Below are 144179 nucleotides of genomic sequence, written 5' to 3'. Positions count from 1 at the left end.
CGAAAAAACGGCTTGATTTTTGTTTCTGCTTGTGTCTTTTATAGCCAGGAAACAAACGGATAAAACGTACCTTGTCCAAAAAGTGCAATATTTTCCTCTTTAATGCAGTAAATGCCAAATATAAAGTAGCATAAAATGAAAATACTCTAGTAAAGTTCCTCCATATGGTACTTTTTGACAGCAATTGAGTAAATAGTTAGGGGACAAGGTACGTTTTATCCGTTTGATTCCCGGCTATAAAAGACACAAGCAGAAACAAAAAATCAAGCCGTTTTTTCATTTTTTCGTTTTGAGCAAAAAACAAAAAAAAGCAGGAAACGGTTCGTTTTTTCGTTTTTTCGTTTTGAACAAAAAACAAAAAAACAGGAAACGGTTCGTTTTTTCGTTTTTTCGTTTTTACCCCCAAAATGAAAATATGACTCCATATCTCGTTTCATTGGTGGGCGGGGCTTCGGAGCCTGCCAGTGCACAATAAAGCTCCTGCCCATCACAATAAAGCTCTTGCGCTGGCATTCATAGACAGACTGACTTTCATTGTATTGCCTGCCCCCACTGCACTTCCCCTAACTCTAAATCAAAGCAAGTCGTGTACACAGTAATGGCAGTCATAACCAGTGGTGTAGTCTAGTTTTATCTAGTGTGTATACTCCAACCTCATAAACCAAAGCCAGGTCAGGTCAACGCTGCTCGGGGTATTGTGCAGCGAGAAATACGGCCGCCGTCTTGGTCCGGTCAGCCGCTCCACTCAGCGCTGTTTGGCAGCGCATTTAATCCATCTTAACTCTGAAAATTAAAATGATTTCCACGCGTTTTTTATTATTAATTTTTTTTGCTGCAAACGTCATACATGTAGCTATGATCAGTGATGTAGTCTACGTGATACGCAGGTATACACCCCACCACTAGAAAATTTTCCAAATTTCTGTTTACCCACTTAAAAATGCGCAAAGATACGTATACCCAGGGGTGTAAACACGCAGGTATACGCCTTATACCCACTAGAAAAGGTCCCGAATTTCCATATAACCACTTAAAAATGCGCAAACACATGTATTAGTATGTTTTTTTGACATAACGTTCACTTTTCTCTGTGTCAGGAAGCGGTGAAGCTGTATGGGACAGGGGAAGGTGTCTGGCTGAGAACAGGGCTCACTAAAGGCCGACCGCGGTCCGGATCCGGACCCAGACGCCGTCTATACGGGTGTAAATTTGACAGGTCGCTTCTATTTTACCGGTGCAGGGTGCAGCTTTCCAGTGTTTATCATTGGTCTATCAGCTCAGAAACGCACAGACCAATGATGTACGAGTTCAGGCATCCCACGTGACGCTACTCAGCCAATGACGTCGCTGAATCGCATCGCGGCTCTGCCTTCAAAAAGCAGCTGAGAGATGAGGGACAGAGAGGACAGTAGTGATGGAAGTTCAGCTCTTTTCAGAGAGCTTTTGGCACTGCTTCCAAAGAAAAGCCGGTTCTTTCGGCTCCCAAACGGCTCCTAATTTATTATTCTTTGTAGCCTCATGTTTTTGCCTAACCTGGCAAATATGAATCATTTGTGTTTTGACAAACTCTTTTTCATTCAGTGTTTTTATGAGAAGCCTTATAATTGACTCATTTTGTACATTTGCTCTGTTACAAAAACAGGTATTCTTGCTTTTGTTTATTATTTCAACCAAACTTTTTTGCACAAAAAATAAATGAACAAAACTCTGCACATGAACCCACAGAACCAGAACAGAAACAGAACCAGACTCAGTATTCAAACAGTATAAATGTCCTCAGAGCAGGCTGACATTCAGAAAAATCTGATGGCTGAGCTTGGATGGGCTGATACATTTCTTCTTTCAGTGAATATCTGTTGTGTTTTTGAGAAGATTCTCTCAGATGGAAGAAGTTGTCTCTCCTCCATCACCTTCACCAGGTGGGGCAGACTGAGGCCTTGTCCTGCTCCAGCTCAGTGGGTCGTCTGCTGGTTGGATGAGGGCTTCCTCTAGATATGATCCTCCATTCCCACATCAGCTGTAGGATTTCTCCTGAATCATCTCCTGTAGCTCTTCCATCAAAGAGGCTCCACACAGCAGAAGTTTGAGGTTCCTCCTCCACTTGGTCCTCTAATGGTGGAGGTGTCAGACTGCTGCTCTTATTCTCTGAAGTGTCTCATCAACAGCTCTGTTGTCACTGAAGGCAAGCTTCTTTAATCTAGGATCCAGTAACATGTTTTCTGCTAGGACAGTGTTAAACTCCATACTCCATTAAATACGTTAGGAGTCGGCTCTTCAGATTCACTACAAAGCATCGGCTCTGAGAGTCGTATCTTTTGTGCCTTATACATCTCTAGAGGACAGACTGTGGTCACATGCTGACCATGTTTGGCTCAGCAAACAGCTGTAAGGCAGCTTTCTCAACTATGAACATAATCAAAATACGTTTTGAGAACGGCTCAAACAAGCAGCAGCTCAGTTCTCCCATTAAGCTGCAGAGATATTAGGGGAGTGATATGAGACAGACAAAAATGTAAAAGTGTTCAAATGTTTACATTTATGAGATTTAATTATTGTTAAAGATGTATAGAAGTTGGTTCAGGTTGTTCAGTCATGCCTTTTTTAAGTTCTGCACTTTATTCTAAGATATACAGTTACATATAAGTTATTTATTAATAAATGTCAAAATGTTTTTGAACCGTACTGAATTTATTTGACGGTCAGTTTTTGATTACAGGCAGACTCTAATAAAACTACCAGGTTACATCAGCATATATCACAGTAACTCAAGTTAGACATTATGATGTTCTGGACCTTTGCTGACTGGACCTCTCTCAATTTTAGCTGAATACCCCTGGCTTAGAAGAAGAGGGACATGAGTCTAGAACTTCTAATGACCCAACATCAGTCAGTGGAGAAAAAATAAGAATAAGAAAGCAAAGCTAAATGAAACTATTTCAGTGTTTTAATAAGCCTGTTGCTTGTCCTGTGAATACTGCGACTTTAGGGAACACTACAGCTGGAGCTAAGGTTAACATTTAGGAAAGGGAGCCTGATGAAGAGGAAACATCAGCTCTACCTGATGAAGAGGAAACATCAGGTCTACCTGATGAAGAGGAAACATCAGCTCTACCTGATGAAGAGGAAACATCAGGTCTACCTGATGGCAGGAGGAGGAGCTGCTGACTATAATGTCTATAAGTATCTAATTGGTAGTTTGAAATAAAGGAGCTGCTGCTGCTGCTGCTGCTGCTGCTGTGTGTGTGTGTGTGTGTGTGTGTGTGTGTGTGTGTGTGTGTGTGTGTGTGTGTGTGTGTGTGTGTGTGTGTGTGTGTGTGTGTGTGTGCGCGGACATGTGAGTGCACGCGCACATATATGAGAACCTGACCTGGCTTTGGTTTATGAGGTTGGAGTATAACCAGTAGAAAAAACTAGACTACACCACTGGTTATGACTGTCATTACTGTGTACACGACTTGCTTTGATTTAGAGTTAGGGGAAGTGCAGTGAGGGCAGGCAATACAATGAAAGTCAGTCTGTCTATGAATGCCAGCGCAAGAGCTTTATTGTGATGGGCAGGAGCTTTATTGTGCACTGGCAGGCTCCGAAGCCCCGCCCACCAATGAAACGAAATATGGAGTCATATTTTCATTTTGGGGGTGAAAACGAAAAAACGAAAAAACGAACCGTTTCCTGTTTTTTTGTTTTTTGTTCAAAACGAAAAAACGAAAAAACGAACCGTTTCCTGCTTTTTTTGTTTTTTGCTCAAAACGAAAAAATGAAAAAACGGCTTGATTTTTTGTTTCTGCTTGTGTCTTTTATAGCCGGGAATCAAACGGATAAAACGTACCTTGTCCCTTTTCATCACTCCTTTAATGTATGAAGTAATTTGCATGTTGCTCTGCCCCCTACTGGAGTAAATGGAGAACAGCAGGTAACAATACAATCACCATAAGAATCCTTTAAAAGTGGCTAAAAATGAATAAATCATCACAAATAGTTGCTATTTTAAACATTCAAACGTGGAAGAAATATTGAAAATGGGAAGAAAATAAATATAATAGGATATACACAGTAATAGAACGCCAGTAAATGATTGTGATCTGCAGCATTTGTGGCTTTTTAAGGTCTAAAAGGACGGACTTTGCCAGAAGCTACTGCTGGGTAATGAATTCCCTGGAAAGAGTCTCAGTGAATTTATGAATCTGATAAGTGTCAGCAGCAGTCGACCTCTTTTCTATTCCGCTGAAAGATGCAGCTTCTAAAACAAGAGGCAAAAAATGAGAAGAAAACGAGACAGAAAATGGACTAAAAGCTGCAGCTTCTTATCTCCGGTCATTTATTGAATCTTTATCCCCTTGCAATGCTCTTATTCTGGTTGCTTAGTTACTGCCAAGAGGAGGAAATGACATGAACAGAGAAATAAGTAGAAAAGCCATAACAGTGGACTGTTCTGCTAACATTAGGCTGCAGGTAAGACACTGGAAAACTGATTTGGGTCCATCGGCTCCCACTGATAAATGGCATTTAGGGTCAGATGGCAGCCAATTAAGGAAGAACAAGAAGGCTGGAGGGTCCTGACCTGGTTCCAGATCCATCCGGAGCCCTTTAAGCCCATATCAGAACACTCTCAGACAAAAATCAGTGTTCGGTAAAGCTCAGTCGGCTTAAACTGAGGGGAAATGTGAGTTTTTTCTCAGGTCAGCCGGCTGATGAAATGTGGACTTTTGTTGTGACGCCTCGCTATCTGATGTGCAGCTCAGGTTTTCCTCTCAGGGGACGACGGCTTATATGTGGAGAAAAGTGAAGATAAATAACCAGACGCTGAGCCGAGGACACAGGAGGGACAGAGGAGATGGAGAATAAAGGCTGCAGAGGGTTTGCTGGTGAAAATAAAATCAGAAAATTAAAAAATAAAACAACTGTAACCTCACTGCTGGGTCACTGAGGGACGGAACGTGAGCTGAAGTGGTTGGACTCATTAGAAATGAAACCATGTGCAAAGCTTGGAGGGAAAAAATACAATGTTCTAGGTTCATATCCGGGGTTACCGCTTTGATGCAAGTGTTCACCACACAGTTAAGGGTTGCAGTTGCCCTTTTCAACCTGTTAGACTGAATCGAGACGAGCAGCCAGTGTTTACAATCATCGAGACTGCTGAACATGTAGCGAGGTAAACAGGAGTCTATAGTTGGGTTTCCATTACAGTTCTTCGCAAAAGAAAAGCGATATTTCTAAAATTTTGACAAAGTATATTTGCGCTTTGAACGTGTTTCCATTGAAGGTGGTTCTGGGCAGAAGCATCGTAACTCTCGTAAAATATCATCCCGCGAGATTTCACTGCAGGAAGATGGACGCCCAAAACCTGTTGCGTGTAGGTGTTGTTATGTTTACATCGACTGCATTCCTCTGCTGTTTACTGTCTAGTATGGCAGTGATGTTTTTCTCAAGAATAATAGCAAGAAAAGTCTCGGTCTCCTCTTCTGTCCACACGTACCGCGCCATGTTTACTCCAAGAGAACTGGTCATGTGACCAGGTATGTCACGTCCTGTGACGTATAATAGCGGAAAAAGTGTTTCCATTGCGCTTTTGCGATATTTTTCAATATCGTCTGAAAAACCACCTCATGAGAGCGTAAAAACTTTTTTGCGATAGTTTAGTCCTTTTTCGAAGTTCAGGTGTTTCCATTACCAGTTTTTTATTGCGCTATTTACATTTTGCGCATATCTAAGGGTAATGGAAACCCAGCTTATGATACAATGTGCTACGAGTTTTCCTCTTCAGTTGACTAGGGAACGATCAGCATTCTGAGCTATCAACCCGTTGGAGTTCATGGAAAACTTGTTGAAGGGTTGGTAAGGGTGGTCCGTGATAAGAATGATGTTTCCATGTGACTGAGACCAACGCTGTATCCAGGCTTCTTGTAATCCTTGCAGTCACCCCGGGCGTCTGAAATGTGAGTGTGATTCGCCTCAAACAATAGAGGCGACTATCACATGGCTGTGATAGTCTGATGTGGTTTGTAGATCCAGAAGATATCTGCAGATAGTGGCTTCACATGGGTTGAAACTCGCAGCATTCCACAGGTTTCACCAAGAGAGCAGTGACACGCTGTAGCCAGGGTTTTGTAATTGCAGCGCATGTCGTTTTCGTACTAGAATTGCTCACTTTCAGGCGAGTCAGTGTTTATTGGCTGAAATGTTTGTTCTTAGCTGATTTAATCTTGGACACAATTACTTCAGACACCCTAGTTACAAGCAAGTCTCTTAGGATAGTGTGCTTGCAAGAGAACATGTGATTCATGCGGTATCTCCAGTCTTTGTGCAATGTTTTCATGTAAATGTCACCTGAGTCACACTGTTGCAGACTCAACAGTCTTGTAGAGAATGCACAAAACTCAGAGTCCAACTGCACTAACATCACAGACCCATTGTGTAAGGCAGGAGAAACGAGCTGGTCTGATTGAGTTCCAACCATTGACCCAACTCACTGAACGTGTGATCGTGTTTCAGGTTGAAAAGAACAGCAATTTAATGTTAGAGATTGCATTTGCTCGTCTTAATATTACATAAGACCATGTCTTTTTTCTTTCATTTCAGAAGAACATTCTGAGGACTTCAAAAAAAAAATCCCAATGAAAATATCAGAACCTTTGCTTCATGCTGGCTGGCTGGATGGTTAATGTAAAGTGTTCACATTAACATACAGTAAAATCAGTGTATGGTGTTACTTCCAAAGTCAAAACAGGGATCTGGAAGTTTTGATCATTTAAAAACAGGAAGATAAATAAACCAGCAGCAGTTGGCTGCTGATGAACCCAAACAAGCCCTTTGACCCGACACCAATAAACTGTTGACACCAAACACCTAGAATCATGAGCGACAACTGTGTGTTTACAACGACATCCCAGCATTCATCTGAGCTAAAGAAGAGGCAGAGAGGCAGCAGAAGGAACAAAGAACCGGCAGAACGTGCACAAAGGTGGGGGAAAGGCAGATACGAGTGTAGACGGAAATAAGAGACAGACAGAGCAGGAAACCTTCAGTTAGATTCATTAAATCTGTAATATGTGACTCAAATAAATAGATTTTTACCAGCTGTTAAAGTGAACCGGGACACATATTTAGAGAGTAAAATCCATTTTTAAATGCGAGAAATACAGTTATTATCTTCCTTCAAATAACCTTGAAGAGTGACGGTGCTGTTCCTGCAGTAATTAATGACTGTATTTGCACCTACATCGTCAGAAGTCCTATTTTCCTCCTGGTTTATCCATGTTTAATATCTAAAAACAAGAAATAAACGATTGATTATTGTAAATACAATCATAATGGTGTACTTACTAAACTTGTATTACACTTTATATGCATGATATAAATTACAATATTATTATATTTATTATAGTTATAATAACTAAAAATGGCACTTTTCTGCAGTATTGAGCCTGATTATTTGCATTGTATCACTGTTTAACCATATTTAAGTTGAAAAACCATATATATATATATGTATATATATATATATATATATATATATATATATATATATATATATATATATGCTAAAAATTATATTTTAATTATAGAAAACAACAGGTTTTTTTTCTTAGACCGTTTTTGTTAAATCAAAATTACATTTTTAATGATTGCTTATTACTGGTGACTTTCAGTTTTTCTAAAGATAAATTTCTCTTTTTTTTTTTTTTTTTTTTACAATTCATTTAATCTGGTATATTCCAAGTAAATATGATACTTTTCTGCAAGATTATTTGTTTTATTCCATTATGTAATTGATTTTGTTTTTTATCTTTTACACATGAAGATACAAAGTTTACATGTTTACAAATGTACACTTATTTATTTTTTTACTTAGCTGTTTAGCCTCAAAACAGTATAATTGTTTGAAATTACAAGATTTTTTTGACACAATAAAGCCCTTACAGATATACAGAAGACAAAAACTGCACTTCAAAAAAAAAAAATCCCAATGAAAAAAAATATGAGAAATATTCAATCATATTTATAGATAATTTCATATTTTTTTATCCAAGTAAATATCCTTTCTAAAACCAAAAGCAAACACAATTTTTTAAATTCAGGCTAGAAACTATATTTTAATTACAGAAAATTACTGTTTTTGTTTTGTTTTTTGACATTTTTTTAACAATTGCTTAACAGTGTCTTTCAATGATTAATGTATTTTTTTACTCCTGATTTGCATGAAGTCTGATTATTTTTTTTATTCCATTATTGAACCCTATTTATAGGTGATTTCAACTTTCTGCACAAGTAAATAAAAGAAACCCCAACTATTTACGTTTATAGTGCCAATTTACAACCTATTTTATCTCAAGGAATGTAGTCTGTGATGCTCCAGCAGATGTAATATTACCATTTATTTATTTATTAGCCGTGTATCCTCATAATAAGGCAGTTTTTTCTAAATTGCAACGCATATTTAATGCACTCCCTGGGGTTTCCTGGTATTTAATTGCACTGATCCTGCAGCAAACCACCCAGGAAACCTCGCTGCCTCCTGGGAGCTTTGATCAGCTAATGACTGCGCATCTTAGAGGAATCTGTTAATTGAGAAAAAAAGGATGTTTTGAGGAATGTCGCCTCCTCTGGGGCTTTAAAACACAGCTGATGTTCGGGAGCAGCAGGGAGGTGGATTGCGGTCAAACACCAGTTCTTTGTTGCTAGGGATGTCTTCACTTAGTTTGTGTTGCTAGGCTGCCAATTCCCTCATGTTAAGTGGAAACGTTCCCCCTCCTCTCCTCCGACCAGCCGCCACCTCCCTCCATCTTCCTCCCTCCAAACCAAAATAACTTCACCAACCATCTGTCACCGGGCTCACAGGTCTACTGTTGCTTAGGAACAAGTCAGACACTCGCATCCATATATGCATCCTCATATGAATACGTCTCCACGTGCGCTGAGGACCAACAATAACCCACAAGCACCATGAGAAAATGTGCAGAACTGAGACTGAAAGTTAAAAAACAGCAACAGGTTCATCAGTTTGTGAAGCTTCAAAAGGACAGAACTGGCTTTTCAAGAAGGCTTCATCATCACACTGTAGAATTTTGTGAAAAAAAAATTCACGAGTAAAAAAAATTCTGTGCACAGATTGCCCCTGTTTTGTAAAATTACATAAAACTGTATTAATTTACTGGTTAATCTTCAGAAAACAGGCAAAAACTGTTTAAAAATTAGTCCACATCCGACATCTGTATTTCAACAAGTGAAAATTCAATCTTTAGCCATGTTTCACTGTAAAAATTCCACAGTTTTTAAAAAAAAACTACATTCAGAGAAACAAAATGTTTACTTTTTTGTTATTTGAAAGCAAAATTGTATATATCATGGATTTTTTAAAAAAAATGCTTTACAGATGATTTTACCTGTTTTGTTAAATTACTGACAACTATTAAAATTACAGAAAATTAAAAAAAAATATTGATGATTTGTTCTTTTACAATATTTGACCATGAAATTAAAGTATTTTTTACAGTATTAATATATAAGCAGTACTATTTTTTATGTTAAAAATAGTACCATTTTATTTTGATGTTGCATTGTTTTGGTAAACTGCAAAATCACAAAAAAAGTATAAGTTTAAATGTTAACCTGAAGAAAACTGTGCAAAACTGTAAATAATGTCCACATTCCTCATTATTACTGTATTTCCATAAGGAAAGAAGTTATTTTACAGACACACACTGCAATATATCAATGCACACACACACACACACACACACACACACACACATGCATATACAGTTGGGCAAAACAGTATTTAGTCAGCCACCAACTGTGCAAGTTCTGCACTTAAAATGATGACAGAGGTCTTTAATTTTCATCAAAGGTACACTTCAACTGTGAGAGACAGAATATGGAAAACAAATCCAGGAAATCCCATTGTAGGATTTTTAAAGAATATATTTGTAAATTATGGCGGAAAATAAGTATTTGGTCAGCTACCAACAAGCAAGATCTCTGTCACTTCTTTAAGAAGCTCTTCTGTCCTCCACTCGTTAGCTGTATTGATGTCACCTGTTTGAACTCGTTAGCTGTATTGATGGCACTTGTTTGAACTCGTTAGCTGTATTAATGGCACCTGTTTGAACTCGTTATCTGTAGAACAGACACCTGTCCACAGCCTCAAAGACTCCAAACTCCACCATGACCAAGACCAAAGAGCTGCAGGACACTAGGAACAAAACTGTAGACCTGCACCAGGCTGGGAAGAGTTTTTGTTTTGTTTTACAGTCTGACTGAAGGCTTGAAGTGTGTTACTGCATGTAAATCCACTGACAAAATGCAGATATTCGCTGCTGTATTGCATTGTTTCATTATGTGTTTTTTTCTGGAGTTGCCCCCCTTTTTTCTGCAGCAGTTCAGAAGACTAAGACGTTAATTGAAGTTTCTTCTTGCTGGACTTGACTTTTTCCTCGTTTGTAAACTCTTTGTAGCTCAAAGCAGCATCAGCATCATTCAGCTCCGACCGCAGCCGAGGATTTACACGTTGACAGAGAGATTAACGTCGAGCTGCTTTCCATAATTATGGAACGGAATCAACGCGTTGATTTACAGGCAGCAGATAAAACCGGGAGGCTAATGACATGATTTGATCTCCATGTACACAGGAAGCTCCGTTATCAGACACAAACAAACCATCAGAGAGGAGTAATCCATGTTTGTACACATGCAGGCGACTGAAATTGAATTCCACAGCCTTTGTCTGTTTTTAGACAAACAGCAGATTAATCCCACAAACGCAGAGTCTTGGAGAGTGTTTCAGAGTGTTAGAGACGTTTTTTATTAACCTGCTGGGGAAGCAAATGTGAGGCTTTAACAAGAGAGAAGAAGCTGTGTCTCTGCTCCAATATTCAGTTGTGTTTATAGATATAATTTGCTTTTATTAGCAGTTTAAAGAAGCTGCAGCAGCTTTGATCCTTTTAATCCTCTGAGGTGTAATTAGATACTAAATATTAAATTAACTCCCAGTCAGCTGAGGTGCTTCATTAGTTTCTAATTCAAGATTTCTTCTTCTTTTTAAAGATTTTTCAGGTTAATTTCTCAAAAAGCACCTGCACTATTTTTAAATCCATTATATTTTCATAAATATGTTTGAGGAAACATCCATTCATCAAGTATATCTAGATGTCATCATATAACTACTTTAAAAAAAATATGGGAAATATGTTCAAATATTTACACTGTAAAAAAAACAGATCTGAAATTTTACATATTGTCAAAAAATATCAGTAAAATTAAACTCAGAGAATTTCAAAGCCAAAAATACATTTAAAATTAAGGCTAGAAATTATTGTTAGTAGGGGTGTAACGAAACGGTCAAATCACCAAACGATACGAAATACTCACGATATGAAATAAAGATTAAAGAAAATCCCCAACAGCAGGAAGTTCTACAAAAATCTCATTTTCTTGATTTTCTTCCTTATGCAGACACACAAAAAATATCACCGTTCTCTCGTCGTTTACATTGGAAGCCAAAATAGTTCCACACAACCGATTTATTTGATGAAGGAGCGTCAGCTAATTCCTCAACCTCGTCTTCCTCCGTTTTGAAGCGAGTGTTTTGCTACGGTAGGTGAGGAGGGTCAAAAATCATCAGTGTCAGTGCTGCACAGCGCCACTTCGCATTTTTTTATTTCGTGCGTCTTTGAATTTTATTTTGTCATTTTTTATTTCACGAAATTTCGTTACACCCCTAATTGTTACATTTTGGAACATTGCTATATTTTTAAGAGATGATTTTTTAAATTTTATTTTACAGCAGTTTTTGTTCCTTCAACATAGATTACCAATTTTTACCCATTATTAGCACAAATATCAATAAAAGTGCAAAAATAGACCGAATTTAGTAAAGACTTTTTACACAGTGATGTCTAAAGCAACAAACATTTGATTTTCATGTAAAATTACATATAAAATACTTCAATTTAAAGAAGCTACAGCAGCTTAAATCATTTTATTCCTCTGAGGTGTAATTAGAATTCATTGACTTTACATTTTGACACAAAAGTATCAGAAAAATTACTTTACATACCATTTATAAAGCCAAAAATAAAAGCACAATAGTTAAATTTAAGGCTAGAAAATATATTTCAGTTATGGAAAAACCCTTATTTTTAAGAAACATTTGTTGATTTACAGCACGTTTTGTTGCTCCTGCTGCTGCTGGAACATGACTAATTCACACAATGTTGGCACAAAAGTACAAAAACAGACTGAATTTAGCGCCAGTTCACAACATGTGAGTTATGTCTAATGTAAAATAACTGAAAAAATACATTTTTACACAATGTTTCCTGTAAAATACTTGATCAGCTCTTAAAAAACCCCAAAAACTATCAATTATCCACACTCTTGAACTGACTATATTTAAAGAAAATCAAAAATGAGAAAATTAAGGGTAACTGTGGGGTATTAATTTCATCTTTAAACGCAGCCTGTCACTTCAGAAATGAAAGCCGACATTATGCTTGAACGCTCGAGCGGTGGACGACATCAGCATCATCTACGTAGAAGCATCTTCTAATGAATTCTTCAGCAGGAATATTTCCACAGAAGCTCTCCAGAGGCTCATTTTTCCTTACAGATCAGGTTGCAGGGGGTTTCGCTTCCACCCCGGTGAGCTGGCATCTGCAAAGAGTCAACGCCTGAAAGACAAAGTGATCTTTGAGCAACACACTCCAATAAAACCAGAGATCTGCCTGCTGCTTCGCTTCAGCCGCAGCCTGGAGACGGAAAAACCATTTCGGATTCCTGTTCGCTTTGCTTCAGTTTATGAATTCATGTCTTCATTTCTGAGGTACAGTTCCCTTTTCAGTGCAGAGAACAACTTGAAACTCATTAAACTCCTGATTAATCTGAGTTTGCAGCAACACTTTCATAAGAAGCCTTCAGAGTTAATGAATCAATATTGAGGCTTTCAGGCTTTTATTGATGTGCACATGAGTGGTTTCAAAATATCATGACTCATTTAGTCGCTTTAATGCTTGAAAACTCATTTTGAGGAAAACACATGTTGGAGGATTACTGGGAACCAGCAGAAAGGGCAGAATCACTGCAGTATTTCTGATAAATTTGGAAAGGATTACAACAAGAATGCATCTAGTGACAGTTAATTACAAGAAAGTAGACGTCTCAGAAATATGAAATCTCTCCGTGTCTAGGAGATATCTTGTCATCATATTCTATTTTTTTGAAAACATTACAGTTAGATTCCTGCCGATGTGTTAAAATCTACTTAAAGATTTACACTATTCGAGCAAATCTGTAATTTTACAGGATTTTTGAGCACAAAAACATCAAAATTCAAAAAATAAACTGACTTTACATGTGAATTCAATTTGCAGCATGTCAACTCAAAGCACTTCACAGTCACATCCAATGTAAAATTACAGAAAAAATATGATTTTATTTACATAACATTACGTGTAAAATACCCAATCACATCTAAAATTAACTATTGATTTTGTAACAACGATCATAAAAGTTTATTAACAGCGATTTTACATTTCCAGCCAATAACCGATATGTCGATATTGTCCAACTCACAATTCCGATATCAACTGATACCAATATGTGTGGGCATGGAAATAATTCAAAACCAGACATATTGTTATATTAAACACAGCAAGCCTGTTCCTGCAGCCACATGACTTGTCACATGCTTCACGCCACAGTTTGATGATGTCATCATTTGTGCGTCAATAAATGCAGGCTAAATCCAGGCATCCTTTTATCGGTTTACATGATAGGCAGAAAACCGATAACGATGTTGACCGATGTGACATTTTTATACCAATATCGGGCCGATAATATTGGCGGGCCTATATTATCAGACATCCCAAATATTTAAAAACAGTATTTCAGTGTTTTATTATGCTTGTCTGTGAAGTTACACATTGTTTTACTGTCATACAATTAGCAAAAATTATTTTATTTGCAAACATTTTCCATTTTTTTAAAAGAGAAATTCTGTTAAAGGATCGCAAATTGAGAATGAAAAAAAAATGCTATTTTACAAAATTTCCTTTTTAAAAAAATAAAAGTAAAAATCACTGAAAAAGTATGACTTTACATGCTAACTATAAGAGAACAAGCCCAAACTGTAGCCAATATCCACAATTAAATATGTGTTTTTACAAATAGTCATTTGTTCTTTTACAATGTTTGACTAAAATCTCACCCAGTTTTACTGTATTTAAATCAGCCACATGTTTTTGCATTTTACTGGTGCAAACATCAGTAAAATTACAAACAGACTCAATCTACATATAAATAGATCAAATTCACAATGTATGCCATCACAATGCACTTCAGCAATCATATCTAATGTAAAATAAGATTAAAAAGAAAGATTTTTACATCAAGGTACATGTCAATCTTTGTTGCAAAAGGTGTAGAATGACTATGTATTCTGAAATGTATTCACATGAACCAATTTGTTCACTGAAAAAGGGGAGAAACACTGCTACAGTATTTGTGTTAAACTTACCAAAAGAAAGAGAATCAAAATGCATTAGAAACTGATCTCACTGCACTTTAGTTCACTGACAGTCAGTGGACTGATGCGACAAGAACACTTGTTAATTTTCAAATGTTTTCTTGTTTAATTTTTTCCTCCACATGCATCATCTCTTCACCCGAGGCCACCTGACCGCCTGCCCGGTGGGAGTGGCGGCTCCACGGGGAACTCATCATCACTTTAAAACGCACCAGAGACTTGGCACAAAAGAAGCGCTCGCAGGCGAGCAGAGACGCGCGGGGAGTGTCTCTTATTACCCTGGAAGGAAACGGCGTTTGGCACTTTTAAGCACCGCCTTGAAGAGTCTCTATAAATTTGGTAAAACGTGGACTTCGAGTTGTAGAAACTTAGTTTTTGTTTGGCACCGTTTCGGTTACAGCTCCGGGGATGTGGATGGAGCCTTTACGCACCGAAGCTGTGGCACACCTCGAGGTTTGGTTGTAGATTTGAGAAACGCTTTTGTTCCAATCTCGTCGTTTCTTTATCTGAACAGTCACATGACGCAAAGTTTCGCTCGGAGTCCAGGTTTTGCGGAGAGACTTTGCGCCTTCCAGCTGGAGTTTTGCTGCTGTTAACCTGCAAACCAAACATGAACGTTTCTCTCTTCGACGTGACGCAGGGCGCGCTGTTCAACGGGAGCCTCGCCGGGACTCTGGCCATCGGGAACGGCACAGAAAACGTGGTGACCGGCGACGGCGGCGGCTCACTGGTGCTGCTGCAGGACGAGCGCAAACTGTTCTTGATGCGGGTGGTGCAGATCGCGGTGCTGTGCGTGCTGTCGCTCACCGTCATGTTCGGGATATTTTTCCTCGGTTGCAACCTGATGATCAAGTCAGAGAGCATGATTAACTTCCTGGTGAAGGACCGGAGACCCTCCAAAGACGTGGAAACGGTCATGATCGGGCTCAGCTAGCGCACCGACGATCAGGTACCGAGGAGCTGCATCTGCATGTACTCATCCAAGACGCTCTGTGTGTGTCCTCCTGAGGAAAGATATGCAAAAACTTCACATTTCCTTCCAAAAAAGAAAAAAAAAAGCGACTACAGGAGAGTAGTCCAGCGACCAGTGTGTGTGCGTAAAGTTCGTGCGTAAAATCCGGGCAATTGTTTACACGTGGGCCGATCTGTTGAATATTTTGGAGTGAATTTCATATTGCCAACTTGAACAAAGTGACGACAATGTTTACAAGCTGTTACCTCATTTTTTGGGTTGGTTTTGTTTTCTTTTTGTAAATGATAATGTTTTAAAAATCCGTTCCAAAAGCATGATTGTGAATTCTTAGCTGCACGCCTGCCAGTGTTCTCAGTGGACGTGATGGACATGTGGGTATTCTCGATACAAAGTATTTTTTTCTTGTTTGGTAAATACACTCTAAATACTGAGATCTTGACGTTCTCCCCCCCCCAACAGAACTCCGTCACAGCTTTATGGAGTGTTCTGGTTCTCCTGTTTGGCATGCTTTGATCTGTGAGGTGATTTGATGGACCCGTTTTGCACTTTTGAAATCACTGATGCTGCATGAATTATTTTGTACCAAATACTTGAAATTGCAGCATGCAATTAAAACATTGAAATGAGCATATTAACTTTGTCATCTCTTAATTAACTTCCATATTTCAGCATTTTTGGTATTTTATGAACAGAATCTGTTTCAGGAAATGCAGATTATTGGGGTTTTTTCTCTTCTAATCCTTTGTTCAACTCAATTATTAATTCAGAAGTGAACTGATCTCTGAGAAAACTTTGCTTTTTAATGTTTAAACTGAAATCTAATCAGACTTTTCTCTCCATGCATCTCATCACATTTGCTCATTCATGCGCACGATGGAAGCATTACATGAAAAACATTAATAAACTAAAGCAGGTACAGTTTACAACAAAACATGTGACAAAACTACGCAAGCATGATGCAAAAGAAAAGTCTGATGTGAAACAAAACAAGACACAAATTGATAAAAAGGAGATGTAAAACAACACAAGACACAAAAAGACAAAAATGACACAAAAGAGTGAGAGAGATTAAACGACACAATGGAGACACAAAGCGACCAAAAAAGGGAACAAAACACATTCAAGATACAAAAGAAGGAAAGAAGTCACAAAATGACAAGACAAAACAAAATAAAGAGACAAAATGCACACAAAAAAACACAAACTAGACACAAAATGATAAACAAGACACAAAGGGATGTAAACAAGCCGCAAAACAACACAACTTACACAAAATCGGGACAAAAAAAGGGACACAACACAAGCAAGATACCAAAGAAAAATGAGAACCAAAACAACTGAAACGACACAAAAAGACAAAAAAACAGACAAAAGAATGAAAATTAGAGATAAAATGACAATGGAGAGTCAAATTGATGAAAACAGAAGACAAAACAACCAAAAAGGGCACAAAATAAGCAAGATGCAAAAGAAATGAGTCACAAAACAACGAAAATAAGATGCAAGAGGACAAAAAGGAGATTTAAAACTACACAAACGAGACACAAAATGACACACAAAAAAAGGCCAAAAAATGACAGTAGTAGGGTAAAAAGAAATAGGAGACATAACAAAAACAAGACACAAAAGGATAAAAACGAGATATAAAAACAACACAAATTAATCAAACAGAACACAAAATGTCACAAGAGAGATACAAAACAGTAAGTGAGACAGAATGACAAAAAGAAGAAACAAAAAGGATTTAAATGAGATCTAAAACAACACAAGGAATCAGACAAAAGTAAGGATCTTAAAGAATAAAATGAGTCACAAAGCGACAGAAAGAAGACGCAAGGGGAAGAAAACGAGGTACGAAACGACAAAACATGCAGACAGACAAAAACAAGAAACAAAATCAGAGAAAAATGAGCACAAAATGACACAAATAAGATGCAAAGGGATAAAACAAGATATGAAACAGAAATGAGACAAAAATGAAGTACAAACAGAAAAAAGACAAAACAACAAAAAGAAGACAGAAAAGGATACAAATACAAAAACAAGACATAAAACGACACAAAAATGGCGCAAAATATCACAAGCAAGATACAAAACAACAAAAACAAGACGCAAGGCAATAAAACAACACAAACGGCATACAACAGAAAAAAAACAAGACATTAAATGAGACAAAAATGGACACAAAATGACATAAACAAGATGCAAAAGAAATATGAGACACAAAACAGATGCAAAAAGATGAAAACAAGATATAAAACAACACAAATGAGACAAAAATTAAACAAAAACAGAAAGACACAAAGCAACAGAGGGAAGATATAAAACAACACAAGACAATGAAAACAATGGAAAGAAGACACAAAACACAAGACAAAACAACAGAAAAAAGACAAAGCAATCGGAAGAAGACACAATAAACACAAGACAAAAGAACAGAAAGAAGACAAAGCAAGACAAAGACAAAACAGAAAAAAAAGATACAATACCACAATCAGAGACACAAAAAGGGCACAAAATGACAAGCATGACACAAAAGAAAGAAGACATAAAACAACAAAAACAAAAGAATAGAAGCAAGATATAAAATGACTAAAACAAGATGTAAATGACATGGGCAAGATTCAAAAGAACAAATAAGATGCAAAATGACAAAAACAAGGCAAAAATGAAAAAAGAACAAGATTTAAAGTGACACAAGACAAAAATGAAAAAAAAACAAGATCTAAAATGACAAGACAAAAATGAAACAAAATAAAAAGGGGACACAAAAATTTACAGTTATTTCTTTTCAAATCTTTCAGTTTCAGAGCTCAGTTATTCATTCAGCACTGAAACGATCTGAGGAAAGATTATAGATGAAAGCATTAACCTACAGCAGGAAGAGTTTAGTAAAGGACAGGATCATTTTTACAACCGTTGAACGAGACAAAAAACCCTCCTCAGCACTGAGCTCACATTTAACAGAGTACAACCTGGCATTTATTGTGGCTTTATATAGATGAGAGAAGCTGAGCTCATTCTGGCTTTAAAACACAGAACATGACCTCAGCTGTAATCGGAAAGCATTCAGGCTCACCCCGACCACTTCTGTTGAACAGCAGAGAGTTTAGGGAGAGATTCAGAAAAAAAAAAAAATTTATTCCAGATTCAGAAAGTGTTTAAAGCGGAGCATAAATGCAACCTTGACAGAACCTGTGCACAATGCAGCCGGAGGGGTTTCACACAAAAGGAGACGTGAGGACATTCCGAGCTGCTGTTGTGATCTGAGACCCTTCACAAGAGTCAGGATTGCAAAGAAAAACACAGCTCTTTCTATTTCAGACAGAAATGGAGCCCAACGTTGGAGAAAGTCTCACATATTAGATTTCGTTGTGTCCAGCTCTGTGTTTTGGTTCAATTTCCCTTCAATTCCTCCCGTCGGCGTCCCTCCTCCTCGTCCTCGTCGCCCACTCAGGAGCAACCGATGTTCTCATTATTATTTCAGCACTTGTTAGGAGAGCCGAGGAGGATGGATCCTTACAAACACACCCATGCATTCACACATGTGCCCATTCAGGGAGCACACATCGGACACTGATGTGCAACAGAGCGGCGGATTCCCACAAAAGTGTCTCAGAAAAACACCATGAATAAATAAAACTCATTAGATAATTAGACTCTAACGGCGAAGAACAGCTCTACTCTATTTCAAAGTCAATGCATGAAGGGTTTCAAAAATACAGTATTTAAACACAAATGGAGGCGCACTGCTTTACAGCAATTAACCTGTGATATTTGTGTAAAGAACAGAGCGAAATTCTAACTGTAGTGTCCCGCTTGTCCAAAATACAGGTAAAAACTAAAATTCCATGTCAAATTATGCAACTGTAATTCTGTGACGCTGGGAACTGGGCAACAAATTGCAAACAAGAAACATAAAAAAGCAGTCACAAAATGCCACAAACAAGACACAAAAGACAAAATGAGACATAAAGCGACAAATGTGAGATACAATATGCCAAAATGGGGGGAAAATAACTGTCACAAGTAGGCAAACAAAACATTACAAACAAAAACCAAACATAAACCACAAGACAAAAAAAACGAGACATAAAATGACAAAAACAAGACAGAAGTCAACAAAACATGAAACAAAACAGCACAAATGAAATGCAAAATGACAAAAACTGTGACATAAAATGTTACAAACAAGACATAAAATGTTAAAACCAAGATATAAAACGTTAAAAATGAGATGCAAATGTGTAAAAATGAGACAAAATGACAAATGAGACAAAACTGTCACGAGACACACAAAAGATTCCACTATAAAGCAACAAAAATGACGCAAATGGATGAAAAGAAGACACAAAATGACAAGAAATGAGACAAAATAGCTCACACAAGACAAAACAATAATGAAATACAAAATATTACAAAGGAAGAACAAGACACAAAAACACCAACACGGCATAAAAAGAGACGGAAAATAATAAAAATGAGATATACAATGTTAAAAATGAGATACAAATGTGGAAAAATTAGACAAAACAACACGACACAAATGAAAAAGGAGACACAAAACAACATAAATGACACAAAATGGCAAAAGTGAGAGATGAAAGGTTAAAAACCAAATCTGAAAGGATAAATTTGGCACAAACTGACAATAATGAGACACACAATGACGGAAATGAGACATAAAATGACAAAAAATGAGAAACTGACACAAGCATTATTGAAAATTTAAATATTACAGAAAACGACAGAAGCAAGACGTAAAAGGATGAATGAAAAAATTAAATAAGCGATATACAAAATTAAAAGGAGACCCAAAACAATGCAAACAATACACAAAATGACAAAAAATGAGACGCGAAACAACACAGACACAAAGTCATGAAATGAAATAAAAAATGAGATAAGACGACACAAAGAAGGCACAACGTGACAAAAGTAACACATAAAATGACAAAAAGGAGACACAAAAGAATAAAAAAGACACAGAACACAAACACGGCACAAAATGACCAAAATAAATAAGACAATTTGACAACAAGACACAAAATGTCAATAATGAGACACAAAAGGATAAAAACGAGATGTAAAATGACACAAACAAGTCACAAACCAATAACAGCAAGGCGCAACACAACACAAAATGACAAAAAAGTATACAAAAGAAATATTAGATGCGAAGCAACACAAAAGTGACAGAAAATGACAAAAACAAGACAGAAAAGGACCAGAAAAGGAGATAAACACAAATGGGGCAACTAAAATAAAACACAAGAACGAGACACAAACAGGTAAAAATGAGATATAAGACGACGCATACAAGGCAAAGACAAAAGTAACAGAAAATGACAATAACAGAACAACAAAAAAACAATCAACGCTGTACTTTTTGGCTGAAGCCAGAACTTTCCAAAACATGTAAAGCGTGGTTGAGAAAGGGGAAGAACTCTTAGAACCTGGTAGCTATTAGCAAGGTACATTCTACACAGTTCATTTAATGCATAACTAATCTATTAGAGTATTAAAATAGGAAACCATTAAAAACAAGCCCTAAAACACTCACCAAATGGAAAGAGAAATATGGAAAATGTAATATTTATTCTGTGGAGATTCTTAGCTTGTTATGACAGTGAGTGGTGATATTTTATCAAGATATTGGCTACAAGATATTTTATAAAGTGAAGGCTTAAACCTTTAGTTTTACTAACAGCCAGCAGGGGGCGAATCCTCTGGTTGCAAAATAAATCAGATTGTACAGAAGTCTATGAGACAATGATCTGCTTCTCACTTGATTTTCTACCTCAGTAAACATTTTTGTAATGAGTCAGTCTCAAATGCAAGTTTCAAGCCTTTTTCACTTCAATATGATGTTAATTTAGTGAATTATGGTCCTATGTAGAGGAAAACGGACGATAAAGCATGTTAAGTTTTGGTGCGGGGTTATCTTGAGAATGGCAGGTCATTAATATTTTACAGGTTTACATGTCAGATCCACTCCCAGTTTTTTACTTCCCCCTTCAAAAGACCAAAATGCCAAACTCAAGGCTTCACAATGATAGTCCACAAACCAAAATGCGATGTCACAGTGTCTCTAGTGCCTTTTACATACAGTTTATGTTGCCTCTAAGATCAAACAGCAGACTCTCTGTAACATCTGAGTTTGTCTGCAGCTGCCGAGGTGTAAAACGTCGCTTGACATTTTGAGCAACGAGGACCAATCCCATAGGTGATTCCTGCAATCTGCTCATTATTGACTCAGGGTTAGATCAATGCCTCCTAGTGGCCATAATTATAATGATATCAGGAGCAAATTATCAGATGAGATGATGTAATTATAGAGACAAGAAGTCCTCTTATAGGAGGAGGTTGGGGTTGATGATGGACTGAAAAAACATTGGATGTTAGCATAGGACACAACTGGGGATTTTTTTGTGTCTAATTGATGTTTCTTTAAACTTTCCATAGCTCGAATTACATGTTTATCATAATTTTGATAACAAAAAACCTCTATTACAACCTCCAAAAACTTGCACAGTATTTCATGTTTGGCGAAATAGGGACTGTAATTCATGAAATAAAGTCTGTGTGACTAATAATATGTCACATGCAGTGTAATCAATAATTAGCATTGACTAAATTGTGTGAACAGGAAATACATTTAAATTCACTAGCGGCTATTTTGAAGCAAATTGCTGATATGCAAATCTACAACATGCCTACGACTCAACATTTGCACTGATTTTTGCATTTGAACGTACGCTGCTAATGCAGAATTGCTACATATGAATGATTCAGGAAACTGCAGGACTTGAAAAAGCACTGAACGCTTCCAAATACATTATATTCATTTGAATCTCCTGTGCTAAGTCTCGCTGCTTCCTCTCACAGAAATGTTTCCTCTCTTGACTTGGCTGTATGTCAATTAAAATTACTCACCCTCTTGCCTGAGATCCAATTAAAGTTGTCACACTATGAGCAGCGCGAGTCGCCCACTGCCACTGAGGCATATGCTAAAGAGTTAGCATGGAGCACAATCCATGTGTCCACAATCTGTTGTCGAAAAGCGTCTCCACGCGGTAATCCTGGAGACGGAAGACGTGCACGGCTGTGGGCCTTGACTGCACGATGAGAAACCATAATTATGACAAGTAAGGCTACACCGGCAAAGGTTGGGATGTAGTTAATTATAACAAGTGCACGGAGAAGATATTAATAGGCTAACGTTGCAGGAACAACACATTAGCATGTAAACCCTTCACCCCAATCAACATGTGTGTACACTCGTGCAGGTTGGCTGCGTTCCCACATCTTTCCTGCCATAACTGTACATTTGCTTGTCGACAAGCGTCAGCGCTGACCTTTTTACAACAGAGTCCTCACAGAAAATAATGAACAGCCATGAAATCATGACAGAAATAATGGTGATTAAACCAGCTCTGGCATTCAGCACTTAACCACAGCCGAGACAGCTCTCTTATGAGGCTCCGCTTTGAGAGGGGAAAAACAGAAAATATCACCGCCGAGGTCTCTCACTGTGGGCACTAGGAGACAGGCGGTTTTAATTCCCTCAGTATTTTTGATTAAGAAGGGGGCAAGGCACACAAAAGATCTGCTTTCTATGCAGGTCCCTCATGGTTGAAGTGGCCTTTCTGAGCCCCATTCAATCTGCTTCTAATGGGATGTGCTGTATTCAACGGACGAGACGATAACAATGAAGTTGAGCAACGGAGACGCGATCTCATATCTCACACAGGTGGATGTAAACACTCTTTTCTCCCTCCGGTGCACTCACACTCTCACAATGAAAAGCTGCAATCATTTCAGAAGATGCTGCACGATAACACGTTGAGAGTCCATCGCAACTGGTGGAAGAACTCGAAGCACCCTCTCCTCCTACACCGTAAAAAATGTGAACCAACAGTCCTCAAACTCATTAAATATTAAATAAAACTATTATGCGCTGGCACACGAACAACAGCCGAGAAAATTGCCTTATTCTTTCCATTACCCAGGACGCTGTGGAGTCGACAAAAAGTTTCCCGCCCACGCACACACAAACGGTTAACTCAATTAACGCCTTTCACACCATCCGCGGAACAATACATCATTTCACACTCGCGAATGTTTTTCTACATATTCTCAGCTTGAGCATAATCTGTCAGTGTGACCGCCGTTGGGTTTCTTAATAATACTGCGCTGTCAGCTATAACCCTCGAGGCGTTTTGCAGTTTTGGGGTGATGGGAGGTGTCACCGTGTCTCTTTTGCCCGCCCGGCCCTGAACTTGGCCTGTCAGGATGTCAGCATGTTCTCACTCCAGCAGTTCTGTCCATTTTCCTCTGCCGATGGCTTTTTATCCGTCTGCGCTGTCAGAAGTTTCTCTTTCTCAGACACCATGAGTCGGCGTAGCCATTAAACTCACACAATCACATGCCGTCAGGTCATAACGGATGCGATTACAGTACACAAAAGTAGCGAGAAGGCTCCTAAATGTCAAGTGATTTAAAAGTGTATCATCTCCCGACGGTTGCAGTTGAAAAGCAAAGTATTTTCTCATATGAACAAACAAAAGAAAACACGTTTGAATGACTATATTGAAAAGTCAGGCTCCAAAATAGAAACTCAGTGCAACAAAAGGAAATAGACACTTGATCGCTGAAACAGAAAATCTGTAATGACTAAAATAAAACTGTGATTTTCAACCAGCCAAACTGCATGAAAATGGTTATAAAATATAGAACTTTCTCAGGTTTGGATCTACAGGATGCGTTTGTTGTCATGTCTGCATCATGGCTCCACATGGAAAAGAATTGACAGAGTAACTGAAGAAAACAGACGTCACAAAGATGGAAAAGATGCAGGAAGGTCAACCAAAACCAGTCGAAACACAGTTAGAGCAGCAATCAGGAGGCATAGAAGGAGCTATAGTACCACTAATCAGGGCTGTGGTGGTCGGCCTCCTAAAACGACTCCACAGACAGTGAACTACTTCCAAAGTTTCATTCTGAAAAACAGACAGCATTGGCTTCAGATTTGGCACAGGGAGAGGACACTTCATCACATCAAGTGCATCGGACGATTTGGAAAAAAGAATCCCATGTGTGCACTTCCACAAAAAACTGCAAGATGAAAGCTTGCTCAAGAACATGACGACAAGCCAGAGAAATATTCAGAGCACATTCTTTGATCAGGTGAGACCAAAATAAATTTGTTCGGCTCAGATGAAGTCCAGCATGTTGGGTGTGAATCTGACCAGGACGACCACAGTGAATGCATAGTCCTGAGAGTGAAGCACAGAGGTGGGAGTGTGATTATATGGGGCTGCATGAGTGAAAAAGGTGTTGGGGAGATGATATTTATAGATGGATAAACCAAAATACTGTCTGACAAGAGGACTCCCAGTCTGCAAAAACTTGAAGAAGAGGAATATTCTAGCTGCCAAAATCTAAAAAAAAATCCTAAAGAAAGCTGTAAAAGTGAAAATGTCACTTGACTTGAATCCACGTTTGGGGTATTTTATAGAGAAAGACAGAGCAGCACAGCCCCTCTAGCAAGGAGGAATTTGGTATTTTCCATGCTGAGGAGGATTGAAAAATAAAGTTGGACAAAAAAGTTCAAAATTCTCAGCAATGAAAGGTGTTTCTACCGTGGGATTGTTAATATAGGAAATCCATTTTTAATGTTACGCAAAAGCAAATACCCTTCTGTTCAACTTTGAAATACTGCAGCTACTGTCAGATTGTTACATTTTCAGGATATTACACACTTCTGCTTTGTTCTGTAGGAGACGGTAAAGAACAAGAAGAAGGTGTTAATGTTTGATTTGAACGAAAACGTGGTGCATGAAAGGAGGAAATTCACCAGGGAACAACAAAGCTTCAGGGTTAAAAGAAATTAATTATCCTCCTTCCTATTCACTTCGTAATGGACGCAGACATTTATTTTTTATTTGTGCCCCGCTAAAAGCTGAATATTAACAGCAACCCTAATCTCAAGGAGGTTGTGGTTTTACACTTGTTAAAGGTGCCACTATTTAATTCAAACCTGGGTGCATTTTTGCATGAGTCATTACAAACAATATGCAAATTGATGCTTAGTATTCACAGGTTTTTGCTTTCGCATGTGCCGTTTCGTGCAAAGAGCTTAATCGTATTCAGAAAGAACAGATGTCTGCAATAAAGCGGGTAGAAAGGCGGCGGTGGTGTGATCCTTAAGCAGCACAGGTGGATTCTGTGCTGCAGTTTTAATGCACCGAGAAGAACGAGGAGAAGCAGCACTGCAAAAACACAAAATCTTACCAAGTGTGTTTGTCTTATTTTTAGCCAAAATGTCTCATCCCACTTGATTTAAGATAAATTCACTTAACGAGACATTTCAGCAAGATGGAGGGACTTGTTTAAAGACAATGCATCTTTAGCATCTTGTTAAGTCAAACAATCTTGAATTTATCTTGTTTTGAGTTGAATTTCACAAGAAAACTCAAAATAAGTTTAACCCTCGTGTCGTCCTGTGGGTGGAATTGACCCATTTTAAAGTTTGAAAGTGTGGGGGGAAAAAATACTGTCACAGTGAAACTTCTGATTCTTCTTCTTCAACTTATGAATTTTTGAACATTTTTTGATAGAAAAAAAGAAATGTTAATGTTTCTTAAGAACATTTTCTAAAAGAAAATGTTGGAATTTTTACTGATATATATATATGTAATCACTTTAGATATTTTTAGTATTTTTTGGAAGATTTTTACTCATTTTTTGAAAATATTTACAAGAATCTTCTGCCAAATTTTGGGATTTTTTAAAAATAAAACTTTTAAGGGAAACTTAAGGAATTATTGGAATTTTCTTCCCAAAGGTTTTGCAAATTTTCAGAAATTGAGGATCTTTTTTGCTGATTTTTTGGATTATTTTCAGACAAGGAAACAATATTTTTTGGTGCCCATAAATGAGGACAACAGGAGGGTTAATGCATCTCAAATTAGAAGGCTACATGAAAGCAAAAATCTATGCTTTTGAGTGAAAAATTGCTATTGTTTTTAGCATGATTGGCTTATTTTAAGACACCTAAGCTTGAAAGTCCTGGTAAAATATAGCTTAACATAAGTTTTATCAGCTAATTTTAAGATCTCAATATTCTAAATATCATAGCTTGTTTCAAGAAATCTTACCAAGACATTTTCACTTGTTCTATTGGCAGATTTATTATTATTTCAAGGTAAAAGTTCCTTGAAATAAGTTTATTTTTTGAGAGGGGCATTTTTTACAGTGAGGTAGTGACTCGCTGTTACTGAGAATGAGTCTGCATCATAAACTATTCAAAATTAAATAATCTAATGAGCCTCCGGTGAGCAAAGTTTTAAATGGAGCATAATATGGCTCAGGTTAAATCTAATTCTCCTGAGGGATGTCCCGCTGAAGAATCTCCGTGTTTAATGGAGGATCACTCTCAGGTCAATCCTGAATCTGGGTGCAGCGACACATCGAGTGGAGGCGAGGAGACAGCCGGGCACAGGGGAGCCCGGATCAAAATGAAAGGAAGGGAGCTCGGCGCAGGTTGGTTCTGATTAAGCCTGTGTTGAGAAAGAGAAGCACAGTGGCCACGTTTACATGAAGTTTTTTTTCATTCGGAATTAACTCATTCAGAATTAAAGTTTTGTACTTCGCGTTTACACAGAAATATTAATTCTGAATTAAGGTTTAAATGGACTGCGCGTTTCAGTGTTTCCTCTGGGCGGTGGGTTGCGCCGGAGGCACGAAGCAAGTAGGGGGGTCAGGGGGCATGCCCCCCCGGAAAAATTTTGAAAATCAAGATGCAAAATGGGGCATTCTGGCACAATTTGGAGCACATTTTGTTGTATTTGTAGCCATTTCCAAAAACTAAATTAAATAAAATTTTCATGTTTCTTTTCTAAAGATTAGTGATAGGGAGAAAATATGACAAGTATAAACCCACTTGTCCTTGTGATCAAAAACATGTCAACGAGTCCAGTCTATTATATTCTGGTCAGATTTCCACAAGCCATTCCAAAATGCCACATCAGTTCTTATTACAAATTTGAAAAAGATGACAAAGGACTTGAATCTGGAATCAAGTGGTGACTTTTACTTTTTTTCTAAAAACAACTACATGTTAGGTACCAAATTCCCATTTCATTTTTATTTATAATAAAAAGGTTATGTCATGACCTTCATTTTACTTAAAAATGTGAAAGAAAACTTCAACTCTGGGTTAACAACTGGTTTTCTGAAGGAGTTAGTTCTGTTTTCAAAACTGTTACCTTTTTGAACACAGAACTAGAATTTGAACACAGAATTTGTTTTGCCATTGAATGATATAATTTTGGGCACTCTATAAATCATTTTATCAAAAGAAACTAGGAACTTTATATTCCGTAGAAATCATTTGTCTCGTTCGTGAGAACGGGTTTTGTCGTGCCTAAATGTTTTAACGGGAGCCATTTTTGCAGTCACTGTCAATTCGTATCGCCGCGGACAACAAAACAGTAAGCAAACTCAGTAAAGGAAGCGAGATCGATGCCTACACTGCGTTGCTCACTTTATTTTGATGACATGCGATAGTTCTGATACTTAATTTGACATATGTCTGTGATACACACCTGCTTTTAGCCCCGAAAAACGAAACGATGGAGCGCTGCCGCTTCTTGTCCGCCATGCTCGTTGTTCGCCAATCGGAACGACCGAGATTTGACACACGAACTCGCGGGATGTCATACAGAACTGAGTGTTACCGGCCAACAGGGATGTGCCTGCTGTCTTCACCCACGGCGAGAAAAGGCTGCCATTCTGTTGATTTCAGCGGCGAATATACCGGACTTATGTGTCAATGCTTTCTAATATTTAGCATTACTTTTTTTTTTGGTGCGGACCAGTGAGGCGGCAGTGTCGGCAAAATTGTAATGAGGCGATAGCCTATTCCAGCGAGGCGGGCCGCCTCGTCGTTTATATAGGAGGGGAAACACTGCATTTATTCCCCTTCCTTCATTCCGCTGTAACGCTTGGGCGTTGGAAAGGATTCTGATTGGACAGGGAGCGGACGTGACGAATCCCTGTTTGCCGGAAGAAAACAAACTCCATTCTTTTCCCCAACAACATGGAGGAACAACTAATAGGCACGCTATTCGCTTTGCTTTTTATTGTCGTTTTGAAACAGCAACTTGACAATGGCGTAATACTCTGTGAAGAATGTGCTCATGCCAGTAAGGTCGCAGAACGCGTACGTCGCTACGTCATCTAGGTGAGGAGCCAAGCATGCACAGAATGACTGGAATTAACGAAAGCGGAATTAACTGTATACATAATTAGAACGTACACAGGAATTGGTCTATTCGGAATTAACTTTTTAATTCAGAATTAAGTGTTTACTAGGAGATTTTAAAGCAGAATTAACTTTAATTCCAAATTAAAGAGGAATTAAAGGTCTCGTGTAAATGTGGCAACTGACTGAGAGCAGCATTACGGCGCTAATCAAGCTCACGATAAACAAATGGAAAAACACAACATAACCGGAGCTTTAATGTGCTTTTCCCTAATGACCCTTTTCACAGGGACGGTGGCATCGATTTCCACTGGAAATCACTCGTATTGACCGTGAACCTGTGCACAGTTTTGCAGCATCATTACAACACCCCCCAAACCCCCTCCCCACTCAACCACATCCTCTTAAACGCGGGATAATTGGCATCCATGGCTAACTTAGGTATTAATAAACTCAGAGTGTGCACGGAGAAGTGTTAATTGGCTTAAGTTGGTGGTAGGCGCTACACAATTTTACCCACAGTGGAGGAGGAGGAGGAGGCGATGATTGGGAGGGTCTGTCAGTCAGCTCTGTTCCCTAAGGAGGAGAAAAAGAAAAGGAGATGCATCCAAAGCCTTATCTCATATTGCTTCTCTGGCTCTCGTCCCTACATGCCAGACAGTGGACCACCAAAGACAGAATAACATCCCCTTCACTCTCTCGTGCGCATCTCTCTTTTTTTCTCATCGTGAAATACGAGTGTGAAGGCTTAAACTTCCTGACGTTAGGCGTCTCATCAACCTCTCTGAGCGTCCACTAGATCTAATCACAGACTTACTAACGAACCTGAGAAAGAAACCGATTCCAAAAAACTTGAAGTGTGCGCAGCTGAACTGTGCCAGCATTTCAAAAAATAATCATAATAAATCGATCGAGCTCTCGGTGACATTATCTAGACAAACCTCGACACACCCCCACACGTGATCGCAAACACACACGCTGCTACCCCCACATATGGACTGCAGGGTGGTGTTGCCATAGGAACTGGGGGGGGGGAGAGAAAAGGAAAAAAAAAAAAAAAAAGGTGATGGCCATGTTCCTTGAGCTGATGCCTCAGGGGGTGAGGGGCAAAAGAAGGGAGGAGAAAGTGAGTCAGACTTATGGACTAATAAGAGCTTTCACTTCTAAATCTGCCATCTTTGTGTCACCATCTGCCGACTGACTGTGTCTCCGGCGAACATGAGGCGGGATAATTAATAAAGAAAGGTTCCAGTTATGTGATGATTGTTTTTAGCGCAGAACATCTTGCAAATGTGGCTAATTCTGCCAACTTTGATGCTGCTGTGCATCTCTACACCTCTGTGTCCTTAGTGGATGAATAAATGATCCCTAATGCAAAGTGCCAACCCTTTGACCACTCCTGTGTGTGTGTGTGTGTGTGTGTATGCATGATTAAATATTACTGAGAGGTGCAAATAATTTAATCATTCCTCAGGAGCCCAGAGCCTATAGAGGACTGCTTAAGTGTCAGGAAGCTGCAGGATCTCATTTATATTTGACATACAGTGGGTACGGAAAGTATTCAGAACCCTTGAAATTTTTCACTCTGTCATTGCAGCCATTTGCCAAAATCAAAAAAGTTCATTTTATTTCTCATTAATGTACACTCAGCACCCCATCTTAACAGAAAAAAACAGAAATGTAGAAATTTTTGCAAATTTATTAAAAAAGAAAAACTGAAATATCATATGGTCAGAAGTATTCAGACCCTGTGCTCAGTATTGAGTAGAAGCACCCTTTTCAGCTAGTACAGCCATGAGTCTTCTTGGGAATGACGCAACAAGTTATTCACACCTGGATTTGGGGATCCTCTGCCATTCTTCCTCGCAGATCCTCTCCAGTTCTGTCAGGTTGGATGGTGAATGTTGGTGGACAGCCATTCTGAGGTCTCTCCAGAGATGCTCAATTGGGTTTAGGTCAGGGCTCTGGCTGGGCCAGTCGAGAACGGTCACAGAGTTGTTCTGAAGCCACTCCTTTGTTATTTTAGCTGTGTGCTTAGGGTCATTGTCCTGTTGAAAGGTGAACCTTCGGCCCAGTCTGAGGTCCTGAGCACTCTGGAAGAGGTTTTCCTCCAGGAAAAATAAATAAATAAATAAAAAGGAAAATTTTGTCTTTACTTTTACCTTTTCTGTTTTTTCCTTTTATATTTCCACATTTATTTATTTATTTATTTATCTTTATATTTCCGCATTTATTTATACTTTGATGTGGCACTCCTGTGACTCCATATAAAAAAAGTCCCTCCATCTTGCTGAAATGTCACTTGTTAAGTGAATTTATCTTAAATCAAGTGGGATGAGACATTTTGACTAAAAAGACAAAGACTTGGTAAGATTTTGAGTTTTTGCAGTGCAGATTCTTTCTTTTAGGATTCCTGCAAACACCGTAAGACTAACAGAATTTCACGAAACTGTTTTTGCACGTTTCAGTAAAATGTTCCTTCAAACTTAACCTTGAGATGGATTGCATTCTTTGCAGAACTTTTATCTCTCTTCTCTTTGTGACTACAAAAAAAGAAAAAAACTATCTTCCAAAGTAATCGAAGTGATTTGTGTGTGGGCTGCGCTGGATAACAGAATGAGAATTATTTTTGGGCCATGCTGCCAATTCAACATAGTTTATCTCCTGCTCAGTTGGTCTTCACCTGTTTCCTCCTTCTCCTCCTCCTTTCACCGCCTGACGCCTCCCTTTTGTGTCACTTTGCCCACACGATGACAGGGGCCTTTTAAAAATAGCAGCGATCCACCCAGATTACAGCGTTTTAATTACAGTGCTGGAGAAGCAGTGGGGGTGTGGAGGCCTCTTCCATGACAGCGCGTTGGAAGGCAAAGCGGCACAGAGAATGTAAACTGTGCGCTAATTAGTGTCGTCTGCCATCGTGAAGTTCTCAGACTGGAAGCGTCTGTTGAACACGCATTGTTGGCTGCATTCTGAGTGAGTCACAGACGTACATCTGAGGCCACGTCGCAGTTATTTTAAATATTAATGCTCGAAAATCACCTGTGGGGGGGACTGGGGGCAATTTTAAACGAGGTATTGCACTCAGCTCCTGCAAAACCAGCGATGACGCTCACACTGTGTGCTCACTGTCAAAACGTACTCTGAAAAGTCATTCAGAGGTCCTCTTATCACCACTTATTTAATTAAATGCATGGTTGCAACATAATTATTCTAATTCATTGATTTAAGTAATCCTCTTAGGTTGCAAGCATTGTTTTGATGAATTGTTTTCTCAAAACAATGTTGATAATTACACCAATTTAATGTGCATCATTTAATCAGAAGCTTCTGCATTCATTGATTTCAGACTAAATCAATTTAATTAAACTGGCTTAGATTTTTCCACCTTGAGCAAAAGATTTCAAGTCTTTAAAAACGTGCAAAGTTGTGTTTATTCTATCAATTATTACATTAAGGGTTAGTTTTACAGTGCCTCTGACTGTAGAGGAAAGACTCATTCTTAACAGTTCATTGGTTGAACATATTTACATTAGAAGCTGTCAAAATTCAAAAAGACTGAGGAAAACTGGTGTCCATGTGTGAGAAAAACACTTATTGATGAACACAGTTTTTGAGAAAAACCATTTTACAGAAACAGCACAAACATTTTTGGTCGTTTGTTTTGCAGTTTCCCAGAATGCTTAAAAAACATGTAGTTTTCAAATGTTATGATGGTGTGAATTTCACAATCAATTTCTGATGTTTACATGTTGCCCTATTCCGATTTTTGTAGTGCTCATCAATGTAGCAATTTACAGACAATGTAACGCCAGAATACGTAACAAAATTTACAACTACATGAATTCAAAATGTGATAAAACCCAATAAAGTGAGAATTTGACAAATAATCTGTTGTAACGTCTAAAATCCAGTCAATATGAGCAGATTTCTAGAAGGATGTTCTGTCATTGTTCAATCACAAAACAAGAAAAAAAATACTTATTTCAAAGAACTTTTACCTTGAAATAAGTGAAACAATCTGACAATAGAACAAGTGAAAAATGGCTTGGTAAGATTTCTTAAAACAACATATTTAGAACACTGAGATCCTAAAATTAGCTGATAAAACTTATTTTAAGCTTTATTTTACCAGGATTGTCAAGCTTAGGTGTCTTAACCCTCCTGTTGTCTTCATTTACGGCACCAAAAAATATTGTTTCACTGTCTGAAAATAATCCAAAAATTCAGCAAAAAAAATTCTTCAAATTTATAAAAAAAAATTGTGAAATCTTCAGGGAGAAAATTCCTTAAAATTTTCCTTTAAAAGTTTTATTTAAAAAAAAAAATCCCCAAATTTGGCAAAAAAATAAAAATCTTCCAAAAAAATCCTAAAAATATCTAAAGTGATTCCATAAATATCAGTAAAACTTCTAATATAACTGGTGATATGTACCAAGTACCGTATATATCACACAAGTACACACATGCAAATGATAAAAGTTAATATTTAAATTCTGATGGGCTTTTTTGCACCGTTTTTCACGTGATTTAGTTGAGCTTACTTTGTGGATCTCACTCACGATACTCACTTCCTCACTGTAGCTGACTGACTTGTATGTTTAAACAAACTAATCTGCTTTTAACTATGAACAGCTATACTTATTTTTAATACTTTTTTCCCATTTTAAAAGATGGATCGCATCCACTGAGATTCACTGTTGTAAAACACAACACATTAAAAAAAAAAAGCCCACACAGAGGGAGGATGCTTTTTATAGACCTTCCTCAGTGTTATTTCTTTAAATTACCAGCTGCTCTGCTTTCGGCTTCCAAATCGAGCTTAACTACACAAACAGCCTGTGCTGCACGTCGTGGGTCAACGCAGCAAACACAGACGGAGGGTTTGATGTGTGTGGGTGACAGTGCGTGCGCATATGGGTGCATTTCCTGTGGTTTGGCACCTTGGCAACCTGCTACTGTGCTTCCCTAAACAGGTTAGAATTACATGCTGGGCGTCTCGTAAATAATATCAGCTGAAGCTCTCACATATGGCGAGGACAGAAGATATTTATCCACACTTTCAGCCCAATGAGCCACAGATAGAGGTTTCCTGTACGAGCGATTTCATTCAACTCGGGCTCATCTGCAGCAGTATTTGTTAACAGAAGCTCTTCATCTTAAAGCAACAACTAACCTGCAGCTAAAAGCTCAGCTATCACTGATCTCAGGTCAGATATCAGAACTCAGTCACTTCTATCAGCAGCAGAGATGCATTGAATGCTGATAATCCCTCAGTCTCTTTCTCTCTAGAGCTTCTTCTCCACTACACTCTGAAAAATATCACTGCATGACTTTATATTTTAATAGAAATTAAGTAATAAAGATGGAGATAAAACATATTTTCCTTTAATTTATAGTTGCATATTTGAACAGAAATAATAGTCGTTTTTCTCTTTCTTTAAAGAAATTTAAAGAGGAAAATTTTAAAGAAATTTAATAATTTTTTAAATAAAATATATAATGTCAACCAGGAAGTGTTCTTTTTGTTTAATGTGGACACACTTTGAATGAACATACACATGCAAACTTACAAACGCACATGCAAACACACATTTGAATGCATACACAAACATATGAACGCACATGCGAACACACATGGACCATGCAAATGCACATGCGAACGTACGTACATAGGAATCCATATACTGACATACATGCAAATGCACATCCAAACATACGAATGCACATATAACCAGACATGCAAACATACGAGCAAGCATGCAAACCGACATGCAAACACACATAGGAATGAAAGCGCATTCAAACATACAAACGCACATGCAAATATGTGAACATATGGATGCACATGCTAACTTATGAACGAAATTATGAGTGCACATATGAACGCACATACAAACGCATGCACATGTGAACATACAAATGCACATGTAAACATACGAACCCACATGCGAGCGAACAGAAGCACATACAAACACACATGCGAACATGCAAAAGCACATGATCGCACAAACATACAAACGCACATGCGAACGAATATGTGAATGCACATTCAAACATACGAACGCACATATGAACTCGCATACAAACATACAGACGCACACACTTTAATTACAATATTATTGCTGAGACACCAGTAAACAGAGAAAATATCTTCTCATTGCAGGTGCAGCATTTAAAATTTCATTTTTTTGATAATGTTTACAAGTTTTTTTTCTCCTGTTTTCATAGCTCTCAGTACTCTGCTTTATGAATTTGTTTAGCATTTGCAGTTTTTATTTAATATTTTACTGCACATATATAATTAAATAATGCCAAGCATCTTGTGGTTTTATTATGGATACACCAGTTAATATTAGCAAATCAAATTATTGTCACAGTTTTACCAATACTAACTGATTTTTTTCCTCTGTTACTGGACAGAATTTTTCAGTTTCAGGACAACATCTGCATATTGAGCTGCCAGAACTTTTTTCCCCTGTTATTTTATGGATTTTTTCCCCCCACAGTGTAGAGGTGGATGCTGCATTTTATTCTCAGCCTGCAGGCAGGCAGCCTCATTACAGTCCGTCCTCAGCATCCTGATGCCTCCAGCTCCTTCCTTCCATTAGGCCGGTGGTCACGTCAAGGAGAGTACGGCAAACTGTCACCACACACAAACTGAATCTCCGGATTTCACCCTCGCAACTGTTCCTGCCTGTCTGTCACATTTCCAGCTTGGTCGCAGGGACTCCAATGTATTATTTATGGTCGACTCTTGAGCTCGGACAGTTGTATAAAACCTCGGTGCTTGAGTTTGTGGGCGAGAACTTGTGTGGTAAAATCGTGTTCAAGAACTTGGGAGGCTGGTGAACAACTTGTAAAGGTTTCACTAACTTACTGCAAACTGAAATAAGTTTTGCAAGTCAGCTTTGTGTTAAATTCGGAGGTTAACCGATATAAAATGTCAAAGATAAGTGGATTTTTGAGAAAACTTATTTATAACTGCACTGCAACTGGAAATTCTCATAGCCAGCACATCATAAATCATCTAACTACTTGACATATGGACTAAATTCTGTCTTCTCACCGGCTGGAAAAATCGAACGGTTTATTTTGTCCACAGTAAAATGTGGTTTTTGTCAGCCACTACATTCCTCCTGAGTATCGACTACAAGCCTATAGGGTCCCAATTATTGGAAACTGGATGCTCTCCTTTGTTGCACTCAATGGCTGCTATAATTGTCTCCGCTGTACCGTTAAATTTACCTGCACGTTAGCTGCCATGGGGACAGGTGCGCCAGTTTGTTTAGCTCGTTCTCTCTTATTTGTCGAGGTAAAAATGCTGTTATTATTAATGGAGCGATCACTGTGGCTGGGTGTCAAAAATGGAATTATTTTTATTTTGTGAAGGTATGAAAAGAAAGAACATCAGGTGTGACACCCAAAATGATTCTTCTTCTTCCAAAATGAGACAGTTTTACCACAGAGGATGCACAAAATGACAATGAGACAGAATTCAATACACCTTTCATCACTGAGATTACAATCTTTTTATTTTTCCAATACGCCATGTGTCTATGATTATTGTGAAACAGACCCAATCCTCCTTGGCATGGATAATTACACATCCTTGCAGAGATGTTCTGTCATTCTTCAATCTTTCAGCTGCTTTCTGATGAAAGGATTGTGTTGTTCTGCCTTTCTGGTTAAATATCCTAAAGGTGTTTTATTGAATCCAAATCAGGCAGCATACTTGTCCACGTTGTAGTTTTGACTTTGTTCTTCTTTACCAACTCTTCTGATTTTGCTTTTTCGATGGTTGTCTTGCTGAAATATTCCTCTTCTTCAAGCTTCTGTAGACTAAAGTCATTCTGTGAACCAGTATTTTGTGTCATCCATCTATAAATGTCATCTTCCAACACCTTTTGCACTCATGCAGTCGAATATCATCACACTTCCACGTCCGTCTTACGACTACGCATTCACTGTGATAGACCTGGACTCTATCTGAGCTGAACAAAGTCATCTTGAGCTCTTTTGACCACAAAAATGCATTCCCAACATTCATCCGGCTTCTTTTCATCCTGCAGGTTTGTGCTGAAGAGTTAACTGGCAGCTTTTTGTTGGATGTCGCCCATAGAGTTTGACGTTATAAACCGTCTGATCTGTCAAAGAAACTCTTATTTCCATTGATAACATCTGTGTCAAGTCAAAATCAGCTGCTGTCTGTATTTCACAGCTAGACTGAGAAAATAATTCACCGTCTGTGGAGTCATTTTAGGAGGACGACCACTGAAGCCATGATTAGTGGTACTGTGGAATCCTTCTGTACCTCCTGATTACTGCTGCAGCTGTGTTTCCACTGATTGTTTATAGACATTCCTGGATCCTTTCCCATCTTTGTGAAGTCTTATAATCAGACTTTTCAGTTCTACTGGCAATTGTTTCTAATGTGGAGCCATGATGCAGGCATATGTCTCAAACTGAGAAAGTTCTGGTGTTCATAGCTCATTTTATAACCATGTTCCTGCAGTTTGGCTGATTGGAAATCACAGGTGGACTCACTTTGGTTACAGCATTTGTGATATTTTGAAACATTTACATAATATCGCACACTAATACCTCCTTCTTTTACATACTGTAAGAAAAAAACCATACAGTCGTCTGTCTTTCATGTGTCAGTCTGATCCTGCCCCACCAACCATCACGTTTCAATAATTGATGTTCTTTGCATTAAAAGTTCCCAGACGTACATTAGCTGACATTACCGCTGCATTGTTTACCACTAAGTGTAACACTGTGGAGTGTGATTTATCCCACATTTTGTGAAGTTACTGAATGTTGCATCATTGTGGCACCAAAAATCATCGGTGACCAGAGGCATCAATAAGATTGCAAGCTTTAAATAAATATAGACACTTACTGTATGTTTTCAGTCTACAGTGGAGTTATAGGAACTTTAGGAGACTTTCTTAAATCTTGGACAGGAAGTCTAGTCATATATATACACATTTCAAAAGAGGTGAGTCATCGTCGAACAAACTGAGTGACAAGGAGGTGAGAACAAGTGAAAAAGTGGAACAGAACAATCACCACCTCAGTTTGACATGATGTGGGTTAATCAGCAAGTCTCTGGGAGGGAAGAGGACCAAAGAGGAAGTGATGAAACTGATAAGAAGCCTGGGATGGTGACCAGACAGGGTTGTGACCAGTACATACAGTACATGTGAGTGCAGAATTATCAATGAGCAGACCTTGTAGCGCCGATGATGATGATCCAGGATGCAGCAGGTCATATGAATGACGTCACCATGTTGGTTCTTCATCAGGTCCTGAGGTGGGAAACAGACATAAATCAGCTCAGATTTTAATACAGTAAAACTGGTTTGAACTTGGAGTAACTCAACTTAAACTGGATCACCTTCCAGCCTGAGCACCACTTTGACAAAAGTTGGGCAATTAAAAGGGAATAAATGTTATTTTAAAGGACTTGTTTGTTAGATTTAGAGGAATCTATTAACAAAAAATGGACTACATCTTTTCGCAATGATTTCACTAGTGTATAATCATCTGTAACGAGGAGTTGTGTTTCCTTTAGCTGTAAATCTGTTCGAGAGCCGATCCCGTTTTGTGCAGAAGACCAGAACAAACCAACAAACTTCGGCTCTAAAGAGGGTCTTTGTTGTTTTAAAATGATTTCTGCAGCAACTTTAACTTCTCGTTTCGTGAGCTGCGATCTGCAACTTTACCACTAGATGTCACTGAATCCAATACTCTGGTCCTTTAATTTCACTTTAAAGGCATTATGGAGGATTTTTTTTTTGTTTAATTTGTCTGATTCACATAAAATGAATATACTGACCTTTAGTGGACTTGTATGTATGGTTTCTAAAAGAATAAAAAATTAAAATAAATAACTGTGGACATGGCAGGACCTGAAAAACATCAGCCAATCAACGCGCTCGGACCGAGGCGTTTGCTTTGCTCCCTTTCCTGTCAATCAAAAATCTTCCGGCTCAGGCCTAGTTACGTAGATTACGTACGCCTTGGACTTACGTGTTTTGTGTATGTGTTGCTTTGGTATACCTTCGTAGTTAGCTGGCGACTTGTTTTGCTCATCTTTTTTTACATAATGGCAGATAAAGATCCAGGGGGACCCAGCCGTAAAAGACAACTTCACGAGTGCTACGCAAGTTTCTGGAGGGGGGCGTTTCTTCGTAAATGTTAAGAGGGGGGAGGTTAGAGTGGGGTGAGGGAGAGGTTGTATGTGCGCATGCTCATGCTACGTTCAAAGTCGTAGGAAATTAAATCTCCTCTAATGACTTTAAAGTCAAATTATTCCAGTTTACACTTATACAACATCTACAAATGTATGCATTATAGTCTTAATCCTCTGAATTCCAAGCAATTTCCGCTCCTGGTACATTTTTACTCGCGGTGGGCTCATATTTAACAGCAATATAAAGTCCTGTACCTCTATGAAAATGTCTTCTGTGCAGTATGACAGTTCTAAAGCCATAAACCATTAAAACAGTGGAAAAAAAAGACAAAAAATAAGATGGATGAATTTTAATTTTCTAGAATTTCTTTGGTCAGCATTCTGCTTTTTAAATCAAACTGCAAAACTAGATTGTACGAGTGCTGCTAATCAGGAATTGGTTGTATGCTAACATGCATGCGTAGGAGGATGAATCCACTGTTCTGCTTTATTTTAAGATGCAACTTAAAATGTAATTTTTGGTCCACAGAGACAGAAAGGTCAGAAAAAATAATTACATGTCAGTGAAATTAAAATACCTGCAGTTTCCATTTTAATGATACTAAGCCAAAACTTTTCTTTTCTCTTGCACTGAGGATTGAAGCTGGACTTTTTTCTTCCCCTTCTCCGAGTCTCAGAGGTCTCGTTATAATTCAGAGGAATGAGGTCGACCCACAGGTGTACCTGCCTGTCCTGTACCTGCCGCTGCCTCCGGCCACAAAGGACCACAAAGACAAATCCACCTTTTCTCCCCAACAGAGAGACGAGACATCGGAGCTGCTCCATGTCCAGTATATTTCACATCTCCACTCATTACTGCTGGTGCTTAAAAGTTCGCAAATCATTCAGGAATCTTTAAATTTCTGCGTAAATTTGACCAAGAACATCACACAAGTCCTAAATGGTAGATAAAAGAGTTCGATTAAGCAAATAAATCAGCAAAATCATGGTATTTATTGAGAAAAATGACCAAGTTTTACATCTGAGTGGCAAAAATGTATCATTGTGCAGCGATAAGTGCATTTACCTAAGAGTTTGCCGTGACTGATGAAGATTTTGATCTCATTCCTGCACTTACAACTTAAACTCTGGGTTTCATCACACAAGCTGCTCGCTTCAGGTCATTCCAGTGCATTTCTATTAGATTAAAGTCAGGACTTGGGTTCATTTGTTCTTCTTTAGCTGTTCTTTGGAGCACTCAGGCTCATTATCTTGCTGCATCTTGAGATTTATTTCACAGGCACACTGAAAAAAAAGGGGAAATGCTGGACCAACTTAACTGCATTGTTTCAGCTTGTAACATGCAATTGAACCAAGTTTATCCAACTTAAGGTAACAAGTAATATTAACACCACTGGTTTAAGTTGGATGCATCATTTGATTCCTCCTAAATGAGCATTGCTGTGGTTTATTGTCAGGAAAAGTAAACTTGAAGCTTCCAACTTAAGTTTTTTTTTTTGAAATTGTAAAATATAAAACATGATTTTGTGATTACGCCTCTTTCCTTTTCTTTCTCTCAGCTTTCAATGTGCAAAAACAATGGCTGAATGTGGGTTAGAAAGTATTTGATGTACACTCACTGGTCACTTTATTAGGTACAGTTTGCTAGTAAAAGGTTGGACCCCCTTTTGCCTTCAGAACTGCCTTAACTCTTCATGGAATACTTTCAACAAGGTGTTGGAAACGTTCCTCACAGATTTTGGTCCAAATTGACATGATATCATCACACAGTTGCTGCACATTTGTTGGCTGCATATCCATGATGTGAATCTCCCGTTCCACCACATCCCAAAGGGGCTCTACTGGATTGAGATCTGGTGACTGTGGAGGACCTTAGAGTACAGAGAACTCATTGTCATGTTCAAGAAACCAGTTTGAGATGATCTGAGCTTTGTGACATGGAGCATTATCCTGCTGGAAGTAGCATCAGAAGATGGTCCACTGTGGTCATAAAGGGATGGACATGGTCAGCAACAATACTCAGGTAGGCTGTGGTGTTTAAACGATGCTCAGTTGGTACTAAGGGGCCCAAAGTGTGCCAAAAAAACGTGTTGTGTGTTCAGAGATGATATTCAGCATTGCTAGGTTGTAACCAGTGGTTATTTGGGTTCCTGTTGTCTTTCTATCGTCTCCCACCAGTCTGTCCATTCTTCTCTGACCTCTCACATAAACAAGGCATTTTTGTCCACACAGCTACTGCTCGCTGGATATTTTCTCCTTTTCGGACCGTTCTCTGTAAACCCTAGAGATGGTTGTGCGTGAGAATCCCAGTAGATCAGCAGTTTGTGAAATACTCAGACCAGCTTGTCAGGCACCAACAACCATGCCACATTTAAAGTCATTTAAATCCTCTTTCTGCCCCATTCTGATGCTCAGTTTGAACTTCAGCAAGTTGTCTTGACCACATCTACATTTCTAAATGCATTGAGTTGCTGCCATGTGATTGACTGCTTAGCTGTTTGTGTCAGCAAGCAGTTGAACTGGTGTGACTAATACCCAAGTGGCCAGTGATTGTACATTAAGCCAAAATTTCAGAGATTTGTTAGGAAGCAGACCTTTTGTATAGAGAGATTCGGTCCAGTAGCTACAGAGAGAATGAATAAGAATTAAAGTTGACTTGTCTGATTAAAGCAGCAGGTTGTTAAAAAATACAGAAACTTTGCAGAAATCATCACCTGAGTTTCTTCCTTGCAGCGGCCATCTTGCCCTGGAGGTTAAACAGGAAACACGCCTCAAAAGCAGCTTTTTTATTTGTTCCCTGAGTGGGCGGGACCTCAGATGTGATTGGATGATAGATGTGTACTGACTGGCCTGTTTAAGCCAGAAAAGAAATGCTTGCAAGTTGTCAAAGTTTTCATTTAAGTTTTCTTCTCTTGCTATTTCTTTTCTTCCTTTTGGAGATTTGTTTAAAAATTGCAAATAAACAGCTTCCATAACAGTTTTTGCCAGCATGTTTGCCATTCTCAAGCATCACAAGGCTTCCTGCAACCCTCCCTGCAAAAAAATACTTATTTAAATATCCACTGTTTATAATAAAAAAATTCAAGCAACTTAAAGATGATTTGAGGATGGAATAACCCTGAACCAAGTTGGCCTACTCTGTCGGTGTTGTGTGCAAAGCAAAGTCAGGTGAAACTTACTGGAGGTTCTGGCAGGTAAAGTCCCAACAAAATACAATCCAGCCAGAGAGAAAACAGCCAGATAAATCCAAAAATTCTGGAGACAACTCAGAGACTAGCGGCACTGCAGGCAGGTGAACCGACAAACTGACAACAGGAGAAGTTGAATCCAGGTAAATGGGGACAGGTGGAAACAATCAGGAAATCACAGAGACAGCAGCGAGACAAAGAAGAACAACACAGAGGACAAGAAAACACAGCAGAAAAAAGAGGGACCTGACAGTGGATGTGACATTCAGACGGATCTGTGTTTGTCAAACACTGCTGGAGACTAACAACAGTGTTGACTTTGCTCCATTTGTGGTGTCAAAACACTTTAAAGATGGCTTCATAACCTTTATTAAGCTTGAAAATGTCCTGTGGTGAATGTTTTCAGTGTCTTACAGAATTTTTGTACTTTTTTGTAGTGCCTTTAGAAACATTTTGTATTTTCTGCAGCATCTTTATAGACTTTTTGGACTTTTTGTAGTGTCTTTATAGACTTTTTGTACTTTTTATAGTGTCTTTATAGGCAATTTGCATTTTTGCAGCATCTTAATGAACTTTTTGCATTTTTGTGTAGTATCTTTGTGAACTTTTTTGCATTTTTTGCAGCATCTTTGTAGTTTTTTTGCAGCATCTTAATGGACTTTTTGCATTTTTGTGAAGCATCTTTACAGACTTTGTACTTTCTTTGGTGTCTTTTTCGACTTTTTGTTATATTATTCTCCTTTTTGGACGTTTTACATCAACTCATCGCCTGCTCACAGGCTAAAAAATGTTCATAACTGGCACCTGAAATTGAATTTAAACCAGCAGAGCAAAGATGAGAATTCAGTTAAAGTTTCTGAACAGAGAATCACAGCGTGGAACAGATTCGGCATGAAAATGATTCCAGTAACAGCTCAAATGTCGCCATGCATCACTAATGATGCTAGTGGTTAATTACTGCAGGTTTGTCAGGGCTGCATTTCAATGAATCTTTGTGTGGTGGTGTGGATTTTATTACTGTATTAAGGTGCAAAGGTTAGGAAAAATGTGTCTGTTTGAGCATAGTTGTACTAAAATTGGACATTAGATGAGTTTCCGGTTCAGAATTTACTCATCTATCGGCCTGATAAGCTTATATCTGTAGCCTGATCAGCAGCTGTTTCAGTGTTTAAAGGGATTTGTTGTGTTTAGAAAGCTTGATAGAAAGAGATAATATCCTTGTCACACCTTAGATTGAGGTTAAAACTTATTTAAGATACAGCAAATATTCCAAATGCGTTCTCAACAGAACATCACTGGAAGTGTTTTATAAGCCATCGATTTGACCTTGATCCAATTTTAAATGACCTTTTCCAGTCATTTTGTTGCCCATGACTGTCTCCTGTTTCACTTTTAATTAGTGCTTTTGAAAATACAAATGTATCAGCATTTGATCAGAAGCCGAATTTTGCCTTTGTAGTTGTATTCCATGGAATTATTTGTTGAGTTTGTGTTTGCTATGGGTCCAAATGTAAAGTATCACAAAGTAGTGGGAGACCATAAAGACTGAGAAATATAGTATTTTATGTCAATAACATGAAATATATCATTATGTTCTATTATACTAAACTAAAAGATATTATTAAAAAGGCAAAAAAAGACAATTTTTTAGGATTTAAGGTGATTTGCCCTGTTTCTGATGTTTCCAAAACATATTTCTGGAATATGTTGTTTGAATGACGCTAGTGTTATTTTACAGGCAACAATGACAAGTGTCAGGGAACGTTCCTACAACATTGGCTAACGTTACCTCCAAATTGTTAGGATTTTCAAAGAAAATGTATTAATTCTAATTTCCAGTCATGTTTAAAAAATGAAAATATGAACAGAACTTTCTCAGAATGCTTTAGGATCAAAAATTCTAGCTGTGAATCAGATCAAGACTGACTAGATTTAGTGCTGCTGAAGTTTTGAAGCAATTAAATACAACATAATTAATGTTTACGTGGAATTACTGCAGCAGCAGAATCCAAAGATGATGAATACTGCAAAGCACTAACATGGACTGAAGTTGGGATAAAAGCCTGCAAATTTATTGTAACTTTCTTAAGACAATGCTAATTATTTTTCAGATGATATTAATTAATTTTATGGCACAAGAATGGCAGGTACATTTTGCAGTTTTTACCTAAATCTGCAACATCTTGCACTCCTGAATAAGTTGTGTGCCTTTCCATCTTCCTCCAGTTTCATTAGTGCATGTTTATCTGTGTATGTTCTTTAAAAACTCCACAGCAGGCAAAGAAATGACAATTAAGAGTTTGCAATCTATTTTTATAACATATACATCAAATAAGACACTAAACTCAGTGTCAGATCATGTGTGCGTGGATTTATGTTGTTGTTTCAAGTTGTAATCATTGCTCATTCACACGAGGTAGATAAAACCATCCAGTGTTCTGCTGCATATTATTTCAGGGCTGCTGGGACTGCAGGAGTCTGCAGCAGGTAAAAACCAACCACAGCAACACCCAGCCGACAGCCAATTAACACGGTCGGCTGTGATGTCATCGTGGCCTCCATGACAGCGTGATGAAGAGGCGACAGCAGCGAGCATCAGTGTGATGAGGAGGAGGCCAATTCTGTTTGTGATGATGGCAAACATTTGAGGAGACGAGCTAATCGGATGCTTTAGATCTGTGTAATGTTCCCTCTTTTGTTGTTTTAATAGTGAACAACAGTGCTGCAGAGAGGGATCGTTAATGTAGTCACCAAATATGACTCCTAATGGCACACCAGCAGGGAGAAAAGGCCCTTGAAAGATGATGATTCTACTAATGTTTGCCTTTTTCTCTCTTTTATATGTTATTCTAATTGTATACATTTTCTCATGTAAATAGCATTTTTATGTCTTCACATTGTTCAAGCTGCAGTGTCTATAAAAAGTGTTAACCCTGTTGCAAGTTTTCTACTTTTATGCTTTTCGACAATATATCATGGTCAGTTCACTAAACTTTTTTGACAAGAGTTTGCAAAAGAAAATCCTCTTCCATGTCAATTGAAAACAGATTTATACAAAGTAATGGCAATTAATCAATGATATAAAATGTAAAATAAGTGACCTAAGTGTTAGCCTGCTTCAAGTGAGCCTGAACATCTAGACGCTGCAATTTTACCTCATTCTGATTTGCAAAACTGTTCAAGCTTTGTCAGATTCCACAGGAATCATGAGTGAACAGAGCTTTTCAAGTCCAGGCACTAATTCTCAGTTGGACTGAGGTCTGTACTCTGACTTGGCCTCCAGAACTTTCACTTTGTTGTCTTTAAACCATTTCTGTGTAACTTTAGATTTTTGCTTCAGCTAATTGTCTTGATGGAAAACAAATCTTCTCCAAGTCTCAGTTCTCTTCAGACTGCATCAGGTTGTCCTCCAGGATTTCTTTAGACTTTGCTGCATTCATTTCACCCTCTACCTTTACAAGCCTTCAGGACCTGCTGCTGAGAAACGTCATGATGCTGCCACCTCCATGCTTCACATCATGATGCTGCCACCTCCATGCTTCACATCATGATGCTTCCACCTTCATGCTTCACGTCATGATGCTGCCGCCACCATGCTTCACATCATGATGCTTCCACCTCCATGCTTCACATCATGATGCTTCCACCTCCATGCTTCACGTCATGATGCTTCCACCTCCATGGCTCATATCATGATGCTTCCACCTCCATGGCTCATATCATGATGCTTCCACTTCCATGCTTCACATCATGATGCTTTCACCACCATGCTTCACATCATGATGCTTCCACCTCCATGCTTCACATCATGATGCTTCCACCACCATGCTTCACATCATGATTCTTCCACCACCATGCTTCACATCATGATGCTTCCACCTCCATGCTTCACGTCATGATGTTTCCACCACCATGCTTCACATCATGATGCTTCCACCTCCATGCTTCACGTCATGATGCTGCCACCACCATGCTTCACATCATGATGCTTCCACCACCATGCTTCACATCATGATGCTTCCACCTCCATGCTTCACATCATGATGCTTCCACCTCCATGCTTCACGTCATGATGCTTCCACCTCCATGGCTCATATCATGATGCTTCCACCTCCATGGCTCATATCATGATGCTTCCACCTCCATGCTTCACATCATGATGCTTCCACCTCCATGCTTCACATCATGATGCTTCCACCACCATGCTTCACATCATGATGCTTCCACCACCATGCTTCACATCATGATGCTTCCACCTCCATGCTTCACGTCATGATGCTTCCACCACCATGCTTCACATCATGATGCTTCCACCTTCATGCTTCACGTCATGATGCTGCCACCACCATGCTTCACATCATGATGCTTCCACCACCATGCTTCACGTCATGATGCTTCCACCTCCATGCTTCACGTCATGATGCTTCCACCTCCATGGCTCATATCATGATGCTTCCACCTCCATGGCTCATATCATGATGCTTTCACCACCATGCTTCACATCACGATGCTTCCACCTCCATGCTTCACATCACGATGCTTCCACCACCATGCTTCACATCATGATGCTTCCACCACCATGCTTCACATCATGATGCTTCCACCTCCATGCTTCACGTCATGATGCTTCCACCACCATGCTTCACATCATGATGCTTCCACCTCCATGCTTCACGTCATGATGCTGCCACCACCATGCTTCACATCATGATGCTTCCACCTCCAGCTTCATGTCATGATGCTGCCACCACTATGCTTCACAGTGGGGATGGCGTGTTTGTGATGACGTTCAGTGTTTGGTGTTCACCAAACACAGCATTTAGTTTGATGGTAAAAGCTCCATTTTGGTCTCCTCAGACCAAAGAACCTTCTTCCAGTTGATTTCAGAGTCTCCACATGTCTTCTGGTGAACTCTAGTCCAGATTTAATCTGAGGTTTTTTCAACAGTGTCTTTCTCTTTGTCTCCCATAAAGCTTTGACTGGTGAAGAACAGACAACAGTTGTTGTGTGAACTCTCTCTCAATCTCAGCTGCTGAAGCTTTGGAACTCCTTCAGAGGAGTCATAGGTGTCTTGGTGGTGTCTCTCACTTGTCTCTTTCTTCTCAGTCTCTCAGTTTTTGAGGACGTCCTGCTCTAGTCAGATTTACTCATGTTCCATCTTTCTTCCATTTCTTAATGATGGTTTTAACTGGACTCCAAGAGATATTCAGTAACTTGGAAATTTTCTTGCATCATCTCCTGACTCTTTTTAGTAATTTTTTTTTTTTTTAATCTCCGTGGTGTAGTTCTATCCATTAGTTCTGATCCACCAGTGACTGGACCTTTCCAATACAGGAGTCTTTATACTACAATCACTGAGATACATTCACTGACCTCAGATGATTACCATTTCTTGGACTGTGTGACTTTTAGATGACTTTTAGTGACTTGTGTTGAATTAGGTGACTCTCTTTTGGAATTACTTATTTAGATTTTTAGATTTTTAATTAATTTATATTACTTTTTAGATATCTGTTTTTACTTTGACATGAACATCTCTATTTTTGTAAATTGTTGTAAAAGAAAAAAATTTAATTGACCACGATTCAGTGTTGGAAAGCAATAAATGGAGAAAACTACCAATATTATTTCACAACACTATAAATTACCTAGATTATCCAGTAGGGAGCAGCAGAAGCAGATATTTTAAGTCGGACAGAGCAGGGATCACAAGTAAGATGCATGTATGTCGTGACAAGCATTCCTTTTTCCTTACATTGCATACCACTGCTGGTATGTATAGTACATGGCAAAAGTGTGACGACACTCAGATCTACAGCTGTGATCTCATATTTACTGTCAATGCCTGCAGGTGACGACGATAAAGCAACAAAAACTGGTCAAAAAGTGTGTGAAAAAATAAGTTTTCCCTTCACTTTCAGGTTTGACAAGGCTCTACAGTGTGACTCAGTTTTCAGCTTTACATTAACTTGCATGCAGTGGTTGTTGAGACAGCTGAGGGATAGGAAAGAATTTCAGAATCAATTCACAGGATTTGCATGGGGCAACACGCGCCATTGCAATATTCACATTCCTTGGCATCCACTGGAAATAGTTTCCGGCGTTTGGAGGTTCAGTTGGAGTTTTAAACCCGGACTGTGCTGTGACAGTTCAGGGTGGGGAGCTCGGTGCTTCGGCAGCGGCCTGGGAGGGTAATTTTAAAGATAGGGCGTGAAGGCAGCACGCCCAAATCTCTGATAAAACACCAGGATTAAGGGCTCAGATGTGAAGAGCGTGCCGATACGCCTGTCTCTCCACTGTCTCCAGGGCGATGCCAATGTTTACCCAGCTATTAATATCAGACCACGCGCATCGCCTATCACAAGTGAGAACGACGAGGGAGAGTGAAGGGAACAATGAGTCAGAAGGGTTAAAGAGACAAATATATCCAGAGGAGGGATTTTCATTAGATGGAGGGCAGCTGATGGCAGAAGTAATGATTGATAAGTTAGACTGAGTAAACTGTAGATGAATGGAGACGAATGGGTCCACTTCAGCTCTGCAGGATACCAGGGAACAGTGTGTTCTGTGGAGAGCAAATACAGGAGGTGCAACATGAAAGATAAATGAAGGGTGAAGTGGGGTTCACAGTTATTTATGGCAGATTTATCTTCTTCCTTTTAACGTCTCCATTCATTTATCTTCCTCAGTCTGTTCTTTTTTCCGTTCATTGTCACCTCCTATCCTTGTTTAGACTGTAACAGTGGTTGCTGCACTACAGTATAGAACAGAAGTAAGTACACCCCTGTCAGAATGATGTCTCCTCTCAGTGATTACTGAAGCTGAACGGTGGCACATTTAATCTTATAAACAATCACAAACAAATACATTTAATATACTAGAGTGAAAATACAGGCCCCTAAGAAGAAACTCAGTGAAATAAAAGTCCACTCGTGGTGTCCATTTGGCTTATCTGCTTTAACATATGGTCAGCATGTCTTCATCATGGCTCCACGTGGAAAAGAACTGAACAGAGGAGCTGAAAAATCATATTATGAGGCTTGGAAAGATGGAAAAAGATACAATTAAAAAAGAACAATTAAAAAAAAATCGGGGAATCACAGCTGCAGCACTAATCAAGAGATATATACGGAGCCATAGTACCACTAATTATGGCTCCTCCTAAAATAACTCTACAGACAGGGAATTACTTCAACAATAAAGCTCTGAAAAACAACAAGGGGAAGTACTTCAGAGGGGCTATCAATGAAAATCAAAGCTTCAGAAAATCAACTTCTATGGACCGTATCCAAGAACAAAAACTCTTGCTTGCAGTTTAGAGGAAAATTACAAAATGATGCTTTGATAAAGGACACAAAGAGAAGCCTGATGAATGTTAGGAGCTCATTGTTTGGTCAGATGAGACCAGAATAAATTTGTTCAGCTCAGAGGCAGTCCACATGTTTGGTGTGAATCTGACCAGGACTACCACAGTGAATGCAAAGTCCTGACAGTGAAGAACGGAGGTGGGAGTGTGATGATATGGGGCTATGAGTGCAAAATATGTTGGAGAGACACATTTATAGATGGAAAAAAACAAAATACACTGTAAGAATATCACTCCCAGTCTGCAGAAACTTGATGAAGGGGAGTATTCCAGCATGAGAACCATCCAAAGCACAAAATCACTCAAGTTACTAAAGAAGAAACGTCCAAACTACAACCTGGACAAGTACAAGTCCTGACTTGAATCCAACAGAACATCTTTGGGGTGTTTAAAAGAGAAAGACGGAGCGATACAAGACAACATAAAGCAGCTGAAATAATAGAATGTCTCTGCAGAAACTTGCTTTCAAGTCTGTCATCGCTCATCTGCCTCTGTGTACTGTTTCTTATTTTCTTTTCCATTTACAAAGTTGTTCTCAGCCTCCAGTCGGTCAGTGGTTGCTGTTGATGCATGACTGTGAAAATGATTTGTCTATTTACAGTAAAAGCAACACTTCTGTGTGACCTTATTTAATAGAAATCTCTGCCTTTCTCTGTTTTTCCAAAGCATTTGAGGAACTTAAGCTACTATTGTACATGAATAAGTTAAAATCTAATTAACAGACCCGGTTAAACTATTCATTTTGGTGCTGGCTAAAACCTCTTTAAGGAGAAAGGACACACCACGGATTCCTCTATGAAGAAAAAATCTATTGATATCCAATGATCTTCTCCCCCAAACCCAGTAACCTCAGGCAGCTGCAGCTAAGCTCAGCTGTTATTGTTGTTGGTCCAAATCCTTTAGTGTGTCATAAAGCCTCTTTTACTCCTGCAAAAAAAAAAAAAAAAAGACTTTTTTTTTTTTACATTCAAAGAAATCTCTTTTTTGAAACAATTTAGTGCAATTGCACAGATGTGCACTGGTAAAATCACAAAAAAATACATGAAGCTGTAAATAATGTCAGCATCAAATTTGCATTAAAAATATTACTACTATTATTTTTATTTATTTATTTATTTATTTATTCATCCATTTTTACTAATTTGTGCTTTGACAGCATTTGGTTGGAAATTTCAAAATTATTTTGCTGTAGTTTAAATCAGCCAAAATATCATTATTTCACAGATATTTGCTGTTTTTTAAAAGAAAAATCATTCACATTAACAACTGGAAAATGGTAAATAATTTTTCAAATGTTAATATAACCAGATAATGTCAAGTTAAAACATATTAAAAGAGAATAGATTTGCAAATAGTAATTTGTTCTTTTGCTGTGTGACTAAAATTATGCTGTTTTACTGCAGTTAAATCAGATAAAAGTATTCTTATTTTATAAAGAATATCAATTGAAAGCAAACTAATGCATATAAAGGACAGCAATAAGGTAAATGTTGTTAAGTTATGGAAAACATCCAGTAAAATTATAGAAATAAGTATTCATTTACAAGTTCTAAAATAAAACACACAGGCTAGAACTGTTAATAGTTATAAACTTTATTTCAGACTCCATTGGTCCATTAAAAAAAAAAAAAAAAAAACAACACAGAAAACATTACAACACTAAAAAACATACAAACACTTCATCCAATGTTTCCACAAACTGGATGTATACCTTGTGCTACTCCTTATAGGCTCAATTAAAGACAAAATAAGCTCATTTTGTGACACATTCAAACGACAAATAAAATTATACATAACCTTCCTAATCACAGCATGCATAGTGAGAACATTTCGATTCACAAATATCTGGCTAGCACTGGTCCACCTGGGAAGTCTCAACAGGATCCTGAAAGCATCATTATAAGCCACCTGAAGCCTCCTTAGCTTTGCCCTGCTATAGCTACACCAAAGGTAGGCAGTATAAAGTGGCGTACAATATGCTCTAAAGAGAGCAACTTTAACATTCTCAGAGCAACTGCCAAATTTCCGACACAACATGTTGGCCTGCGCATATAGTTTGCAGCACTGACGCTGAATATCATCATCATCACATAAATCGTCCCTGATAATGTGACCCAGGTACCTGACCTTGTGCACAACACTAAGCGCTTGGCTGCCCAAATAAAACAAAGGAAAATGTAACCTCTGGTCTTGTTTTGCTTTAACAATCATCAAACATGGACTTAATAAAGTCCATGTTTGTGTTTTTACAACAATAAAATGCTTTGCCTGTAACCTAGCAATGTCTAACTGTATTTAATTCTGCTAAAATATCCTTCTTGTACAGATTTTTGCCTCTATTTTCAATAGTTTCAATAATTTTTGAAAAACAGAATATTCCATCATTTTAATAGTTCTTTTGAACTCGTCCTGCCAGATTTTCACATTTTTTATTGCTTTTGTTATTTGTTTATTGCAAGTTCATAAAAGATAATTAATAGATATTTTGTGTTGCATTTTGCAAAGAAAATGAGAGAGGCAGCGATGACTTCAATGAGTTTAATTTTTATTAGTAAAAATAATAAATATCTAGGACAAGAGCAACAACAACAAAACATTTCAGCATCAGTGCACACGATTTAAATTCATTTACAATCTCTCGGCTGCTACAGCATCGTCTCCTCTATGTGATATAAATGCGAGCAGATCAGTTATTACAGTAAACAATCAGCTTATTGGTTTTCCTACGAGTCCTTCCTGATTGGAGCTCATGTTTTATGTACAGCTGCAGTGATCCTGCCAGAGCATTCTGTTCTCTCCACACCGATCCGGACTGGCAGGAGCTTCTGGAGATGTTTCCGACCCGTCGACCCCTCAGCTTTCACCTTTCACCTTCCTCTTTCCATCCTTAGCTACACTCAGCAATCAATCGCCATCTGTCAGCACATTTAAGGACACTTTCATCTACCTCACGAGGACATTTTGCACAAAAAATGGTGCACCAGATTGCCAGACGGCCTTCAAATAACCATTTTTCTGATACCAAAAAGTGATTCAGAGCTCCAATTATTTCTATATACATCTGTGATCTTTCCTTCCCATCTGTCATCCTCTCCCTCTAACTTCCCCTCTTCTTCTTCTTCTTCTGTATTTCTTGTGCCTTTTCACCCCCTCTGGGCCTCCTGGGACATGGAGCGACCGAGGGCTTTGGGCGCTTTGGCGAACTCCATGAGGACAGGTTTGACTGGCGGCAGGTCCCTGGTGATCTCGTCCACGGTCCTCTTGCTGGGGCAGACGCCGTCCGGAATGGGGAAGGCCTGGAGGTCTTCCTCGGTGTGGGGGGCTCCGCGGCCCAGCCGGACGCCCAGCTCGGCCGGGACGAAGATGGGCAGAGGGAGGGTGTTCCTCTTGGGCAGCAGCTGGTGCTCCCTCACCCCTCTCTCCACGGTGCCCACCCGGAAGACTCCGGAGGGGCAGGACTGGACCAGGGGCCGGGCCTGCCACTGCCGGGTCAGGGTCTCCCGGCGAGACTGGTCGTTCATGCTCATGGTCTGTCTGTGAAGGGCAGAGAGAAGGAGAACATGAGAAGATGTAGATAAGATTCTCAGATGTTCTGTCATGCTAGAGGTGGGTGTAGTACCTGTCCTGAGGCTGGGTCTTGAGGCTGATGCTGTGCCAGTCGGCGCTGTAGCTCTCCCTCTGAGCTTTATTCTCCTCCCGGACGCTGCAGCTCAGCTCAGCTCCCACCACCACTCCATTCCTCTTCTCCATCACGCTGCAGATGGGCATCTTCTGGCTTTCAGGTGGGTGTTCCGTGATGCTTCAGCTGGCTCTGTCTCTAGCTTGTGCCTCTGTCTGGCCGTCTACGCCGGAGCTGGAGACTTTTATAGATGCTCTGCTGCTATTTCTGACCCATGTTGTCACTCTACAATCAGCGAGCACCGACATCCGACACCGAGACCGAGACCGACGTGTCTCGTTCCCGGACAACTGGAGGAGGAGGCTTCAGGGTAATTGGGAAGGAAAATCCCCCAGATTCTCAAAGTGTACGTCCAGTAACCTCCGTAATCTCCCCGGCCCAACACTTTCCACTTTAGAGGAGGGGGAAGAGTCACCGAGGGAGATTATGTAAACATGTAGATGACAAGTTTGGTCTTAAGGGAGGAATCTTAATAAGATTTAGGTCTTGATAAACACGAGGCTGCGAGTGAGGCCTTCACTAATGTGGAAAGAAAGAGATGCAGCTGTTTTCCAAACGGTGTAAAAAAGCAACAAAAAACAAAAACAAAAACAAAAAACAAGGGAAATGTAATTTACATAGAATTACAACTTTATACCTTCAGAAAATGTCTCTTAAATATAGTAAAATTCCAATAATACAATACAAATATTATGTAAAGTACACAATTTAACTGTACATAAAATGGTTTGTTTTGTTGGTGCACATAAAATGACTAACTTGTATCTAACAAATATGAGAACATCAGTTAAAGGGCTAATGTCCAACATTGTTCTTTACAACAGCACAATGTCCTTTTTTGCAATATCCAATATCAAGCAAATTAGTGTTCACAGACATTTAATCCTCATGAAAAAAGAATAATTATTGCACTGTTGTCTGCAAGTTTGTTATTCACAGTATAACATAACTTGCAAATGAAATTTTAAAAATGCTTTGATTTTTATTTTACATTTACAATAACAAGAAAATAAAATCAGTAAGAGACAGAAATGAAAAAAAGGTCCGTTTTTTCATTTTCTGAGACCGGAAGTGGTCATCATCAAGTGTGGAGCCAAACAGAGTACAGTACGAAGACTGTATAGAATTTTTTCCGTTAATTTTCATGGTCAAAATGAGAGATCAGGTGGCCGATCTTAAAATAAATCAATATTGATTTTTTATAGAGCCTTAAAGTTTTGCAAAGCCAGGGGGCGGGGCTACTTGATTGACAGTCCGGTCTGGAACGACCTTAGACCATAGACTGAATATAAAGATGGACGTAGTATCTGGCTCCAAAAATGAAGCCCACCCGGAAGTGTCAAAAACTTGAAATATCACGCCGTCCTCTAGGGTTGGCTCCAAAAAGCTTTTGCTCCATAGACCCCAGTTCATTTTTGGAAAAAATAAAATTTGATAGACTGATTTTCTACAGCTCAGGATTTTTTTCCTGTTAGTTTTCATGGTCAAAATGAGAGATCAGGTGGCCAATCTTAAAATAAATCAATACTGAATTTTAGATAAATCGTTAAAGTTGGCGTAGCCAGGGGGCGTGGCTATACTTGATAGAAAGTCTTGTCTGGAATGAGTGACAGATCCTTTTATTCCGAAAGCAGCAACAGAAGCTTCTGCAGTAAAATGTGGGCGGGATAAGAGTCTTCACTCTCAGTCTGGCCCGCCCATAGACTGGTCCTGCCCCTAGTTGCTCTCCGGTCCAGCCTGTTTGATGACGCTTTTTACGTCACTGGCTCCAAAAAAATCCAAAATGGCCACCAGGAAGTAGCAAAATCCTGGCTTCATTTTCTCGGAGTTGAAACCAACGGGTGACGTCACGGTTACTTCACGCCTGCCTTTGACTGTATATAAAGATACAGTCTATGGGAATGACAGGTCCTATAGAGGAGGCATCAGAGACCCTGCTCTCCTTGTTTGGATTAATTCTGATATAATAACTGTTGGTTTATTTGTTGGTGGAGCAGCAGAACCTTCTCCACAAACAGTTTTTCTGCCCGTTGGCTTGATTAAACCAGTTTTCTACCTTCAGCTGGTTCTACCAGCAGACACTGAAAGGACTCTGATAGTTCGGTAAGTGTTTATTTTCTTATCGGTGCTGCTTTTAAGGCACTTTATATGCAGCTTTAGTGTCAGATATAATGTGTGCCATCCACTCTAGATGTTGGAGTTTATTTCTGTGTGTGCTGACCAGGGAAGAAAGATGACATCCAGTAAATATTAGCTTTAATGTTAGCAATGCTAACCGAGCTAGCTGCTCAGTCGTAGCCTGATTAGCACCTTTCACACAGATGGCAAAACTACACAAGCAAAGAGAAAAAACAATGATAAAACTATGATTAAAACTCAAAAGCATTTACAAAAGATTTAACACGGTAATAAAATATGTTGTGTTCAGGGGATGGAGGGAGTTTATTGAAGTTTTCTTGGGCTCACACAGTAAATCACTTAAAATAGAAACTCGATATTCAGTCCAAGGAAACTACAGAACAACAGAAGAACCAACAATATCTCCTGTTTTCTCCTTTAATGAGTCAACTCTTCTGGTGCTTTCAGACAAAATAACTACAGACTCTTCCCAACCTGCTCAACCTCTTGGTACAGGACCTCACCACACGGCTCAAGAAGGTTTCCTTCTCATTTCTTCTCTGAAGCTCACCTTCTCCTGCTCAAACTACTGACAAATGATATAAAATAAAATGGGTCACTACTATCGTTTGGACATAGAAAGTATTGGAACTAATGCTTGCTTGTTCACTCTGTTCCAACAGCTCACCTTTTCCTTCCATACTGACAGCAGTAATCCCCTCATCACTGGCTCTGCCTCTGACACTAAATCACATTTTTAAAATGGTCAAAATTCTCAGAACAAATCTCCCCTTTTTCAAAACCATCAGGTCAGTTTCATGAATGTAGAGCTGAATCATCTCGCATCTCAGGACACTTCTCATATAGAGCAGGTCTACACCAGACTCTTCATTATATTCATTCTAATAATATTCAAACATCAGACCGGCCCAAGGGGATTTGTCCCGGTCCTCCCGATTAGCCACCCCGGGCCTGGTTAATAATAACCTAGACACAAAAAGGGTTATTTTGTTGTATTTTACAGATATATATTCTGTCAGAAAATAATCTGTATTTTTTGTGGTAATTGTCATTTTGTACATATACAGTCAGGACAGATGTCACTCAGAGACATAAAGTGAAAAGCCGGAGCACTTTATGGAGCCACTTTATTATCATCTGCAGCTTTGTTTTAAAATCCATATTAAAGTTCAGAGGGAGTTTATAGAACAGCTGGGCCTCCTGACAGCATCAGAGCTGCTCATTAGATGCCACCACGGTGTGCTGCTTCTTCCCCAGTGATTCATTACTTCAGTGACAGAACTCAGGTTACCGACTGGACGGCTCTCTGCTGGTGTGATGTTACTGCAGATCCTCCTGTCGGTGACTCATTCATCCACAACTGGTCCTGAGATCATCACAGATCACATATCACTCACACAGCATCGGGAATAATAGGAGAAAAAATAAATTACTGCCTAGGAAATAATGATTATTATCTGTGTTTGTCATATCAAGAGACTTTGTAAAATACAGGAAATAACCTTTTTTGTTGACAAATCCGCTGTAAAAGTAGAAAAAAGTAAAAGAAAAGCATAAACATCTGACGGCAAGGATGTACGGAAAATTATAAATGCTTCATTTTTAAAAAATGTGAAGAGTTTATCGGAGAGATTTTAAAGAAAATCTGAACAAAAACATTTTAAAATATACATTTCGATCTTTTAAAAATGTTAAAGTGAACATCATTTTTTTTAAAAATTTCTTTCAAGCTAAATAAATATATCTTTGAATTGATAGAGATATATGGTAGATTATATTTCTATGAAATAATATTTTTTTTAAAAGATAGCAACTTAAAGTCAGAGCAAACAAAATAAAAGTAAGCTAAGACATGATAAATTAAAATAAAACAAAAATAAAGATAAGATATAAAAAATTAAATACGACAAAATAAAATAAAACTAAATAAAATAATATAAAATAAAAATGAAAATAAAATAAAATTTATTTAGCTTGTATATAGGTATAATATATATGTAATTTAATGTAATTTTCTGTAAACTGTTGGGCAGCTTTTGTGTTACCGTTGTTTGTTACTGCTGTTCTTTTCCTGTTCTGTGTATTTAAGGAAACAGGTTAAAGCTATTCTCACTTCGCCTGTCACTTACTTTACTTTTCTTTCAGCAGCTTCTCAGCAGATTAACGCTGCATTTGTGAGATCGCTCGGAGTCTCACGGAGAAAAGGCCGTTACGACATCCTGACAGCCACAGAGGACATTTCAGAAACTACACTTATAAGTCAGAGAGCAAAGTCCTTCAGCGTCAGGATCATCGACATTGAAAATACAAATCTGTCTTCGTTATCTTACAGGTTTACTTTCTGTACTTGTCTCGGGATTTGTGTTTGTTGACATAAAGTATTGTCATTTATCATAATTTCACAAATATTTCCATTTCTTTAATAAGTTAAAAAGGTCATTTTGTGATAATTAACAGAAAAAGAAGCATTGATTCCATAATATATCTATTGTAAGATTACAATATTGTGAATTTATATCAAATGTGAAATAGCTTTAAATTGTCTGACCTAAAATACTAATTTCTTGTACTTTCACAAAAATTATTTTAATTTATTGATGAATTTATGAAATATTTATATTAGGAAATAAATATCTAAAATGAGGTGTGGATAGTGACAATTAACAACTCCATAACTGTAGAAAAAAATATTTATCTTTTCAGGAATTTTTTTTTAACAATAAATACATTTGCAAATTAATTTAGCAAATATTTAGTTTTTATTCTATACATTTAACTGCTATGTTTAAGTTTAACACTGTAAGTGTGTTTGTATAATTAGACATAATTAATGAACATTTTCAGAGAAGGAAGTTTCATTTCTGTAATTTTACATAGATTTATTTATTAAATGAGACATAAGTACTCTATAATAATTATGAAATATAATCACTAATATATACATCATCATTTTAATTATTATTATCATCATTATTTTATTTATTTTATCATTTTATAAAAGTTCAGTTTAGTCTGTGATATACAGATTATTTCTGTCAAATAGCTGTAAAAATATTGCTATTTTTTGTTGAATATTATACAATAAAAATATTTAAATTTTGGTCAGATGTTCAAAACTGATTTAAATACTGAACTAATAATAATTAAAATATATATGTCATTATTATCATTATTGTCATTACTCTTAATAATAATAATAATAATAATAATAATTTTGGCAATTTTGTTGTCATTCCATATGCAATTAGGCTTCACCAAACATTAAATAATCCAAAAATCTGCAACGTCATGCATGCTAATTTGAGGCTAGTAATTGTATTGCAGTTAAAGAAATTTATCATATTTTTTTAGATGCTTCTTTCCATTATTTTACAGCATTTTTTTGGCACCACAGCTTCAGGAATATTTAATTTTTTCTTTATCAGTGCATTTCCATTCAAAGCCACAGCATAGAACACAGAGTGAAGTTTTCTATCTTGAAGAACATCCACAGACTCTGGCTTCCCCTGGACATGAGCCGGCCTTCCCTCCGTGGTGTTTGGGGTGACTCATGCTATGCTGATGGAAGCCAAGGCTGTGTGAAGGTGAGCGCCGATGAGGTGACAGCGATCGTCCCTCCAGCAGGACCTGGCTCGGCCCAGAGGAACTTTATGTTGCGTAACGTCGAAGCCACAGCTGCTGCAAAGTGACATTTCAATGAGCCGTCAGCCGGGAAGAGGCAGCGAGTGGGAAGGAGGAGAAAGAAAGCCTGTCAGGAGGACGTAAATATGGTAAAATATTGGGAGAGGAGAGTTGAAGGAGCTTAGAATAATAAAAAATCTGAATAAAAACTGACAGCCAGAATACTGTCAGGGTCAAAAAGTGTAAATATGGTGAAAATAATGATAGAAAATAATGACATTTTAGCTCATTTAAAGGCAGTAACACACTGTTGCCAAAAACAAATTTAAATTTGCAGCAAAATACAGATGTTTGGTGTTAGTTGCAGTTTTAGCTGTTTTCTTTTAATAGTTAACATGTAAATGAATGCTTGCTTTTTTATCTGGAATTTAACAGAACAGGAATAATCTGTAAAATAACAGTTGAAATTTTATTTTCTACTTTTAAATCCTTAATATACATAATTTTTCTTACACTCTTTTTTATTTTTGCTAATTTAAAAACAGATACAAATAGAATAATTTTAGTCAAATGTTCAAAACTGTTTAAAAAATACTGGCAAATGTCTGTAAAATACAGTAAAATGGGGTGGTTTTATGCTCCTATAATGCAAAAAAGAAATTGTAAATTTTGCAAATGTTTCTGTGATTTTTCTAGTTGTCTGTTACTTAACAAAACTATGAAAATCTTTAAAACAACAGTTTAAAAAAATTTTTTTTTTTGATTTTGATACAGAAAAAAAAGTGTAATTTTACATTTACATGTTCAAAACTATTAAAACAAAAAAACATAATTTTCTATTGTAAAATTATAATTCTTATGGTCAGGTGGTTAATAACAGTTAAATGATTATTATAATGTTTTTTTCAAACAACAAATATCCATCAAATTATGGATTTTTGTTTCTTGTTTTTGTTTTTTGGTCATTTCAATACATTTAAATGTTCAAAACTGTTAAAACAAACAAAAAATGCTATAAAATTAAAATAATTCTTTAGTCGCATTAAAATTTGTACAAAAACAAGTGTTTTTTTTACAGTTAGAATATGGAGTATTTTTTAAGTTTTTTCTGTAATTTTAATAATCATCTTTAACATTAAAAAATAACACAAAATAATCATAATAGTTTATTTTTTTACCTTTTTTCTGATGTAGCCTACTGATTTTTCCAAATAAAAAACTGTAAAATTATATTTTTGTTGACTTAAACACAGTAAAAAAAAAAAAAACTACAATTTTACAGTTTAATGTTAAATGCTCTCCAAAAACCTAAATTATAAAATTATGATAATTTGATACATGATTTTTTTGGTCATCTGAATAAAGTTGAAATAGCATAATTTTACAGTCAAATGTTTGAACATTTATAAAGCTACAGATATTTGATTTTGGCATTATTTACAGTTGTAGCTTCTTATTATTTTTACTGTCAGCATGTGCATTAATGTCTTCTTTGTTGTGAATTGAATAGATTTTATTCTGTAATTTAACAAAACAGCAATTTGTTGCAAAAATTACAATTTAAGCTACATTTTTTCCCGCTATGTTTGAGCACTTTTAGCCCAAAAACTGAAGATAAAATCATTCAGACTAGCCGGAAACAAAGTGCTTTATTAACATTTAGGAGGATCTGAGGAAAAGTGAACTTCGTGCTGAGCCCTGGACATCATTTCTCTTCATATCTGCACGCCGGCGTCGAGTGATTGCAGCTATTTGTGTGCCTCCATCAGGCTGTTCTAACATGTGCAGTGTGCCTCTTACATAACGACAACAACAACAACAAACAGCTGATCACCAAAAGCACCGTCACCACCAGCCATGTTGCAACCCGGTCTGCTCCCAGAGGGACGCTGAGCCGCCGGACAGGCTGCACCAGAACAGGATTAGTGGAGCAGAGCCACGAGAACACATCCGCCGGGCCACGTGAAGGAGCCAGAACATCCCCAAAGTCCGTTTTTAAATAAAACCTGCTCCTGTGCCAAAGCAATCTTAAATTCAACACTGCAGAAGTTTGCTTCACAGACGCTCGTTTATTCCATGTCAGCTGTGTAATTTTAGCATCACTTCTTCACACGCAGCAGCAACACGTGACAAAAAAAAAAAAACCCTTCAGGCCGGGACTTTATTTCAACATCGCACACAAACTTCCACAAACATGCGCAAAACTTTCACATTTTCCAGAAAATCTCTCCTCGCCCGAAAAGTCAACTCAGCCACGACCGGTTTAAAGGCTCGACATACTGATTCTTCTTCTTTTTTTTTTGGGTAAATGCAGATTTGAAAACGACACAAACACTTTGCTATTTATTCACTACGGATCGTGTGATCGAATGAGGCTGATAATCACAGGACGAAAATAAAAAGAGGCCCCGCTCAGGAGAACATCTGAACCCTGGAGGTTTGCAGCGGACGAACAATGAACAAGGATCTGGAAACCCAATGAACCCCTTTTGGATTTGAAACCAGAGGAAACAGGAAAGACTGAAGCTGCGGGGAGGAAAAGGAGAAAGTTGGAGCATCTACAGGTGCCTGGAGGCGGCAGAGCGACTGCTGCCTCCTGCCTGCCGCCTGGTGTCGCTGCAGGAGCTACAATCAGTCAGTCATGTTCCCGTCGTCTCTCTCGCTCTCGTCGCCTCCTCCGTTCATGGCCTCCACCCGGGCCAGCAGCAGCGGCAGGTTGATGGCCAGGCCCGGCGTGTCCTCGTCCGAGTCGTCCCTCGGAGGGTAAAAACGCTTCGCCTTCGCCAAGAAGTCTTCAGCGATGTCGAGGTACAGGAGGCGATCCTTTGGAGATCAGAGAGGAGGAAGTCAGAATGCAGGCAAACTACTAGACTGAAAACAATCCTTTGAGAGAGGAAAGAAAAGGAAATTGGAGCCGCAGTTTAATGACTTGGCAGGGAAAACATAAAAGGGTAAAAAGAAAAGCTAATCTGGGTTTGTGAAATGAAGGACTGGAAGAGGAAACAGGAAAATAAACACGGCAGGAAGAGTACTAAAAGGTTCAAAACAAAAAGCAGGTAGAACATAATACCATTTAGTCTTTTTTTTGGCACATATCTACCCTGAAAGTAGCACGAAAGATCAGTTTTGTCAGTAATCGTAGAAAGAATGGCACTAAGTAGATGTGAATAGTAGCTGTAAAGGATAAAAAGAACCTGGAAAAAATGAAAAGGTTGCCATGAAAAACACATTTAAAAAAAGGTGGAATTCTGTTCTTTTCAAAAACTGTAAAACAAAACAAAAAAACCCCCCAATGTTATGTAAATTACTGCTTTTTAACATTATTTTACTGGATATTAACTGTAAAACAATTTATTGAGAAACAGAAAAAATTTAACTTTCAACTTTCATTTTTTACAGTGCACAATGAAAATAAATCACATTTGACTGTAATAATTATCAATAATAACTTGCCATCGTTTGGTCCTTAATATTATTTTTTTCAAATATCTGCACACACGTTTTAGAAAAACAAATTTCTAAAAACACTGATTTCAAATTTGAACATGATGTTCAGTTGTAGCATGTAAATGTAATGGTTGTAATTATATTTTTAATAAGTTTGCGTAAAATGAGGTTTCGTTGTTGTTGTTGATTTCTATACATATGAGATCAGAGAGAAGTAAGTCAGAATATCAACATTAAAGGAGAACTAATTCTTACTTTTGCACCATAAAGTGCAACTGAATGAACTAAAAACAACCCTTTGAAGTGAAAAAAGAATGGCGCTGCCTAAACGACCCTGAAGTTACATCTAGAGATATGTAAGTGCAAACGTGATTGTACTGTAAAAACAAATTCAGTTAAAAACTATGAAAATCCACTAACTGCAAAAATGATTACAATAACAGCAAATATGTAAAATAATGATATTTTAACCAAATTTAAATACAGTAAAACTGTAACTTAATGGTCTCCGATGGTAAAAGAACAAATTACCATTTGTAATTTATGATGTTATTTATAGTATTTGTATACACATTTGGTCCGATGATTTAGGGTAGTTATCTATAATGTGTCAAAACAAGAAAAAACTTCAAAATAGCTTCTTTTTAACTCTTAAAACTCTAAAATCTTAATATACAGAAATCTTCTTTCAAACAACAAATATCTGTAAAATAACGTACTTTTTTACATTTACATACAGCAAATATAGGATAATTTTACAGTCAAAAGTTCAAAACTGTAAAGTCAAATGAATCTGAATATTTGAAAATTAGATTACAGAATTATCATTTACAGTCAACATTTAAATTAAAGCTTTTTGGCAATTTTAATAGTTACTATCTGTAATTTAACACATCTACAAAAATGTGTAAAATAATAGCTGAACGTTTTTTAAACCATTTTTAAATCTTTAATATACTATTTTTTTTCTTTCCAGTAACATCAATATTACTAAAATAATGATACATTTTGTTGATTAAACTGCTGTAAAAATCATGGAATTTTACAGTTAAATGCTGTAAAAGAACTACCGCTTGTAAATCAGTTATCTACAGTTTTTACTGTTTATACAGTTAATCTGTAATATGAGAACTGGGGAAATCTGTAAAATAGCAGTAAACTGTTTTTTTATGTCTAACTGTACAGTTAAAGCACATTTCTTGCACTGTGTTTGAGCATGTTTAGCGAAAAAGAAGAGAAAATTGCAAAAAACAAAACAAAACAAAGCAAAACACAGATTTGCTTCTTTTTTCCTATTTTTTTTAACCTATGACCCCTTTAGATTTATTCTGTGAAGCTCATATGGAACCACTGGATATAAAAGCACCACAACCAGCTTTTCAGATTAATCCGTTTCATCCAAGTTGAAGAATATTTCATTGTGGAGGCAAAACTCACGCAAATAAATGCCATTCAGTGTTTGTAAGTGGAGTCTAGCAGCTGTGGTGATCTATTATTATACGACCTTTCAGGGCCAAATTTGTCACTTGCACCTTTCGGCCTGTAAACTCTGCTTCACGGGGCATCTGTTCGACCCTGAACTGCAGGTCAGATGGTGAAATGTGCTATTTCTGGGTACAGTTCAGGGTTCAAGGCTGCTGCAGCTGCCCCTGACACTCCCCTCCTCACCAGGATGAACAGATATCTCTCCGGCGGCGGCTCTCTGCTGCTGAAGAGGGACGTCTCCGAGTGCAGCTCCTGCAGCATGGCGCGAGCTGCCGTGGCGTTACGCATCCGGTCATGCGAGGTGCCGGCGGACACGTTCAGCAGGGCGTCAGCCTCGGCCATGAAGCCTGGAAGAGACGGAGAGCAACGTCACCGTCTGAAGTTCACAACCGGTCGGACGTCTGACCCGCCCGGACTCACCTAAGTTCTCCAGGATGGTCTTCCATTTGTCTCGGACTTCTCGCCGCGTGTCTCTCATGGCCTCGATGTCGACGCTCAGACGACGATAACCCTGAATTAGAAAAAGGAGCTTTAACCTTCTGAACCCACGTTTTTACTCACTGTGGGCTGCAACTGTATGGAAACAGAACAAACATGACTAAAAGTAGAAAGGATTCACAACCGTCTTATGTGCAGTTAGAATGCCATAAATCATTTTTAAAAAATGTATGAAATAAAGTTAGATTTTTTTGATTATTCATAAACAGAAAAAACTTGGACTCAGCATTTTAACCATTTTGCCCCCAGGTGATAGCAAAACTGGAGAAAAAAGTAGTGCCTCTAGGTACAATAGATACTGTCTAACTTGTGTCTTTATCTGCTAAACACTGCCTGCAGTTCAGTCGAAAAAAAAAACCTTTGTTTTTGTCACATGACTGTTGGTCACAAAAAGCTTCACAGCTGCACCAAAAACAGCAGATTTTTCAGTTTGTGGAATCTGGTTATCCCAAACTGACAAAGAGACAGATATTTTACTGTTTTAGAGCCATGCTGCCTTTTTTTTATTCCATTTTCCTCACAATCTTTCCTCTTTGCTCCATAGAAACACTTCCTGCAGTGCAGCCGGAAAAAAAAGCTCAGTTTTTGTCACATGACTGTCGGTCACAAGTGAGTCAAAAAAAAAAAAAGATCCAGAGTTGCACCAAAAATAGCAGAATTTTATTTTATTTTTTATTTTTTTGTAGAATCTGGTTAATCCAAACTGACAAAGAGATGGATATTTTACTATTTACATTTTTACAAATATGGCGTTTTCCCCACTGCTCTGCACATAAAAAAAGATGTTTCACCGTGCTGGTTGCATCTTCCCCAACTTGGTCCTCTGTTTACTGTTTTTGAGCCATGCTGCATTTTTTAAAATTTTATTCTGTTTTCCTCACAAGCTTTCCTCTTTGCTCTATGGAGACACTGCCTGCAGTGCAGCCGACAAAAAATCTCTCAATTTTTGCTACATGACTGTTGGTCACAAGTGAGTCACTAAAAGCTGCACAGGTGTGCCAAAAACAGCAGAATTTTAGATTTTTTTTTGCAGAATCATCTTTGCATGAATGACGTATTTTTGGGGAATTTTTCAACTAAAAGATGTAGAATAAAGAGATTTGGATGAAATACCATGCCTTTACACTGGACTTAAACTTTTTAAAAACCATTCTGTTTACAGTAAATAACAGCAATTTTGCACCATTTCTTAAAAAAGCATCAATCAATTTGCACCTTTATTGTACCTATCAGCAATTTTGGCACCTTATTTCATCAACCAGCATGATTGGCACATTTATTGTCAGCTTAAATGTACTTAATTTTCCTGACAGCTGCATATCACAAATAATCTGTTCAAGAAGCTTCACAAAGTTGAAAATCAGACATTTTTTTTCCCTGTTTTTACAGTTTCTGGCTCTGATAAATAGTGTGGTTTTGCTTTAAAGAGACGTTCGGGGTATTATCGTATTCTTTTCATTCATAAAACTTCCTGCTGTGTTCTTGCTGGATAATCTGACCAATGACGACTACCTTATTCAACATCACACCTCTTATGTCATCATCTCTGTGCATCACTTGGTGTTACCCGTCAGTGCATGTAACTGATTTCCACCTTAAGCTTTTTCCACATCCAGACATACCGTGGATCCCATGCGGGTCTTGTTTCTGGCCTGCAGCAGCTGGTAAAGCGCCCGGTCGTCCTCCCTCTCCGAGTGGCTGGGGTCTCCCGGTGTGCTCCACAGGTTGGTCTCTTCATCCCGACGCTTCTGGACCTCGCGGTTAAAATACTCCAGAGGGTCCTGACTGAGTGGACGACCAACAAAGACAGTTATGACACATTTATACATCAGTTACAGGCATTTTCTGCAAGTTCTACACATTGTGGTGCACTGAAAGCGTCTTACGGTACTAAAGGCTGCTTCTCGTCCTCATCGTCTTCGTCACCGACGCAGCAGCAGCAGCAGAACTGCAGACAGAACTTCTTGAAGCCTGAACCCATCTGTTAAGGTGTTAGCGTCAGATAATCCAGAATGAAGGTGTGTTTTTGGGTTCTTCGGATGATCTTCAAATGATGCCGTCTTCAATGAGATTCTTTCGAGATGGGACCCGATTCACAGCCCGTATTTCAAGAAAGATTTGGTTAAACTGATCGGCGAGAGAAACAAAAGTTGCAAAAAGTGACTTTCAGCTTCCCATTTTCCTCTCAGTGTCCAGCAGAGGTTCGTCCTCCAGGGCCTGTCCAGGTAGAGAACCTCAGAAGAATCTGGAGCTTCTCCTCAGCTGTACATGGAGGACAATGAAGGCAGTGAACCGAACGCTTTCTCATCGATTTTAAAAAAAACACATCTTCACACGCCCATCGCCTCAGAAGACAGTCACAGCACAATCATGTGAGCTGCTCTTACCCATGTTTTAAGTATTGTGTTTAGCCCCCAGGACAACATCTCCTTGATATAACAGAGTCTAATTAGAAAGCCCGTACCCAATCCACCGTGGCTGTATTGATTGAAGGATTATTTCATTTCATTCTGCGGTTATTGTGGTGACTGAAGTGTGAATCTGTATTAATGTGGGAACAGGAATCTTCAGAAGCTTCATGTTTGTCTCTGAGGGACAAGTCTGCTGAATCATTGTGAAAGTATGGCATGACATGACGTGGCCTCCAGCAGCTAGCTTAGCTCTAAGAGCTCAGTTGTAGCTTTCTTCTGCAGCAGTATGGCCGTTACGCATGTGACCAAGAGTCACAGGGTCTTATTGTTCATGACATAAACACTCCCATGATTCAATGCAGGAAAATACAAGTGTAGAAACTATTGTGGACTGTTAACTAAGAGTCATTCAGTGTGGCTGAGTCAGTGGAGGGGAAAAAGAAAAAAAAAAAAAGGTTTTACAACAAAAAAATTATACAACTGGAGCACACTCAAATGAAATACCAGTTAAATGTCAAACAATTTGTTCAAGGAGCTTCACAAAGCTGAAAACCCAACATTTTTTTTTCTGTTTTTACAGTTTCTGGCTCTGATAAATGGAGCTTATATCTAAGCTCAGCAGATGAACAATCAAAAATAAACTACTTTAGGAACACTACACTGAAAACGCAGACTCCAGAGTTGAAACTTGATGCAACAAAAGTGAATACAGCTGTGATCACTAACACGCAAGTTAGAAAACCGAAAATCACTGAAACCTAACTGAGCCCACCTTCGATTTCTAATTGTCAAAAATGTGTAAACATGTTCCTGAAACAAGATGTGAACAGAAGAATTTTCATCTGTTTGGACAAGGCGTGAACTAACAGTGACGTCACCCGTTGGTTTCAACGTTGAGAAAATGAAGCCCGGATTTTGCTACTTCCTGGTCGACATTTTGAATTTTTTGGAGTCAGTGACGTAAAAAGCGTCATCAAACAGGCTGGACCGGAGAGCAACTAGGGGCAGGATCAGTCTATGGGACTGTCAATCAAGTATAGCCACGCCCCCTGGCTCCACCAACTTTAGCGATTTATTTAAAATTCAGTATTGATTTATTTTAAGATCGGCCACCTGATCTCTCATTTTGACCATGAAAACTAACGGGAAAAAAATCCTGAGCTGTAGAAAATCAGTCTATCAAATTTTATTTTTTCCAAAAATGAATTGGGGTCTATGGAGAAAAAGCTTTTTGGAGCCAACCCTAGTGGATGGCGTGATATTGCAAGTTTTTGACACTTCTGGGCGGGCTTCATTTTTGGAGCCAGATGCTACGTTCATCTTTATATACAGTCTATGGTTTGGACCAATGGGCTATATCTATCTTCATGGCTCCACGTGGACAAGAATTGCCAGAAGAATCGGATTGTGAGACTTCACAAAGATGCGAGACAATCAACTAAAAATCAAAAGAAACACAGTTGTAGCAGTAGGTACAAAAGGAGCCGTAGTACCACTAATCATGGCTGCAGTGGCCACCCTCTTACAATGACGCCACAGACAGTGAAATATTTTCACAATCCAGCTGTGAAAAACAGACAGCAGCTGCTTCAGACTTATCAGAAGGTACAGAAAGAATCATAGAGCCACTAATCATGGCTGCAGTATCCATCCTCCTAAAACAAATCCAGATAGTGAACTACTTTCAGAATTTAGCTGTGAGTTATCGAAGGAAATCAGAGTTTCTGTGAAGCTTAGATAGTGACCTCAACCTCCACAAACGGCATCCAAGACAAATGCTTCCTGCTTGGTGCAAAACTGCAAGATGAAACTTGGCTAAAGAACATGAAAAGATGCCCGATTAAAGGTTGGAAGAGCATTCTTTAGTGAGAAGAGACCAAGATAAAATTATTCAGCTCAGAGTCCAGCATGTTTGGCGTGAATCTTACCAGGACTACCACAGTGAATGCATCGTCCTGACAGTGAAGAACGGAGGTGGAGGTTTGGTGATTTGGGACTGCATGAGTGCAAAAGGTGATGGATGTCTGCGACGTACACCGCAGATACAGCAAGAAATTTTGAATAATGAAGCTGAATCTGTGACTGTAAATTCATATTTTTATTAGACATAAGACACTGGTTAAGACCGAGTAAAAACTGTTGGTCAGTGGTGATGGCTTTAAATTAACATGCGACGAATGATTTACAGACATTCAAAAACTACTCAAGAAAACAGCAACTTAAGAACTCTAAGCAGGTTTCATATGTCTGTATTACACCTTCATTTCAACGTTTCAAGCACAGATTTAACAGCATGTAGCAAAGCAAAAGAAAAGGCCGACGTGTAATGTTAACGCGATAAAGGCACAGAATTATTGATATCGTTAGTTATTCTCATTTGACATTCCTTCTGTACAGTGAGTAGATAAAAATCAGTCCTGATAAATGATCCTGGTTAACTGCATGTTTTGGGGTTAGTGTAGAAGAAAAATCCACAAGTAAAATTCCTCAAAGCCATGTGGATTTTGCAGCTAAAACACGGTCCTTTAAAGAATGAACCGAGTTCTCTTTGAAAGCACAACAAAGACCGACTGTCTCTACAGAAATTTGAACCACTTTGCGTTTATAAACAGTGTTTTTTTGAGGTACATTGCACTGATATGCAGAGTTTAATAGAAAACCTAAGCTGGAGGCATGATTAAAACTATGAAATGCTCCATAAATGTAAGAAATGAAAACTTCATTTGGCGAAGCATGTCAGGGCCTGAATGGAGGCCAGTGTGTGAGTTAATTGTAATTACATCAGTACAGTAACAACTTCTGGTGACAGATAATGAGCTCAGCTATTTTACCACAAGGCCACTTGGGGTTACTGGCACAAAATAGAGCTTTTTGAAGCAAAGAGTGTTCCAATTTACGAGCATAATCATGAGGCTAATTTGATCTTCTGTCTGATCCCAAAGTGCAAAACAACGCAGTATTTAAAACCCACAGTAATACTTGGTTAAATGGTAGGTTTTTGCACCGAGGAGCAGTAAAAGGCCTCAGACCAGAAGCTTTATTCACTGTGAGGATCAGTGGTGTCTCCCTCTAGTGGTGATCAGACAGCAGAGCACCTCCTCCATCTATCACAGTGCAGTAAAGAAGAATCAACAGTGTGGAAATAGCTTTAACCCATTCAAATTAAAATATGGCTGTGAAGTGTAGGCAACTTAATATATAATAATGTAAATGAAAAAGCAGCAGATCAGTGGTGGCGAGATAAGGCTCAGAGAAACAGCTGCTTCAGACGTGCAAATGGGTTTTTTTTTTGTAACAATTCAGACAGATGCTGCAGTCAGAAGTGTCTCCTTTTTCATCCAAGTCTTCAATAAAGTTCTCACCGCGTGGCGAGAAACAATGCAAACCAGTTACAGGTCCAACGCCAACATATGCATGTGATCACACTTCTAAAAAGTATAGTTTCACGATAAGGAGGAAGAAAGTCTTTTATGATTCCTCCTTGTCTGAAATGTGTCACGTCTCCTGCTCCGAGGAGTGCAGTCTTCTCTGTTACACTCCCTTCAGCTGAGGAGGCATCACATGACTGTTTTCGTGCATCCAAAAACAAAACAATTAAAAAATAGCAGTGATACTTCCCAACCAGCCGTGGCACCGTTTCAAATCTCTTTAGACATGGTGGTGGTGGTGGTGATGGTGGTGGGAGCGCAGAGAGGGACGCAGGTCGGCGATACGTTGGCGTAAATGTGACATGAATTCAAACATGGTGGCGGCCAGGCTCTGGTGGATGAGGTAGCGAGGCAGGCGGCCCTGATGAGACAACATACCAGTGTTAAACGTTGTCTGCTTTTTTTTTTAACCAATATAAATGCATGTTTCACATGATGCAAAAAGCCTCATTTTGTTGTGTCACTATGCTCATACTTGTTATCTATACTTGATGTGCTCATCTACACACTGTTTGAATTTTACGACCAACTATACACCCCCTGTCAAAGGTTTTAGGACACTTTCTCATTCAAATAAAGTAGAACCTGTCCTACAACTTTTGACAGGGGGTGTATCTACCAAATTTGGTACACATATACAGCACATCAGGCTGAACAAAAAAGTCATTGACAGCCACATTCCAAACCCAACAGGAAGTGAGCTATTTTGCGTTGAATGTCAGATTTTACCCATTTTTTTCCAGAGCCAACTCCTCCTAGGGGAAAACTCCAATTCACCTCAAATTCAGCCAGTACATACAGGAGGCCTTAATGATCCAAAGTTATTAAATCTTTTTCCCAAAGTCAAAGGGCGTGCCCATGTAAATTTAAAGTGTAAATGCCCTGAACATGCTCCAATCTGCCTGAAACTTTACATGTATGATCAGAGTCCTGCCCTGATCACATCCATATGATGAAATACACCCCCTGTCAAGAGTTGTAGGACAGGTTCTACTTTATCTGAATGAGACAGTGTCCTAAAACTTTTGACAGGGGGTGTATATGCAGTATAGTTAATGCTAGAGTCTTACACCATGACAGTAAACTATGAATCTGTTTCAGTGTTGTTTTGCCCTTTGTATGCTTCATTTATCTTGCCATACATGTATCAAATTGTGTGTTAGATATTCCTTTTGTCCCCTTCAACCCTCCGACAGGCAGCAGATGTGTCCCTCCATATCACAGTGGTGTGCAATATGGCAAGATTTGGTATCGATCTGATACCAAGTAAACACAGGGCTAGTATCGCTGATATTGACACCGATATCGATACTCCAGACTAACTTTTTCAATAGTCACACTGGTGTGACAGACACTGTCAGTTTGTCGCTCCTATCTGCTTAGAGGCGAAACATGTTACTAGCTGAACATTTGCTTACCGACAGACTCTAAATTTAGCGATGTCCCCTAAACACCTCACAGATGGCAGCTAAACGTAAATCAGGTGCATTTTTTTGCCTTTTTTTTTTTTAAACAGACTCCACTGAACTTTCTGGTCACACATTAAACCTGGAATTATATTTGATTCCGTTTGCTCTATTCCCAGCTAAATTCCACGCACTCTGTCACTACTTGCAGCTGCAACAACCCGTTTACTAAATGCTGATCATTCACATTTTAACAATTTTTTATAGGAATGCTATATAAAGCAACTGCAGCCTGTATTTTTTCACCTTCAAGTCTGTATTGAGGACCCAGATGAAGGTGCAGACGGATGGGTTGCTGCTGGATTTGAGGACCACAAATCCTCCAGGCCCATTTTCTCCCTAAGAGCAGCAATAAAAGCAAAGACAGGAAGTTAAACTAACACAACTGCCCTTCATCAGATCGATATGATGCTCTAATTTACTGGATCGGTGACAGGAGGTCCAGCTGGAGGCACGGCCTGACCTGACATAGCGGCCGCACGGAGGCTTGGCGTCATGGTTGGTTGCCATGCCAGCAGACAGGTAACAGTCTCGTTTGCGCTCCACTCGCCGAACGTTAACAAAGTCCCTAAAGGAAGAAAATCAATCCAGGAGTCAATTTGCCTTATTTCAGACCTGAAGTCCTGAGAAAGAAGAGATAAAGACAAGACTAGGAGGAAAGATGACAGTGAGAGAAAGCCACATATTGAACGGAGTTGCTGAGGTACCTCGCAGACACGACTCCGCCTGCTGCACCAGAGGACACATCATAGGACACCAGAGTGTTGTCGTCGATCCTCTGAAGGATCTGAGGCCACAGAGCAACGGCAGGATTTAGCAGAGTGCAACTGAACTGAGAAAACTGTTCAAAAAGTGGCAGAAAGTCTCGTCACCTGGCAGACAGAAACAGTTTTGTTCCACTGAACCATCTTCTCTGGCTGCAGAATCACTTCCTGATACACGAGCTCAGCGGGACACTGCATTAAGGCCTGAAAAAAAAAAAACAACGACCACAAAACAAGGCTGTAAACTTATCTGGAAAGTCCAGTATGACCTGCAAAAGCAGAAAAGAAGTAGGACATGTGCCAGATATGCGTTTAGCACACAACACCTTGATCCATTTCCCCATCATGTTTATCAGAGACGATACTACGATTACCAGAACTGCTTTTTCTCTGGTGTTCAGGTGACGACTCTGGAAGCTTTTACCTGTAATAGCCATTTGAAAATCTGTGTGTCGGTATGGTTACCGTCCCGCTGGAAACTTCCCTGTCATGTAACACTGAATTTACTTCCACATCTCAACAAGTTGTCCATTGTTCAAAGACATGCTGGACTAATGTTTACACACATAAATATAGTTCAGGACTTTCCATGCACTCCATGATGACTGTGGCTCAATATCTTATAGTACAATCAGTATTCAGTCATTAGACAAAAAAAACCAAACAAATCAACCAAAAGAATACACCATTTATCAGAACCACAAACTGTAAACACAGAAAGAACCGGAAGATATTCAACGTTCCTTGAACAGCACCCATGAAAAAAAACAAATCAAAGGGCATCAAAGGGATTTCATAAACAAAAAGCACATTTTTGGTAGATTTACAAATAAGACACTTAGAAAAACATGTTTATAAAAAAAAAAAGCTATGATTTTGTTAACTTTCCTGACAGAAAAAAGCAGGTCTTAGATGAGCAGTTCAAGCGCCATCCAAAAGTTTTCTCGGTTTTTCCGGTTTGTAGCTCCGATAAATTGTGTAATTAATGCAGTTACTAAAAAGTTAACGTGCCTCTTAAACATGCCGATGGGTTTTGTGGTTCATATGGTTAAAAAAAAAAAAATTAACAATTATCTGTAGCCCATCGACCAAATTAAACTTCATAAAACTGAGGGATTATGCTAACAATTTTAGCAAATATTTGGCACTGGGAAAGGGTCAATGAGGACAGACATTCCCACCAGGACACACATGTCACATAAAATGCAAGACCAATGCAGAGCACATTCCAGACAGGAAAAAAAAAAACAAGACTGAAATAGGTTTTTGCAATGACCTAAGTAAGTCTGTAGGGCGAGGTCAGAGTCGTCAATAAACGCAGCAGAAGTGTGTCACCAACACAAAGTTAATCTGTGACCGCTGTGTCGGCCTGGTTTATCATCTACAGCATTAAATCCACAAGATGCAGTTACAATCCTGGAGAAAACAAGCCTCCTCTAACAGCCTTTAGTGTGTGAAATCCTTCCGATTCCATTTAACACACATTATTTCACCACTGTTCCCTCTAGAGGTCGTTCAAATACATGCAGCTGCAAGAATGCTTCATGTAATTCAGTTATAGCAGAGTGTTAAGCAGTTGATTTAATGTGGCACAAGCAAGAAAACAAATCTGTCCAGAGAGGCTAAACAAACATCAGCCATTAGAGAACCCGTTTAAACAACATGACAAAATTCAGTCTCATGAGTCGAAACATGACACCTTTGAGTCACTTCTGGAACACGATCCGTTTGGTTGAGACACTGAATAATCGGAGGAATTTTGTACCTTGAGATGAAAGTCTTTCCGTGGTAGGGAATCTCCAGAGTGTACACAGAATCCCCCATGTCCTGTCAGCAGACAAAAACAGTCAGGATCAGGAGACTTTTACAGCATTTCAGTCAAACAATAAAAGGAGAATATTTCAGCTTTTATTTGGTGAATAAACATAGCAGCTCATGTTTACTTCACTGACATTAAACGCTGACCTATAAATAAACTGAAACCACGCCTGAGGAGAAAAATGTTGCATGCCGAGTGCTGGGTTTCACTTGATCTGTTTTCATGTTGCTAAGAAACCTGCTAGTCTAGTAAATACTTCAATGAATATCTGCTCTGTTGTTTATATGCAAAACATTTAATCAAATATGCAGCAAAGACATGAATCAGATATACGGTAAATTCACACGGAGTAAAAATTTGTCTCTCAGTGCTCTCTGGTGGAGAAACTGGTGGAATTTATACTTTGTCAGTCGACACAAACACTGATAAAATAAAACATTAGGGCTGGACCCGAATATCCCAAATATTCGTTCGCTACGGCGGTATCCGGATATTAATTTTGGTGTCCGAATATTCGTCCAAAAGAAACAAATTCGTCCCCGCAGACGAAAATATTCGGAGCTCGTCTCTTCCCTTTGCCTTCGGCTCCTCCATTCATGTTTGTAAACACCACCAGAATGGCCAGGTGGCTGCCGACTCTGACGTCTCGCTTCACTTCGTTGCATAAACACAAGACAAGATGCTGAAGACCTCCGCTGTTTGGGAATTCTTCAGTTTAACTGAAGACTAAACGAAGGCAAATGTGGACCCGGGAGACCAGACGAACGGATCCAAATATTCGGGCGTACCCACCACAAGCCCCGCCCCCCGTCGGACGTTACGGGGCGGAACAAATATTCGGATATTCGTCTTTAATAGGGCCCGAATATTCGGAGGCCAGAAACCACTATTCGGGCCAGCCCTAAGAACAATACTGTTTTTATCGGTCTAAGATTTATCAAGCTGCTATCAAACTCTCATATTGCATATGGCAGGAAGTCAGCTGCATGAACTATATATTAGAAAGTTTAACGCTTTGATTTTCACTTCAAACCCTAGAAAAACATCTATGATGCAAAAAATGCTGCGGCAGTGTAAACAGCTGTACTGATATAAGCTGAAGTCTATAAAATATTAGACATACAGGAGCGAAAAACAAAATCTGAGCCTTTACGATGGGGCACAGTGGACTCTAAGTGATGTTTAGTCGTGCCAGCTAAAGTGTTTTCAACCCTGCAGTCATTCCAGAGGGAGAGAGGAGAAAATAGTAATAAAAGGCAATAAAAACAATGTGAGAAGAGGGATATAATAACAAAAGGCTGCATCTCTGTGGGTTTTTGTCCATTACTGAAAGGCCTGAGGGGGTCATAGGAAGAAAACAAATCCGCTAAAGTTCCAAAATCTGCTCTAAAAGAGACAGCTAGTCAGTGCAGAGACTTTAAAAATTGGTGGAATGAGTTGGTCTTTTTCTGCAGCTGAGATTTGAAGCAGATACTCAGATGTTGCAGGTACCAAAAACATGCAGTGTCTGAGACAGAACCAGTCGCACTTTTGCAATGCTCTTCAAATGATAAAATGCTGTCATAACGTTTTTGATTTTCCTGAGTTTCACAACCGATGACTAAGACTTGCATTTTGTTGAGACTGAGCTGCAGAAAGCTCTCTGTGCTTCATAATTTCATATCTAAAATACATTTAAAAGGAAATAACAGCGCACAGCTGTGGTTCAACACTGCGGCTTTAAAACTGACGCCTCCTGATGGGGTGTCCAAGTGGCAGCATGTATAAAGTGTCGTGTACTTACATTGTTCTTTTCGAAATTTCCAGTTTTCCTCCTGGGCGAGGATCTGTTCGACCACTGACATCGCCTCGCGGCCCTGTCTGACGTACTCCTTCTCCTAAACCAAGAGCCAGAGGAGGAAACCGTGAAGAGAAAGCCAGAAAAGCAGCTAGCCGGGCCGATTTTAAAGACTCCTGATGCAGGTACCTGAGTGGTGACGGCTTTGCGACCGAGTCCCTCCTCGTCCAGATCCTCCTCAGACCCTGCAGACACAAGACTCAACATGGAGCTCAAACAGGAAACATACTGGATAGGATGAGGTCATTTACAGCCCTTTTCAGACATGAAATACATAAGATTGATTATTTAAAGTGACAGCATTGTGTGATTCTAATAATTTACGTGAGCAAAGGTCTGAGTTTCCTTCTACAACATTCAAATGGGATTATGTTGCAGGACAAATGCTATTTTCTTATCTTTTTGTCGTTTAGATTATTTTTCTAAAACAGTAGATAGGATTGGATGATCTAAACCAGGGGTGTCAAGATCCGTTCCTGGAGGGCCACTATCCTGCATGTTTTAGATGTTTCCCTCTTCCAACACACCTGATTCAAATGATCAGGCTCGTTATCAGGCTTAATGATAAGCTGATCATTTGAATCAGGTGTGTTGGAAGAGGGAAACATCTAAAACATGCAGGAAAGTGAACCTCCAGGAACTGAGTTTGACACCCCTGATCTAAACGGTCATGTCAGCCTCTATAAATTATGTGATTAGTGTTGGAAATACAACTATTATGTGCACTGACTCAGCTTTCAAACTGTCAGCACACTTGAACACTTTTCTCATCTTTCAAGGAAAACATCTTGGGCTGTTTCTGGGTTCTGAACCGGTTTTTGAAGTCAGGAGAAAGAAGAGAAACAACACGTTTGTGCCAGACTAAGCAGGGGAGAGCTTGTGGAGTTCTAATTTACAAGTATAAAGGGGATGTGTTTTCTCATTTGCAAAATTGGAATGACACACCAGGAGATCAATTAAGAGTTGTGTTATTTGCAGACAGATTTCCACCACAGATAACAGACTAGTATGTTGTATAATACAGTAGTTTAGTTACTTGTAGTATTCGTATTCTTGTAATTGCCAGTGGAAGCAGATAACAGAAGATCTCACTTAACATATATAGTGAAGAGTTTAAGGAAAATAGAGAGTTTATATTAGATTTAGTCTGTATTGTTAGATTTGTATCTAGTATAAACCCTGCTGGCCACATGTTATCTCCTGCAACATCACCGGTAGCAGCTACTACAGTGCTGGAAACTAAAATGCTCAGTTTTTACTCTAAATGCTGTTCTGAATCTGTCAAGGCTTCCATAATTGACGCATTACTGAAGCTCATTATGATAATTATGGTCCTAAATTAACCATCCGAACCCCAAACCGACCAGGTTTGAAAGGCATGTCATCATAAAAACAAAAAGAATCAACTCTCTTTTCAACTCTCCACAGGCAGATAAACATATGTGACGTGCTGATCCGTCAGGAAATCAAATCTAAGATTAAAAATCATGATACTTCATCAAAATCACTTTATTCTACATACAGTTGTGCTCAGAAGTTTACATACCATGGCAGAATTTGTAAAATGTGCTCCATTCTTTAATAAAATCATGAATGATCAGAGCAAATACAATTGCAAGACAATAAATAGCTTTGTCTGAACACCAGCCCTAAATAGAAGAAGAAAAAGGTTTCCATTAACAAACATATTTGCTAAAAAATAAAGGACAATATTTCACAAATTTGGCCAGAGTATGTAAACTTATGAGCATAACTGTATCTAATTTAAAATTTTATAAAAACAAACAATGTGTTTAAAGCAGATGCTATAAAAGCAAAGACATTCTGTTCTACTGAGCACAACCGTAAAGCAATTTGGAATGTCAATAACTGACTTAAGAGGTGACAAGAAGACGAGTAATACAGTTGAAATTTATCACAATATTTCAATAAATACAGATAATTATTCCTTTTTTTTTTAAAAAAACCTTTTCAACCTCAAAACCCACTGGCAAGTTTGAAAGACATGTTAGCTTTCAAAGAAATCGTTAAAGCGACACCATTTGTCAGAGCTGCAAACTGTCAAAACATAAAGAACTGTTGGATTATCAACTTTCCTTAAATTGCTCAGAAAATTTATCCATTCTAGGCTTAAAGACATCAGATTTTCAATAAAATAACTTAATTTTTTATGACAAATGCACCAAAAATAAAGTGTTTTCTTGAACCAGATTCTGTAAAAACTAAAACGTCTGCACCACTCTAACATTAGTGACTCAGGGATGGCCAACAATCACGAGACAAAATGTTATTCTAACTGTTGCATGCTGCACAGAAGACATTTTTGAGTTATCTGCTTCTGGTGATGGTTGTACTGTTTCCATAGAGGTGCAGGACTTGGAAAAAATGAGCCCACAGTGAGGCAAAATGCATTCAAACACTCAGAAATTGCCTGGTGTTCAGAGGGTTAAGACTCACACACAGACTGTACTTAAGGCTGGATGAAAACGAATCAATTAGAGATTCTCACCTGCGATGGATTCAGGTGGAGAGTAGAACTGTCCGTCTGAAACAGCTCGAGGGTAGATCATCGGGGCCCGTTCGCAGGCTGCGTTCACCGCCGCCAAGTAGGCTGAGGTCCAAGCAGACCGACGGTTACCAACAAAACTCTTTTTTTTTTGCCGTGTTTGAACCAGTCGGCCGTTTTTATCTCACCTCTTTCATCGTCGGCCTCCTGTGGGAGCACCTTGAAGTCGAGGAACCAGGTCTCCAACCAGGCCACCACAAACGAGGTGATGGGTAGAACGTAGCCAAAGGCATTCTGGGACAGGAGCTGCTGGGAGACAGAAACCATAGCACTATTAAAGGAGCACTTTCACTGTAAAAACTTCTACAAAAGCAGCATTGTAAGTTGGTTTACTTCCTTATTGTTGAATGCAAAATGTTAATGGAGCCATTTAAAAACAGCAGAGGTCAAAATGTGGAGAAATTTGTTTGCTTGTTCCTGCTGCACAAAGCCGTATAAATCTCATCAGACCCACAAAGCAGATCACTTTCACAAATGCAGAAGTCAAAAAGCTGAAGTGGTAATGACTGACATGCTGAACCACTGTGAGAGCGTGACAGCAGCCGAATCAGGACACTCACATTAGACACGGTGACCTTAACGACGAGGAAGACGCTGGTCACCAGTGTTGTAACCTGCAGAGCAAAACAACTAATGAATCTCAACTAGAAATCACATCCTCTAATTGAAACATGGGATTTTACTGTATTTCAGAGTTGTACTGTAAGCGTGACGACTCACCGCGATGACCCACCAGTGCTTCAACCGAAAAGCGGCGTAACCAACTTGGAGACACAGGAAACGAAACAAGGCGAGGAGCTGAGACGAGCAGGAAGAAGCAGAAAAGAGGTCAAGTACTTAGTGTGTTGACTTTGGAAGCAGTTGCCCGTCTTCTGGTGATAAATGCAGTTGTATGACCCATTTCGCGAACACAATCTCAGTCGGCAAAGCAGAACATGAAGATGAAATTCATTTTCAGTGAATTATATTTATGTAGCATCCACTCTAGGGTTATAGTGTCCAAGTCGAGTGGTTGGTCGATTTGCTGTCATCTGACCAAATTCTCATTAGCTGGACAATCTCTGGTGTGATTGTCACAAGGAGGAAAGCGCCACTTTAACAGCTTTCCAGGATTAACTCATGACTTTTTACAACTTTAAACTCGCAAAATTTAATGTAGGCTACTAAATGTAAGTTATTGAACTGAGCTGGTACTCAGACTCAGCTTCAAACTAACTGAGAGCACATCAAATAGATAGACAGATAGACACTTTATTAGTCCAGAGGGAAAATCGGGTGTTCAGCAGCTTACATACAACAACAGATCTCATTTCAGCATCGCCCACTGAGGTCAATTACTAATAACTTGCAGATTTTTTTTTCCCCCTGCGACCAATCGATTCGTCAAGGAGTAGGTGCCATTTCAGTCGACCAAGATTTTCTAGTCAGCATTTAGCATAGTTAGATTTAGACTTGATCGTAGTATAGAGCGAAATCTAAAACATTCAACAACAGCAAGCACTTTGCAAGACGCTGCTACTAACCAATTTTAAAACAGTCTCTCAACATTAAGGTCCGGTCACACCGACCGAACTTTGCTGGAGCGTTCCTTGAACGGTAGAGAGGGGGGGGCCGAATTTTGACAACGCTCGTCACCGCGCACAAAATGGGAAAAAAAAAAAAATCGAAAACACGGGCGTTGGTTTAGTGGTGCACCGCTGAAGCCGGCATTGCTTTAGCGTTGGTTTAGCGGCGTTCTGCGCATGCGGGCGTTGGCTCGGCAGGGGTATAAAGTTGGTTTAGCGGCATACCGCTTGTGACTACGGAGCTGAACGGATCGTTTTGATACAAGTTCTGATAAATTTTTGATAGAAGTCGAGTCCATGTTCAGGCCTTCTCAGTATCCACTGTCTGACCCACACAACTCTGTCTCTCCTTCTTCTCTCTCTTCTTCTGTCAACAGCTTGTTCCAATCTGAGGAGGTTCTGATTCTGCTGCTGGACTAGTGCACCAATCATAGCAAGTCTCTCAGCATCCATGGTGATACAGTTTTACTGTAACTTTGAGCAAATTCGATTTAGATGAGGTCTGAACTCAAAGGCAGCTCGATTCCAAATGAGCTCCTGGTCCATTTCTCCCCGTAGTTATAGCCAAATTCCGGTCCCGCTCCGACACCTCTATACCAACGCCAAACCAAAGTTCATAGCCGCCATGGATCGCTGCTTCAACGCCCGACACCGTTCCAGCAACCCCGTGTCCGCTCGTAAAACGCTTACAACCGCTCCACCGAAGTTTGTGCAACGTTTAATCGCCGCCCGGGCAACGCTGGCGAAGCAGCGGTGGTCCAGCGTTCAAGATTTCTGCGTTGTCCTAGCGGACCCAAGCGTCCACGAACATGCGTCTAGCGGTGCCAAACTTTGACTGGGCGTTGGTGGAGCGGGGCTGAACTTTGCCGGGGCGGAAAATTGCCCCCTCCTCACCGCTCGCAATATTTTGTGCAGCTCAAAACTTTCGGAGCGGTAGGAGGGCCCCTCCAGAAACATCAGCGGTGGCCGAGCGTATACGGCGTTGCTTTAACGGGGGCCAACTTCTGTTAAACGGTGGTGAACGGTTACGAGCGGTGATGAATTTTTTTCACCGTTCAAGGAACGCTCCAGCAAAGTTCGGGCGGTGTGACCGGGCCTTTAGTGTTAGATTGATTATAGGTTTGGTCGATTATCAGGTCTGATATTCAGTCTTTTTTAAATTATCTGCATTTTTAACTGATTTCCAATAAATACATTCATTTAAAAACATGCTTCTTTGCTTCTGATGCAGTCACTCTTTTCTATATGTGATCTCAAGCTGTGGTCTCTGTGGGATGATTTTGCAATAAACACTGCAAAATAAATGCTGGAAGCGCTATCTGTAATTGAACATGTAAAATTAAATTAAACAAAGGCATTACAATGAAGGTTTGTGTGGCAGTTTGTTTGCTATTTGGAATTTTATCACAAGTATTTTTATTTCTTATACTGCAAATGTATCTGTTACAAAAAATGGGTTACTGATCTTCTTGATTATTAATAATTCATACTAGCCAACCCTTATTCAACTCAAAACATGCACAAAGACGCATTGACCCACTTACGAAGATGTCGAAGAAGGAAGACCTGAAGTTGTAATGGACGACCTCGTTTTCTAAGCTTTCCCAGATTGAGCTGGAGATCTGGAGGACGACAGAACGGATTCAAACTGAGTCTTAACCATTTCTGCTGTAGCCAAGAAAGAATCTGCCACATCTCTTAACGTCCTCGAAATCAACACTCACGTTCAGCTCGATTATCCACAGAAGCGAGATGAAGAGGAGGTCGAACGTGACGAAGAGGCAGAAGGTTCGGCGGACATCGGAAATAACCTTTCGCTCTGCAGGTGGCACCAGCATGTACGGTGAAGGGATGGACAGCGATGTGGAGTAGGAAGCATTGAGGGAGGCGATGGCAGGGATGCTGCCTCCGAGCTCCCCGTACTCTCCACCTGGCATTCCTGCTGCTGGACAGCAAACTCCACCTGCAACTAGGAGGAGAACGTTGGCTTTTTGTCAAAGCTTGCGTTTCTGCACAAACAAGGATGTAACAGCACACTAACTCGGTTTGAAGCATGTTGTTTTTACATAAACCACCAAAACTGCACCATTTATCAGAGCCAGAAGCTTACAATCCTTGAATGTATCCTGTGTTTAGCTGAAAAAATAAACAAAGCTAAACTCTAGATTGTGTGATATTTAATCAAAATCACTTTTTTCCTCTGTTAAACATTTGACAAAAATAAACTGTTTGCATGAGCCCGCTTCTGTAAAAAAGTAAAAATTCTGCACCACTCCACACAACTGAGAAGTCACTAGTCCCTTCAGCAAAACTCAGGACTTTTCAGATAGACTGCTGGCACTGTTTCCACAGAACAGACAGGAAACATGTATGGGAATTAATAAACAATGCAAACATGAAAATACGTATCTTCTATCGCATACACTACAACCATTTTTGCCCACTGCTAACACCTGTGATCACCAGGAAAAAACGCCGTCGACTCCAGGATTTATTAACTAAAAGAAGTAACTACAGAAACATTCCTTATTTTTGATTTGCAAGAATAAGGAACGTTATGACATTCTGTGTTATGACATTACAACGGTGTCATTTTGCACAGAAGACATTTCTCCTTTTAGTCATGACAGTGTTGTTTTCATGGAAGAGCAGGATTTTATAATGCAGTAAAAAAAAAATAAATGAGGCCACTGACAGGAGCAAAAAGCAACCAGAAAAGTGTGTTAAGAGAGTTTTAAATAATGAATGTTAGCCATGCAACAATAGACATTTATATTATAAAGATAGGCTGAGACACTTTGATTTGAGAAACAGAAAGCTGAAAATCCAGATTCCTAAGATAGGTCGACAACACTATTTTTTCTGTACGACACGACAAAGCATCACTAGAGCAGATATAACAACTTTTAACAACAAACAATGTATTGCAGGAGACTTTCCTTCATTTTCATGCACTTAATCACAGTGAACATTGCTCTACACCGTGCATGTCTGATAACACTGTTGGAAATAGATAAAAACAGCAGAGAATAACTCTCCCTCACTACCTCTAGAGTCTCATGACTTTAATACCCTCACTGTGGTTTGGATGCATAACTTCTGACAAGGTTTTCTAAAGTAGAATTGTTAACTTATTGCCTTTTTAAACATTTTTTCATCAAGCTGTCATAGTGTATTTAATATTTCAAAGAAGGACTATTTTGTCGTGCCTTATGATGCAGGATTTTAACTTAATGCACGACTCTGATTTACAGATTTAACAAGCCAGACAATGTGCCTCCTGAAAACGCTCAAGCAGTGAATCATTTATTGAAAGATTCTTGCAGTGTGAGATCAGATTTTAGCAGAAACACTCTTGGTCAGACGACTGGACCATTGTTATCCCTGTGAATCACAATCACTGGGTGAGCTTCAATTCTCTCCACATGCGCACAACACACTTATTATGATCGACCACATTGTCTATAAATCTTTGCCAACCCTGATAAGCTACAGACCCCATGACTCCTTTAACACTTGTGTTAAAAAACAAACAACGCTGCTGGAGTTAGGTATGTGCTAGCATGCTAACTCTGTCGACTAGTGGCTAAAAAGAGCAAAACAGGCCCAAAACAACAACCAGAATCGCTGTTCAGACTCGTTTAAATGTTGTAAACAAGCTCACGTCAGGTATTAATTAGCTAATTAGTTTCTACGGCTGCTAGCTACCCCAGTATGTTAGCTTAAAGCGGCTAACTTACCTTCAAACAAGTTAGTTCCACTTGCTAGCACAGTGAATAAGTACGAAAGCAAACATTTTTGATGTAAGTAACCTACGACAGCAAGTAGCAGCAAACAAGAGGGGGATATATGCCACCTAAAACCACAGATAACTGCTGAATAAAACAGAAATCGAAAGCACTTAGCTCACTTGTTTTACCGCAACATCGTCGCCTGGACAGTCTTCCGGGATGACCGCTCAAAGATGAAGAACCGCAGCAAGATGTTCGCTGTTGCGCTCCAATCAGGGCTCAAGTCAAAGAGAGTTTGGAGATTAAACACGCCTCTAAATCAGCAGGAGGAGGTGTTAAAGAAGGCACTGACGTTTCCACAAGTTTTCAGTTTGTACTTGAAGCTACAGAAACACACCATTTTTTAATGAAAATACTAATTATATCCGTTTGTGCGCAGCTTCCGGTGTTGTTTATTGTGGCCGGGCAGCCTCTTAAAACGCTGCACAATCTCTGTTCATGGTTGATTGGATCAAATCAGACTGAAAGTTACTAACCTCAAAGAAAATTCGTGGGCTAGATGTTGCTCAAAGAATGACAACACATAATTGCAGTGCCTTATAGAAAATCAATAAAAGCTCTTGTATGTTCTGCTGATTTTGTCTATTTTCTAAATTTTATTTTTCCTTTATTTCATACCCTAGCATTCTGTGTTGTCTTATTGTTTACCCCTTTATTGAATATCCATGCTACTGTACCAACTTAATTTCCCTCTGGTGATTAATAAAGTCATCCAAGTCTAAGTCTAAAACAGGACTACATTTAAGAAGTGATAGTGGCAATTATAGTAGTACAAGTAGTAAAGTAAAATTGCACATGGCAATGAAAATTTTGTACATGAAATTTGGAACATTGCTCATCAGACTGAAATCTTGCGTATGAAAATGAAATCTTGCATAACTATTGCTAAACTGTTAAGAAAAGTAATATTGTAAATGGCGTTATTGTTCAGATTTATGCTTCTGATGCAGCTTTGTCAGATGGTTTGTTTTGTTTCTGTATTTATTTATTTGACTGAGACATTTTTTCAGTTATTTCTCTAATTTTTGCTTGTTCATTTATTTTAATTGTTGTATTGTTTATTATATTTACTTTGTAAATGCATGGTAGCCCTATAAGCACTTCAGCGTGCACTGATTAGGGTTGTTTTCTTACCAGAGTGAAATAGGCAGCAGGAGATGTGTTTTTCTCTTTGCTTGCTTTCATCAGATAAATAAACCCACAAAAATGTCTAGAATTTCCTGCGTACATGCCTGTGGTGCATCAGTGGCTCTTCTCGTAAAAAAGTGACTAAGCACTGTTGTTTCACTCGGTTCACTCATGGGTGTTCACTGTCATCCAGTGGTCACAGTGAGTTACTGCAACTCTGTCTGTTTTAAATGTATTTGAGGAGCAGAAAAGAAAGATAAACACACAAAATAGTCACAAAACAGACCTCCTGAGAAAATTAAACTCATAGTGTCTTTAGGTAAACCTGACATTGCTTTAAAAATGTCTTATAAATACCCTCAAACTAACTTGCAAAGACTAAATGCCAACACAAGAGCTTCTTAAAAGTCCCGATGTATTAGTTGCAGTTTCCACATGTAAATTATGGTCTCCAATTAGAGATGTCCGATATTGGCTTTTTGCCAATAACTGATATGCCGATACTGCCCAACTCTCAATTTCCGATTACGATATCAACCGAAACCAATATATGTGAGCTATTTATCGAATTTTAGGCAGCATCATATATCTCCTGTTGTGGAATTAACACATCATGCCTAATGTTACTGCGATGGCCTATTGGATGTATTCCCAAATGCAACAAGGCTTTCCAAATGTAAACATAGTCTGTGTAAAAAAAAGAAACTACTTTAACCCTTTAAGCTTCAGTCAATTCCAGCCGTTTTCAGTACAAAAAATCGCTAATATTCTATTTTTAAATAAAAAAATTACGAAAAATACGGGGAATATTGGACGCGCATCGGGAGGTGCATTTCCTTGAAAACGACCGATTCGGGGATTTTATACCGACTTCAGGACATGTTTTGGACAAAATAGTTTCCTGGCTTGTGTCATCTGATGTAAAAGGTTGGATTATAGCCGTTTTTTGTGGAATCTTTTTTTTTGTGTGTAATAATAAACCTGGAAATGTGAGTCGCGCTGTGTGCTTTGAAGCCGTGTATAGAGAACGGATGGATGAATATTTGTTTTTGTCGGACAAATGTGTTTTTCTCACCCGCTGTGGTAATCGCATCTGAAAGTGGTTTATACCGGCGGATTCATGAGAATCTAAGCTTTCCATCGGTGTATAGTGTTTGTATAATCGCGTTTGCACCCGTCGGACATTCCTGAAATTCCTATGCAAATTAGTAGGTGTACCGCCGGCGGTACACTGAAGCTTAAAGGGTTGAAGTTATGGGAAGAAAAATACCAAATTTATGCCCTTTTTACAAAAAAAAATGTCTCAAACAACAGTTCACACTCTCCATCTCTCCCTCGCTCCATATGTCCAATGAAATTCAGGCAATATTTTATTGGTTTTCATGACAGGCAAAAAAAAAAAGATAACGATACTGACTGGTATTACATTTTTATGCCAATATCGCACCGATAATATTGGCCCACTGATATTCCTATTCCTGCAATGAATGAATTTTACAAAAGTGACATTTCTCTCCCACTCTGATTCAGAAATCTGGACTTTGGCAGCACCTACAAACACAAAACTGTCCAGTTTCATTCAGGTTTATATTCTGAGAGAATAAAAATGTTATTTTAGTACTGAAAACACAGCAAAAAATGATTATTTGTTAGCATTTTCTGGTTCATGACAGGGTTCAAAGCAATTCCCTTCTGTAAAAACTTTAGGCTCTAACATGTCAACAAAATGAAACAAGAATTTTTAAAGAATTAACCAAATATCAGATTTCTGTTGCAGAAGTTATTCAGAATTTGCCCTTTAAAAAAGGGCATAATGCACATTTTGAATACACGAACATCAAATTTCAGAAAACTTTCAAAGCAAAAACTAATTGTATTACTGCTAGTATGTAATTTGTTACATTTTTACCCTGTTCATGTAGTTTTTTGCCTTACAATGCATTTTAAAGAAGTAAAACATGGCGTCCATTGCAATGCAAGTCATAAATGCTGAAAAAAAATCCAACTGGATGACAGTATCAAAAACATTTTCACTCATTTTTTAAATTATTTCATGCATATAAGCGTTTAACTGATTTTGCAAACAAACACTTTGTTGTTAAAGAGTTCATGTTTATGCAGGATTTTGACCAAAAAATAAAGTTAACATTATGTAATTAATCTAAATATAAAAATCTATTCATCGTAACCACATTTCCTGGCTAAAATTGATTGATTTTTATCACGAGGACACAAACACACGCACGCAAAGTGAAGGTCAAGTTAAAGGAGAAAAAGAAAATTAGTTTATTTCGATATCATAGAGAGTTGCTCACTTTAAAACAACCACATCACATTGAGAAACAAGAGAATGGAGAAAAAAAAGAAAAAAAAAAGCATATAAGAGTTCATACATGTCTTTCAATGGCTGTTTTCTTCTGACCTGGAGGAGGAGGAGGGGAGGAGGAGGAGGAGGTGAAAAAAGTTTCACAAAGTTTTATATACAAACAGCCCAGATGTTACAGATTTATTCATCCTGTGGCACAAAACCAGTCGGATCAGGTTTATTTGAGCTAAACCGGTAATCAAAGTAGACAGACGCGGATTGAAAATGACTCCAGGAAGAGGAAGTGATGCGTTATCTGTGTTAAAAACAGTACAGAAAGTTTTGTGCAGCGAGAGTTGTGCTGAAAAGTCCGTCATACAGCAGCCGCGACGCCTTCTCTCAGGCTCTTGGTTCTGCAGCTACATGTGTGTTTGATACAGGCAGCAGAAGCAGGACGTCGGATTAGAAAAATAGCTCTGAACAGCAGACCCGAGACGTACAAATCATGAGGGAACAATTAAAAAGATGACGTTATAAAAGTGGTCGTATACAAAAGGGAATCTGTGAGCACTGAGAAATCCCAAATGACTGGCGCAGGAAAATTTAGTTTATTATTTAATATTCCCAAGACAATTTTGTCAGTTTTAAGATGCGTGGAGGCAGTTAACGGAGGGGTATTTCGCAAAAACAAAACAAAACAAAAATTAGAGGTAGCTTTGCCCTTTAAAGATTAATTTCAAATACACTCAAATCATTTAAAAGGAAAAAAAAACACACTCAGCAAGCTCGTGGAGTTGGAATTAAAGACCTTAAACATTTTGGTGCTGATCATTGAGTCATCCGTGGGTTTTAAAGTGATACTCCGAGGCAAAAAATGTGAACATTAATCCATTTTAAAGCAGATTATTTAGTGATTATACACTCATGGATAAATACTACGCATAAAAATCAAGACAATAGGAGCAGATTATGACACAGAAATGATTTAAGAAGTTAATTCAAGTGTATTTATTCTAATTTATGCTTTGAAAATTTTGAATGAAACCTTCTGCCAAGTGACAATTCATTCAGTCATTCCAAATTTGGCAACATACAGCGTGCAGTAAATGATGTTATTAGAGCGAAGAGGAAACTGTGAGGCTAATATTAATAAAATGACAGCAAACTAAATAGTGATAAACTGCAATGTAGAGAAATAATTACTGGATACATGAAAAGATTGTTGCTGGAAAGATGCAGAGCATGAATAGCATCAAAAACAAGATTTAATTTCACGAGAATATTCTGGATTAAAGGTCCCATATGGTGAAAATCCTTTTTTTAAGGTTATGGCTCTTAAAAACTTGAATGTGTGCATTAAAAGTCGTTCTTTATTTCCATATTTTATGCAATTTCTTCACAAAAACCAGTAATCATCAGGAAACTTTATCAAACGTCAACAGTCTTCATTCACTCCCAGCATGTGAAAAACTGAACACCCAGTGGTGGATTACTGCTATTATCAGTAGTAATGTCCCCATAACAATAGGGAAATCCTTAGAGTTTGCATGGATAGGTTACTGTGTTTTCATGTAGAGTAACCTTAACTTCCATCCATTAGCTTCTCTCCTGCTCTCTGTGCTCACATTAACTGCATTTTATTAAAGCCGAATTCACAATAAAGCTGTTCTTATCTGCGGCGTTTTCAGTTTCTGCTGTCAGACAGCAAGACGAGTAAAAAAAAGCGACTGAAACACAGCTTATTAATGATTTAAAGCTGCCGTTTTGCAACTAAAACTCACCAAACGTGTGAGTTGAAAACAACTGTGCTTTACATTTGACGATTTTTGCATTGAGAAAAGTAATTTAGGGAGAAATTTAGAGTTCATTGAACAACCCAGTTTCCACAAAATGGCATTCCTATACAACTAAACCGCATACTCAGTTATGTTGTGAAGGGAGAAGAATTTAGTTTTGGAAAAAAATGTATTTTTTGATGGAAAAAGCAGCCATTTTGAAAAACCAACAAGGTCCATGTTGGATGTTTTTTTTCCTACAAAATTCAAATTTAAGTTTCTTTTTCTGGTTTACTTTGGCTTACTTTCAGTTTTCACTCACTTTCTTGTTAATGTTAGGCACCAAAATGACTGGGTTTGGGTTAAAACATGACTCTTTTACTACATACTTGGAGCTTTCCCTCTATTTTCTAGGTTACCAAGGTAACCAGTCCCACCTCATCTAATAAATCACTAATTAAAGACAATGAAGCACTAAAATATACGGCAAAGATCCTTTGACTAGAAGTGTAGTAAATAAATATTTATCTGTCAATAAGTGATGGAAATAGACTCTGGGTGAAAAGTTACAGCAAAAGTGAAGCAACAAGTGCTGTAAAATTACACTTTTTTTCTAACAGCCAGCAGGAGGCGACTCTTTCGGTTGCAAAAAAGATTTCAAATTTTGTAGAAGTCTCTGAGAAAATGAGCCCTTCCTTGATTTTTTTCCAAATCTGTTGGTGGTCTCAAGTCTTCTCCATTACAGCATGAAGTTAACCTTGCGTTACATGTTACAAAATAAGACAGCAGAAAATGTTTTTTCCTCAAAACAGATTTTGAGTGTACAGGAACGTATTTTTGTGTAGACTAGTTTGGACAGAAAGTTAGGACTACAACCAAAAGCTATACGGTCATGGAAAAATGAACCGTTTTCGCAGTAAAACTTCCATTAATTTAAGAGGCACAATATGGGACCTTTAAACAGTTGAATGGAGCCGGAGTAGCACTTTAAACCTGCCGTTCCCACTTTCTACCACCAGATGGCAGCACAAGCAAAGAGCTAAACATCGCTGCAAATCGGAACAACGCAGAAGGCCGGTTGGAGAATCAAGTGGAGCACATGTGCACACATTTAAAGACCTTCAAGTGTTTTTTTTTTTTTTTAAACGTACCCGAGAATGTTTGTTTGCGTCGCTGAAGGAACATTTGTGTGCTTTAAGGTGGAGGGAGGTCCGGTCTGGCTGGGTTTTTATTATTTTTTTGGTCTCGCTGACCTTGACCCCTCATTAGAAACAAAGGGACACTAAGGGCCAGTCTGCTCTGTCAGCACATCATCATCATCACCTGCCCATTACTAACACAATCCCCTCTTTGTCCTCTGTTTTAGGTGAAATCTCTGCCCACTCGCGCGTCTGATTTTATGAAAGCTTCATTTGTCTCCATGCATTCAGACATCCACACAAATAAAAGAAGCACACCACCCATATCCTCTGAGTTCTTCAGGTTCAAACCATCCCTCCCCTCCGAGCGTTTGCTCTCAGTTGCTTCCCCGGCTGTTCTCCTCTCTCGTCGCCTCGGTTTTGGTTCCCTCCTTGCCTTCATCCTCCTCCTCGTCTTCCTCCTGCGCCCACTGGATTTTCTTGGTCGACTCTCTGATGCCCGACAGCTTGTCGGTCTGTTCGGTGGACGCCGTCTCTTGGTGATCTGAGGAGACAAAAACTGGAATCAGCACAACTCGAGCAGCTTCTTTAAAGCAACATTTCCAGTAATTCACCAATTCAAGTCCCTAAACTGAAAATCTTTGCTTTTGCCCTGCAGGACTGACACACTGTTAAATAAATGGTGAAAATTTGGCAGCAAGGGTGACATATAAATGTGTTTTAAAAAGTGTCTAGAAGTTTAAAACAGTGAAAATATTGATAAATATCTGTAAAATCATTTGTTTTTGCAGATTTAGATACAGATATAAATGTAAGTATAGTAAATTAGTGCAACTTTATACAGTTTTCATGTGGACATTATGTACACTTTTGGCTGGAATCTGTGAAATTATGATATTTAGGCGGATTTAAATATGCTTTTATTTTTTTACAGTCAACATGTAAATTAATACATTTGTTTTAGTGATTTAAAAAAAAAAATCTGTAAAATTACAGACAATTATTTTACAAAGTTAAAAAGTGAATCTATTTTGTATAATTATTAATAAATAATTTGCCATTTTCAGTACTTGCCGTAACATATATACGTTTTCTTTAAAATGATGTAAAATATCTGTAAAATAATCCTATGTTTTAGCAGATTTAACTATGGTTAAAAATAGTGTAATTTTAAGAACAAGAACAAATCCTTATTTGCAAAAATACTGAGTTTCCATAGTGAGTTTTCATGTGGACTATATGCACAGATTTGGCCTGGGGTTTTTTTTTTGTTTATTTTTTTTACAGTGAACATGTAAAAAAAAATCATTTTTTTTTCACCCCTGTGATTTCACTACATATTATCTATAATTTAACAAAACAGGGAAAATCTGTAAAATAAGAGAAAATTGTTCATAAAGTTAAAAACTGTTAATTTAATGAGTATAATTATCATTAAATAATTTTTCAATTCTTAATATATTTTTTCTCTAAAATGATGGCAAACATCAGTAAAATAATTAAATGCTGTTGCAGATTTGAATATGGTAAAAAAAAAGTGTAATTCTCGTAACAAGAACAAATTATTTGTAAAAATGAATATTTTTCATGTGGACTATATACATTTTTTTAGTCCTTAGTACATTTTTTTCTTCAGTGTGTTTTTTAAGATTTTTTACTGCACATCTGTAATTTAATGAAATGTAATTTAATTTAAAGTAATAGAAAATTATCCAAGAACTTAGTTAAAAATGTTCTTTTGTTTGTTTGATTGATTTTACATCATTTGCTGTGAACAGATATTGAAAATCAGTGGCTGCGGTCCTAATGGACAAATCTTCATGGATTTTTCACTCAATATCTGACGTTTGATCAATGGCAGCTCATTTGGTGTTATTGATAAGCACTGATTGATTGATGTTGAGTTAAGTGAGGAATGCTAAAACATCTCAGAGAGGAGTTTTGAAAAGAAAAACTGGCATATTTCTGGCGATTTTACACGCAGTTTGAGCTTTTTTTTGTTCCTTTATAATCTGTTAACTCACTTCAGAATTTCAGAAACACACTGAATGCGACTGCTTGTCTTGATTTCTGCAAAGTTTTTTGCGTAATAAACCGATTTCTCCGTCGGATCTCAGTCATACGACCAACAGCTACCTGATCACAGTTCTTTCCTTGATTTGCCCTCTGTGCTAACTGGAACTGGAACTGAAGGAACAGATGAAGCGCAATCAGAGGAGCCAATCAGCGACATCCTGTTTGTGTACTTTGTGTTTCTGCAGCTTCCATAAAGGGATTTACTGAGAGTCTGTCATCGGAGCAGTAACTCCGCCGCTCTCATGTGACACAGTGCAGATCATGAACCTATAATTGTGCATCATAAAACAAAACACACTTGTTTATTATGAGCTGGTGAGCGAGCAGAGGAGGTTTGATACAGAGCTGTGCAGCACTGTTTTGTTGAAGATCAAATTTGGATGCAGTTTAGAGCTCAGATCTCATCCAAATGTTTTAAATCTGGTAGAACATAGAAGTTTTGTTCCAGACATTGATCCCAGCTGGTCTTTCTGCTGCATTCAGGTGTTGATGCTGAAGCTAATCCGACACTCAGGCTGTTGTTCAACACACCTGGAGTTTCACCTGGACTCTGAAAACAGCAGCAGGATTCTTCTACAGAGAACAGCAGCTCTACTCAGCCGGGAACTACACTAGGTTTTTAGATTTTAATGTGGTGTGCGAACACATTATCAAACAAAAAAAATCAATTTTTGAAGTGTATTTGTTTCAAAAATTTGTTGTTTTTTGTTTAGAATGTGCCCGTTTTATTAGAAAGACACACATAAACACTAAATTCATGTTAAATCATCAGAAATATTCCTATGTTTCATTTCTGCAGCTCATGTTTTAAAATACTTTTGAATTACTAAATTAATTAAGAATCAATGTGGGTGCTTATCAATAATATAATAAAAAATAAATAAGCAATTTTGACAAGAAACGCTAAACAAAACCTGAATTAAATCAGTCCAGTTTAAAGACAGACAAATTGTTTTATTATCAACATCTAATGGAGCATTGTTTTAAAAATAAAGAAATAAAATACTTTTTTACTGGAATTTTTAAAAACATTTTACTGTTATTTTACAGATTTTCCATGTTTTTTTAAAAATAAAAAATAACTTGTAAAACAGAGCAGGAAAAAACAAGCCATAAATGTAAATAATTTGCACATTAAAATCTGTTTTAAATTAGTTTTTTAACAGGTATTTGCTGCCATTTGACAGAAAAAAATAAGTTTATCAAGGACTGAAAAATGTGGTAAAAAATGTTTTCACTGTTGTGCAGGTTGCTTCTGTTTTCTTAAATTACAGATAATATCTAGTAAAATAGCAAGAAAAAAGGACTGGTTTATATTTACAAAACATCTGCACATTGATAAATAGTAATGATACGGATTATATGGTCTTACTGTATTGAAATCAGCATTAATATCATTATTCTGCAGTTATTTCACTGGTATTTTCATCATTTTTACAGTTTTTTTTCTTTTAACATTACACTATTTCTGCTCAGATTTTAAGAAATCATCGCAGCTGATCCTCTTCATCACATTGGCATTCGGATCAAGTAGAGCTCGACCCTCTGACTTCATTTTTATTAGCATTATTTATTGTGCACTTAGCATTTTCTAGCCTTTTTATGCAGATTAGTCTCACAGTCAGCACGTTTTATTGGGTTTTATGGCCTGCAGTGTTAATTGTGCATCGCTTCGACTCAACTCTTGCCGTTTTAAAATGTTCTTCATATTTAAATTTGACTTTCAGACACCAAATGAGGAAACATCCTCTGGAGGAATCGTGCTAATCCCTGCAGTAGAGAAACTTGGAGAATCAATACCAAGGAGCTTTGAAGTTGTTATGATGGCCAGAAATACTTTACTAAACCACTTTGTGTTGGATTTTCCTTTCATTTGTCCCCTGTCTGTGGTTAACAAGAACATTAGTGCCACTTCTCGATCTGTTACTTCTGTCTTTGCCTTTTTAACTTTTCTTTTAGCCATTTTAAAGTGCATGTAAGTTGCAATTATCCTTTTAAGCAATTTGTTCTTTTGTGGTTTTAAAGCCAAATATTTGGATGCTGCCCAAAAGAAATATCAAATTTTCAGAAAATTTAATGAAATACTAACACAAATAATACTAAACAACAGATTAAAGATGCTTGGGCCTAAATTTTGTTGCAATAGATGATTTTTTAAAAATGTTTAGAGCTTCTTTTGAATTGCCGTTTCAGGAAGTTATAGCAACAATGATGTTTCAAAACACTTGAAAAATAATCTCATATTATGTAAAAATCAATGAAAGTGCAGGGGAAACTGGGAAATTAGGTCATTCATACAAAACTAGGAGGAAAAATACACCTTTAGACACTAACACAGCTAAATATCTGCAGATTTCCACTTTAACTTTACACGTTCTGCAGATTTTAAGATTCTGAATGCAGAGAACATTTGTTTTTCAGCAGAAAACCTCATTTGCAGCATTAAATGAATGTTCCTTTCGGGCGGGAGCTGTGCTGGGTGACTTCACACTATTTACAAAAAAAACCAAACCGGGGAAAATCCAGTCAAAGTGCCAGCGGTTGTGTTTTCGTCAGCTTTTAAGCGCCTGCAGGTGTATTTTTCCTCTACAAACACGGCGCTGTCCTTGCTGCCACGGTGTTGCTGTCGACGCAGAGCCTCCCTCTCACCAGCAGCTTTGGTGGGAGATGCTTCGCCTCCCTCCTGGTCCTCCTCCTCCTCCTCCTCCTCATCCTCCTCCCCTTCACAAGGGTCTTCCAGAGGAGGGTAGACCCCTAGGTTCTGCATATGGGCTTCAGCCATCTTCTGAACAGCTACACACAGGTGAACAAACACAAACACACAACAGGACCACACCGACACATGGGATAGAGGGAAATGTTGTTTTTGGTTTTACCACGCTTCAACACTGTCACTTCCTATCGAGGGTTTTTGAACGCATGCCAGGCAGGCAGCAGGCAGGACGCCACGCAGACACATGCAGACAGACGGACTGATTTCAGAGTAGCTTTCCCATCTGTTTGTTTGTATCCTCGTCTTTCCTCGACTGATATTATCTCGCTTCCTCGAGGTCACCTTCATTCTTTCACACCCTCACATACACTGTGGGTTTTTTGTTTGTTTTGTTTTGTTTTTAGTCTCTTATGCAACTGGAAATGATTCTAGTTTCAAGGGCACATTTCTGAAATCCCACACAGATGAAACTCTGCTGACAAATTCTTGAGACACAAAAGAAGAAAGCTTGTGCATGTTTTGTTTTTTTTTCCTCCACTCAGGCCTACATACATGTGTGTGTTCATGCCTCTCTGTGTGTGTGTGTGTGAGTGTGTGTCACAGCTGTATACACAACTGGCTGTAATCCTGGATGATCCAGACTTTCCTCGACTCACACTCAGTGTCTCACAGCTGTCACGCTCTAATCTCTCCACGCTGATATATGGGTCCTGCTGCTGAGCGTATAAGAGCAGAAACACATAGAAAACGCGCCTATGCATGTGGGAAATGCGCATGCACGGAGAAAGCTTTTTATTTAAAAAAAAAGAAAGACATAAAGCCGTTTTATGACACATCTACCCATCTGTCGCATGCAAAAGAGGGGGGAATTGAGTGCAGCGAAGCTCGGTAAAACAAAAAAATAAACACGAGGGTGAATCACGACACACAGCCACCACCTGTAGAATAAAGCTGCTGACCTTTGAGTGATGGAGGCTGGTACACGTTTGGATTAACACGCTTTGGTTTGAGCACTCCGTTCTCCCCTACAACCCACTGTAGACAACAGGAAATACAAATATTAAAACAGATTCTCTCCTTAAACGTCACCTTCAAACCCTTACTAATATGCTTTCCTGCAAAAACAAGTTAAATTTTATGACATTTATTAGAATTAAACTTCAATTTTAATTTGGAATTCATGAAAACAAATCACATCTAAACACAGACTGATATGCTTTTCTGTAAAAACAAGTTACATTTAATAACATTTATTATTCATTAAACTTCAATTTTGGTTTGGAATGCAGAAAAATCACATCGAAACACAGACTGACATGCTTTTCTGGAAAAACAAGTTAAATTCTTGAAATTTCTTAACGTTAAGCTCCAATTTTAGTTCCAGGATGCAGAAAATATCACTTCCAAACACTTACTAATATGCTTTTCTGCAAAAACAAGTTCATTTTAATGACATTTATTAAAATTAAATTTCAATTTTAGTTGCAGAATGCAGAAAAAAAAAATCAAAAATGTTTTTTCTGCCTTTCAACATCGTGGTCAAGTACAGGTGAACACAACAAACATCCAGAAACTATTATTTTGAGTGTTTTGGTGCAGTCAACGTTAACGTTCAATCAAAGCTGATGGATTCTGCATCATAATGGAAAGTTGTGTGTCATTCCTGCAGTGGAAATGCACCTAATGTTGAGTGAAATAAACTTAAAGTCAGAAAACTATGTGCAGAAGTGTTCAACAAATTTACATACATGTATTTGTTTCAAAGCTTCCAAATTATAGGGCATGATAGTTAAATTATATAGCCTATTTCATACAGAAATACAATAGAAAACTGCTTCATAAACTGCATAATAGATGATGATGTAGTTAATAATCAGAACACATATTCAAACCCAAGATCACTTTAAAAAAACAAAACACTTAACTATTGTGTTGTCCTCTGACCCATTTTAAAGTCTGAAAATGTGGGGAAAAAAAACTATGTTTTCACAGTGAAACTTCTGACGTCCACATTTTCAACATTTTTGAAATAAATGTAAAAAATGTTTCTTGGGAACGTTGACTAAAAAAAAAAAATCTACCAAAATCCAGAAAAATTCACTGGATTTTGGCGAGTGTTCTTAAAGAAAATATTAGAGGTTCTACTGATATATCTGTAATCACTGTAGATAGTTTTAGGATTTTTTTTAAAGATTTTTACTCATTTTTCAAAAGTATTTAGAAGAACTTTCTTGCCAAATCCGGGGGATTGTTTCAATAAAACTTTTAAGGGAAATGTTTAAATAATTATTGGAATTTTCTTCTTGAAGGTTTTGCAAATTTTTAGAAATTTGGGGAATTCTTTTGCTGAATTTTTGCATTTTTTTCAAACAGGGAAATTATTTTTTGGTGCCCGTAAATGAAGACAACGGGAGGGTTAAACATCAAATAAAAGACTTTCTGTATGTCTTTTTCTTCCTTTATTCCTTTACTGTTTTAGCATACTTTGACCACACATGCAGCACAATATTTCTGAGACAGGTTTTACTGTTAAGACATGTAGCAGGCACAACCAAATTTTAGCTAACCGCCCAGACTTTTTATGTTTATCAGTGATGTAGCTCTACAATGGTTAGTTTCTTACTTGTCCATAGATTCTTCTCAGTAATTAGAATTACTTTTGTATCTTCTGTTCATCTGTGGAGTTCCACAGGGATCCGTCCTTGTTTTCCATTTATTTGTTCACGTTGGGACAAATTCTCAGTAAATACATGTTCACTTCTATGCAGATGACACACAACTGTATGTCCCAATGACATTAAAAGTCAAATGTCTAGAAATTTCCTCCATGACTCCAAAACAGAAATCATCATAATCACTCCTCTGAGCTGTAGAAAAATTATTATTTTATGTCTGATTTGGGCCCATTACTCACCAGTTTTAAACAAGAGGTCTAAAATCTTGGATGTCTTTTACATTCATGCCTTTCTTTTAATGCTCAGGTGACAGAGGTTGTGTAGTCTTGTTCTACTCAACTAATCTTGATTTGTAAAGTCAGATTCTTTGTCTGTTTTTCAGACTTCTAAATGTCATTCTTAACCTCCAGACTAGATTACTGTAACACGCTTCACTCCAGTATCTAGAAGCTAAACATTCATATCTTGAGTTAATCCTAAACACAGCTGCTCGGCTTTCCATCAAAGTAAAAGTGGCCATGTTACTCCAGTTTTTCCTGCACTTCACTGGTTTCCAGTTTGCTTGGATTTTAAAGTTTTATTGCTTCATTTTCGAGCCTTACATGCACAAGACCAAGCTTACACTTGTGATCTTTTGTGACCAAATGTGTTTGGGTCTTTGCTGTTTTAAACTATATCTGTGATAAGTGGTTCCATCAGGAAAAATGATCAAATGCTGGTTTAAAATTGGAATATTTCATTGAAATCTCTTTATTTTGCATATCTCAATTTAAAGAAAATTACAAAAAATAAACTGTTTGCACCAGATTATGCCACAGAAAAATCTTATAGAAAATCCTCTTTGTTTGCTTTAAAAACATTACTTATAAACCACCTTTTACTATTTAATGTTGTTTGAATTCATCTTATTGTGGTTATTTTACTTTGTTCTTTATCTATTTTGTCTACTCAATATTTTATCCATTGCATTGTGTTCATTTCACTTTAGCTCTTTTATAAATTCGGTATATAGTCACTTAGTTTCGGAAAGGTGCTACATAAATAACTTATTAGATGCATATTTTGATGCTGTAGGAGCGAATGTCCTCCTAAAGGTCAATGCTGCTGTTTCTAAGGTCAAGAACGAACCTTGAAGGCTCAAGAATTTAAAATTAAAACTAAAGAGTTCTTGGGTTTGAACAATGACTCACCACAGAACACGGGGATGGAAACATCACGGGGTCACACGAGCTTAAAAAAAAATCTTTGGAATTCTGGAGGAGGATGCACGAGGATTCACGGACACCGAGTATATAAGACGGTTTTGACTTCACCTTTACCTGATGGGTGGACTGATCGTCCTCAGGAGACGACTGGTCGGCGACTCTGAACAGCGTGGCAGGTGTGGGCCTCCTGCGACGGATCTACAAACGCACACAAACACAAACAAAGGGCAGCCATAAATACATGAATAATTAAGCTGTAGCTGGCTCTGTATTATTAATACCACTCAGCACAAAGGCGTGTCAATCAGAGGGGGAACACTCATGGCGCAAAACTGATTTTATAGTCAAACACAGAACACAGAGAAAGTCCTGTAGTCCAACGTCTAAGCTTCTGATGCAGGATTCAGTCAAAATAAATGACCTTTCACATGCATTTCAGCCTGACATACAGAGAGCCCATGGAAAAAGGGAACATTTGGAAGCAAATGAACCCAGCCGGACACTCCCATCCACTGTTTGACCTCCGCACTGCTTCTTGGTAGTTGGGATCAGGTAGCTGAAGGCATAAAAGTGCAATCAAGGCCAAATGAACTGTACAAACTGCTGCACACAGGGAATTCTCTGTTTGAGGGAACAAACGCCCAGCTGTGCCCATGAAGCCCGGCCGGATCGAGGCCTGCCGGCAGGAACGAGACCCTCAGAGGAGCCGATTGTGCCCGAGATAAAATTAATTTTAAGTATGAAACACTTTCCACTTGTTGGTTTCTAGATTACAAACACACACAGTCCTGCATGGAAGCAGAAGTTGTGGGTTTTTACAAAACATTTTTGTGACTTAGCAGTGCAATAGATTAGTCAATAAACTAATTAGGAAAGTATTAATGGACAGCTGTTCTGATAAACAGCATCTGAACCTCAAAACTCACCAGAAAGTTTAAAAGAAACGATTTCTCTTTTTAAAATTGCCAAAAAATACACAACTTATCAGAGCTAGAAACTGTGAAAACAGAAAAATTCTAACAGATTTTTATCTTTTTAAATAGTTTTTGAGCTAGTTATCTAGGATGTAATGTTTTCTTGTAAATTTTAACAAATATAAGCTTAAAATTCTGATATTTCAGCAAAATAAAATAAAAAAAATCAACCGTTTCAATTAACCAGATTTTGTTAAAAAGAAAAGTTTTAAGCTCCTCGGTGCAACTACGACTTTCTGATGGTCCTTGAGTGCGTCATGTATGACGTCCACTTCCATCAGGAAAAATAATCAAATTTAAGCTTAAAATGATCATATTTCATCAAAATCATGTCATTCTACACATCTAAAAATGTTTAAAAACATTAAATCATTTGCAGATTCTGTAAAAAAAAAAAAAAAATTGAGCTCTTAATCTTTCTGGCCGTCCTTGAATGTATCATGTGTGACATCTAGTTCCATCAGGAAAAATAATCAAATCTCAGCTTAAAATCATATTTCATCAAAATCACTTCATTCCAAATGTCTTATTTTTTTAAAAAAAAATCACAATAATTGAACAGTTTGCACCAAAATATGTCAAAAATAACAGTTCTATGCTAACTGGGACAACTAAAAAGCCACATTTGACCAACAGAGACAGTTATCGGTTGAATTGCAGGCAGTGTTTCTACAGAGCAACAGAGCAGAGAGGAGGCGACAAAATAGACTCAGAGGAACTTTTTTTATTTTTTACAGCTGATGTGCAGGAATACTGAGAAAAAGTTTGCAGTGGACATAAAAATATGAAAAGTTGATTATCTATTGCATGTTTTTGCCAGTATTGGTAATACCTGTGCACACATATGTTACCATACTTGTGCCATACTGCCCAGAAGATATTTCTGAGTTCTTTCTGCATGTGGCCATGGTTTTGCTGTTTCCATAGAAGTACATGACTTTATGTTGTAATGAAAAAAATACAGTCAGAAAAAAATATCCACATAAAGAAGGGTCCTTGGGGAACACAGTGAACCTTAAGTTGGGTCAAAAACGTCAAAAGCCTCTGACTAAAAGTAGATTTTTGGTTTTAGACCGTTCAGTCTTTGGGTTTCAGAATTCTGATGCACATTTTCTGACATTTTCTGATCTAAATGATTGATTATTTCAACAGAAAACTGCAGAAACAGCCAGACCAACCTTAACATCTTTAAAGCACCAGTGTTTTCAGGTTTTTTTTTTCCCCTTTGTCACTCAAATTTAACACAGTTCCTGTTCGAACTGTAAAATTTTAACACGCTGCCTTTCAAGCAAACAGGAAGTGACTGTTTGATCCCCAGCAGATAAGTTCAGGGCGGAGTTTGAGGCCTTTTACGAAGAAAAAACTGAACATGCAGAGCTCAGTGGTTTGGCTCAGGACGCCAGAATTTTGCAGAATGACTCGCTGACATCTATAAAAGCAACTTTTTGGAAGAAACATCGGGTAAAGTGAGAACACCGGCGGTGCAGTTACTGTAAGTGGACCTGGAGGGACACACAAACGAGGCATTCAGTGTCCTCTGAGCTGCAGGAAAAACCTTGAACACGACGTGAACCTGAGCGCCGCTGTTTACGGCTCCACACAGCATCACAGCTTACGAGGATCCCGGCTCCGTTTTGCGTGCTGGCGGTTGTGTTTGTGTTGGTTGTGTTGAGCTGTGCGTCATCGCAGCGAGGCAGCGTGTTGCCAAAGCAGAGGTTTTGACGGGACGCCTGCTGGAGATCTGCTGCTGTCCGATTGGGAGTAATCAGGCGTGGATGTCACCCGTATTTATGACGCCAGACACAAGTTTTAATCTCATCACGCAACTTCCAGCTTGTAACGTCACTTCCCAATAGTTTAGCAAAATTAGTTTCATTTCCTGTGCAACATATAATGAGCAATATTTCATTTTCATTTCACTTTTCAGGCGCAATATAGTATTTTATTTCAGTTTTTTTCTTATTTTAGCTCATTAATGTATCAGGCTTCAATTTTACTTTTACAAACAAGACACAAAATGAGACAAATGATACACAGAGCAGCAAAAACGAGAAATAAAATAAGACAACATGGCAAAAATGGGGTACAAAAACAACCGAAAGAAGACACAGCTGTCATCATTTAGACAAACGACACACAAAACGACACACACAAGACACAAAGAAAGAAGAAGAAGAAAGCTACAACAAAAACAAGGCACAAAATGATACACGAGGTAAAAAACAGACACAAAACAACAAAAATGACAAATAAAGCAAGAAATAATGAGACACAACGTGACAAAAATGAGACACGAAATGATAAAAATGAGAAATAAAAATGTGGCACAAAACAAGAAAAATTGACAGCAATTACACACGATGAGAGAGAGAGAGAAATTAAAGACATAACATGACAAAAGTGAGACAAAATGACAAAAAGAAGACAGTTGTCACAAGACACACATAAAACACAGATAAAGAAGAAGCAACACAAGGTAGAGACAGAAAATGACACAAAATGAGGCACACTGTGACAGAGATGAGACACAAAATGAGACAGAGTGACACAAAAACGACAAAAATGACAAAAATGAGAGACAAAATGACAAAATGAGAAACAAAACGAGACAAATGAGACACAAAATGAGGCAAATGACACTAACTAGACACGATACAAACAAAATAAAAAGACAGGAAATGACAAGAGTGAGACACAAAATCACAAAAATGAGACAAAATGACAAAAATGAGAAACAAAACAAGACAAATGAGACACAAAATTACAAAAATGGGAAACAAAATGAGACACAAAATGATGCAAATGACACAAACTAGACACGATACAAACAAAATAAAAAGACAGGAAATGACAAGAGTGAGGCGCAAAAATCATAAAAATGAGACACAAAATGACAAAAATGAGACAAAGAAAGATGAAGAAGAAAAAACACCAGCGAGAAACACAAAACAACGCATAGGAGACACAATCAAACAACCAAGATAATAAAAATATACAAAATGAGCCCAATGAGAAACAAAGCCACAAAAACGAGAAACAAAATGACAAAAATGAGAAACAAAAATGAAGCACAAAACGAGGCAAATGAGACACGAAATAACACAAACAGGACAACATTATGCAAGAAAAGATGCAAAATGATGCAAATTATATTAAAATAAAGACACAAAATGACAATAATGAGACACAAAATGACACAAACAACACACAAAATGACAGAAAAGAGACGAAACTCTCACAAAACACCACAAAGCAGACTCTAAACTACAGCTTTAGCTAATGTTGATTCCAGTGGGGAAACAACACAAACACAGTAGGTCAGTGGAAAGTCTAGTTTCAGTTTTGTGTTGTACTTGCATGTTGTTGCTTTCTACTTTTAGACGCTGCTCTCTCTCTTCTGTTGTGTCATTTTATCTTTTTTATTTCTGTCCCTCATTCCTGAGCTGAAATCTCGTTCTTCTCCGTTTGTTTGCCGACTTGTTTTATCCTCATTTGATCTCAGCGGCAGCCAACGTCCTCCATGTTTCCCCAGGCGAGGCACGGAGGCTGAGACCTCCATCACCTCCATCCCTCCTGACACCTGCTACCAGCCAGAGGACCTTCAGACACCAGATGTTCCCACGACCGAGTCCAGAGGAGTTAAAGGATGAAAACCAGCAGCTCTGAAGCTTGTCTGCTGAGGTCAGCATGGAGGTTTAAGAGCGACCTGACAGACCATGAAGCTGACAGAATTACTCAAATAATCAACTAGTTAGGATGTGAGCTCAAGCAAAAACGCTCCAAATCCCAAAAACAGCTCATCAGATGATATGATTTGCTACTTTTTGTGTGTTTTACATCATTATTACCTGAACGTCTGTGGGTTTAAATGTTTGGATTCTGGGACATTTTGCCATATACCGAAAAAAATACAAATTTTCTGCAATTTAACAGTTGTTTTTTCATTTAATTTTTTTAACAATTCATTGCTATTTTGAAGATTTACCCTCTTTTGCTCTATTATATACACAAATTACAAAAAAAGACAGAAAAAAGTATTCATTTACATTTTAGCTGTGAACAAAACAGCAAATAATCCGTCTTTTTTATGCGACAATTCTTTCATTTATAACATTTCACCTTGTATTATATTCTATTTTTTTAAGCATTCAAATCAAGGGGGGAAAAAATCTGTATTTTACAGAGTTTTGATGGTTTCTGGAAGAAAAAAAGTCTATTGAGGACTGAAAACAGATTTTTAAACTACTATTTTTTAAAACATTTTCTATGCGTTGTTAAATTACAATAAATACATTAAAAATAAAACACTGTAAATATGTCTCTTGATTATTTTAGATCATCCAGCTGTAATGTTGCATCATTTCTATCATGTCAATTAAATGCATCCAGTTCTTTTTTTTTTTTTTTTTTTTTTTTTTTTTACAGATATTCGGTTTTATACTAAAGAAAAAACTAAAGTAACTAATTGCATAATTCCATTTGACATGTTTAAAAAAACTGAATAATACAAAATGTCCACATTTTAACAAATGCTACTTGTTACTTCTTTATCGTTAAATAATTAAAATTTACAGACATTTGCTGTTATTTCAAAGAAACAAGCCTGTAGAAAGGGCTTAACAGTGTTTTAATCATTATTTTGAACATTATTAACTCCATAATTACATTTATTTTGCGTTTAAATAAGTTGTTTTTAGCTTCTTCTCCTTTAATGTTTTCTGAGGTACAGTTATGTTCTTATGGAAAACGCTTATGAATAATATCACAAAGTCTGCTCCTTTTCATAAATATCTGACAAAATTGTCTCTCGGCTGCACATCAAGTGCAAAATTCCAAAGTAAATCCAGCTCCAGCTGGTATCTTTATTTGCTGTTTTCTCTGCAGTCTAAAGTCCGTTTCATGACTCCGATGTGGTTCAAAGGTGTCGCTGACAGACAGAGACGCAGAATGAAAGCAGGAACAGGTTCATAGTCGAGTTTAATTTGTTCAGACTGCGATAAAAATAGCTGCAGTGAGATAAATGGGAGATAATAATGATTCTGCAGATAATTGAGGTCAGTGAGAAGCTTAATCTGATGATCTATTTACCTGCTCACATGTAGAGAGGCTGGACAAGGCCGAGAGCTCTGCATACACTGTAAAACATTAACGCTTTTAATGGTTTAACTGTACTTATTTAACACTTTACTGCTATTTTACAGACATGTTTGTTTAGTTAAATTACACATAAAACCAAGTAAAATCATGGGGAAAAAATGGTTGATTGTCACCTCAAAAATCTGCATTTTTGCAAAAATAACGAGAAACATTTCACTACAAAATTATTGTATTAATGTTCATGTATTTAAAACAGCAACAACATTTTACAGATTCATTTTATGGGCATTTGTGGGTATTTTAAAGGAATATTTTGAATATTTATTTTAAAGATTTATATTATTTGGAACAAAAAATGGCAACCTAATTATTAACCATATGACAATTTAATTTAACAATTTTTCATTACCAATAATGAACTAATGATGCAATTTAAAAACAAAACATTTTAACTCTTTTTAAATTCAATTTTGTTGAAAGATTTGCTGTTATTTTAGAGATTTAAATTTTAAGGATTCAAAAATGACAAGTTATTTAATAAAAATTACCCTTTAATTTCATTTTCAATGCCAATTAACGATGCAATGTAAAACAAACAAACATTTTTAACACTTTTTAAGCATTTTTTGTTGTTGAAAGGTTTGCTGTTATTTTAGAGATTTATATTTTGAGGATTGAAAAATTACATTAATTATTAAAAACCACAACAATTCCATTTCATTTTCATTACCAATTAGGTACTAATTGAGCAACATTTTTGATAATTTTTAAATGGATTTACAAAAAAGAATTTACTGCTATTTTGCTGATTTACACAAAATCTAATAAAATTACAGAAATAAATTACCTTACATATTGAGTTAAAAACAAAACAAAAAATAAAATAGGCCAAAATTGTATATAATGTCCATATTAAATTTTTAAATGTATTCTTTTAAAAAGCGTAACCATAAATTAAACTCCTTTTGCTGTATTTATTCCTGCTAAAAATTAAAAATATTCACCATTATCTAATTTCATTTTATTATATTTTTACAGTTTTTGAACACCATTTCTTAAACATTATTTATTTCAGCGTTATTTCTGCCTGATTTTTTTCTTCGTTTTTTATGGGAATTTTTTTACAGTGTAAACTGGATGAGAAAATAATGACTGTGTGGGATAACTGAGGTCAGTGAGAAGCTTAATCTGCTGATTTTTTTACCTGCTCACATGCAGCGTTTCTACATTATGTCAAGAAATGACCTAATTTTCATTTAACAAGTGAACTACAACTCAGTTACTGCTCACTGAATAAGATAAAAACACTAAAATCACGGCGTTGATGGATTTAAATGTATTCTCAGCTGTTTCTTCAACATTCAGCCTCACTCTGCTGCTGCTGTGACAGAAACAAACACGGTGACTCTGGTAGTTTTCCAGCCTTAAACCTCCCGCTTACATAACATCTGATGTGACTTCCTCATTGACGGCAGTGGCGTGTGAGATTACTCCTGCTATGTTTTATCCCTCCTCTATAAACCCCCTCGGCCCTCCTCCAGCAGCAGACATAGTTTCAGCTCCGTGGAGGGTTTTCACCTTTCAGCGGCTCCACAGGTGGAAGCCTGCAGGCCTCCCCAGAGCCGCTGCACCTCGCTGGGCTTCACAAAGAGCCGAGGGGTCGATAAAAACAGCAGCTCACAGAGCCAAGAGGAATATTTATCTAAAGCTGGAGAGGGAATTTAAAATATGTGCTGAGCCTGCAGTCTGAAGGATGGCACAGCAAACTATGTGGCTGAGCAAAATGATTCGAAATACACCTTAAACGCCACATGTGGGTGCATTTATTTATGTTTAATATATGCAAATATTGGGATGTTTTATTCGACCATCTGAACTCCAAAAAGCATGACTGTTTTTAAGAATCACCAAAATCACATCATTTTTCAGAACCAAACTAGAAAAACAGAACAAAAATAATCAAATTTCCAACTTTTCGCCGCTCCTTGAACTACCCATCTATGATGTTGCAAAATGTAACCAAATCTAAGCTTAAAATCATAACTTTTCATTTAAAAATTCACCAAAAATGGTTAATGTCTTTAAACCTAATTCTGTGAAAATAAAAAAATTCTCAAGTCTTTGGCACAACTTTGAAGCCATGAGTTGCTCAGCTGTGGCCAACATTTATACAACAAAAATTCTGACTTTCTGGCTGCAATGCAGGAACTGTTTACAAAAAAACTCATATGCTGTAATAAATACAGCTAAATTTCAACAGTAGGGTTTTGGTTTTCACCAAAATACAGTTAAACGCTGTAAAATCTGATGCCTCAATTGGTGCTAAAAGCAAGAACGGTAAGAACGGTAAGCAAGAACGGTATCCTGCATGACAGCAGGATACAGTAAAAACAGACGGTGTAACTGAACAGAGGACTTGGCAAAGCCCAACCCAAGAGGACATAAAACCATACAAGTGAGACACAAACAAAATGTCAAAAATGAGATGCAGAAGAAAAATTAGACAAAAATGACCAAAACAAGACACTAAATAACAAAAACTGAGACACAAACTAAACATTATGATTATGACACAAAAGACAAACGAGACAAATCGAGTGTGCATCCACATCTTTGTTCATTTTTGCATGTTATTTGCACATCTTTTTGTGTCATTTTTGGATCTTTGTGTGACATTTCTTTGTGTTTCTGTCATTTTTGCATCTTTGTTGTGTTTTGTATTGTTCTTGCCTGCTTTTTGCATTTTTAAATGTCATTTAGTTTCATTTTCGTGACATTCTAACTGCACAGAAGACATTTCTATAGTTGATGTGTTTCCATTGAGGTGCAGGACTTCATATGGATACTATAAATTGTAATATTGATATTGTTACTATTTTTACATTTTGGACTTTTCTCTACATCTTTTTGTGTCATTTTTATTTTTTTGCATTATTTGCATCATTTTTGTATTTTTGGCATTTGTGTGAAATTTTGTGTTTATTTCTGTACATTTGCATCAATATTGCTGCATCACACTACACAGGAGATATTTGAATTCTCCTCCAGTTTGCACCCACATCTTTGTTTGTTTTTGCATCTTTTGTGTAATTTTGCACGTTATTTATGCATCTTTTTTCGCCTTTGCGTCATTATTGCATTTTTTTACGTTTTGTGCAATTTTTGTCTGCGATTTTTGCATCTTTGTGTGTCTTTTTGCGGCATTTCTTTGTCTTTCTGTCATTTTTGCATCTTTTTTTTGCATTTTTTATGACATTTAGTTTCATTTTTGTGACATTCCGACTGTATCATTCTGCACAGAAGACATTTCTGAGTTCTCTCTCCTTCTACACGGTCGTTCTGTTTCCATAGAGGTGCAGGACTTTAGATTGCAGTGAAAAGGAGGGTTAAACCTCTCTAGAACATTTTCAGAGCCTTCCTTTGTGAATAAAAACCTTCTGAACAAGCTGTATGTTTAGAAGTTTGTCAGGTTTAATTGGAGGTGAAGCAGGAAGGACTGACTCCATGCTGGACTCCATGCTGGACTCTGTGTTTGGGAACATGAGTCACTGTTGACTTTGCATGTTTCTGCGCTCCATGTGTGCGTTGGCTTCAGATGGGCCGATGTGGGTCTGTTCCCTGGAGGCCGTCCTCTGAGCTGGTGCTCTCTAACTGGGCCTATAAAAAGCAGCAGCAGTAGGACAGCGTAAACTAGATCTGGAGGCTCTCCGGGGAGCTCAGACGGACGAGACGGGACGGTTCTGAGCAGATCTGAAGCCGCCACACCTCAGATCTGCTTCCCCTCCATCCCAAGTGTCCGGCAGCTTCATCACATCAGGTCGCCCCATCCTCATCCTCCTCTGTGATGGATGTTTGAGCATCACTCGGGTCTATATGAAGCTCTCTGATGGCACCGCTGCAACGTGCTCCAGATGGATGGATATGGATTCCCACACTATTAATTTACAGTTATGGCATCTGCCTGCAGGCGCGACACTGCATCACTACAAAATGAGCTGAAGCGTATGTGCAGAGCATACAGGGGACACATTCCATTAAAACTATATGGAATTCTGTCAATATCGGCCACATTTCTACTCGCTGTGGACTCATTTCTCTCTGCAATATAACGTCCAGCACCTCTATGGAAACAGAACAACCATGAGTAGAAGCTGAGAGAACTCAGAATGGTCTCTTACACAGTATGACACAGTTAGAATGCCAAAAAAGATGACAGCAAATGCACTAATAACAGACACAAATAACACACATAGATGCACAAAGAACAAGATTGCAGATAAAATGACACCAAAAGGTGCAAAATAACAGAAAATGATGACAGAAAGAGACGCACAAGGATATTGAGGCACAAGTAATATTGTCACAAAATATGCAAAAAAAAAAAAAATGCAAACACAACAAGAAGACACAACGATGATGCAGATGAGAGAACTCAGGAAGGTCTCCTGTGCAGTATGACACACAAATATTGACGCACATATGCAAAAATTGCATAGAAAACATGAAAATACCAGTCAGAAAAGACACACAATTGTTGAAGATACAAGATGCAAAAACGAGAGGTCAAAATGACAAAAAAAAACACACAAAAATATGGACAGAAGATACAAAACGATGCAAAAATAACAGAGAAAAATGACACAAAGAGACAAAAAATGCAATAATGACACAGAAAGAAAGCAGAGATTTCAGAAACGTCTCATGATGCCATAAATCACAAAAAATTGAAACCTGAATTTCCTTATTTGGCCACATTTGATTTTTTTTTTCCTGATCTAACAGCACGTCATGCATGTTACATTTAAGGACCATCAGAAAGTTGAGCATCCAGTGATTATTTCTGTTTTCATGGTTTCTGGCTCTGCACTGCATCCATGAGTTTTACTAAAAGACGTTGAAATGAACATCTTCTGTTCACATGCAGGATCCTGTGAGTTCGTTTTTTCTTTTTTTTTGATGCTAAACCTGGTGAGAGAAAACTGTTTATTTTGGCACATTTTTGAATCACACCAGCAGAATAAAGTGATTTTTCATGAAATATGTTTTGAGCTCAGATTTGATTGAATTTCCTGATGGAACGTCAAACTTGATGCATTCAAGGACCAACGGAAAGCTGATGATTCAGTCTGTTTTGACAGTTTCTGGCTCTGATGAATGGCGTCATTTGGACTTTTTTTTAATATATAAAGAAAACGCGCCTTTGTTTTGAGGTTCAGTGACTTAACTGTTGTATCGGACCTGGTGAAGAAAACTGTTTTGGCTTTCTTTTTTTTTTTGAATGACACAAGCAGAATAAAATGACTTAATGAAATCTGACAGCTCTGAGCTCAGATTTGATTTGCTGATGGAACAGGAGAATATATGATGCATTCAAGGACTGCTGGAAAGTTGAAAATATGGTGACTGTGTCCGTTTTTACAGTTTATGATACATAAAAAGTTGAATTTTGGCACTGGTGCAGGACTCGGTGTGTTGGTAAGTTAGTGTTGAACTTTTCAGAGAAACTGTTTACTGAATAAATACTGAATACCGTGATTTTGATGAAATATGACAGACTTCAGCTCAAATGAGATTTAATTTCCTGATGGAATCTCACGTCACACATGTTGCATTCAAGAACCATTGGAAAATTCAGTATTCTTTTTACTTCTACAGAGTTTTGCTCTGATAAATAGCACAATTTTGATGATTTAAAAAAACCATGCTTCTCAAACCCGTCATCAGGTTTTGTAGTTTAGAAGGTTAAATAAGTGCAAAGAAATGAAAAATCAGAAATCAACAGACAACAAAAACCATAATGTTGAATAAAAATCACTTCAGACTACATGCAAAAATCATCCAAAAAATGGCCAAACTAAACAGTTTTCTTTAACAGATTTTGACAAAAATTATGAGAAAATATGACACAGTTTACAGGAGGACATATATGCAACTTTACTGCATTTATCGCTTCAGTTTTGATTTCTTAACATTAATTTCTGAATTTTAATTTGGAATTCTGAGTCTGGTTTTGTGATTAAAACTCTTCTGACATTTTGAACAGTTATTTTACAGATTTAGATTTTAAGGAAAGAATGACGGCAAATTAATTATTAAAAATATAGCTATTTAATTTAATTTAATTTTCATCTCCAATTAGGAACTAATGATGCAATGTAAAAATAAATAACGAACTAAATAAAATAAAACACTTTGAGGATATTTTGAGGATTGAAAAATGACAAATTAATGAACAAAAATGTAACAATTTCATTTATTTGTCTTTACCAATTACGAGCTGATGATTCAACGTAAAAAAAACAAAAACATGTTCGATGTAATTTGGGAAAAAATGCTGTTTTTTGCAGATTTATGGAAAATCTATTAAAATTACAGAAAGAAAATACACATTTTCATTCTTAAAAACTAAATAAAACAAAGCTAAATTATTTTTTAAAAAACAGTATAAAGTGCATAATGTCCATATGAAACTTTTTCAATTTGTAAATTTAAAAGTGTGTCTGTAAATTACACTCTTTTTACTGTATTTATTCCTGCTATTTAAGCCATTATTGAAATTTGTTTTTAATTTAGTTTCTGCTTCTCCAGTTTGTTGCTCTCTGCTGTTTTTCCGTCTTCAGAGAGTCTTTAAACGCCTCCTCCATGAGGCCTTTGCTTACATCTGCTGAATCTGGAGGTTACATTTGTTCTGCTGCCGTTTTACTCCGTCTCTGCTGCTCTGATCTTTAGCTGCACTGAAATCAGAAGACAAACTCGACTAAACAAAGACCCGAGTCGCCTCTCTTTCTCTGGTCCAGCCCCCCGTCGAGGCTTTCAAAGAGAAGTGACAGAACCCCACGCTGAGCTCTAAGTGCAATCTGGGACCGAGTTCAACATATTCAGGTGAAAAATGATCCGTCTCACTATGAGCTCAGGGTGTTTTTTTCCGCTCATACGTTTCTCCAGCAGCACTCGGTTTAAAATGCTGCACAGGCTCAGTCACAGTGGAACTACAGAGAAATAAAGGGAAACATCGCAGGTTTAACTGTTCAAAGCAGATTTAAACCCCTATAATAAGTGATTTTTGTAATAAAGTACAATATGTGGAGGTCAAATGAAAATTCAAACAGGTTTGACACAAGTTACTGGGAGCAGCAGCTGGTGTTGTTTGAATTAGTTGGTAGGAGGAAATGGGAAATGAATGACTTTTAGGTTCTGTGTCTGATATTAAACCACTAAAGGACAATAATCAGATCATGTGACAAACAGCTTTGTCAGAAAAATACAGTTTTAATAAAGTTTTGGTTTTTGAATTTATAGATTTTTTTCCCGTATTTTTGAAATACAATGAAATACTAAGAAAATTACAAAAACTAACTATGAATGTCAATAATTATTGTGAAATAGCATTATATGCATGTCATATTTGTAAATTTATCACAATTTCAGAAATATTTTATTTTAATTTAACAGAAAACTGTTCATTTTGGGACTTTTAGATAAATAAAAGCCAAAAAATACACAATTAGATCTATGAATTTAATTCTCTTTGGGGAAAATTACTGTATTTAACAGAATTTTGGTGCCTCACCTGCTAATATATTACATTTCTTGGACCCTTTTTTAACTGTGCATCAGGTTATTTCCAGTAAACAGCTTCAACTCAGCCGCCTGCTAAGTTTCAGCCGTTTCTAAGAAGGTCAAGGACAAACTTCAGCCAGTTCTATCAGATCTCATTCCTATTCAGACGCATCATATCGCTGAACTCCCAGAAGGCCGAGGGGCTGCAGCGCGTTCACCCAACACTCTGGCAGCGACCTCTGACCCCGCCGCTGGCTAACTGAGTAAACACACGGACCAGAGGGGCTCTGATGACCCCGAATAGGAAAATGTAATTACGCTGCAGCCGCTGGTGGGGTGATGTCACCCTCAGACGACACCCCTCTCACTGCGGTGGTGCCATTAGCCACTGATCGCCGTTTGTCCTGTTATTGTAAAGAGAATAAAGCAGAAAAGCTCCTGCAGGGCCTCGTAGAAGAACCGAGGAGCTGCCAGTCAAAGCTTCCGCAGATACCAAGGCTCGAACAGCAGCTTGCTCTGATAGTTCTGAGTGTTTGAGACGCAGACCGACTCCAGAGGTCAACAGGAGGCACAAACAGAGGACACAGTAGCCATAGTTACTCATCTGCTGGCCACCGGGGGTAAACGACAGAAAGGCTGCTGCTGATAGTTGCTATGCAGCTCGAAACGCCCTGAAGGGATGCTTTTTATCGTCACTTAAGACTGGAGCCAGGATTAATAGCAGGTTTGAAATATTTCAAAGAAAATACCTCTGAGACCCAAAACCAGCATCACAATGACACCACTTATCAGCCAGAATCATCAAATTATCAACTTTCCAGTGGTCCTTGAACTACTCCTCTGTGACGCTTGGTTCCATCGAGAAAATGATGCAAACAGTCATTCAAAAATTCATCAAAAATAATCAATTTGCAATAAGTAGATTCTGTAAAAATACAAAAATTCTGCAAAGGTCAGTGCACCTGTTAATCCACTGATGACTCAACTGTGAGCAAGAGCCACATGGAAAAAAAAAAAAAAAAAAATCAGGGAACTTTTGAGGTTGAACTGCAGGCAGTGTTTCCACAGAGGAGATAGGACACAAATATGGAAATACATTTTAAAAAATTTGAAATATTTATAGCGTGTAGAGCCACTATTGAAAATCCATTGTTGACTCAGCTGTGTTTTAAATGCCTAAAAGAAAAATGCCTCTGAGATCCAAAACCAGTCTGCAGGGTTGAACGCATGTTGTTTTTGTAAAAAAAAAAAAAAAAAAAAATGGAGTAAATGACACCATTTATCATCCACAATCATTGAATTAGCAACTTTTTAGTGGTCCTTCAACTACTCATCTGATGTTTGGGAAACTTAACCAAACAGAGATATTTCATCATTCAAAAAAAACATCAATAACGAATAATTGCAATAACTAGATTCTACAAAAATATAAAAATATAATAAATATAAATATAAAAAAAAATACAAAAATTCTGCATTTTTCAGCACAACCGAAAATCCATTGTTGACTCAGCTGTGTTTAAAATATCTAAAAGAAAAATGCCTCCGAGACCCAAAACCAGCCTGCAGGGTTGGAAAGAATGTCATGTTTTTGTAAAAATATAAACTGACCTAATGACAAAATGTATCGGTCAGAAACTGCACAGAACAGAAAAAAAAATGTAATCATCAACTTTCCAGTGGGCCTTGAACTACACATCTGGGACATTCTGTTCCATATTTCATCAAACTTTATTCTACATGTCTCAATTTAAAAAGCTGGCACTAATAAGTGACCTGCAGTAACCACATTCAGTAAAAATCCAAAAATTTTGCATAGTTTGGTGCAGCTGATAATCCATTGATGACTCAGCTGTGACCAAGAGTCACATGACAAAAATTCAGGGAACTTTTGAGGCTGAACTGCAGGCAGTGTTTTTCACAGAGCAGGTAGGAGACAAATACAGAAATAATAAATATAAAAATTTGAAATATTTATAGTATGTAGAGCCACAGTACCGGCATGTTGTATTCTTGACATAATGCCACAGTTCATCAGTTTTATAACCAGTCAGACAAACTGAAGATGATCTGCTGTTCAGATCATTAAGTTTCAGGCAGATAAATGCTGGGGGAAAAAAAAAAAAAAACCAACCCAACTATTACGCTGAAAATCGGAGATTACAACAATAACATAATGCTGCGTCTACGGTGTGTTGATGAAACAGGGATTGGGAACAATCTCGTTTGTTCTGAGTCACGCTCCAGCTGCTCTGACCCTCCGGTGGCTCTTTAACGAGGAAACCGGCCTCCAGCGGCCCTGACGGTCCGACCGGTTCAGGTCCAGACGTCACCGGGTGATAACTCCTGATTATTCTGCTCTGATCCTCCAGCAGCTCTGTCCTGCTGCCGCCCTTTAATCCTGACATTCTTCTCGCACATAACTATTGTTTCTGCAGGTTAAAGAGCTGCAGATGATTCCTCTGCTCCACTACAGATAGAAACACACAGATAGAAGTGAGGGAATGTGCAGAAATGGGCTGTAAAAGATAAATGTTTTTATGTCTAAATATTTTTTTGAAATTGTTACAGAAAATATTGAGAACAGAAAGAATAAACTAATATAAAATGTAAATAACATCCACATCAGTGATCTGTATAATTGCGAATACTAATACTTTCTTGTACAAAATCACACTTTTTTTCTGTATTTCAATCATCTTTTTAAATTTTATTTTAGATTTAATTTTACAGATATTTCCTGTGATTTCAAAGAAACTTTCTGTATATTGAGGACTGAAAAATGTCAAATATATGTTTTTTTATTTCACATATTTCCTCTGTTTAGTAAAATTACTGAAAAGAATTAAAATGTAAAAAAACATCCACACTGAAAATCTACAAAATACAGATATTCGCCATCATTTGAAGAGTTGAAATAAAGTAAGTATACTTTTAAGTGTCATTTCACAGATTTTACCAAATAAAATTAGATACCTTGTAAAATTACGGAAAACTGTAAAATGATACTCTTTTTAATGCAATTAATTCAGTAAAAACATTAGTATTTTCAGATATTGTATTTAAAAATATGTATATTAAGGATTAAAAAATTATAAATAATTTAGTTAATTTACATTTTTTTCCCTGTTAAACAAGGGTTTATTTCAATGATCTGCCTTTAAATCAGCTATAAAAAATAAATAAAAATCACTATTTCTATAGATATGTCGTAATTTCAAGATATCAAGATTTTTCTTTTGTCATTTGTGTGCAAGCAGACAGTCTGAGCACATAGGAATTCTTGTGCAAGGCTCTCTTAAATAAATAAAATGCCAATCAAAATAGGAAGCAAAAAACAAAACATTCTACAAGAATAAAAATATATAAAATATGAAAAAAAAAATATGAATGCCAGAAGGAATTCTTAAGGTACTATTTTTTTTTTAATTATCGCCATTTCTTACTGTTTTTTAATGCATATGTCTAGCCGTTTGCTGCCAGATTTCCTCGGCTTTTATGGGCTTTGTTTTTTAGTGTTTTACAGTGCTGGAGGCTGCAGCTCTGAAGGTTGCTATCAGCTTTGCGTTTGTGGCTGTAGAAGCCTGAGGTGCAGCATTACGGCACATCTTCAGCTCGCTGTGTACAGTGTCATCAAGTGACAAATCACTCCGCCCGGCCTCAATATTTATGCTTCTCCTCAGCTGTTTACACATCACACCTCTGAGCACACTGCAGCCAAGAGGAGCTGATGGACCGTTTGGATGGCAGAGGCAGATTTTCAGAATAAAAGACAGGTTTTCTTTGCTCTGCTGGGATGAAATGGAAAAAAAAAAGCAACTGGGGGAAACTTTTCTGAGCAGATATAGACCACAAACATGTTGCTCCAGAGTCACTCACTAATCAAAACTGTCAGAAACAGGGAGGAACAAACACATACGTAACCCTCACAACACAGAGAACCATTGATTGTGTCCAAACTGCAATTACAACGTTGTGGTTTCAGCGCTTTCATAATTTCTTTCCCAATTAGTTTTTAGCCACCACAAATATCCACAGACTGCCTTTTTTTTATGCATCACATCATCGGACGGAGTGAGTCAGAGTTCTACGGGACGTTCCTAAGCTGTGCAGGGAGATGTTCTCCATGTTGACAGTTCCTCAGATAGCTAATGTTTACCCACAAACACTCGCTGCATCAAAGGTCGCTGTTTGATGTTTAAGCCACGGGATGACGGGAAGATGACGGGAAGATGGCGGGGCGGAGCGACGGGTGGTGGAGGCGGAGGTGGGAAGACGATGAGGGAACGCTGGTGAAGGAGAACCTGAACCGTGACCTCCACGACCACGTTAACATGGATAGAGGTGGAGTGATCTGCATGCCAACATTACCTACAACTTCTAATGACATTTTCAAGATAACATGTCATTCTAATGTTTAAAGAACATTTTGAGGTTGATATTTAGGTAGATGTGAAGAAAATGTTGGGATGATGACAACAAAGTAAGAAAATTCTCAAAGCTATGTGCGAAAAGTGTTTTTCAAATGCTATCGAGCCTGCTTTTTTGTTTGTTAAATTGTTCTAAGCATAATGTTCCTGTAACATTATGTATTATTAGTTATCCTATTTCAAGGATTTTGTTGAAGTACATTATTCCATAAAATGTTCTCACAATGTTACATGATAAAGAAAAGAACTTCACGATGCAACGTTCAGTGTAGAAAAACTTTATCCTGTCTTAAAGGAGAACGATTTGGGAGTAACAAAAACTTCCTACTGAGAACTTCCCGAGAACTTTGCAGAACTGTCTTAGAACGTCTACAGAGAACTTTATCCAGTCTCTAAGAAGAACATTTTGGACACTAAAAAAAGTTTCTCACTGAAAGCATCACCATCATCATCCGAGCATCAAGAACAGTTTTAGAACGTCTTTCGAGAACTTCATGTGGGCTTTAAGAAGAACGTTCTCGAACTAAATGAACTGAAAACTTTTCCAGAACTTTCTCTAGTCATTTTTAGAGCGTCTTTAGAGAACTGCATCCCGTCTTAAAGAAGAACATTCACCGACTAAATGAACTAAAACCTTTACAAGAACTTTGCTGAACTTTCTCAGAACAATTTTAAAATGTTTTTAGAGAACTTAATGCTGCCTTTAAGAAGACAATTTGAGGACTAAATGAACTGAAAATATCACCAGAACTTTGTAGAACTTCCTCAGAACAGTTTTAGAACGTCTTTAGAGAACTTTATGCTGTCTTCAAGCGGAAGATTCTGAGAACTAATAAGAAAAAACAAACTTACCACAAAGACATTTGCAGAACATTCTCACCAAAAACAACAAAACAAAACAACTTTGGTTAAGTTCTAATCAAGTTTTAAAGAAAACATTTCATTCTAATGTTCAAAGACCATTTGAAGGATATCTATCATTTCTATCAACTAGATATCCATCAACTGTGTTCCTATGAGGCCAGAAAATGAACTAAGACAGAAAGACTAATTAGCATATAGTAAATTAGCTAATTAGAACATTTGGAAGATGTTTGAAGAACGTTCTCAAACCAACGTTTAAAGAATATTTCCAGATGAAATCAAGACCTTTTTTAATAAAACGTTCCTGTCGCGATACATTTACGAAGGTGGAACAGTTTACTGCAATGTTCTGAGGACATTTTGGGGACATTGATGAGGAACACATCTTAGAACATTTTTCTGTTCCAAACCGTCTCACAGGTTCTCAATGCAACTTACGAAAAATCAAACTCAATTCAAAGAACGTTTTAAGGATGTTTATCTCTTCAAATAATGTCCTCATGGGGCTAAAAGTAAAAGAAAAAACAGTCAAAGGATGTTTGGAGGATTCTATTATTGTGATTTATTAACTAAAGTGGAACATTTTGTCCCATTAATGTGAAATATGAAAAAAACTAAAGGAAAACTTCTGGCTGAAAACATTACCAGAACTTTGCAGAACTACACAGAATTAGTGCTTGTCGATGGTAAACCCACCACAGAAGGAAGGAAGGAAACTAGAGAATAACGACGTTAAAAAGTTGTTTGTGTGAAGAAAATGTGAAGGAGATACTTGGACGGCTGCCACAACTATAAAATACACCAGAGATGCTGGTGGAAAACAAAAAAGGTGTTTCTGGAGTCTTAAAAGTCCCAGTTGAGGACGTTGAGGCGTTAAGGAGAAGCTTTAATCGTAAAGTAACAGTGACGTAATGAAGCAGTCGCTCAAACCAGGCGATGAAGTGAGAAAATTTAACTCCAGTCCAACATCTGAATGCACCAACACCTTGGATAATGTACGGAGTTAAAGGTTTTTAGGTTTGTAAAAAAGTATGGGATCACTGCACTGTAAAACACAAAAAACTTAATGTTTACAATTGTAGTTTGTTTTAAACAATGCGCTGTCACCTTACAGATTATCCCAGTTTTGTTAAATTCAGGAGAATACTTTTATTAAAAATCATAGAAAATACGTGGTAATTTACATATTAAATGTTCAAAAATATTATTTTACCGATTTGCTCCATTTTGTTAGTTTCTAAATAGGATCTAGTAAAATTAAAGAAAAAAATCATTTTCATGTCAACCATGAAAAAACATCAAAAATCTGTATTTTTACAATTTTTTTTAAAAAGGTGTGATCTTATAATTAAACAAATTTGCCACACAGCTAAAAACTTTTTTTTACAGTGTGGATTCTCCCACATAATCTGAAAACATTAAAATGTTTGTCTTAATTTTTAAATTTATAAGATATGTTAAATGTGGTACTTTATCCACAACTGTGAGCACCACAAGCAATAAATATTTCAAATATTTTACCAATTTAAACAAAGACAATCTGCAGGTAAATACAAATAAACCGATTACTTCTTGGACCTATTTTGCAGACTTTCTTTCATGGTTTTGCCGTTTGTTTTATTAACTTGTGTATATTGAAATTCTGCATTTTGCATCTTTAACCACTTGTTGCTTCTCTGATCTTTTTATTTTCTGTTTGGTTTGACTGCTTTTTTGTTATATGTTTGTTTAAATGAAGTTATTATTATTGTAAATAGGCACAGATAGATGTTTTTGCCGTTTGTTGCCTCCTGTTTGTCTTGCATTCAGGTGAGAAAACGTTCGCCAAGATGATTTTTTTACACCTTCGAGCACAAACAATTGCTGTTTTTTCTCCCACATTATCGTACGTTTCCCCGAGTGGGAGGCACACGGAGGAGAATTCACCGAAACACGTAGCAGCACGTATGCAAACAGCCTCTCAACCGTCTATTAAAGTCGACCTTTCGGACGCTTTTTGGCGGCATAGTTGTGCAGCCCATCTCCATAGCAACAAGGGCTCAGTCAGGCGGCTCCAGGGGGTTTAAACGCCTTCGAAGGACAATCAGGAACCACCAATGCAAAGAACAATAAGTTGCTGTTGTGCAACAGGTTGAAAAATGCAGCTCATCAGTGGAGACCCGTGGACTTGTGCGCGATGGCAATTGCTGCGATGGGAGGGGAAGGGAAGGCCGTAAATCGTCACCCTCGCCCACCCACTCGTCCCCCCAAGGATCTGAAGAGATGCAATCTGCCGTCAAACACACATAAACACATCCTCTCCTGAACGTTTCCCAGACGCCCCCTCAGCTTCATCCACCTGCGACGTGAAGCTGCAGAGTTTGACGTTCAAGCGTGTGACTGCAGAAGCTTCAGTCTGTAGGTGAAGCTGCTGCTGGAGGAAGTCCAGCCTAAAAATAGTCCGATTGAGCAAGAAGGTCTTAAAACCAACAACGGAGGAGCAGCTCACATATGGTAGATTGATATCCTGTGGTTTCTTGGCAGAGACGATAGGATCAGAGCGCAGTGACAGGGCACAGAAATACAGAAAAATACCAGGGGAGGAAGATGCACTGTAAACAATGAATACTGGAAACAACTGTGAAAAATACATTCAAACCGCTGATATTTGTAAAATAAGGAGTTTTTCTGGGTCTTTTTTTTTTAAAATAGTTGCCGTGTAAATTAATATTTTTTTCTGCAATTTAACAAAAACCATACAGGGAAAATCTGTAAAATAACAGTAAAATATTTTTAGATTTTTAAATATCATGTCTTTCAAATAACAGCAAATATCTGTAAAATTGCTTTTTCCCCAAAATGTAAATGCAGTAAAGAAAATTGTGTGATATTACAGCCAAGTATTAAAATTAAAATCAATTAAAAATATTAATTGATATTCTTTTTAATGTGAACATTGTTTATAGTTACATCTGTTTGTTAGTAAATTATTTAATTTTTCTGTAATTAAATAAAACAGGGAAAATTTGTAAATTAATATTAAAAATATTTTCATATTTTTTAACCTTTAACATAAGCTCTATAAGTCTTTCAGAAAACAGCGATTACCTGCAAAATAATGTTTTTTTAAAATTTAAATACAGTAACGAAAAAGGTGTAAGATTACAGTTAAATGTTACAATTCAAATAAACAAAAAAATGTAAGAAATGCTGATTTTTTTTTTAATGTTATGTTTAGTTATAGTGACATTTTTTTTCTTGTCTTTATTAGTCACCATGTAAATCAAGTCTTTTTTCTGTAATGTCAAAAAACAGTGACTGTCTGTAGAATAACAGTAGACTGGTAGAAGCTAATATCCTTCTCTTTACAGTGTGCAGCGTGTTTCTGTGTAAATAGGAGTGGAAGTCTTGTGAAGAGTTGCAAAACATTTCCATTTCAGCGAGTCATTCAGTCTCTAATTCAGTGTTTTAGTCTGAAACGAGAACAGGACATGAAGCAACTTGCCACTGCCATCAGACTATATAACACTACTGTGTAGCTGTTATTATGTGCAATATTTATTATCTTGTTCTTGCACTTTCGTGACTTTTGCACTCCTCTGTTTTTTGTTCCCAAGAGCCCTGTAACAGTAAATTTCTCCTTTGTGAGATCAATAAAGTCTATCTTATCTTATCTGATCTTAAAACCGGCAACTTGTCTGGAGGAAACTTTCAAAAACTGAAAGTCTTAGACATTTTTTAAGAAGCGGGAAGAGGACGAAGCAGCATCTCGGGGCATTTCTGCTCATTAAATCCTGTTTTATGCAAACTGAGAAACGAGGACAGGTGCTGAGGGAGGCGACCTCAGACAGGTGAAGCCCAGAGATCAGATCTTTTACATCTTTGTCTCTCTGCTTTTCTTCACATCTGCTCTGCTTTGTCCATCTCTGGAGGATCGAGCCACTGGCCTCGATCGGCTCTGGCCCACTTTATCCCCACCCTGATCTAAAATAAGAGCTCTGGGCGTCGGAGCCAAAAAGAAAGATCAGAGTTGTCCTCCCAGAAATCACAGATGCTGAGTCACACAGAACAAAACAACAACAAAAAAAACAGAGCTGATAAAAAAAAAAAAAGCTCAAAGTGGAGGTCAGAGAGGGAAAAGCAGCCAAAAAAAGAGGAGTAATTATTAACAGTTTTGTGCTTGCAAAATGTCAAGGACTGCTGCAGCTCCAAAAAGAACAAGATAATGAGTTTTGTGCTGGAGAGGTCAAGATGAGAAGATAATCTCATGAGGAAGCACGCAGTAGGGGAAATGTCATCACGGTTTCTCAACACGCGTGAAATTCTGCACTAGAAACCTGCCCAAAAGCACTTCACAAACACAAACACACACACACACACACACACACACAGCCGCTTTCTGTGCAGGAGTTCAACTCTAAACAGGAGCTAAAAGTGAGAGGTTTTCTTGGACTGCTCACCATCTCCACCTGCCGGGGGTCCAGGTTGGTGGGCGCCGAGGATGGCACCGCAAAGTGGATCTTCTTCCTCTCCTTGGGCTCCCCCTCGACCTCGGTGGGCTCCATGGTTGTGGTCCTGGTGGGGGGTTCTGACTCCCAGCCAAGAGGAGGAGGAGGAGGAGGAGGAGGAAGCAGCCGAAAGTGTCTCTAACCTCCCACTGCTGGGTAGTCCCACTCCTCACTCTCTTCTTCTTCTGCTTCTTCTTCTTCTTGTCTGGGAGTAAAACTACAAAAACAACAGCCTCCTGATGTTCTCCTGCAGCTCTCAGGTTCGGCTTCTGCTCTGGTTTAGTTGCGCTGTCGTTAAAAGCCGAGCAGCCGGACTGAATGAGGCTCAGATGGGGCTGCTGGAGGGGGGGTAGAAAAGTGGGAGGAGGCTCTGGAGGAGGGAGGAGACACCGGGGGTGAGGGAGGAGTCTGGGCCAGGAGAGGATGGAGATGGATGGAGGAGGAGGAGGAGGAGGGTTTGTGTTTTCCTACCTATCTAAGCTGAAGTTGATTTGTAATCAGAGAGAGGGGGGGAAAAAAATCATAATCTCATCACATCAGCTGAGCCTCTTTTGGCCTCTATTTGTGAATGAGAGATTTGTGCAGAGGGAGGAGGAGGCAGATAAACGAGAGATGTGGAGTGGAAAGGGATCTACAGCCGTAAGCTCACGCTACCGACATGAACGCACTGTAAAAATGGATGTTTTCAACGGGTTTCAGCGGTCATTTAGTGAGCAGTTCACTGGTGCTTTGCATATTTTTACTGTCTTGTTAAATTCGAGGATAAAACTAGTAAAAGCACAGAAAACTAAACAAAGAATCTGTTTTTTAAAAATAAATGTTCTTTTGTTTTTACCATGTTTAGCTGGAAAAATACAATGTTTTAATTGTAGTTAAATCAGTAATTAGATATTTGTTGTTTTTCAAAAGGACTTAATAGTGGTTGTTGCTCTGCAGATTATCCTTATATAATTTTTAAATAATTTTGTAAAATCAAAAAAAGGACAAATTTACATGTTGACTGTAAATAAATAAATAAAACAGGCCAAAATCCACAATAACATCCACTATATATATATATATATATATTTTACAAAATTATATTTAAAAAAAAAATCCACATCAAAAATCTGTATTTTCACAAAAGGTAATTTACACCATTTAATGTTTGTAAATCATCTAAAAAAATATCCTATTTTCATGCTTCATTTTTCACAGTTTGTTTTACATAAAAAATAAATTGTCTTGAGGCCATTCCTGCCAGAACTGCAGTTTTTTTTCAGTGTTGATTTACGGATGATAGTATGATGCTGTCACCAGTGGCTGTCCTGTTATCATCATCATCACCATCACAGAGCAACACTCAGGGTGTTTTCCTGTCAAAACCTGGACTTGATGACAAAGATGACAAACAAAAGGGATAAAAGTTTTCTGCACGTTAAAACAAAAGGAGAACCAGTCTGAAATGGGACACTAAGCCTCTCTGCAGGGCACGAAGGTCTAAAGGAGGCAGATCGTTGATGGCGACATAAAGCGAATGAAGCTTCGGCGCTATTTTCAGGGCCTCGCTGTTATTTCACTCACATGGTAGAGGGATTTGGACAGTGGAGAGCAACGGATTTGGCCTCGGGGCAGCGCTGAGCTCTGGCATGAGCCGGAATGAAGGAGATAGTGGTGGTAGACGGGTAGGAGGAGGAAGAGGAGTATAGGTGGCTGGAGGGGCCTCCGGGGCAGAACAAAGAAGGTCAGGGTATGTGTGGTACTGAGACGGTCCAGAAACACATTAAACAAGTGTTTATCCCGCCGGTAACATGCCACAGTGTTGTTTATTCAGTTTAAGAGCGGGGGCGGATGAAGGAGGCTGATCTTTCTGCCACAAAGCCACTCCTGTCCAGAGAAAAAAAAAAGCAAAAAAAAACAACACACCAACCGGCTCTGGATGCCTGCAGGTGGAAGCTCATTATTGCATCTCTGCACATGCATGAAGCCTGAGAGGTCTGTTAAAAACTAAACGCTCAGCCGCTCGCTGCTCGGTTGCATAACTTTTGGGAATTGAGCAATTTTTCAGGAGGAATGTGTAATAAGCTCTGGTGAGCTACAAGCCGCAGAATGCCAGCCTTTAATGAAACCACAGGTTGAGTAATTTCCATCAGCCGATAGAGCGATGATTAATGTGAGGGGGAAGCCTGTTTTTATGAATCGGGAGCCTCTTAAAGGGAATGCAATAAACACAGGTGCACCTCGGCGCCTTTGTTCTCGTCACAACAAATCAGATACAGATTTGAGAGCCGAATATGCCGGACATGTGTTTGGTTTGAGGGCGAGTTGTGATCAGCTGGTGTCAAGACAAAAGGTTGAATATGAGAGAGGAAAGCCTCCTTATCGCATCTCTCAGAGTGGTTCAAAGTGTTACTACCACTTTATGAGTCGGCAGCTTTATAGAACATCTTTCAGGATAAAAACAAGGGGATACTGGAAACTACACGTTTTGAAAGAATCCGGTGACGCTGGTGACCACGTGTAAATACAAAGAGGCTAAGACTAGATAAAAACAGACTGGAAGAGGCAGAAAGTCGGTTTCACCTCTGTTGAACCTGTAGATGCACCTTTAGATTGACCTCGTGCTGCTTGTTGTGTGTCACTGCAAGAGATTTTCAAGTCCCTTTTCCAAGAAATCCTTCATGCAATCGGCAGTTTTCTCGCAGAATTCATTCCCCAGATGTGTTTTGCTAGTGAGGATACCCATTCTACATGCTGTTTGTTTAAGATGCGTCCCGACTTTTGTCAAGAGTGACAGGAAGCAGAGGTGGATTGGTGCAGAGTCAACACTAATTTGGGTGTTTTACCGACTGTAGTGGTGAACAGGAAGTTCAGCCAGAAGGCGAAGTTCTTGATTTACTAGTTGGTCCACGTTCCAGCTCTCATCATGGTCATGAAGTCGAGGTAATGACCAAAAGACTGAGATTGTGGATACAAACAAACAAAATGTGGTTTTCTCCTTAACATGGCTGAAATTGTGTAAGGAGACACCCTTTGGAGATTGTCCAGCTAAGGTGGCTCAACTGATTAGGATGCCTCCTCTCGGGCGCTGTCTTTTAGAGTTTTTTTCTGGGAAACTGAGCTTCAGGGTTGACCCAGAACTCTCTGGATGGACTTTCGATCTCATCTGGCCTGAGAACACCTCACAGTCCTCCAAGAAGAACTGGAAGATGTTGCTGAGAAACCGTATGTCTGCTACCGAAACCCAACCTTGGATAAGTTTAAATAAATGGATAGATGTCAAATTCCTTCATTTGCATTGTCTTTGCTTTCTCCGCATCTATATTAATCAATAATATTTGGATAAATCTGGGATAAAAAAGTCATCCCAACTATTTTTTTAAGACTTCAAAATGTAAAGGTTGTCTCCTCACACGATTTCAGGTTTCACAATTGGGTAGAAAACCTCAAAATCAGACAATATTCGCTTAAGCATCAGTTCAGTTTTATTTATATACGTAGCATCAATTCGTAACATATGTCATCTAAAAATCACACAGAGAAACCTAATAAATAAAAAGTTTTCTTTGGATTTCCAATGAGTAGAAAAACTACCCTTTACTAGGATGAAACTTCCGGTAGAACCAGATAAGGGGAGGTCGGAGTCTGCTTTGACTGGTCGGGGGCAGGGTAAAGGGGAAATAGAACATAATAGATGACAGAAAAAAAATGACGAGTAATGCATAAGACAACAACTAGTCAGTCAGTGTTTCAGGTCTAGGTTCAGAAATGCCTGCAGAACAACGTGAACAAAACAAACATAATAGAACTATCTGACTTTTTTCCTTATTAAATACTCTGGTCAGCCGTGTACAACAAACATGCTCAAGCAACAACACAGGGAAATGAAGAAAACACTAAAGTGAACATAATTGCAATACCTTGATTATCCACTAGAGGCTGGTTCCAAAGTCACGCTGCTCCCATAGACCTCTATGTTTAGCGTCTAACTTTACTGCAGAAATAAACACATTTACAGCCTGGTGCAAACAACACTTTTGGTCTGTATACTTAATTTTCGCATTTGTAACAATTGTACAGGGGTGAATTTTTACATATGCTGTAAAAAAATGAATATTTTTGTAAAAGTTTGTTAATAATTTACTGTTATTTGACAGATTTTTGGTTAGATTACAGATCAAACCTAGTGAAATCACAGGAAAAAAGATTTTCATGGACATGTTAAGCTTTGAAAAAAATTGAGCAAAATATTCCCACATCAAAAATCTATAATTTTTTTTACACTTACTGTAAAATTCCAGTTTTAAAAATAGTTCAAAATAAGAATTATTTTACAGATATTTGCCATTATTTAAAAGAAAATATATGCGCATTACGGACTAAAAAGATGGTAAACTATTTTTAAACTGTTATTTGTACAGTCTCTTCTTGTTTTGGTAAACTACAGATAATAAAATTACAGAAAATAAGTATTAATTTATATGTTGCTTGTAAAAAAAAGGTGAAAACTGTTCTATTTAAATGTTACCCTCGGCCCAACCAGTAAAGACAGGCAGCTGCCCTCCCCTAACCTGGTTCTGCTGGAAGTTTCATACTAAAGGACAGTTTTTTCTTTTCATTGTTCAAGTGCTGCTCAAAGGAAATCAAAGAAAACTTTTGATTTATTAGGTTTCTGTATATTAAATGCACAATATACAGTATAAAAGTAGTTCAGGCTTCACTTTGGAATACATTTCCACCTTCTTCTTCTTTTGGTGCATGAAAATCTGGGTTAAACTCTTAGGTTTTTGTATATGGATGGTATTTCTGCAAATTTTAAGCAAATTTAGGCCTTATTGCATGTTTTTAAAGGCCTTTTTTGCAACCAAGATAAACAAGCAGCCACACGAGACAGAAACAGCCTGATCTAAAGTAAAATGCAACATCATGAAGGATTAGAGTTGCCAGGCTGACGATACTTCACCGGCCTCAGCTGAACACATCTAAAAGTTCTGTTCTTGTCCTTCTTACTGTACGTTTTGGTCTAAAATGTTAAAATCCACGCCTGAGATAACGAGCAAATCTGCAGAACACAAAGTTCTGATAAGACTTTGTAGCTTTTGTGAGTCTGCTGCTGCTGCACAGTTCTGTACCGGTTTGCGCGTCTTGTTCTTTAGTGCAAAAAAAGTTGCAGATAAAGTTCATGAAATAGACATTTTCCTGTGTTTGCTCTGTATAGACCCCGTTCTGCTCTGCTTTTGTTTGCGTAAGTGACACCTGGAAGGACAAACCGAGATAAAAACCAAACACAGACTGAACAAGCAAAGAAAGCGGAGGATCAGCTGTGATCTGAAACTTCAATATAAGACGAGGCATTTAGAAAAGTAAAAATAACTCCAGTTCTCTGGCAGAATAAGAGCGGATTAAGTTAGGAATTTAGGTGCAAATAAGTATAAAATGAGTGTAAAATTCAGAAAAGTTCAACTGCAGAGAGAGAGAATTAAAGAAAATCAATGATGGTGATTAAAATGAGTCTCAGAGACAACGCAAACATGTGTTAATAATAATAAAAACAGCAGTAGATGGGCTAAAAACGGAATACTTTCACAGCATATTTAGTTTTTTACTAAAGGTCGACTGAGAACAGAGACATCGTGCTGCATAATAAATACTGGCTGGATTAGAGCACCAGAAAATCAGATTTAGGGCACCACTAAATCAGATTTTTATTTTGGAGAAAAAAAAATCCAACCACACATTCTGTTCTTGGGCAAATCCTGCAAAACTCACCCCTCGGGGGGCTTCGACAGGAGCAGCTGGAGTTCTGTTGGATTAAAAAATGAAATATGGAGACGCACTGACAAATGTCAAAGAGATAAAATGCCTCAAATGCTGCACTGCAAACACCGGCGTCCCTCCTCGTTCACTTCATTTTTTTATTTTTTGGATTGCTAGAGAGACAATTTGTCAGGTAAGCCTTCCAATCTACGGCAGCGAAGTGTCAGAGCAGCCAGGCGTCATGAAATCCTCGGGCCATCTGTCACGTTAACTAAATTACCAACGACACACTGACAACAAATCGCTCTAATTGGAAACCGAATGGATGTTCGTGGGTTTATCAACCAATTTGGGCATAAAAGGATCACCAACTTTTCATTTCTGATCTGTTTTTTTTTTTTTTTGATTCTGAGCCTTCTGAACTGATGTGACCTCTGTTATTTAACAACCTGCAGTGTGTTGTTAGGACTTCTTTATGTATTTTTTTAAAACAGAGGTCTTACAGAGTACAAAAATAGACAGTAATGTTCATGTCTGAAGTAAAATAACCTGAAAAATAAGATATTTAATAAAATAATATTTACAAAATTCTTTAAAATCATTAAAATTAATACATTGAAATCAAATTCTAATTTGCATGCTGATAAAAAAAATAAACAAAATAAAATACAAACAAAAACATACAGGCCATAATTGTAAATAATGGCCACATATTAAAATCTATTTCTTTAATAATGTTTGATCGTAAGATATTTTATTCTTTTTCTTTACAGATTTATTAACTCAGACATAAATGTTATTTGAAGAAAATTACAATTTGAAAAAAATACTGATTTTCGACATTTTACTAGTTATCTGATATTCTTTTTATCTTACAGATGTTTTTACACATTTTAAAATAGATATTTAAAATTTCCAAAACCGGACAGTATATTTACATGTCTGATGTAAAGTAGCATGAAAAATAAGAGCTTTAGAAAGTCTACTATAAAAAAAATCACAGAAAAAATACTAATTTAAATATGGTTGTATAGCAAAACCAAAAATAACCATATCATAATGGTCTGTTTTAATAGTTAATATGTAAATTTTCATTTTTGAGTTGACTAGAAATTATCTGTAATTTAACAAAACATGTCACATCTGTTTAAAAGGAGATTTACTATTTCTTAATCCTTAAAATACATGTTTTTCATCCAAATAACGAAATATCAAAAATCTGTAAAATAAAAAAAATGCATTTTTCTGATTTAAATAAATATTTTTAAATTTAAAAACTGTGCACTTATACTCTCCAATGTTACTTTTAAGAAAAACAAAATTTTGTTTTTATTCAATAGCTGTAATTTCACAAAACAGGATCTGTAAAATAACACCACATTATTTTTTTTTGGAAAATTGCAGTTAAAAACTATTACAAACTCATATTTTTAAAGCGTACACTGTTAAAAATATAGATCATTTATTTAAATATTTATTTATTTCATATGTGCCGTATATTTTAAAGAAAATATTTTTAATACATGAAAATATTAATTAAAATGATAAAAAGTTGAATGTGAATTTACGTGTCTAATGTGAAATACCACAAAAAATAACATTTTTAACATTTAAGATGTGTCAAATACACAAGATTTACATGTAAAGTTGCTTCTAAACTTGATCTAAAAGCACAATTTATGGTAGATTCTTGCAATTTGAAACTGAATTACTGGTTTTACAGCAGTATTTGACATTTTTACGACTATTTTTTTTACATTAAAACATATAATAAAGTCCACCTGTAATGTGTCTGTTGCTGTTAACACCTCTGCTGGTTGTATTTCCTAGCTCTGGTTAAACTCTTCTATATGTGGACTCCTCCTGCCTCTATTTTTATTGCACCTTGCTGTGTTTATGTTACGTCTCAGGCGCGTCATTAAATCAGCGTTTTGGCAGAAGCAAAGGAAAAAGCCTCTGAAGATAGATGGCACTCGCAGGCTGAGAAAGCAGAGCTTGATAATAACTCCAGTAGGACACGCTGTACTAAACGTGTGACGTTGCACACAAACACACACAACCTGGAGAGAGTCCAAAGACAGATTGGAGGAAAGTGTGTAATTCTATCTGGGCATCTTTAACCATGTGCCAGTCAGTCAGCAGGACAGAAACCTCCCTGTTATGAAAGTCATTCTTAGGAACCTCGGACCCCCTGCAGACGACACCTGACCTGCTGCAGACCAGATGCATTCTGGGTCTGGATTCTGAATGAAGATTTAAGCATCAAGAAAAATCAAAGTGTGATTTATAATCGAACAGAAAATTGTGTCTTTAATGCAGAATAATTCTCTAACTGCAGCACACTGTGCAAAAAAAGCTAGAATTTTCTTTTGTGAAAGAAAAACTTTTTTTTTCTTTACATTATTTGCAGCCTGTTTACTTTACAGTTAACGGGTAAATTAATGTGTTTTTCTCTGGGATTTTACCAGATATCTGTAATTTAATAAAAACAGCTAAAATCAGAAAAATAGTAATTTTAAAAAATTATTTCCTATTTTTTAAATATTAATATGCATAATTTAGGCACTTCAGGAAAGACACTTACACATGTAAAAATAATGAAATGAACTATAAATTTATTTAAAAAGAAATCCCCCTAATGTGTCAAGAAAATTCTTGTAAATATCAAAAAAATGAGTAAAAATCTTCCAAAAAAAATCTTAAAAATAGCCAAAGGGATTATATATACAGTATGTGTGTGAGTGTGTGTATATACACACACACACACACACACTCTCACACACGTTGATTCTTGCAATTTAAAAGTAAATATACCAGTTTTACTGTAAAATTTTTACAATATATTTTGCATTAAAATTGTACAATAAACCCCAGCTCATTATGGAGGACTTCTCTGCCATATATATATGTACATACACACAACAAAAATATAAACAGCACTTTTGTTTTTGCTCCCATTTTTTTATGAGATGAACTCAAAGATCTAAACATTTTTCCACATACACAATATCACCATTTCTCTTAAATATTGTTCACAAATCTGTCTAAATCTGTGATAGTGAGCACTTCTCCTTTGCTGAGATAATCCATCCCACCTCACAGGTGTGCCATATCAAGATGCTGATTAGACACCATGATTAGTGCACAGCTGTGCCTTAGACTGCCCACAATAAAAGGCCACTCTGAAAGGTGCAGTTTTATCACAGCACAATGCCACAGATGTGGCAAGATTTGAGGGAGCGTGCAATTGGCATGCTGACAGCAGGAACCAGAGCTGTTGCTCCTGTACTGAATGTTCATTTCTCTACCATAAGCCGTCTCCAAAGGCGCTTCAGAGAATTTTGCAGTACATCCAACCAGCCTCACAACCGCAGACCACGTGTAACCACACCAGCCCAGGACCTCCACATCCAGCATGTTCACCTCCAAGATGGTCTGAGACCAGCCACTCTGACAGCTGCTGAAACAATCAGTTTGCATAACCAAAGAATTTCTGCACAAACTGTCAGAAACCGTCTCAGGGAAGCTCATCTGCGTGCTCCTCGTCCTCATCGGGGTCTCGGCCTGACTCCAGTTTGACGTCGTAACCGACTTGAGTGGGCAAATGCTCACGTTGGAGAGGTGTTCTCTTCACGGATGAATCCTGGTTTACACTGTTCAGGGCAGATGGCAGACAGCGTGTGTGGCGTCATGTGGGTGAGCAGTTTTCTGATGTCAATGTTGTGGATGGAGTGGCCCAAGTGCCCCCCCCTTTCCAATAAAACAAAACTGCACCTTTCAGAGTGGTCTTTTATTGTGGGCAGTCTAAGGCACAGCTGTGCACTAATCATGGTGTCTAATCAGCATCTTGATATGGCACACCTGTGAGGTGGGATGGATTATCTCAGCAAAGGAGAAGTGCTCACTATTACAGATTTAGACAGATTTGTGAACAATATTTGAGAGAAATGGTGATATTGTGTATGTGGAAAAATGTTTAGATCTTTGAGTTCATCTCATAAAAAATGGGAGCAAAAACAAAAGTGTTGCATTTATACTTTTGTTGAGTGTATGTATATCATTATTTTTATATTTTTGTTGACATTATTTATTAAAAAAAATACGTTCACCTTTAGATTAATGTTGTCCATTTTTTGTATTTGAATATTTTTATGCATTTCAAAATCCCTTTTAAAAAGTGAAATAAAATGGAAGCATTCTTAAAGAATTTTTTTTTATTTTGTAGTGTAGATTCTTGCAATTCGAAACTGAATGACTAGTTTTATCACAGCATTTTGACCTTCAAATCAAACTAATAATGGCACTTTTCTGCAGCATTAATCTTATTTTTGTCATATTATGATGTCATTACTAATATTTTTACACATGTAGATATCCTGTATAAAACATTACACCAGAAACTAAAATCAGTGTATTTAAATTATGAGAAAGTTACTGTATTTTAATGAAACTGTTACTTCTAATGATTTCACATTAAATTTCTTTTTCTCCTTGCCGTTTTGTTTTACAGTGTAATAAGCTGATAGATTCTCAGGGGATTTACGGACAAACACGAGTGTAAAAGGTGAAATATTCCATTAGTTGGATCACAGAGAGGCTTTGTTCGTCTTAATTCTGCTGAACACAGAAACTCTCACTGAACGTCAGTCAACGCTGCACTCATCCCACCAGGTCCAGTTATATAACAAACCAGAACACAATGAACAGGCAGACACACCTGCAGGGGAAAGCTCAGCCTCAACAGGTGAGGCTGAAATAAAATACATGAGCACCACCTGCTGGTCTGAAGCTGCAACTACAACCACCTAAAATCCCAGCAAATAGAGAACATTCCACCAAAATGAAGTAAAAGCAGGATTGTATTGTGAGAAATCTAATTTTACCTGATTTGATCAACTATTTAGGCTGCAAACATTATTAGAATTGGATGTAAAAATGTTGGTAGATGCATCAGCCTAATAGTGTGCGTAACTTAAACTCTAATTCTGCAATAGTTGGCTTCAAACTAAATTCAAGTTGAGGTAACCTTAGTAAACTCGGTGTGGACGCTTTAATAATAGTAAAATATAGCAATAAAGTGAAGCTTTATACTTTTACAAACTCTAAGACACAATTTTTTGTCTAATTTTTGTCTCCCATTTGTCATTTTGCGTCTGTTTTTCAAAAAGTTTTTGTCACATTTTGATCATTTTATGTCTTTAAAACAGTTTTGTCACTTGTTTTTTTTGCCATTTCGCATCTTGTTTCGTCTATTTTCGTGTCTCATTGTCGTCATTTTTCCTCCATTATTTATTAAAATATGCCCGAACAATTTCAGACGGTAAATTTAAAACGCTGGTGTGGAGCGTTCGGATGAGGAAACACGTGCAGCGGCGTGGAGGTAAAAGGAGATTAAATCAAACAAAAGTTACTTACAGAGTCTGGAAAAAAACGCAAGGATGACAGGAAAATGAACACGAGACGACTGGAAGTCCTTTCAGTTTAAATAAAGGTGCAGAACTTTAGACTGCAGCAAAAATGAGCCACAGTGAGTAAAAACCCAGCAGTTGTGGGTATTTTCCAGTAGATGGCGGCCTTCTGTCACATTAAACAGGCCGAGGATGAAGGGTTTCCCTAATGGGGGCTGAAATTGAAACTGAGGTGCTCATTTAGGACGAAATTTAAAAACCACTGAGGGGCTTTTTATTTCTGACGGACAAATAAATCACTCGCAATCACAAGTTTTCTGCAACACTGAAGATTCCTGCAAAGGTGAGGGTGCTTTTTGATCACTTTGATGTGGAGAAAGACACAAATGCAAGCATGTTAAGACCGACAGAGAGAGGGATTTTCTATGTATTTAGGTGAGGGTGGGATACTGGAGACGTAGCAGGTGGAAGACATGGTGCAGGCTGAGACAGAGGAGGACATGATGGCAGTAGGGCAGTGATTTAATTAGCACCCTCTACCCCCTCCAGCCCTTCACTCATAGCATCAATAATGCATGGCCCCTTGTTTCCACTGCCATAATTAATCCTCTCTTACTATAATTAAAAGCCAAAAAATCCCACAAGATGGTTCGGGCTCGGGCCAGGCTGGGAGAGGGGTAGAGGGTTGGCACGGGAATTGATGAGAGAGAGAAAAAAAAAGCAAACTCCAGAGGCTTGTGGACAGAAAAAGAGACAGACAGGAAGACGTGCTGACAGAGAGATCAGTAGTCCAATCAGAGGCGCTGAGGATGAAATGCAGGGAAATGTGACATGAAGCAGATTAATGACAAAAATGGGCTCTTTTTTTCGAATGAAAGTGAGGAGAAATCAAGCCAGATTTTTTTTGTTTAAAAAAAGAACAGATACTCACAAGAGGCTCCAAGATAATTTTTTTTATTAATTTTATTTTATTTTATTTTTTTTTCACAGATCTGTGCTATTATTTGAAAGACAAATTCTTATTATTTTACCTGTTATTTTACAGATTTTTCCTGTTTTGGTAAATTACAGATAACAACCAGTAAAACCACAGAAAATTCTTTTTAAAAATTTACATGATAAAAGTAAAATATATATAATATTTTTTACAAATAGCACTTTGTTGCTTTGCAACATTTGGCTGTAAAATGACACAATTTTCAAATTATTTAAATCATAATTTGAATGAATCAGATTTTTTTCTTGTTTTGGTAAATTACAGATAATGACTAGTAAAATGACAGAAAATAATTTTTAAAAATGTGCACATTTATTTTTTTATGATGAGCATAAATAAAACAGGTCAAAACTTTAAGTTTAAAATCATGTTTAACATTTAGCTGTAAAATGACACAATTTTCATATTATTTGAATTAGTAAAATTATAAATTAACAGATGTTTGTTATAATTTCAAAGAGAAATTCTTTACGTTAGGTATGTAATAATTTTTTTTTTTTACTTATTTTACTAATTTTTTCTGTTTTGGTCATTTTTTACAAATTTTTTTGGTAGACAGAAAATAATCACATTTAGAAAAATTACACAATGCAATTAAAAAGAAGAGTAATATTTTACATGCTGACTGTAAAAACAAAAAAAAAACACTTCCTACTTCCTTAATTGACAATTTCGATTTTTTCTAACCTGTTATTTTACAGATATTTCCTGTTTTCGTACATTACAGATAATAACTCGTAAAATCACTGAAAATGTTATTTTTTAAAGAAAAATTTACACAATTATTTTTTTTATAATGACCATAAATAAAACAGGCTAAAACTTTTATTTAAATCAGCAAAAATATTAATTTACAGATATTTTAATACACATATTTTACAATGATCATAAATAAAACAGGAACAAAACTTTAAATAATGTTTAATATTTTTACAAATAGTACTTTAAAATTTCACTATTCTCACATTATTTAAATCAGCAAAAAAAAGATGCAAATTTACAGATCTTTGCCATTATTTGAAAGAAAAAACAAGTTTATTAATAATTCAAAAATGGTAATTATGCAGAAAAAATTGTAAGAAAAAAATTCTATTTTACATGTTCACTGCAAAACAACAAGCCAACACTCCCTAATTTAAATCTCAATTTTGAAGTATTATTGTAAAATCAATTTTTAAATCAGCTGATTTAAAAGTATAAGTGTGTATATATATATACATATATTGCAGGTATTTGCAATTCTTTGAAAAATGGCAAATATGCAGAAAAATAAAAATGTAATATATTACTATGAACTATGAATAATGTCCATATAAAAAAACTGTATTTTCCACACATTCATTTATTTTTTACAGATAATTAAATTTTACTGTTTGACTGTTTTGACATCTGACATCTATTTACTGTTTTGTTTTGGGGTTTTTTTTTAACCATTTTTTTTCACATTAGTTTTCCAATCCAATCTATTCTTGTATCCTTCCTCTCAGATTTTTACTTTTTATTTATTTATTTACATATTTTTGATCGATTTGTTTGACAAGCTTTTTTTTTTTTCCCCCTCAGCCGGAGCCAGAATGAGGAGGGAGTAGGTGGAGCTTCCAGATGCTGCAATTAGGACCACACTGTCTGGGCGAGCAAACAGGAATGAATATTTCAGTCCGGAGATCTCGGCGGGCACCTATACGTGACGGGGGCCTGGCACACCTTCCAGGATTATTCACGTGCCACAATTATCACATCAGTATCGCAAACGCTGCCAACTGTTATGCTCATTGTACTATTGAGTATAAATATGCATCAGTGTGCAGCTCAGGGTTTTTACTCCCTTTTCTTTTTTTTCCCCCTGAAAATGGGAGCATCCAGGCTTGGAAATGTGCCAGAGAGAGGCACAGTTGGTGGAGCAGAGGTCACTCTTCCACCTCTGTTTTTTTTTTTTTTTTTTTACCTTCAGCATTTTCCTAAAACCTCTTCCTCCTCCTCTTCTTCTTCTTCTTCTCGTGGTACAGTAGCAGCTCCCACCGGTTCATTGTGGATGCAGCAGCCCTCCTCCTGCCCCCATCTCCACTTGATTTATCGCCCTAAAATACCACTGCACTAATTAGTCAAGTAATTAATTAATAGGCATTTGCATTTGTGCATATGCAATTAGGGGGCTGGAGAGAGGAGAGTGCAGATGGGGTCCGGGAGTCTGGTGGAGGGGTGGAGGGTGGATGGGAGGGGTTGGATGCTTGTATTTCATATTTGGTGCCAGCAGAAGTTTCTTCCAGAAAGACGAGGAGTGAAGTGCAGGTCGTCACCTCGCATGTCTGGAAGCAGGATGGGAGGAAGATAAAGGTGGGGAGGTGACTTTGAGAGGCGTTCGAGGGGAAAGCAGTGATGGAGGGTGTGATGTCTTAAAGGGAAAGGAGAAGGGCTTTTTATGCCGTTTTTAAACTAATCATAATAATAAAAAGAGCACAGCAGGTGGTCCTTGCTTAATCTGAGTACAAACCGGATGCAACCTAAAACAGCATCATTCCAAACAAGCTCTCCAGTCCTCCCTAGAACTGGAGCCCCTCTGCTGACATTTATTTTGGCAAGGTGACCTGAAGGTCGTTGGGGACTGGTTGAGATTTGGCCGGAGTCGGACGCCTCCTGCAACAAACACACAGTCTGGTTCCGGGTTGGTTCTCTGCCAGCTGATCCCAGAAGGGACATTTAGTGGATGCGGCGGCGGTGACCTCCCGCGGTGACCTCTAGCGGGGCTCGGGAGGTGCGATCCGGATCCCAAGGACGCCGGGATGAGCCTCTATCAGCTCTTTCTGGGGCCTCCGGGTCTTCGCTCCCTGCAGCCTCTTTGTGCCAACTTGGACTCTGCCGGTCATCGAGCTCATTTCTCCCACATTAACTCCACTAATGCCTCCTAAATAGAGAGATCTCACAATGCAGCGAATCGGGATGCTGCTGCTGATGCTGCTGCTGGTGGTGGCATCTCCACAGCAACCTCCTGCCTCCTGCTCGTTTTTCACCCATCCCCGGTGAGATGAGCACACCTGGGTCTCCCCTGAAACACCAGCAAACATTCGGACACAGCAGCCAGCGAACGTTGCATGAAGAAGCGACATTTATAATCTGATTTATCTGCAGTTCTGGCAACTGGGTCTGCTCCTGTTGTTGCCGTTTTTGTTGTTGTTGTTGTTGTGGGAGAGCAGAGTCAGAACAAATCACAATTGGTTTCGCTTCCTTCTGAATACATCGAAGCATAACTTGATCCAATTAGGTAAATAAATAAACAATATGCCTTCTGTTCCGCGGCCTTAATGCACTTATAATGCAGCCCCATCCCCCCCATCGACGCCCACTCACAGCGGTGCTGGTTTTCAGGGTAAACCAGACCACTACTCCCAGTTTACACACTGAACTGGTGTGTTTTCATAATAGGCTTTATGCAGTGTTATTGTATTATCTGCTCACACTGATGAACCTGCATGTGAGGGCAGTTTTAAAGGGATAATTGATTGATTGTCTGTTATTTGTCGCTTAATGCAGATTCTATTTTCAAATGCTTCACTATGATTCTGTAAAGCGCTGCACTGTAAAAAAAAAAAAAAGAACATATTTGACATTAGAGGTGTAAAGTCACAGCGTATTTTTGTGTATTTCAAAAACTATTGAAAAAAAATCAGTAAAATTTATATTTTTCTGTGCACACTGTAAAATAAAGAACATTAAAAATAATTTACTGTAATTTTACAGATTTTCCTTTTTTTTGGCGTTGTTGAATTTCTCGATAATAATCAGTGAAATCGCAGAAAAAAGGAAAAAATAAAAAAGCATTAACTTAGATGTTGACCGTAAAAAACATTTTAAAAAGCACTGCTGGATTTAACTCCCAATTTTGAATTGGTTTTATTTTTTTAGCATAATTAAAATCACTTTTTCCTGTATTTAAATCAGTATAAATGTGCCATTTAGCACGTTTTCTCTTATTTGCAGAGAAATTCTTGTTTTACAGATTTCCAGAATTTTTTTAATTACCAATAATATTATATGTCGACTTTCATGTTATGTTATGTTAACACATCCTAATTTAATTCACAATTATTTAAAAATGCATCATTAAATCACTTCTTACTGTATTTACATCAATAATATACATATTATTTTACAGATGTTTGCTATTATTTGAAAGAGAAAATCTTCATGTTATTATTAAATCACTTTGTACTGCATTTAAATCACTAATAGACGTATTTTATAGATGTTTGCTATTATTTGAAAGAGGAAGTCTTTAAGTTAAAGACAGAATTTTTTATTCATTTATTGTTACCTGTTATTTTACATATGTTTTCTGTTTTGGTAAATTACAGATAATAAGTAGTAATAAAAGCACAGATTTAAAAAAAAAATGTACACAATTAATTTTTGCAATGACCATAAAAAGACAGGTCAAAACTTGAAATTCTATATATACATAACAAATGTTCTTTTATAATATTCGGCTGTTAAACTACACAACTTTCACATTATGTGAATCAGTAAAAAAATCTTAACAGATATTTGTAATTATTTGAAAGAGAAATAGTTTGTAATTCATCTTTTACAGATAATTAAATCACACTGTTTTGACATTTGACATATATTTACTGCTTTTTTCACCATTTTTCCACTTTTTGAACGTTACAGTTTTCCATTCCAACATTTCCTTTCATCCTTGTCATGTTTTGACCTCTTTTTTGACAGATTTGTTTTACAGTGTGATAAATGATCACTGAACGCATTTATAATATTTTTAGACGTTTCTTCTACTCCACTCCCCCCCCCCCCCCCCCCCCCCCCCCTTTTAGATTTATTATAAAACTCGACGAGGGGTAAAAGTCATGTCTTGAAGCAGCAGCTCAGGTCAACAATGATGAGTTTTGTTGTTCCTCCATTTTATTTCCTCCCTCTCTCTTCTGTTTTTTCCTCCTTTTTTTCTGGCTGTGTGAGCGCTAGCGCGGTGACAGATGGCGAAGCCCTCCTCCTCCTCCTCCTCCACCACCACCACCTCCACCTCCTCCTTCACTCTCTCTCTCTCTCTTTCTCCCTCTTTCTCTCCGTGTGTCTCTCTCTTTCCCCCGGGAGGCCAAATCTCTCCGAATGCGGGCGCATGTCAATCACTGGGCTCTCATGTGATGGCTCTTGCCGGTGACGTGCCAGCCATATGGGCGCTGGCATCACAGCCTTAGCTGGTATGTAACCTCGTCCCCGGTAGCTCACGGTTGCCACACACACACACACTCACACTCACACACAGCACACATACACATGCACGAGGCACACATGCATGCACTCGCTCAGTCGCTCGCACATATACACAAACCGACGCGCCAAGACGCACAAGCTCCGGTTCTTTTCGCGCACTAGGGAGCGGAGCAGCACCGAGCATCATCATCAGCATCAGCATCAGCAGCATCAGCAGCAGCCTCCCGCACCTCCACGCTGACGGACGGAGAGCGGAGCACGTTTGGGTCCCTGAAGATGGTGTGAAACTCGAGCGCGTCTCTTTTTTTTTTAATTTTATTTTTTTGTTTTTTTTTCTTCTTCTTGTGCCGAGCAACCCCTGTGAAGAGCCCGAGCCGAGGTAAGTTCCTGCTTTAGAGAAAAGAAAAAAGACAAAAAAAGCAAAGCTGGAAAAAGGCAGGAGAGATGAAATGCATTTTACGCACGGATCGGTTATATTTTCGTGCGTAAAAGGCGCATATTTTTGGCACGAATCCATATGGAAATTCACTGTGACTTTTTTTCTCCTCTTTCTCGTATCGATCCAGATCATGTCGCCTCTTTCACACACGTTTAAACAACACGTATCATCTCCATGTTTGTCAGTTTATCGGATTTGTCTCTCGCGCAAAACAGCTCCCCTCTCGTCCTTCAACTTCTGACACCAAAAATCTACGTGGACTATCAAAGCTAAGATCAGATAAGTCAGAGAATGAAGGCATTCGAGCTCCACTCCTGCAGGATCCTGCGCACGGAGGCTGTAAATAGATCATATCGGACACTAATTTGATTTTACACATTCCTGCGTCTGGACCTCGAATCTGCACAAGACAATGAGAAAATGAGAATCTCTGCGGAGGATTTTTTTTTTGTGTGTGTCTCGAATCGGGCTCTGCTACGAAAGGACGTCCTCGGGCTTTTAAAAGGGAGATTTATTGATGATTTTGTCGATGATTTGCACGTTCAGTCTCGGAGCAAACGGAAGGGTGGGACAGCGCCATTGGCTGTGACAGCAGGCGCTCTGCAGCCTGATTTATCTCTGTTTGTCCACTTTTATCTCCATCAATCCATCCTCGAATTAACGGTGCTGAGATTTTTTTTATATATTTAACGAGGGCTAAAAGGATACAAGCTTCTCCAATTTGAAAGAAAAGTGCCCAGAAATGGTGCATCCGTGCATACTGAATTAGGTGTGAAATGTATTTCGTGTAAGGCTGCATGCTCTGGTAATTGTTGTGTTTTTTCCCCCTCGCTTCTAATTGAGCAAACCTCCTGAGCCTGAGATTTAAAAACTAGATTTCGCCCCTGGCACACCCCCAGAGATAATTATCCAACCATCACTGCCTACCTTAGACCGAGCAAGTGTGTCTGCTGCTGTGAGAATAGACGGGAAGGAGGTTTTTTTTTATTCAGCCACATCTCGGATTCCCTTTGAATTCTCTGATGGGACGAATCGAGTGGGTTCATTTTCAGGTGATAGCTGTTTAAATTGCATTATTAAATTGTTCTAGCTGATTTATCCTTAAAAAGTTAGGATTCTTTGCAATGTTTCCAAAAATTTCTGAGCTCATTCGTCTATTTCCACATAAATAAAACTGCTCTCCATTTGAGATTTGTGTTTTGCTTTAATAATCAAAAGGACTTAAAATGCTGCGTTTAAAGGCTATCAATTAAATAAAAATAAAAAAACGACCACCCCCCTCTTTTAGCAGGGCTCAGAGGTGCGCGGTGCCCCGGTGTGGATGAATAGTGCTGGAATGCAGCCAGGAGCGCATATATATATGGGCGTCAGGAGGAGCGAAAGTGGGGGCCCCCATGGGACCTGTAATGTGGCCCCTGCCACTGGGACCCGCTGCGAGAGGACGCGACAGGGCACACGGATGACAGCAGGGAATTAAATGGGGATCCGTCTGGCTGCAGCCCAGCGAGAAGCTTGGAGGGGAACGATTCCTGCGCCTAGAATTTTACGCGTTTTGTCCTTTGGGGCAAAAGCAATTATTTAGTTTGGAGCTTTAAACAAATGTGTGATGTTTCTGCAGGATGTTTGCGCTAAAGTGGGTGTTTTTTTTCTTCCATCTGCACCAATTAGGCGCTAATTTTCTCCCTTTTCTCTCCCCGCAGAGCCACGATGTTGACTCGGCTGTTCAGTGACCCCTCGCTGCTTCCAGACGTCCAGAAGTACTCCGGCTGGGCGGAGGACAGCGACAGCGAGGAACCCAAGATCAAAGACGAAGACCAGGACCAGCAGGACGACATGGAGGCCTCCAAGCTGCGCGGAGGCAGCCGGACTCACTCCGAGCACGCCGGAGATGACGACGAGGACGACGAGGTGGAGGAGGAGGACGACGGCGAGGACACGGAGGGCGACAGGCCCAAGAAGAGGGGTCCCAAGAAGCGCAAAATGACGCAGGCCCGCGTCGAGCGCTCCAAGATGCGGCGGGTTAAGGCCAACGCTCGGGAGCGGACCCGCATGCACGACCTGAACTCTGCGCTCGACAATCTGCGTAAAGTGGTGCCGTGCTACTCCAAAACGCAAAAACTGTCCAAAATCGAGACGCTGCGTTTGGCCAAGAACTATATCTGGGCGCTGTCGGAGATCCTGCGCTCCGGCAAAAGGCCCGACCTGGTGTCGTACGTGCAGACGCTGTGCAAGGGACTCTCCCAGCCCACCACCAACCTGGTGGCCGGCTGCCTGCAGCTCAACTCCCGCAACTTCCTCACCGAGCAGCAGTGCCAGGAGGGCGGCAGGTACGGCTCCGGCTCCTTCTCCATGCACTCGTACCCGTACCAGTGCGCGCGTCTGTCCAGCCCCCACTGCCAGCCGGGCTCGAACTCGCACCCGCTGAGGACGCACGGCTACTGCTCGGCCTACGACTCTCTGTACGGCGGCAGCGGCTCCCCGGAGTACAACAGCCCCGAGTACGAGGGGCCCCTCAGCCCGCCGCTGTGCATCAACGGCAACTTTTCCCTGAAGCACCAGGGCTCCGCGTCCCCCGACACCGAGAAGGGATACCACTATTCTATGCATTATTCCGGCCTGCCTGGCTCCAGACCCGCCGGGGCCCACAATCTGGTGTTCGGCTCCTCGGGGTCCCGGAGCGGCATTCACTCGGAAAACGTCCTGCCTTACCACGACATGCACTTACACCACGACCGGGCCCCCGTGTACGACGAACTCAACGCGTTTTTTCACAACTGAAGCCCGTCTTGGGTGCATCCCTCCTTCCCCCTCTTTGCAATCAAACAATCTCTCCACGGGACTCCTGCTCTCTGGACCGGATTTAAGCATCCTGGAAGAATCTCTCACTCGTTGTCATTAGTGTGTTTTCATTTCATTTCTCTCACGTGTTTCAGTCGGGGATGGAGTGGAGGATAAATCCACCCAAAACCTGATTTTACGCAACAGAATTCATCCATAAGAAGGAATCAGATCTGTGAGGGGAATCTAGAGTGTTCATATTTTATTTTGAATGCGTGATTTGTGTTTGTATTTTGGTGGTTGTTTGCATTTTCAAAGGCTGGGAAGTCAGAGTTTATTCGCCACTGCATCTCTGGCTGCAGCTGAAATCACATCCGGCTGATGCACGTCGACATTTTACGCGAGATTTTTTCAAAGTGGGGAAACAATGAAATCAATGAAATCGGAGAAAATGCAGAAAATAAAACCAGTTGGGTTGTTTTTGTTGCTTTTTTTTGTTCTCCTTTGGTTCCCCAGCAAATCAATCGTTTCGCATCTATGCAAAACCCAACGAGTCCACAGAGCGAAGCAGAGAGGGCCCACGAACACGCCGTTTGTCTCATCAGCACTGTTGCTGCTGCACGCACGGGTGCGCGCAGACACACACGCACGCACACACGCACACGCACACACACACTTAAATCAACACACATGCAGTCTGACAGTGGGTTGGCCAAGATGTTCAACTTCTAAAAGAAAAAGAATTCATGAAGTTCACTGAAATCAGACATTTTTCGGTTGATTTTTTTACTCCTATTTATTCTTCTCATTGAGCCATTGCACTGTATTTTGATTTTGAAACGTTTTTGGTTCAATATCTTTTTATTTATTTGCAATCTGCTATGATGATTCAATTCATTATTATTATTATTATTATTATTGCACGTATTTATTGTGTTGTTTTTTGTAATTACTGTTAATAGCCTGGAAATGAAGGGAACCCTGTGTTGCTGAGCATTGATTTTTGTTTTTTGTTTTCTTTTTATCATAAAATTCAAGTCTTTCAACTTTGTATTCAACCAACTGTGTGGTAAAAATAATAAAATGACGATAAACGAGATTGTGCAACTTGATTTTTTTCCCTCCAGTTTGACTTTTA

General features: G+C 38.1%; 6 protein-coding genes across 11 annotated transcripts; 2 read left to right on the top strand and 4 right to left on the bottom strand.

Moving 5' to 3' along the window:
• Positions 1-14088: 14088 nt before the first annotated feature.
• rprml (reprimo-like) lies at positions 14089-16125 on the top strand. The gene has a single exon (XM_022193588.2). The coding sequence runs from the start codon at positions 15132-15134 to the stop codon at positions 15453-15455; it is 324 nt and encodes a 107-aa protein (XP_022049280.1). The 5' UTR covers positions 14089-15131; the 3' UTR covers positions 15456-16125.
• A 35915-nt stretch (positions 16126-52040) lies between these two features.
• Positions 52041-53479, bottom strand: tcap (titin-cap (telethonin)). The gene is made up of 2 exons (XM_022193587.2): positions 53136-53479; positions 52041-53050 (listed from the first exon to the last, which is right to left on the bottom strand). The coding sequence occupies exons 1-2, from the start codon at positions 53282-53284 to the stop codon at positions 52660-52662; spliced, it is 540 nt and encodes a 179-aa protein (XP_022049279.1). The 5' UTR covers positions 53285-53479; the 3' UTR covers positions 52041-52659.
• Positions 53480-60578: 7099 nt separating this feature from the next.
• Positions 60579-67151, bottom strand: mreg (melanoregulin). Its single transcript, XM_022193586.2, has 5 exons — positions 66272-67151; positions 66008-66170; positions 64308-64398; positions 64071-64234; positions 60579-61778 (listed from the first exon to the last, which is right to left on the bottom strand). The coding sequence occupies exons 1-5, from the start codon at positions 66364-66366 to the stop codon at positions 61587-61589; spliced, it is 705 nt and encodes a 234-aa protein (XP_022049278.1). The 5' UTR covers positions 66367-67151; the 3' UTR covers positions 60579-61586.
• A 1728-nt stretch (positions 67152-68879) lies between these two features.
• On the bottom strand, positions 68880-84225 carry stard3 (StAR-related lipid transfer (START) domain containing 3). Its single transcript, XM_051941493.1, is given in 16 exon segments — positions 68880-70585; positions 71937-72025; positions 72149-72258; positions 72398-72477; positions 72563-72699; positions 73339-73342; positions 74114-74281; positions 76057-76071; positions 76073-76150; positions 76240-76295; positions 78620-78721; positions 78805-78922; positions 79237-79290; positions 79397-79474; positions 81786-81863; positions 81966-84225. Coding segments are annotated over 16 exon segments (1521 nt in total). The 5' UTR covers positions 82179-84225; the 3' UTR covers positions 68880-70444.
• Positions 84226-87417: 3192 nt separating this feature from the next.
• Positions 87418-122800, bottom strand: ppp1r1b (protein phosphatase 1, regulatory (inhibitor) subunit 1B). Of its 2 annotated transcripts, none has more exons than XM_022193617.2 (5): positions 122413-122800; positions 99157-99246; positions 96128-96203; positions 95105-95248; positions 87418-90923 (listed from the first exon to the last, which is right to left on the bottom strand). In XM_022193617.2, exons 1-5 carry the CDS (start codon positions 122515-122517, stop codon positions 90757-90759), a joined length of 582 nt encoding a protein of 193 aa, XP_022049309.1. In that variant the 5' UTR covers positions 122518-122800; the 3' UTR covers positions 87418-90756. The 2 variants fall into 2 exon arrangements, with proteins under 2 accessions (XP_022049309.1, XP_022049310.1); XM_022193618.2 differs by having other exon boundaries at positions 99163-99246; positions 122413-122798.
• A 16872-nt stretch (positions 122801-139672) lies between these two features.
• Positions 139673-144140, top strand: LOC110950821 (neurogenic differentiation factor 2). 5 transcript variants are annotated; one of them, XM_022193613.2, is made up of 2 exons: positions 139673-139811; positions 141964-144140. In XM_022193613.2, the coding sequence occupies exon 2, from the start codon at positions 141971-141973 to the stop codon at positions 143039-143041; it is 1071 nt and encodes a 356-aa protein (XP_022049305.1). In that variant the 5' UTR covers positions 139673-139811; positions 141964-141970; the 3' UTR covers positions 143042-144140. The 5 variants fall into 5 exon arrangements, with proteins under 5 accessions (XP_022049305.1, XP_022049304.1, XP_022049308.1 ...); XM_022193612.2 differs by lacking the exon at positions 139673-139811 and adding an exon at positions 139818-140203; XM_022193616.2 differs by lacking the exon at positions 139673-139811 and adding an exon at positions 140242-140926.
• The last annotated feature ends 39 nt before the right edge of the window (positions 144141-144179 follow it).

This window comes from Acanthochromis polyacanthus, chromosome 21, assembly GCF_021347895.1.
Source record: "Acanthochromis polyacanthus isolate Apoly-LR-REF ecotype Palm Island chromosome 21, KAUST_Apoly_ChrSc, whole genome shotgun sequence".
Taxonomy (NCBI): domain Eukaryota; kingdom Metazoa; phylum Chordata; class Actinopteri; family Pomacentridae; genus Acanthochromis; species Acanthochromis polyacanthus.
Note: the sequence above shows the minus strand (reverse complement) of the source record. Positions and strands in the feature narration are given on the sequence as shown.

Coding starts and splice junctions, on each gene's coding strand:
- tcap (XM_022193587.2), bottom strand. CDS start 53,284: ATGCCCATCTGCAGCGTGATGGAGAAGAGGAATGGAGTGGTGGTGGGA. Junction 53,051..53,135: donor AAGACCCAGCCTCAGGACAG/GTACTACACCCA, acceptor TGCCCTTCACAG/ACAGACCATGAGCATGAACG.
- LOC110950821 (XM_022193613.2), top strand. CDS start 141,971: ATGTTGACTCGGCTGTTCAGTGACCCCTCGCTGCTTCCAGACGTCCAG.
- rprml (XM_022193588.2), top strand. CDS start 15,132: ATGAACGTTTCTCTCTTCGACGTGACGCAGGGCGCGCTGTTCAACGGG.
- ppp1r1b (XM_022193617.2), bottom strand. CDS start 122,517: ATGGAGCCCACCGAGGTCGAGGGGGAGCCCAAGGAGAGGAAGAAGATC. Junction 99,247..122,412: donor ACCCCCGGCAGGTGGAGATG/GTGAGCAGTCCA, acceptor GTGCGTTTGTAG/ATCCGTCGCAGGAGGCCCAC. Junction 90,924..95,104: donor ATCTCCCACCAAAGCTGCTG/GTGAGAGGGAGG, acceptor TTGTCTCCTCAG/ATCACCAAGAGACGGCGTCC.
- mreg (XM_022193586.2), bottom strand. CDS start 66,366: ATGGGTTCAGGCTTCAAGAAGTTCTGTCTGCAGTTCTGCTGCTGCTGC. Junction 66,171..66,271: donor GAGAAGCAGCCTTTAGTACC/GTAAGACGCTTT, acceptor TCGTCCACTCAG/TCAGGACCCTCTGGAGTATT. Junction 64,235..64,307: donor GACCATCCTGGAGAACTTAG/GTGAGTCCGGGC, acceptor CGTCTCTTCCAG/GCTTCATGGCCGAGGCTGAC.